This window comes from Juglans microcarpa x Juglans regia, chromosome 2D, assembly GCF_004785595.1.
Source record: "Juglans microcarpa x Juglans regia isolate MS1-56 chromosome 2D, Jm3101_v1.0, whole genome shotgun sequence".
Taxonomy (NCBI): Eukaryota; Viridiplantae; Streptophyta; class Magnoliopsida; order Fagales; family Juglandaceae; genus Juglans; species Juglans microcarpa x Juglans regia.
The window spans coordinates 15,082,252-15,226,430 of NC_054596.1; the positions used below are offsets into that span (position 1 = coordinate 15,082,252).

Sequence of the window (144,179 nt, forward strand, 5' to 3'; positions counted from 1 at the left end):
AAGAAATATTAATAAGAAAAAATAATAATATTTTATTATTATAGAGAATGTGATGACTAATCTAATGTAGACTTCAAGTTTTGAGTGATTAGTTAAAAGTGAAAAAGTTACATATTCTTCAAATTTTAAAGATTGAGATGGCCAATCCAATGCCAATGCTCTTACAATTTTTTCAAATTTCAACATAAAATATAATAAATAATTCAATTTTTTCAAATATCAAAATAATAATATTATTATTAAAAAATAATATTCTAACAATATTTTATTAAACTTTCAACTTTCATCTCAACTCAACTCAGTTCAACATTTAAACGCAACCCAAATCCTAGAACCCTCATTGGAATGGTTTGTTCGTTGAGGACTGCTTGGGTCACCAAGAATTGTAAAATGTACTTTTTTATTTTGTATATTTTTTTAAGTATTTTTTAAATCGTTTTAAATATTTAAAAAAAAAATTTACAAACTCATTTAAAAACACTTTCTTAACAATTAAGTAAAAGAAAAAGAATCGATAACTTTTATCGGGATGCATCCCCGGTGGATGCATTATTTTCCTTTTTCATTTGCTAATTTGAGGGATTTTTTTTTCCTTGATTATGTTAAATACGATTATAAGTTATGTAAGTATCACGCATTCATTTGAAAAATAGTAGAATCTATTATTGAAAAATTAATTTTTTAATATAAATTTAATATTTACTCTTTTAAAAAAAAATACAATATACACTTTATAATTATAAATATCATTTCTTTTTTTTCTTTTTAACCCATTTACCTTTCTCGTGCATGCATTCGTTTACAAATTCATGCACGCATTATTGGTCTAAAACTTGCACTTTTTTAAAAAATTATTATTAAAACAAATCTCTTTTTGGATCAAACCCCGATCAGCAATCATTTATTCATAAAATTTTTCTTTATATTAGTGTGTAGGAAAAGGGGCATGCCTCCTAAGCACAAGGATTCTTTCCCTCAATTTAGAGCCGAGCATCGTCTCATGCAGGTAGGGTTCAGCCCTACTTCGGCCCCACGTCTGCCTTTCAAGGGTGGGATTCAACGTTTTATTCTTTTGGAAAATGATATATACAAGCCACGAACGTACGAGTCTTGTGCAAATATTTTATAAAAAATAATCACATCATAAAAAAATGTAAAAAATTTATTTTTCTTGATGAGGCTCTTATTTTTATAAAAAAACTTATACAAAATTTTAAATTTAAAACTTGAGTAATGTTGCATACAATCGTAGAGTATGTAAATATTGTGCAATCGTTTTGAAAAATAGTGAGATTTACTATTAAAAATTAATTTCTTTTTATGTGGATCTCGTATTTATTTATTTTCTGAAAAAAAATAACACAGTACTTACATACTCTACGACTGTAAATATCATTTCATTGAAAACTTATACATAGTATTATTCTTTGTTTTACAGTTCGAGGGTTAAAGTCTACTGACACGGCGACACTGATCCATTCTGGACGGACAAGAAGATCAAGAGAAGAACCATTAGCCAACCAAAAACAATAAAAATAAGCAAATTAACGTAATTAACTAATAATCCAAAGTAATCCACACAGATGCAACAAAAGATTATCTTTTGCCACATTTTATCATGAAAAAGAAGAAGCGGTTGGAATGAAATGAGAAGAGAAAATCGAACCAGAATTTTTTCTTGTATACAGTATCCTTTCTCTAAAATGGTGGATTAACAATCAGATTGAGAATACCGTACCTCTGCTTAAAAAAAATAAGTTACTTTGATTATAGGCACTTGGTTTAAAGGTTGTTTATTCCAATTGTATAGTGCTGAATGCTGATCCATCCCGGATCCATACGCATTACAAATATAAGCAGGATTCAATTAACCTATATTTCACAAATTGACATATAACCGTAGAATGGTAGAAGTGCTATAATTAAAAAAAAAAAAAAAATTATAACAGTATATTTATAAATTGATATAAATTTATATATTCATTAGATCTAGTTTATTATAAAAATAATTTTACAAATTAGTATTTCACGTCAAGTTACGTTAGATTGTGAATCTATTACACAACCAAATTATTTTTCAATGATTAATTATTTTATTTTTCAATTATAATATTATGTTATAAAAAAGTAAAAAGAAAAAAAAATATAGGGGCAAATTTGGACATATGAGGAGATTTGACCTTTTGCCGTCTTCGTCGTGGTTGGCGGTTTCTGCTCCCGAGTATGCATATAAATAGATTAAACTCAAACTCAAAACATTCCTCGTTTCTTCTCTCTCTCTCTCTCTCCAAATTTTCAGAGAATTTCTGAGATTCAGATCTGACCAATCTTTCCATCGCCTTCACTTTTCTCACAATTAGAGCTGAGAAATGGCGACGGTGTCCCCTCTCGCCAAATACAAGCTCGTTTTTTTGGGCGATCAATCCGTCGGCAAAACCAGCATCATCACCCGCTTCATGTACGACAAATTCGATACGACCTATCAGGTTCCGATCATACCTCTTCCTCTCTATTTTCCTCTCTTTTCCGTTCAAGCCCCTATGTCTTCATTTGATGGTCTATATAGTTGGAAGGATGATTTCATTCGGTTCTTGATCTCTGTTCTCTGTTTTCAACGCTGTTTATCGAATTCTCAGTCATGTTAGAAATTGCGGCTTATTATGATTGATTAGTTTGAGAGTAATGGCATTTTGAGATTGGTCCTGCATGCTAGCAATGATTTGTTCTTGTCGTACTAGTTCTGAATAAAATTTAATGCGATTGAAGGTATGTGTATGGAATGTGTGCATAAAAACTATCTTTGGCTGTTAACCATTGTTTGTCGGGTTTTTTTTTAATGTCTTGACAATTTTTCTGTCCTTTGAGGGATTTATTATAGTTGTTGCCTTCTTCCATTTTTTTTTTTTCCCCTTTAAAAGGTATTTATGCTGAGTTTAGTTGAACTAAAGTTGACCGTTTATCAGATCGTCTGGTGTAATTAGTTGTACCGATTTTGGCTTTCAGGGAAAACAAAGAGATAAGCATGTTCTTTGTTGTCAAATTTTCAATGCTGATTTGTGTTCTCGTTGGATTAATATAAATCGTATTTAGTTGCTACTGCTAAAAAGATAAAAGACAACCGAGCACAAAGTTTTGCATTGGTAATCTAAACGAGGTTTCAGCCAATGTTTCCCCTAATGTAGAGCTGATTACACACAATTAGCTTCTATGGAGCATGTTAAACTTCCATAGTAACAAGCTTTTCCCTAATGTTCGGCTATATATAAATTGCAGGCCACCATTGGAATTGATTTTTTGTCGAAAACAATGTACCTTGAAGATCGGACAGTTCGTTTGCAGCTTTGGTAGGATGTATCCCCAGTTCTTCTAGTTTTTATAAGCAAGTTGATTTTTATGCTGACCCGTGTAGTATAACCACTTGTTATATCTTGACCCTTCAAATCCTTATAAAAACCATCATTTATAAAAATATTCTCTCTCATTTTTACTATCCGATGAGGGTGATACCAAGATTATTTTTACTATCATTTATGAATATTCTCTCTCAATAATATTTCAGTTTTAAAAACATTTTCCAATTTAAAGGTTTTCGTTGGCATAATAAACATGGTGGTCAGAGACTCAGAGTTGCCAAGCAAAGTTCATTATGCATGCTTTATACATTTGTGATTAACATTTGTTTGTAGACTGTCTACTAGCTGATTATGGTGTCGCAGTATTATTGTTTTTCCAATCCTTCTATGTATGCGTTATGTATCTACAAATATTTTAGTTTTATCAGTGTAATATTATATTCAACTGCACAGGGATACTGCTGGGCAAGAAAGATTCAGGAGTCTCATTCCAAGCTACATCAGAGATTCCTCCGTTGCTGTAATTGTCTATGATGTAGCAAGTGAGTAGTTGGTCCAGCTCAAAAGAATTTGCTGGCTTTTTTAGGTTTCCTTCTTAATACTCCTTGCAAGTTTCCTGTGTCAATTTGAATTCATTTCACAAGGATAAGTAGAAACTTTTTTCTCCACGACTTGGACTTTTTGGTGGTAAACAAATATGTTTGTCCACGTTTTGTAAAATGTTGACATTTTATGTTTCAAGATTTTCATGTGCCTATATCTCTCGTCTATGTCTAGCAAGGTAGATCTTGTCTCGTTACGTAACTTACCCTGCATGAAACACCATGGGATCAAGTGATTGTGTTTCTAATCTTCTCCCAAACATGCTATGCATTGAAAAATATAGCTTATGATTTCCTGACTTAGCCATCAACATGCAGATAGGCTATCATTCCTGAATACTAGTAAGTGGATTGAAGAGGTACGTACAGAACGGGGAAGTGATGTCATCATCGTCCTTGTTGGGAACAAGACCGATCTTGTTGATAAAAGGTGAGGAATTAACAAATTTAATATCTTTTTCTGGTCTTCATGTCTCAATTTTTATCATAGTAGGTGACATTGACCTATTTCTCCACTTGGTTCTATAATTCTATTAGACTTCAAAAAACTTTCTTTGCAAGATGGTATCAGGTTATCTTCTGTATGTCGTACTATCACATTTATCATAAAGAGCTTAATGAACCCAATTTTGGTATCATTCGTACATTTCCTGTTCTGTTATGTTGGAACCTTTTAGGAAGATAATCTGGTTATTAACTTATTTGCTAATAAAAATAAGTCACATATTTTCTAATGTTAGAAAGTTACTTTTGCCACGGTAATTCTGTTTCCAAAAAAGTTGGTCTGATTATGTTGTTCTGTGGTGATTCGAACAGGCAAGTTTCAATAGAGGAAGGAGATGCCAAGTCTCGGGAGTTTGGAGTCATTTTTATAGAAACCAGTGCAAAAGTAGGATTCAACATCAAGGTGAAAGATTAAGGGGAAAAGATCCTTAATTACTCCAAATCTTTTTCCTAGTGGGAAATTTTTAAGTCCGTATGGACTAATATATCTACTATATATCCTTTCAACTATGCATTATCTCCTCTGAACTTCAGTAATTTATTATTGCAGCCTCTCTTCCGTAAGATTGCTGCTGCCTTGCCAGGGATGGAAACCCTTTCTTCCACAAAACAGGAAGACATGGTCGACGTAAATCTGAAGCCCACTGTTAATTCATCCCAAACAGAGCAGCAGGGGGAGGTTGCGCATGCTAGGGAAATGTAATTGTTTCAGAAGATAAAGACAGAGAGAGGCAATTAGGACATGGAGATTCAAAGAGAGAGATACATCTACGGCAAGATAAAGTAGCAGCAGATATGATGCTTTGTGTTCTACGTACCATCAGGTTGTTTCTTAGTGTTCAGGGAACAAAGGTAGAAAAGGCTCTGTTCTAAATTACCAGATTTGATCATTTTGAGAATCTTCGTTACCATTACCATTTTTTTTCTGCAGTAATCATGTTGTTAGTGTCTGTAAACTGTATTCAGAGTTTCATTTATTACAGAAGATTTTCTTTTCATCACTTATTCTAGGACTGGCTGGAGAACAATGACTTTTCTTTTTAGAGATCACCTTATAGATATATGAAGGTTTCTGTTGAAACTGGCAACACTAACTAGATATGAAGATTGAGAATGACTATTGGGAGTTACCTGGTTAGCACATGAAATTGGTAAGATTAGGAAGAAGGGAGCTCCAAAGATGCGAAAAATATAAAGATTGCGATAAGCCCGTAAATAGTCAGATATCACAAAAAATCTAGTAGAAATGTGAATGATACTATGTACAGAGAACACTCAAAAACATTTATATGAACAATAGGAGAAAGGGAACTCCAATGATAACTTCTCAAGAGAAGTTTATAAAGAAGAGCAAGATGAAGCATGAATTGGAAGCAGAGGAAGGCAAGACCTTCAGACACGAGCATAAGCATCACCATTCTGCCTAACTTTCAACGTTAGATATATCAGCACCAATGTTCCCAAACTTGATCTAGGACAAAAAACAGAAGCACATGGTTGAGTCAAATGGTCAGTACAAGAAAAAACAGAGAACGGATAAATATAGACGAGGCATTTAGAGTAATTGACAACCTTTACAGTAACTGCTAAATTGTTAGTATTTAGTTCGAAGAATGCATCAAGTTACTTGGAAAGTGCTCCATCAACCCAAAAAACCCTTCTGTACAAAGAACATCTCAACCTTAAACCATAGAAGTTCAAGTTTGTCTTCTCGTTTTGTAAGCAGGTATGACCTTTAGTTACAGAATGTGTGACCGAGTGTAAGGTTTCAAACCATAGGGGCCCACTTGCCAGATTACTGGTGATAACAGAATGTGATCCTATAATTTCTAAGTGATGAGTCATTCGCATGTTCAAAGTCGCAAGTGTTCAATGGAATATGATCCTATAAGTGAGTTACTATAATTTAAACAATATGATGACAACTCAACAAAGCGGAAAATGGAAGGTAATATAGAACAAAAGGGAGAGGGAAAAAAAAAAAAAAGGTTGAGTTTCTCTCAACTTGACTAATAAGCCTAGCCCCAATAACTAAAGGCTGCAGCACAATATTTTTAAAAAATAACTTTAGATTTTCATGTCTTCCTTGCAGCCTATTCTTCTTCACCTTACAGGAATCCACATTCTATTTTACATACAGTGTCCTCTAATATTATGCTCCTTGATGATCAATCCGTAATAAAATATGGTCACCCTTTGCTAACTCGGTAACTCTTGTAAAATTTCAGCAGCAGGCCACCGATCCGTGCACATGTAAAACTACAATTTATGCTTTGGTACTAATTTTAAGACAAGCATCTCTAAGAGTTTAAAGTTCAGAAGGAATCATCATGATTATTCTGGAACATAAAAGGTTGATTATTAACATTAAAATGAAACGCTCTGGGGGCTCAAACCAGATCTTAGTGGAGAACACTACTGTCGCTACTAAATGTCATGTTAATTACAGTTCCACCACTACATTTTATATAACCCACCAATGCATTTTTTTGATCAAGTCAATTATTGATTTAATACTGCCATATATTTATAGTACCAGTAATATTGTGAACAGAATAATGAAAATCCAGATTATTCTATAACTGGTGGGATCTTTTTAAGATGTTAGCAGGATTTTTATATTTATAATTTTTTTTATTTGGAAATGTTGTCAGGAAGCTAATATTACTCATATTAGGGAGATTACTTAATGTATGAGACAAACTTTTAACTACATTCAATTCCTTGTGGATCTGGAGCTTACAAGATTGAAAATAGGAGAACGATCTTTCTTGAATCAAATGAGGTGGCACGTTTATATTTCCTCCATCGATTATTTGAAGTATCATGGGTCCTTTCATTCCCTGATTTATCTGTTAGAGATGACAGTTGAGAGAAAAATTAAGTGCCTAGATGTTAAACCAGTTAAAGAATTCGGTAAGTGTTTGAGAACTCATGTGAGAAGTTAAATATATGTGTATTAAAAACTAAAATAATTAGCACATGCTTCAGAGTAACAATGTAACAGAAATTGTAGAGAAAATCAACAGAATATGAAATATATGTGCCCTACAAGGAAGTTGACTTAATTTTGAGATGAGAAACAATGAAAGATTCAATACATCCAATCTGATTAGTGAGCTATATTAGTATGAAGGGTTCCAATCTGATTAGTGATACAAAGCAAAGGGGTCATGACCAATAATTCTATCTTCAAGTTCGGTCAATATTGGAATTTTTAGTGTGTCTCAGTGCTATTATGTTCATGTTTGTGCACTACCAGCTCACCATTCTGCAGAATATAAACCTAATATGAAGTTATCTTCTTTTGAAAAAGGTGGTCAACCAAATCTCATGGAGGTTTTAGTATGTCTCAGTGGTATGTTCATGTTTGTGCACAACCAGCTCATTATTCTGTGGAAAATGAACCTAATATGAAGTTATCTTCTTTTAAGAAAGGTTTTTATCATTCTTTGATTTAAATATGTACAGATTTAGTAAAGCACCACATAAGAGGTTCAAAGATGAATACAATGAAAAATATCACAAAGAAGAGAGTAAATGAATGGTCATAAATGCTCATATACCTCTTGAATTATTTGTCAAAAGTTGCACAATTTTTCCACCTATCTTAAGGCTTGCCTGTCTCCACAACACCTTCTGCAAATGCTTTAAGCCATTAAGTACAAACATTAGAGATAGGAAAACAGTTGCCCAAAAATGAAAGAGAAACTAATTAATTAAAAATCAAATGCTTTTACGTTCTGAAATTTCTTTACATATCTGCTATTGTTGGTCTGATATTAACATATGCTATTTTACATCATCTAAAGGCTATACGAAAAGCAGATGAGCAGATAAAAACTTACAGTCAGCACACCCTCACTTTTCAAACTTTCAACAGTTTCATCAGTAGATTTGGGTGTTTTTGAACTTTCCTTTTCAATATTTATGTCAACAATGCAGGGGGGAATAGCATCAGCACTGTTCATTTGAAAGTCAATGCAATTCTGGCAATTCAATTGTGCATCCAAGCACATCTGATCATTTGATGGGTTAGCAACTTCCAAGAAGCTTAGAAATGCCAACTCTGAAGCACATTGTGGATCGTTGCCTTCATTGGACAACACTGAAATGCTGTAGAAGTCTTGGCCCTGCAAGAATGAGGGACTCAAATCTAAACAGCATATCTTAAATCATTTCCAAATGCTCATTTTGGTTTTAAATTAAACATACAGTGGTAAGAACAAAAGAAATGGAACCAAGGGGGCTCATGGGCTGTGTCCACAAACTCTTTGACTAGAAAGATAATTTAAGAGTGATAAGAACTGAAAATCTACAATCAAGAAAGATGACTGTAGCAAAAGTAACTATAGCATAATCCATGTAAAATTTCATTGCCCAGGAGGGTCTTCTTATCATCCCTTACTAAAAGCAAAAGAATAAATTTAAACACATTATTCAGGATTCGCTAAAATGTTATAACAGCTTGGTCTAGCATCCTTCAAGAACCTTCTTGCATATGATGTTTGAGTGAAATGCCAAATTAACTTCTTTTTTTATTTGTGAAACGCCAAATCAGACATACTCAGTTTTCAAAAATTTGCTATAAGAAGCAATGAATTCATAAAAATGTGCTTCTGAATGAAAATTCAATCATTTTTAAGCACCAAACTCCCAGAACCACAACATTGATGTGGGAAACTTACATGTGAACTGTGAAATCTTTCTGGAAATGAAGGCCCCTCGAGAAGAATTGGCAGAATGTCTGCAATGAATTGTTAAGATAACCATTAAAGATACATATCAAAACAAAAACAGCAAAGATGCTAGTACTTCACTGGGAAACTGATTACGTGCAATTACCTATAGAACAGTGCTGGCTGATCTCATCAATACTTGGCTCTAGTAGTTTGATACATGGACAGCTGACAGGTGGGCTGCAACTTCCATCCAGGATGCCCTTGACGTTCTGTTGGCACTGCAAATAAGTACGTGTCAGAGTCATGCATGAAAAAGAAACTCTAATTAATATACGTGACTTATATACAACTTATATACGGTACCACAATCATTAAAATCAAAATGCCGTCATCACAGTGGGAAAGTTAGTATTTGGCTAAGAGTTTATATGGTCATTCCATCTTATTACAGATACAAAGGTTGTGGTTCCACTGGAGGTAGGACATTTTGGTATCCAAAGAAAGCACCATAAAATTGGACTTCCTCTATATTTGTGACAGCACAAAGGAACAATTTTCCTACAAAGCTAGATAATAACCAGAGCACTGTCTTGCCAATAGGAAAAGCCTAAGAGACATCTGGAAAATCCTCCCGACTAACAGAATTCTCAATGCAAAATAGAAAACTTCAGGCAATCATTAGCGGTTTCGAGTCAAAATTCTCATTCTTGCACCACATGAAGAGAAGATCAAGTCCATTGAATCAGCAAGCCTTAGTAGATATAAGTTTAGAGCGTTTTAGCAACACAATAGTGATCAAGTTTTAGTGACAATAACCATTCATCTTCAGCATCGGATTGCAAAAGCTTGACATTAGTTCAATTATTTTTTTTATTGGCATAGGGTGTTCTAAACAAAGTCCTGGCTAATTCAGGGGGTCTTAGACCCTTGCCAAGGAGTTTCTCGCAAGTACACAGCGATAATTTAAGAGAATATTCTCTCATTCCAATGACCTCAAGAGTGTGGATGCCGAGTTTCAAACCCATAACGTCTAATTTATACAGCTCGCCCTAGATCACTACGCCACCCCTTGGGGTTGACAGTAGTTCAGTATATACAAACAGAAGCCTTTGGCACACAAAATTCGAAGTTTAACATGCCGATTCAAGTCCAGAAGAAAAATTACTTGTTAATGCACTGGATTAGAGCATAATTGGAGAAGTAGACCATGTCAATTCCACATTTTAATTTGACGAAATTAAAAGAGAAATGCATACATAACATGCAGTCACAAAATTCAGTTCTTAGTACAAAAAATAAATAATAAAATTAATTTTTAGATGTATGCTACTGGTAGCTGTGGAAAATGAGTGACTAATTTTTTTTTTTTTTTCCTCTCTAAGTTTCAGTAATGAAGAAGTCAAATGAGTGAAAACTCAAAATTCTGATTTCGTTTTGGTTTAACTTTTCCTTTTTCAAGGTCTTGGCAAATAAACCTTGCAGTGTAGTTTGGACAGCGAGCAGTTGAACTCGGAATGAATAGTGAAAAACGAGAGAAGTAAACTGGAAATGTAGCTGAAATCAGAGATCCAGAGGTTGAAATGGTTGGAAATTGTGACTCACAAGTAGCTTAAATTTCGAAACTCGAATAAAAAACTTTACCTCATCGAACGGAATCGCAGCCATTGCGTAGAAATCTGCAGGGAGACTGTGTGTAGCCGTGGGTTCGGTCATTGGAGACAGCCTTTTATTTCAGATTAAGACGAGAGAGAGAGAGAGAGAGATGAACGTTACGTGCAAGAAGGGCTTTTTCTTTTTCTTTTTTAATAGGCAAGAAAAGCTGCTGATTAGGAATTGGAATTTAGGACATCGACGACGTGACGAAATACTTCCATCACGCCGTGACCAAACTGGCCTCCCCTTCTCATACAATGACTCCTTTACCTTCTCTTATCTTATCCTCCAGCTTCGTTATCATGAATAAAATATTACTTTTTATTTTTGCTTTCCTCTCGAATCATCAATTATTTGATATCGAATAACAATATAATAGTTAGAAGGTTTAGAATAATATTATTTATTATACTTTTAATTATTATAATTTTATTGTATCTTTATATAATATTTAAATATTATTTATTATTTTCGTCTTATCATTTAATTTAATGACACGTCAAAAGATAATAAAATAAAATAAAAATTAAGTAAATGATGAAAAATATTTTTAAAAAATTTATAATTACGCATTCCTCATAATTAAAGAGATTACACTACCATAGCATGATAATGCCACTCAAATCACACTCACTCAATAATTTTGATTTGACACGATGAGATATCGTCAGATAAATTTCCCTCAGCTTTTTAGAAGTGTTAGGTAGTCATATCAGTGGAGTTTGAGATATCTTTGCAAGAGTTTAATGTTATAGCAACATTTTAAGTATAGGTAGTTGGGTGTCATCAGAATTAGGGGCAGTTCGGCCACCATAGATTGAGAGATGCATTTACTAGTAGAACCGATCATGTAATAACTTCATGACATTGCACTTGGGCCGGGCAAGGCAATGTGGGGGCATCACCCAAAATGAGAAGGGCAAAACCAGTCCAATAGGAAAATGCTAGTCCTCCTGTTGGGGATCCAGATGGATTTTTTTTTTTTAATTATTAAGAAAATATTTTTTTAATAATATTATGAATTTAAAAATAAAAACAAAAACAAAAACAAACATTTAGAGCCACCCCAGTCCAATAATCTTGCGTGAAATATTTATGGTACGTACGAGATTTGTCTGGACGTTGGGACTAGCTGTAACAAAGACAAAACAACGTTAATACGGAGACAAGGAGAGGAAAAAAGTCAATCCAAAGGCAAGAGCATGGAGTCACGGGTTTACTACTATTATGCCTCGTTTATATTCGTACATCTCATGAGATCAATTGAGATGAAATTAAAATTAAAAAATTAAATAAAAAATTATTAAAATATATTTTTTTAATATTAGTTTTATTTTAAGATTTAAAAATTTTAAATTATTTATTTTACTTTATATAAAAATTTAGAAAAATTATAATGATTGATTAGATAAAATGAAATAAAATGAGTTGAGAAATTTCCTGAAAACAAATAGCATTAGAAGGTGGAGGAGGAGGAAGACATCTCTCTCATGTATGTTATAATGTTAGGCTTACTACTTCTTATCATTTATTTACTATTTTTTTTATATTTTTAATTTTATTTTCTATTTTTTTATTTAATGGTTAAGAGAGTAACTATTAGTAAAATTGTATATTTTTTAATTTTTTCTTAATAATTAAGGATGTTAAAAAAATACATAAAATAATAATAATAAAAAGTTTTAAATACACTATAAAGTAGTAAACATGTGGTAGAAAATAACAGGTCTATCATTATCCAAGTTTAAAAACGCAATTATTATAAAATATTCTCAACAATTTCACTATTTTTTTTATATCCAAATTTACCTTTCCTTTGTTTAACTAAGGGGTTGGCCCAAGTGGTGAAAATTTTGGTCTTGGGATATCACTCCCTTCAAAGTCTAAGAGTCAACACCTCATAGATGCAAACAATTTTTTGGAGCCACACTTCCTAGTGAAAAGTCAGTGATTTAGCCAATTTCGTGTATGGAAACTTCTGAGAGTGCAATGCACGGGATCAAAATTTACTCTGCAGGGGTGGGTTTAAAGGCTCCTGCCTTGGAGAGGTTTCCGATACTTAAAAAAAATAAAAAAAGTTCTTTTGTACGTAGGACTGGGTTGCTTGCTATGAGCCACTTTGACGTGTCCCACGTTGTGCTGTGGACTTGGCTTCAATCCGCTCAATGTACTGAGTAAGTCTTATTTGGATATAGAAACACTCTCAATCTATCTCATCTCATCTCATCTCATAATTATAATTTTCTCAAATTTTCATACAAAATATAATAAACAATTCAATTTTTTCAAATCTCAAAATAATAATAATATTAAATAATAATATTCTAACAATATTTTATTCAACTCATCTAAAACGATCTCATCTCACTATCCAAACGAATTGAAAACTTGATGAGCAGTATGTTAGTTGGTTGGGTTTCGATTGTCCTCTGTGAGTGTCAGAAACAACAGTTCCACTTTGCAATGGTCCGTCCATTGCTCCCATAGAAGTTTGCCACGTCAACAATTTCACACAAAAACCAGAAGGGTTTGGATGAAATCAAAATTATCGGACGCATACGATTCAGAGCAAGGTGAACATGTGAAGATGAAGAAAAAGGACACGGTTAAGCTTATCAGTGCTGAGGGTTTCGAATTCATGATCGATAAGGAAGCTGCCATGGTCTCTCAGACCATCTACAATATGCTTACCTCTCCAGTTCTCTCTCTCTCTTTCCTTTCCCTTCTTAAAATTCTTTCTGCAGTGAAAACAATTAGGGCTGCCTTGGGTTAAGGTGGACAATTCATTATCTTGCATTATATGATTAAAGTCGTGCTACACAGAAGTCTCACACTTTGCACACCACTTAAAACATGTGATTTTACTTTTTTATTAATGAAATATGAGGGTAAAAAGATAAAATGACATATTTTTAAGTGGCGTGCAGAGTGTGGGGCTTATGTTTAGATTTTCTCATATGATTAAAGTTAAAATTTTTGGAGAAAACAATTCCTATTGCCTCACATACTTTTTTGTGATTCGTGCCTGACGAAGTGGGTCTATCTATTTTGTAATTTCTGATAGGGAGCTTTGCGGAAATGTAGCATGGGGAAGTGACTTTCCCTAAGATCAGCACAACAATTTTAGAGAAGATCAGCAAGTATTTCTACTGGCATCTTCAATTCGCTAAGTTGTCATCTTCCCCTTCATTTATTTCTTCATTCGTGTCCTTCTTTTGGTTTTCTCGTCTAATAATTGGCTTTGGTTTTCATGCGAGATGATCTGGAGAAGGGGGAGAGAGGAAGGGTTATGCTGGAGAGGTTTCGTTTGAGATGAGGAGCTTTGGAGACAGGGGAGAGGGGAAGGGTTACGCGGGATGATTTTATTTCCGTACGTTATCATATGATGTGCTGAAACATGGAAGCTAAAATGGGAAAGCCTATTTTCATTCATCGCTATTATTTGAAATTTAATGGATGGACCGGCCAGAAGATTTACTATTCATCATTCTATTTCACTTTGACCCTTTAGGAGATAACAAATACCTGAGCATCCGACTTTTTTTTATTAGTAAGATATAAAATAAATAATAAAATTTATATCTTTTCATTAATTTAAGTTTTTTAGATAAGGGATGTGCGAGGGGAGAAATCTCTAGAGGTCGGGCCAAGGATGAGGTTCGGGCCCAGGCCCACGAATGAGGCTTGGACTGAGCCGGATTGGCCCAAGAGGAAAAGGACAGGGCAGGGTACACCGACAAAAGGACAAGAGGTGAGTAGGACAGCCTGACACCATAACCCGTTAGTGACATCCCTTGTCCCTGAATCTGCTGTCCAGACTGCACAGGAGGACGAACGTGCCTGACCAAGACCATGCCGCATTTAATAGAGCGGGACCAGGCACGCCATAGCAGGGGCCACGCCACAGTCAATGTGTCCCGGGAGTTGGCACGCTACAGCATGCCTCTTGGGTGTCAGCAACAACTATGGTCAGACCTAGTAGGATTGCAGGAAAATAGGAAACTGGCAGGGACACCCGATCATACCAGTCACCATCACCTCAAGGTGAGCCCCGACCAAGTATAAATACCCTCTCTCTTAGCCGAGAATAGGGTTACTCACTCTTTGATATACTTCAACTCTCATTCTCTTTCAATATTTACTTTCTTCATCTCTTGTACTGGAACTAACTTGAGCGTCAGAAGTACCATAGCCCCTTCCCCCCCCCCCCCCCCAAAAAAAAAAATAAAAATTAAATTCTCCTTCTTAGCAGGAACCAGGTCCAAGCCCAACAACGTGGAGTTGTCCAAGCCGAGCTCTGTCCCAACAACAGCTAATCAAAACACAAGTCTATTGACTTGTGCTACACTAGTCGCAGAGTAAAGGCTAAGGGCCAGAGCATCCCAAGCTCTACTCCAACAACAGTCAGTCGGAACACAAGTCTCTTGACTTGCCGACCTTCATGATATAAGCTCAGTCCCTGGACTGGCTGCAGAGTAAAGGCTAAGGGCCAGAGCATCCCGAGCTCTACCCTAACAACAGCCAGTCAGAACACAAGTCTCTTGACTTGCCGACCTTTGTGCTAAACGCTCAGTCTTTTGATTGGTTGTGATGCATTGGCTAAAGGTCAAAGAATCCCGAGCTCTGCCCCAACAACAGCCAATCGGAACACAGGTCTCTTGACTTGCCGACCTTTGTGCTACAAGCCCAGTCCCTGGACTAGCCGCAGAGTAAAGGCTAAGGGCCAAAACATCTCGAGCACTACCCTAACAACAGTCTGTCGGAACACAAGTCTCTTGACTTGCCGACCTTCGTGCTACAAACTCAGTCTCTGGACTGGCCCCGATACATTGGCTAAGGGTCAGAGCCTCCCTAGCTCTGCCCTTTCACAGCCAGGCGGACACAAGGTAGGGCTCATCACGCAAAAACAAGGGTTCCGAGCAAAGCAGAAAGGGAGTAAAATGAAACGAAGTTACAAGCACAAGTACGCAGAGACAAAAAAAGAATTTTTGAGACCAGTCCTTGATATGAACTTGGCACAACTCAAGGCTAGCAATATGCCTCCGGGTGAACGCGCCTGGAAGCTGCACAGGCTCCAGTCCAGTCGTAGCGCCTGATACACAGATAGAAACTCTCGAGCAGTTAAGTCAAGATATTCCTCTGAACCAGTGCTGAGCACCTTCCAATAGATAATGCAACTGGCCACCAGGAGGCACCATGCATTTGGATGAAGTTGTGTAGGGGCCAACCCAGGAAGTGGAGGACGTCGCGGATGGAGCAGCAAAAGGAAAGCCGGAGCCTATTCGTGAACATAAGGGGATAGAGAGCCACAAGGCCCGCCATCCCGTTAACGTCGACATCAGACTCACGACGTTCAAGCACCTCCAAAATAACTGTCGAAGGAATGTTGTATTTCGCACTAAACGTTCGAAGTGATGATTTACTTGTACCTATCAATTTAAGACAAGTGATTATTTTACATTAACGTCAATCCTCTATATATATATGCCTTATTTTTTGAATGAAATGAGTCGATACTATTTTTTCCGTATAGAAAAAAAAAATTTGAAGAAATTAAAAGGAGAATTTTTATTTTTTGACGATGGGAATAGTGATGGAGTCCAAGTAAACTGGAGTGCGGGAGGATGCAAAAGGAATATGAGAATATGATATTTTCGGTAGTTGCCCTTTTTTAAAAAAAAAATGAATATATATATGAGTAATTTACATACAACTGTAAAGTGCGTGAACGCTACATAATCGTTATGAAAAAGAGTATGATCTACTATTAAAAAATTAATTTTTTTATGTGTGTCCTATAATTTATGTGTTTTTTTCAAAGTAATTATGCGACGGTTGTATAATTCATGATTGCAAATATATTTTCTCATATATATATGATCTATATTTTATTTTTTGACGATGGGAGTAGTGTTGGAGTCCAAGTAAACTGGAGTGCGGGAGGCTGCGAGAGGAATATGAGAATATGATATTTCCGGTAGTTGCCCATTTTTTTAAAAAGAATGAATATATATATATATGAGTAATTTACATACAACTGTAAAGTGCATGAACGCTACATAATCGTTGTGAAAAAGAGTATGATCTACTATTAAAAAATTAATTTTTTTATGTGTGCCCTATAATTTATTCATTTTTTTCAAAGCAATTATGCGATGGTTGTACAATTCACGATTGCAAATATATTTTCTCATATATATATATGATCTATTTAAAAAAATTAATTTTTTAATAATTATTTTATTTTATTTTAAAAAATGCACAACACTTATATAATTAATTATTATATCTAATATTACTCATGTAATTTTATCTTACGGACCAGGACCAGGGATTGATGGACTTCCAAGTTCCGATGCGGCAATGCCGAATGGGGAAATATAACACTAGCGTAAAACTTGAGCTTTGGGCCTCTGTCATAGGCTCCAAACTCTTTTATTTCTTTTTCGTTGTTTTGTAAGTGGGCTCTTCCAATCTTTATATTTCCACCTCAATCAACAATCTTCATATAAGCTAGAGCCTAGAAGACGAACCCAATAATAAAAAAATAAAAGTTATGGGATCTGTTATTCTGTTTTGTACATCTTTGGGTTGAGTTCTATCAACTTAGGTTTTGGTTTTCGAATTTGCACACTTAAAAAAAACATAGGGAGAGGGGAACCGTGGTGGAGGAAGGGAGTCTCTGATGCTTAAGTTAGTATATCTCTTTAATAATTTGTGCTAGAGTTTAAAGGAGTCAAAGAAAGGTCTATATACCTAGATGTTAAGTTTTATACTAGGTTTTTGAATGGGGACAATCCATACCTTGCCTCAGGAAGTTCATGTCACTTCAACTGTTTGTCTTGTCATAATCATTTAATGTGGTGTGGCTCCTGGGGTGATGCTATTAATATGGCGTAGAGTCTGGAGAGTAGTACCATTAATGTGGTGTGATTTCCTGATTTACTTTATCCTAAGAATATCTATTGTTAAGTTTTTTTATGCTTGTTATCAGGAGATCGAGGATCTCCTGCATCTCTCGCCCACCTGCTTGCAGGAGTTCCCGAGGGCTAGGTGTCATTGGGGAGTGGCAGGACAGTGAATCTCATCTGCCCCTACCATCCATTTTTTCCATGTAAAGGTTGTTTCACGGGTTGGTTTTCTCATAGGCTGAGCACTCTGTAAAGATCCAGTGACTCTTTTTGGGAGAGGGTTGTTGGGCTCTCTCCCTCTTCTCCTGAGGTCCCTTATGGGCTTACTATAAGGTCAAACAGGGAGGGAAAATCTCCTTACAAGATCATTATAATGTGATATTATTTTTAAATTTTTAAATTTATTATTTTTTAAAATATTAGAGTCATAATTGATAGACGAGATGAAAATGAGATAGAGACATAGCATATAACATATCCCTTAAAATATTTCCATAATGTGGATTTTAGAATCTTGGACTGACATAGGCCATGACAAAGATACGATTGTCATGTGTCCATTTGCCAACTGAAGTCTAAGCGAAAGGAATCGAAGGAGGGAACATATTCCAGGAACGAGTGGACTGACTGTATTAACTTGTAAAAATGTTTGTGTATATATATATATATATATATATATATATATATATATATATATATATATACTGTATTAACTTGTAAACATGTTTGTGTATATATATATATATATATATATATATAACACCTTTGCCCTTTCTCTATTTTTTAAAGGAAAAATTATGGTTGCAATCGTGAGTATGTAAGCACCGCGTAATCACTTTGAAAAAAATGAATAAATACGGGATTTACATGAAAAAGAAAATTAATTTTTTAATAATAGATCCTATTTTTTTTCAAAGTGACCAAACGATACTTGCACATTTCAATATATATATATACATATAGAGCAAGAGTTATCATGGCCTAGTTAAACATTAATATGAGATACTCATAGATGACAAAATCCCATTTTTATAGGATCTTTAGAAATCTCAACATTGGTAAAATGTGAAATGAGAATACTCACTATACATATGGTAGGACCCGTTTAAGAAGAATCTCAAGAGATCCGATGTAATTAAAACGTGACATGAATATGCTCATTTTTAAAGATGGCAATATGAATAATGTTACATGTAGTTGTAGAGTGTGTAATTGTCGTGTAATTGTTTTGAAAAAGAGTAAGATGTACTATTAAAAAATTAATTTTTTTTATATAGATATCGTATTTATTCACTTTTTTTAAAATGATTACACGACGTTTGCGCACTCATGATTGTAATTATCATTTCTCTTTTGTAAAATATCTTATAAAACTAACATCATTTTATAAAAATACTCTTATTTTATAACATGTGTTATTAAATATATTATAAAACGTGTTGTGTATTACTCAAACATATAATAGTAAAGTACGTAAATCTCACATAATTACTTTAAAAAAGTTTAGAATTTATTATTAAAAAATTAATTTTTTTATATAAATCTCATATTTTATTATTTTTTTAAAAATAATTACATAATTCACATTGTAAATATATTTTTCTCGTTTAAAAATGGGTAAAATGTCTCGTTTTACTTTTGCCCAATGGCAAAGCGAAAACTCTTTAAAGTGCTCCCATACCCTCAAACCCAGGACAGAAAATTGCGAGTGAAGCAAAGGACGGCACCACCAACTCCCCAACTACGACCCGATGAAAAACTCCAGTCGAGTGTGAGGCCATGGAGTTGGAAACCAATCACTATCGATTCCATTCTAATTCCTGCTGTCCTTCTCTCCTCCCAAATCTGGTTCCATTCTCTCGTGCTCTTGAAGCTTCTCTTCCCATTCCTCCTTTTTCTTCCTCCTCCACTCTCTCCAACTACCCCTTAAATACCTGATGCTGCTGCTGAAATTCAAACACCACTTCCATCTGCTCAACCAAATCCAGAAACCTCTGTCTGTACCGCCGCTTTCACCGCTTTGCAATGCACGGTCCCGACCGCTGGCTCACCCACCCGATCAATTCCGAGCCTTCCGATTCGTTCCTCCTCCACGGACTCGGAGGCTTGTTCCTCGACCACGGCACCATTCCTCCTTCGTTTGTGTCGCTGATTCCGCCTAAGAGTTGCTCGGACTCTGCTTCGGGTTTGATCTCGGTTCCTCGGAGTCCCCGGAAGGTGGTCAGGTTTGAGGCTTCGAGGCGGGGAAAGAGAATCTGCGGCCATTTCTTGTCGGTGAGCTTGTCGATAAATCGAGACGGTAATGGGGACGATGGGTATGTTCGGGAATCAGGGGAAGTCCTGGGGCAAAATGGGAATAAAAGTCTGGAGGAAGAGGAGGAGGCAATGTCGTATAAGGACGAAGAGAAGGTACGAACGGTTAAAACTGGGGGATCAAATGCTATGAACGTGACCAAGCATCTCTGGTCTGGAGCTGTCGCTGCTATGGTTTCAAGGTTTGTGCTCTTTTCGATTAATAAACAGGACTTCCGATTAATGTTGATTGGAATATGAATGTTTCTCTGTGTTTGCTGCATGCCAAACCTTACTCTCAGTTGAATGGCTATAAACTTCGGTTGATCTATAGCTGCAGCAACAATGTATCTTCTTTTTAAAGGAAAACGATTTGGTTTGTAGGAAATTGTTGCGCAAAAAAGTGAAGAAAATGAATAATTAAATTAGTATTTTCAGTCCCAAGTTTGCGTCGGACCAGGACTTGTAATAGTAGGATCCTAATGCACTACTCCATAAGAATTTTAGTATTTTGTAGATCCGCCTTTTTAATTCCATCTGTATAATAATTCTGATGGTTTAAATTTTGTTGGTGCTCGCGTTATGCTGTATCAGGACGTTTGTTGCTCCTCTTGAGAGATTAAAGCTGGAATATATAGTTCGTGGTGAACAGAAGAACCTTTTTGAGCTGATCACTAAAATTGCCGCTACTCAAGGGCTTCAAGGTTTCTGGAAAGGAAATTTTGTCAATATTCTTCGCACGGCACCCTTTAAGGCTATCAATTTCTATGCTTATGATACATATAGAAATCATCTGATGAAGTTGACCGGGAATGAGGAAACCACAAATTTTGAGAGGTTCATTGCTGGTGCTGCATCTGGAATTACTGCTACCTTGCTCTGCATACCAATGGATACTGTATGTGGCCATTGATCACTTATGTTTTTTGTTTTGTTAGCCTTGGCGTGACATGCTATTGTGACCTTACTTTTTGCCTAGAGAAAGTTTCCAACTCTCATACATACATACATACATATATATATATATATATCTATATATATATATATAAAACTCCCATACACATAAACTTCCACGTATCTGTATGTCTCTATTATGTAAATTCATGTGAGTTAAGACAGAATTGACATAACCAAATTTTACTCATTTTGTGTTGTTCTTGTGTTGTGTAAAGAAGGATTAAACTCCACTTTTTTATTGCCCCACCTGGAGAGGCTCCATTGCCTAAATGCCACTGCATCATTGCGATCCTTTAAACCCTCCCTCCCGGGCAATCTTGTCATTTAGGTGGTTACTTGATACTAAACAGGGTTTGTTCTTCTACCAATTTTTTTTGGATCGCATATCTATAAAACCACTTTATACATTTGAGTGTTTTCGTGGCACGTCTAACTTCGATGCCGAGTACTGATATATGATTGCATCCTAAAACCTGCACTTCATTCTGGCTTTTGAAAAATCTGTAATCTCCAGCCATTTTAAACCCTAGTGTAGTTTTATTGCTCTCTTATTTTAAGATGGAGCACTGGACTTGCACCTTTGTTGTTCTTTATCCTCTAGTGCTTTGTCAAAAGGGTCAGGGTACCCAACTTGGGCAAGAGTAAGAACCACCACAAATAGGTTTCTATCTAACACTGTTTCTTTTGTACTATGTTGTAACATAGCGCTGAAAGGCCACTTCAACTTGTACCCATTTCTCATTACTGTTGCTCTTCTAGATGCTCTTTTATCTATAGGACTTTTTAAGTAATTATCTAATGACAAGCCAAGGCATGTGAATGAGGAGGGGCTGGAGAGCAATGTGGACATTGCAACTCCCTTAACTAATCTTAGTGGAATACTCTTGCTTGCAAGGGGTATAACTTTAGCCTATGAATATGGTACGTCAACTTACTTGCCAATAGACCCTAAGCCACTAATACTTTGGTGAATAATAGTTGAATTTGATATAGTATGACCATTTCTAGCAATTCCTTGTGGTTTATTCTGACATCCATTTTTTTCAAGGCCCATTATGAGTCTATCTGTCTATGAGATAATTGTAGCTTTTCAATTGAGATAATTATAGCTTTTCAATTGAGGATCTTATTTTTGTTGCATATTCATTTTAGTGGTTCACTATGCCATACATGACAAAGTTTTGATTTATTATTGGAATCTTAGGTTCTAGATTTATTACAGCTAAATGGATTCAACTCAAATGCACAATTATATTGAAATAAAATCAAGTATGCTATCTGGCATACATTCATATTACGCATGTTCATAAAAGTTGATATAAAATGATATTTGGTTCTTATGGGGGCTTGTCTGTGAGTACCTCCATGAGATTTTGAGATATTGTTATGTAACTGACAGGTAGCTTTACATAGTGATAATACCGTGATAGACATTAGCCTTCACTCTTCACACTGTTTTCAGTTTTAATCAATCTAGAATAGTAATGCATGTGTAGGAATTACTTTCAGAGAGAGAGAATTCATAGATCAAATCCTAAAATTTGAAATATTTCAGATCAGAACAAAGATGATAGCACCAGGTGGAGAAGCCTTGGGAGGTGTTATTGGTACTTTCCGCCACATGATTTATACAGAAGGGTTCTTTTCTCTTTACAAGGGTTTAGTACCCTCCATTATAAGCATGGCCCCTTCAGGTGCAGTGTTCTATGGTGTTTATGACATGTTGAAATCAGCATATCTGCATTCACCAGAAGGGAGAAAAAGAATCCAAAACATGAAACAAGAAGGCGGGGAACTTAACGCTTTGGAACAGCTGGAGTTGGGTCCGACCAGAACATTATTGTATGGGGCAATTGCTGGTGCTTGTGCTGAAGCTGCTACTTATCCTTTCGAAGTTGTGAGGAGACAGCTTCAACTGCAAGTGCGGGAAACAAGGTTAAATGCCCTGGCAACTTGTGTAAAGATTGTTGAGAAAGGGGGTGTTCCTGCTCTTTATGCAGGATTAATTCCCAGCTTATTGCAGGTAATTTTTGAGTATTCGATGCCCTTAAATTGATAACTTGGTGTATGAATGCGTTAGTAGACCATAAAGTTGAAGTAGATGCTCGGGTTTTCATTCGTTGTTCTGCATTTACATATTAGGGTCAGCATATAGCACAGCATTTTTTTTTTTTTTTTAAATTTTATGATGGGGCAACCACCCCCCATGGCAGAGCCCTTAGGACTCACCCATGGAACCTAAACCCCCGGGGAGACTAGCATGACAACCAACCGCCATGGCCTCCCACTTAAATCGTAGTTTGATCCCAGGGGGTATCGAATCTGTGACATGGGTTTCATGCAAACAAGTTTGCCCTTACCACTTGGGCTATCCACGGGTGGGTCATATGGCACAACTTGAAAGATGAAGTTTATGATAGTTTATACTGATAAAAGAGATGGTGACAGTTTATGATCCCCCTTCCCATCTACTATCTAATTTTTCTTTCCCGAGATTAAAGACTAGTTCAAAAATATTTAGGATTTACATGGTCTGCATGTCTCTTGACAAAAAGGTGAGCTTGCTAGTTTGTTCAGCTGGTTTAGCATTTATTTTCAGTATGTTGCAACTAGTTGATCTGCAAACGCTTCTATTTCCTAGGCAAGTTTATATAATATATACAGAAAAGTTTTACTTTAGTTTGAGAGAGGTATGGTGAGAAAAAAATAGAATTGAAGAAACTGAATTCATAATTCAATACCAATTTGAGTTACGGAGGCTATCACCGGTCCTGCCCCTCCAAGTAGAGCCATCATGTGGCTGGTCATCGGTATTACAAAAAGGCCTTTCATCTTGTTCGGGTGGCTGGCCATCGGTCTTACAAAAAGGTCTGTCATCTTGTTCATCTTTATCTTTCGGTTGGGTGACCTTCTCTGCCATTAGGCAAAAATACAGGGACCTCTTTTGTATAATGATCTCTTCTTAACTGATTGTTTGCTGAACAGTCAACCAAGTAGGCTATCTCCGGTCGTGCCCCTCCAAGTAGAGCCATCATGTGGCTGGCCATCGGTCTTACACAAAGGCATTTTCATCTTTATTTTTCGTTAGGGCTAACCTTCTCTGCCATTAGGCAAAAATACAGGGACCTCTCGTATAATGCTCTCTTCTAACCGATTGTTTGCCCTACAGGCTCCTTCACTGTCATCAACTCCTTTGTTTTTTCCTTCCACTCTCCTATATCCTCATTCCTGAAGTCCAAAACTTCACGAAGAGTTCAACATTACCAAGATTATGAAATTCTTCCTAACAAATAATAAAAAACTATACTCCATGCATCTGATATAAATTCACTCTTGGCTCAAACCCCAGAATTTAAAACCCTATGTACAACCTAACTTATTGTAGAAAACCCTGTGTCCTCTTTTTTTAATAGAAAACAATACATCCTACCGAGCCAATATGTGAAACGCTACCTCCAACCCCATAACCATGGTATATGATATAATTAGTCTCTTTATGCTTGTTTGTGGGCCTTTAGTACTCTTCTTTTCTTCACAAACATGTTAAAGTTCGATTTACTACTTTTTTGTGGAGCATATGATGAACTTAGTTTGTGATTTCAAGTTGCTAACACAATCTCATACTTCCGTCTTTGATTTTCAGGTTTTACCATCAGCTGCCATAAGCTATTTTGTCTACGAGTTCATGAAGATAGTTCTAAATGTCGAGTCCACTTAGACTGATAGAATTGCAAGCCTGCTCAAGTCCGTTGCAGAGCGCTTTGATAGATTTTATTTTTGTTTTTTTTTTTTTTTTTTTGTTTGAAAAAGTGGGGAGGGGTCGATGGGATTTATTTGGAGTAAAAGCAGTGATGTTTTCAGTTATGCCAGACGATGAGAATCTTTTAAATTTTCTATAGAAAAAATTTCGAACTGATTGTTTTTTTGGGATAAAAATGCAAATGTCCTCGCTTAAATTTAGCAAAGTATGTTGGACAGACCGAGAACAGTACGTTTTGAAACTTCTCCGATTCTCGTTTGTAATATGTGCGCATGCACTAAAAATGAAATTATGATTCAGTGCAAGATTCCGTTTGAATAGAAGAAGTGTTTTATCTCATCTCATCATTATAATTTTTTTAAATTTTCATATAAAATATAATAAATAATTTAATTTTTTTTTAATTTCAAAACAATAATAATATTAAAAAAATAATATTTTAATAATATTTAGTTCAACTTTCATCTCAACTCGTTTTATCTAAACTCATTATTCAAACTGCACCTAAATTTCCAGTCTTGTTTACTACCACTATGCAGGTAACGTTTAGATAGATAATGTAGTAGTTATGCTTAATTTTTCTGGATGGGTGGCAAATTGTATTTTCGAATTGTGTTCATGTCGTGTCAGTCATAAATATTCAATTATATATGTCAACTTGAATCCGACCCGTTAAGCTAAACATATTAAACTTTCAAATTCTAACTCAACCAATTTAGATAATGAGTCATGTTGTGTCACCCGTTTTGATCCGTTCAATAATTAATTAGAAATAAATTAACACAATAAGATTAATTTAAATCTGTTCATATAAATAGATTGAACTAACAACTTATTTGATTTGATTAACATAATTTCACATAAAAATTAAAATTTATATTTATTAGTAGCCACAATATCCTAAAAAATATATATAAATATTTTAACATATAATAAAATCAATATTACCAACCATATAATAACAAATATAAGAATAGGTCTAAAATTACGATTCTAACAATAAAAACAAAAAAGACAATAAAAAGATAAACATACTAAGAAATACTAATATTACAACTTGATAATAATAAAATTTTAATTTGAAAATAAATGGGTTGATTTTGTGTTAAGCAGATCGACCATTATTCGCTTGTTAATAAATCATAACTTAACGAGTTAACCTGTTTTGACCCGAACATGTTAATATCAAATTCAAACCCGTTAATTTTATCTCGTATTCGTGTCACATATTGTCATCCCTAAAAACGATGTAGGCTGGAGAGTGCATCAAATAACATTTTTCAGCGATAGGGCTGGCCAAGCTTATACATCAACCATGCATCAGCATGTGACATGATTTCATTCAAGTAATATTTCTACTTCAACGTTACTTTAGCCACAAAATGTCTATGTTCATCAGTAAATCAGTCAGTCGCTACTTAATGAGGATATTTCCACTAACAAATCAGTCAGTCGCTACTCTGAGGATTTTTTTTCCTATAATGCGTTAAACGTACAGGATTGTTCGTGTTACGTAAATCCTCTCATCAACACTTGGTTTTTGCCATATCGTGTTCCTTGTCTGCATATAAAGAAATAGTTCTTAAAATACACGATGAAACAGTTTTATTTTACTGTTGGCAGATAAAATCTAACGAAAACTACATAAGCGTGGAGGCATCCTGTTTGAGCTAATCTCAATCGTTTCCAGAATAAAAGTCTTTACTCGAAATTCACCGAAACATTTTCGGCAAGGGCATCATTCATGGTTTTCGTTAACACTTCACCAAAGTAGATTAAATATACCTTGCACTATAGCCGAGGCCAACTTCACACAGATTTCTCTCCTCTTATGGATCATATAAATTGAGTTAAAATATTCCCACAATTCCGAGCACTGGTTCTCTAAAGCTATTGCTGCCAACCATACTGTTGATTTCGGTTACCACCCAATGGGTTTGGACCTCTCCCACCAGCTGAACCTCCAAATTGACTACTTTGGGAGTAATTCGGAGGGGCAACACCATAACCACTCGTGGCCCCCCTTTGACCTGGGGCGGGCATACCACTCCCACCATATGGTGGACCCCGTCCTTGTGGTGGATATGGCCCACCACTGTAGCTTCCAACTTGGGCACTGCGGTTTTGGTTATACCCTCCACTCTGGTTTGCACTTGGAGGGTACCTATTTGGACCTCCAGGAGGACCACGCGGCCTACCATATTGGTGATGACTAGGTCCAGTAGAAACTGGAGGCTGTGCATTGCCGATGGGATGATTAGGTCCATGCCAATGAGAAGGATGAGCTTGCCCAGTATGCTGAATGGGGGGCAGACGGGTATGTGGCTGAGGGTGCTGCAATTTCTGTCTCTTTGCTGTTTCTTCGTTTTGTCGTTGCTGCTGCCTTTTTTTCTTTGTCTGGAACTCATGCGATGATTCATACTTGGGGAGGCTACACGATCCAAAGATAGGCAGGGCTCAACATCTCATAGAATGAAGAGAGCTACACGTATTTGATAAGAAAGATAAAAGACAACTGAAAATTTTGAGGCAGGTGGCACGCAACAAATGCGGATGTGTTTCGGGATAAGACAGTTCTCTGTAACATTTTTTATTTGAGTGAAATATATAAAGAAATCTATTTTTTAATAAGAAAATGCACAAAGTCTTGGAACTCCTATGAAGCATATTATAATTTAAAGATTGAACCGTACCTCTTGGGATCACAAGGTAGGGGATCATTCCAGAAATACTCTGCAACTAGTGCATCCTGGGCAGATATTCTCTACAGACAGGTGATCAGTAACATAAAATGAAATAAAGGTAACGCTGAGGTGATCCAGAAATTGTTTAGGATGGAACAAGGTTGCTTCATTTAGGTGGAAAAAGGATAATCCCCATACTATTGACAGAGATATTACTTGAAGAAAAAAACTATCGGCAGTGATATTGGCATTAGATTCTTCCTCTATAATAATGTTTTTACTTCATTCAGCTTTTTGTGGATGATGGGGCTTATTACCCTGTGTAATTGTCAGCTAAAGAACAAAAGAAGAATAAATAATGATAATAGCACAGGTTGTTTGAGTCCACTTGGGCCTTCTGATTCTGCTTTAGTTTGAGAAAAATTCAAATTCTATACTATCTAGTCATTGGGAGTCAGGCTAGATAGTAGAAAGAATGATGGCAAGCATATACCAACTGATGAATGAAATACAAAGAACCAGCCCAAAGAAGAGATGCAGTGGTTACAAATGTACTGCACTTCCAATGGACTTGTAGATGCATTCTAAATGGATATGCTTAAACAAATTCAAAGCTTTAAAGATCCTATATGAAATTAAAAAATTTTTTTTGGCCAAGTAAAATAAAATAAGTAAAAGTATTCAGAGTACAACAAGGATTCATGTACCAAAATAAAGAATGGTAAAAGAATATTTCAAGCAAAGGAAAACAATTACATTGATAATGGAATACATAATTTAAAACCCAACGAGTAATCATAATGAGGTAAGGATCATGTCATAATCAAGAAAGGCACAACTTCAGACGATCATCAATACCTTATCCGGATTTAGAGTTAACATGAGGTCCAGCAAATCTAGAGCATGACGGTCAAAACTGTAAGCCAAATAAACTTAGAAAATTTAGAATTTCCTGTTTTCAAAATTTAGAAAAAGAAAATAAGTAGATATCTTCTAGCTGTCAAATCTTTTCCATTAATATTAAGGCAGAATATAGGTACTATTAAATTATGGCTGGTTTCCCGATTGGTGGCCCCAATAAGGGTACTGTTAACATTTCTCATTTGTTGCTCACAGATGATACATTAATCTTGTGTGAGGCAAACCGAAACCGGGTTCAGGCACTGAAGGCCCTCCTACTTTGTTTTAAAGCAGCGTCCGGTTTGAAAGTGAATTTTGACAAATCAGAAATGGTGCAAGTTGGAAGTGTTAACAACACAAGGCAATTGGCTATCATGTTGGGGGCTACCTCAAGAGCCATTCCAATATGGGACACTGCGATCGAGAAGATAGAGAAGAGATTGGCAGGCTGGAAGATACTGTATCTATCAAAGGGTGGCGGGATTACCTTAATTAAGAGTATGCTGTCTAATTTACCTACTTCCTGTCTCTATTCTCTATTCCTGCAAGTGTGGCGTCCCAGATTGAGAAACTTCAGCATGATTTCTTGTGGAGTGGAGTGGGAGATGAATTCAAATTCCATCTAGTCAGTTGGGACAAAGTATGCTCCCCAATCTCCTCTGGTGGGTTGGATATTAGAAATATGAGAATTTTTAATCGGGTGCTACTTGAAAAATGGTTGTGGAGATATAATATGGAACCAGAAGCACTATGAAAGTTGGTGATTGAGTGCAAATACAAAGGTTTTTTTTTTTTTTTTTTTTTTTTTTTTGGGGGGGGGGGGTTGGTGTACTAGAGAGGTGTGTGGGGCTCATGGAGTAGGAGTTTGAAAGCACATTAGACGAGGACGAGGGGTCTTTACTCGACATACAAGATTCATTCTAGGCGAGGGCACTAGGATTAAATTCTGGAGCGACATATGGTGTGGAAATAGTGCCCTAAAGGAAATATTCCCTTCTGTGTTCCAGGTGGCATGTGAAAAAGAAGCTTTAGTGGCTGATCTCATGGTGATATCGGGGGAGCAAGTTCAATGAAACATCAACTTTAGTAGGGCGGCCCAAGATTGGGAAGTGGGCAGCTTTGAAGATTTTTCAGCCTACTGTATTCCATAAAACCGAACAACCAGCAAGCTGATGTGTTGTGGTGGATACCTGGAAGTAAGGTAAATTCTAGCTTCACTCTTTCTATAAGTCTCTCAAACCGAATAATCAGTTTTCATGGAGAAGGATTTGGCCACAAGGCATTTGGCAACATAAGGCCTTTTAAAGCGGCATTTTTCACATGGACAACTTCCTTGGGTAAGATCCTGACATGGTAAATATTTCTCAGAACATGGAGTGTGAATCAAACCCATGTTTGAATTGAAATTGAGATACTGCTGCAAGTTCTTCCCCTCTGAATCAGATAGATTCATATCTGAAAGAGGTTTACAATAAGTTCTTTCAAAATTGACTATTTGTCCCTCTGTTATAACTTAGAAAATGCAGGGTAATTATAGTGGATTGGTGCTGCATGTGTAAGAAAGTTGGTGAGACTGTGGAGCATCTATTACTACATTGTGAGACTGCTAGTGTTATGGAATGAAGTGTTTAGCAGATTAGAGGTAGCTTGGGTTATGCCTGCTACAGTGGCTACACTATTGGAAAGCTGGACAAATTTAAGAGGCATTCAACAAATCAAAACTGTGTGGAAGATGGTCCCGATATGTGTTCTGTGGTGTCTATGGCAGGAGCACAATGAGCGGACGTTCGAAGATAATAGAGGAATTAAGAGCTTTGTTTACTAGAACTCTATATCCATGGGCCATAGCTGTAGACTTTAATGGCCCCGACTTTCATGACTTTCTTGTCTCTATTGCTTCAATATAGATAGGGCATATCTTTGTATATCTTCTTGTGTACTCGAGCAATGCCTATCATTATTCAATAAAATTGTTTACTTACAAAAAAATAATATTAAGGCAGAAAATAAATGTATGGTTACTTACTGTCTGAAAACCTCTCTGATACGTCTCTTCATTGGCCTTGACGGCTTGAAATTATTATACCAAGGCATCTTGGAAACACCAGGCCAGTTGATCTCATCAGGTGATCCACAAAGCTCAAATATCTTGTTCAATTGCTCAGGCTACAACCAATGTGAAGAGTTTAATTTCAATTTATTGATGGAAAAAACAGTTTATTTCTAAACTTCTACATATAGATGTGCAACGCCATGTATCATCACATCTAAGGTCAATGATTTTCTCAAAAGGTTTCTCAAAATTTTAAAAATTTCTAATAATCTTCCATCTATGAACCAACAAGTTCATGCTTAGTTGTAATAAAGCCATCATAAACCGCAGGGTGATTACTTAGGCCTCGTTTATATAGTAAGATGAGATGAAATAGTTTGTGAATAGTAGTGGAATTGTTTGAGTTAAAATGTTTTATGGAATTTTGGGAAATAAGAGAGAAAAAGTTTGAATAAAAATATTATAAAGTTAAAATATTGTTAGAATATAATTTTTGTTTTGAGATTTGAGAAAGTTATAAATTGTTTTTTGTGTTTTGTTTGGAAGTTTAGAAAAGTTGTAATGATTAGATAAAAATTTTGAAATTTAAAAGTATTTGTATTTGTGGTGTTTGGATATTGAGATGGGATAAGATGAAATTAGATGCGATGAGCTGGGATGAGATGAGATGAGATGAGAGGATTTACTATCCAAACCAGGCCTTAGCCTTTTGAAACAACCCAAGGCCTAGCAAAGTATGGTGGAAAGTGCAATAAGGTCGCGAATGTAATTGCATGATATTTCAATTTCTTCCAACTCAACCAAGTCCTGATCCCGACTAATTGGGATGTGTAATGTTGATTCTTTACCAAAATGAGGATGTGAGATGTTGGGGCTGTAAAAGTTGGTATCTAATGAAGCTGATATGGAATTACACGAATATTATATGTGCATTTTGGTTCATAAATTTCCCTAAGCAGACATAAAACACCACAAGGTCAGAGCTAATCTAACTAAGATCCAAAGCAGTCGTATACAAAACCATGTTACACCACCAACCATGCTCACCCACATAGACATCAATAATACACCACAATGAGCCTGCTTATGCACATCATTCATTCTGCAAAATATCTATCAGACCAAAAAGACAAATCAGTGAGGATATCTAACCTCATTTTTCCCAGGCAAGATTGGTTTTCCATTCAAAAGCTCAGCAAAGATACAACCAACAGACCACATATCAACAGCAGGGCCATACTTTGTGGCTCCCAGCAGCAACTCTGGTGGCCTGCCCAAATCATACCAATCTGAACCCACTAAATGGAAATTGGGGGATGCTCAGAAAAAAAAATAATAATAATAATCGAAAGCATATGTTGTTGAGAAGATTGAACACTCGAGTAAATCGGGGATATTCTTGAAATTGGGACTCACACTCAATGACTGCAATGTAATTTCTTGTGCTCAAAGTAAATTGGCAGTTTACCTATACCACAAAGTGATGACACGGTTAGTAAGATTCCCAGTATGGTCAGTAGAAAATGATCGTGCAAGCCCAAAGTCCGCTAACTTCAAATTTCCCTCATTATCTATCAAAAGATTAGAACCTGCAAGAGAAGGTATTAGTCAAACATAGCCCCACTCACAAAACAACAACAACATCATCTACAAAAGATACTATATTAAATAATAATACAAGGAAAATCACCTTTAATGTCCCGATGAAGCACTTGATTAACATGACAATAATGGAGCCCAGTCAATAACTGCTTCATATAACACTGGATGAAAATGATATTTATCAGCAAATTTATGGGCATTAAATGTTGATTCCAACACATACAAAGTCCAAATTTCCAACATAAATACTTTGATCTGGGGAACCGTAAATCTCAGCCCAGGACGGTCGGCAAGGCCAGTCAAGTCATGGTCCATGTACTCAAAAACCATGTAGATGCCTCCCTTAAACTTATTACCATCTGTAGTTCCCAAAAGATATAATGTATGTTAAAAACTACCATCTATTGCAGAATTTAGGTACTGGGACACTTTTACACCAAATGCATGACCATAAAGAAACCACAGGATGACAAGCAAGCACAAGTAACTCATAGAACTAACCAATCAGGAAATCATATGACAGCTCTCTCACCTTGATTCCCTTGCTCGTCTGTCTCAGGACCTTAAAGACAATGAAAAAATATAGAAGCTATGAGTGAATCAGTGTGATATTGGTGCAAAGAATCTATAAATGATAGAAGTCAAACCTGCGAAAACTAAAGTACCTGGAGACGTCACAATCTCTTTTAACTTAATAACATTTTCATGATGAAGCTTCTTCAGAATCTTGATTTCCCGAATGGCTGTTATAGGAAACTGCATCAAGTAAGAAGTGCCTGAAAAATTATTCTAAATAAACATGAATTTGTGTGAATCAGTTCACACACACCTGTGTACTTTGGTGGGCTATAATTGCCATAGAGCACGCATAGTAAATGAAAAGAAAAACTTTTTTTTTTTTTTAATGAAAAGAAAAACTACCCCTTCTTTTTCATTGTCCATGCGTATCCTTTTCAAGGCAACAATTTCCCCAGTTCTAATTTCTCTGGCCATATAAACTTGACTGCAAAAACACACATGGAAAAATATAAAAGTGAAATATCATTCTCTAGTGTGTAGAAACAATAGAAAAACTTAAAAAACATTAAAAAAAAAAAAAAAAAAAAAACTATAAAGTGGCATTACATAAACTACAGTCCCTGCCACATTTCACAGTAAAGTCATCAAAACTTCATTCTTTATGAACAAATATCAAACTCAAGGCACCTTGTCACAGCTATAACTTAATATCTCCAAATGAGAAATGAGATCCAAATGTATTGTTTCTAGATTTAATCATGTCTTTTCCGGTTTACCCCACCATAAAGAATCTCTTTGAGTATGAGATGAGTTAAGATCAGTCGTTGCAAAAATTGTCATTGTTGTGCTTCAAATATGTTTTTTTTTTTTAATCGGTAAAGCTGTGCTTCAAATATGTGACACCGTCTAATCACTTTATATATACTATGTTATACCCATAAAACCCTAGTATCCCACGAGAAAGGAAAACAGGTAACTACATGAATTCCTATGCCAAAATAATTCTCGTTACTGTCATACCCTTGAATCATCCTGGAGAAGCAAACGACTTGGCAAAATTTTCTAGTTACATTCAACAAGGATTGTGCAAGAATGACTGCTTCTAGGAGTAACTTCCTTGCTTGGATTCAGAAAGCATCTCAACTCATCTCTTCTCATCTCATCTTTACAATTTTTCCGCATTTCAAACAAAATACAATAAGCAATTCAACTTTCAAATCCCAAAACAAAAATAATATTAAAAAATAATATTCTAACAATATTTTATATAACTTTCAACTTTCATCTCATCTCACTATCCAACCTCCCCTTAGAGGATCACACTAAAGAAAGTAATTAAAAATTTGAATGCATATTTTCACAAGATAAAACAAAAAAATTAAAAACAAATAGCTTGAAATCTAGAGATATTGCACAAAACATAGTCCCATAATCATTTGGTAATCATTGTCAATAGTTAGAACTTATACAGATCTAAAGAAAGTAATTAAAAATTTGAATGCATATTTTCACAAGATGAAACAAAAAAAATTAAAAACAAATGGCTTGAAATCTAGAGATATTGCACAAAAACATAGTCCCATAATCATTTGGTAATCATTGTCAATAGTTAGAACTTATACAGATCAGTACAGACGGAATGCCAAAGTTATAAACACAAAAGTGACACGAATAGAACCTCGAAACATGAAAAGGAAGCTACTTGCGCTCAAAAAAGAGAAATAGAGAATGCTCGAATCAAAGGAGCAGGAAATAAAGGAACCAACGACAGCACTACCACTTCTTCTTCATGCCCCCTAAAAGGGTTGCCTCAAAAAATGAGATAAAGGCCAATAGATCAGTTAACCACACTAGTTTTTGATATATTCAGAATCGCAATTAATAAAGGAGAGACGAAATCGCACACTTAAAAAACTGAAGAAGAAAAAGGAAGAACATAGAAAAAAAAAACAAAAACTTTGTCAACAAAACTCTTGTTCGGCAATACTTATTCCAGCTATGAACTGCGGAAGCTCCAATGAAAAACCCAAAACCCCGACAAAAATCAGCGGATAACAAAATGTACAAGATCAAAGCCCGCAACCCAAAAAAAAAAAAAGGTGATCCACGAATTCCATTAAAAAAACAAAAAAGGCAATATTCTCTCATAGCAGAGAAGGAACAACGAGAAGAACAAAAAATTTAAAAAAAAAATCAAATAAAAAGAGAATTATGTGTGTGGGTTGGGGGGTGGAGGGGGACTGACCCATAAGTGCCTTCGCCGATCTGCTCCAATTTCTCGAAACAGTCGACGCTTCGGGACCCCCAAGAAGGGTACTCCTCCACGTTAAGCTGCCCTGGTCCGGCTACTGCCATCTCCCTCCCCTCACTCGTTCTTCGTTTGCCTTTCTCGTAGAAATATAAAAAATAAAAACAGCGGCTGGGTGAGAGGGTCTGCTTTGAGCTTTCTCTAGTCTTTTTTTTTTTCCTTTTATATTCTGGGTGCGATGGATTGTTCGGTCTTTTCATAGGACAAGGGTGCCTTCAACCATACCAGAGAGCATAGACGGTAGAGGACATATTTATTGTATAGAAAATTTTATACATAATATTATTATTTTATTTTTATTTCGTGACATATTTATTATTATTAAATAATTATTTATTATATATATTTTTTTATTTAATAAGGATGAATATTATATACCATTTAATATGATTAAAATAAAATGTATATGTGATATATCACATATAAGGTTACTCTTATTATATTATTAATAAAATGAAATCTAATTTACTCAATCCCACCGTTAAAAAGAAAAGTATATCATGTATGACTATCAGTCACAGGCGTTTCACACAAGTGCGGACATAGAAATGAAGTGGAAGCAAGATATTTTTCACGCTTCCTCCATATCTGTTGTCGCGAGTTTTACGTCAGATTGACCCCAAACTCCAAAGTCTTCGACTTTCCTTTTCCTTTTAGTATTATTTTTATCATTAGCTTTTATTAATGACAGGGAGCCGCTGTTTGTTAATCGACAGTGTCTGAATTCCACTTCGGCTGCGACCTCTGTTTCCTCCGTAAGTTCCTCTTCGTACACTCCTATGTCTCCCACTTCTCTAATATGATTTCTTAGTTCTCACTAATATGATAATATCTCTCCATCACACACGTCTTTATTATCATAGACGCGTTTCAACTCCACCTTTCGGGTCAAAGAACTATCTGCCAATCAATTGTGTTTGTGATGATTGCGTTAGAGTGCTGAGTTGGAGTAGGTAACCTAGAACGATTTCATGGCGGACAGCAGGCGCTACGCTCTTGGTAACCAACTAGGTGAGATTTTTGTTGAATTATTGGTTTTCCTCGTTTTTCGATCCTAGTATAATTTTGGGTTTTAAGTGTTTTCATTCTCTTTTTCGTTATATCTGATGGATAATTTCATGGTTTTTGCATGTTTTTATGAGATTCGCCAGGAAGTGTTCGTAGTTTGGTTTGTACGTAGTTGTTTGGGGAACGTTGCATTTGGTATTTATATTGCTGAATTGCTAACACTTGTTGAATTTCTACTGTTAACTTCTTATCAAAGATACTTGTGTGCTTGGTTTTAAATGAATTGAGATTTGTTGAGACCATATTTTGGAATGCTTTCACCTTCTACATATGGTAACAAGGGAACATTATACATCAATGCTAGAGCACTGGTTAAATCGTGCTTTGTGAAAGTGGACTTTAGAGAGAATCTTAAACCTGTTAGTCCCGATTGGGTTGTGTATTGTGGAAGACACATTTTTATCGATAAACAATTTTTTTTTTTTTGATAAGTACTAAACAAAATTTTATTGAGCATGAAATAGACAAAGGCCCGAGTATACGGGACATATACAAGAGCATTGACTATGCATGCTAGTTTAGCGATACAGGAGACACTATATTAGAACTGTGTAGACGATGTTGTTGTGATGAGAAACTAGAATAATAAATGACAATATCACTTCTTTGTAGCCCAAAGGTTAAATTTTGATGACAAGATGAAACATTTATCTGCTCAACTTGTCAATGTATGTATGCATGCACTTATTAAACAAGAGACTTGTCTATGTATGTGTGCATAAAGAGAGCCCAGCTTAGATTAAAAACCATTTTCAGTCACTTGCCCTCTGAAAATATGTGCTTTGTATGTTCAAGAATATACTCCACAGATGTGGATGGAGACTTTTATTTGGCACCGGCCCTAGGCCAGGGAATCAGTGTTCCTATATTTTATTAGTCCTTACATGGCCTTAAATTATTTCTTTCGACCCAAATGCATAAACATAAATTTGATGTTTAGGACATAATTTGTTTATTTTCTACTTGTTAGTTCCACATGTAGTGGTTCCCTAGGATCAAATAATTGTATAGATGTTTCATGAATTTTATTTGTTGGTATGCAGATATTGAACAACTACTCCTAGAAGCACAGCATCGATGGCTACGTCCAGCTGAAATTTGTGAAATTCTTCGAAACTATCAAAAGTTCTGTATTGCCCCAGAGCCTGCAAATATGCCATCAAGTATGACTCGTTACTGAATTTCTTTTGTTTGATATCATGTGCAATAATTGTTAGAACTACTTCTTCTCGATAACAGCGGCTATCTAAATGATATCATTAACACATTTTTCTAGATGAATTTTCTATTTTTCGTATGTTTGTGGAGTCTTGGAGAGAGATTTTACATAAGGTTTAACCTCCTTTCTCTATGATCTACTTGCATTATATTGGGAGTATAGGCTTTTGTTTTTAAGCTCCTTCATCTTATAGCTTAGATCAAGTATCACTTACATATATATATATATATATATAAAGCAGAGACCAAGTTTCTCTTTCAACTGGTTTTGTTGATGATATTTCACCAGCATTTGTGATCCTAACCAATACCTTGGTATAGTCTCTAGTCTATGTTTTAGTACCAAATTGTTATCAGTTATGTGGACCAATCTGTTGTAGTCTTGTAGACTTGCTATGCTAGAGCCTACTAGGCATACTACCCACACCTCCCGGATGGGGGGTGGCCCTGTCCCGCCCCCGCCCCCTATGGGAGGGGCGTCCATTCGCCCACCTCACCCATCAGACAAAACCACCAATCAGATCAGATTCATAATCGACCACTAAGAACCACAAACAGACAAAAACCAAGATCATAATCAACCACCAAACAGACAAAAACAGAAGAGACCAAACTAATGAAGCACAGTGAAAAAAAAAACCAACGAGAGAGAGAGAGAGAGAGGCGCGAGGAGGGGATGGGCTGGGGGGATTTTATACGAAAACCCTATATCAAAAGGACATCATTTTTTGTGCCCATTGCTCACCCCTAGAGCCTACTATATCATTCCTGTACTATTTTTTTTGACCATTGATTTTATCAATCAACATTGGAAATCTAATTGCTTTGCAAATTGTTTTCCCAACTTATTATTTATTTGTCTTTTGGATATATGTAACCCATAGTCTTCCAAAAACTCGCTGTGATGAATGCTGGTTTCACACCCAAGCTTGAAGTATGGTGGTTCTCCATGTCAAAATACTCAGCAAACAAGAGTACGGAGAGAACTTTTCGTGAAAAAACAGTCTGCCATTGTGCGTAGCCTCATTCTCATTGAGTAGGCAATATGACAGTCTTTACATGGTAAGAACTATACATGGTAACAACTCCTAACTATTAGCATCTATACATGATAAGAATAACTATTGATTATATACGGTAAGAATAACTATTAGCATCTATATATGGTAAGCATAAGTATATTTGAATATCTAATAGCTACGTTAACATCCCCTCTCAAATTGATGCTGGTAAGTCAACCAACAATAATTTGCCAACAAGAAATTGATGCCGTTGTCGAGTCATGGGCTTGGTGAAGACATCAGCCACTTGGAGATCAGAATAAATGTAAGGAAGAGATATCACCTGACTTTCCAAGGTGTCGCGAATAGAATGACAGTCAATTTCAATGTGTTTGGTGCGTTCATGGAAGACGGGATTGGTTGCAAGCTGAATAACACTAGTGTTATTAGCATGAAAAGGGGTAGAAGTAGTTTGAGGAAACCCAAGCTTCTCAAGAAGACTGCGTAGCTGTACAATTTCAGAACAAGCAGTAGACATGACACGATACTTTGCCTCAGTAGAGGATTTAGAAATATGATCTTGTTTCTTACATCTCCAAGAAATTAACGCATTACCTAAAAACATACACCAACCCGTAGTAGATCGACGCGTATCCGGACACCCAACCCAATCAGCATCACCATAGGCAACAAGTTGAAGAGATGAGCCTGTAGGAAAGAATAACCCACGAGTAGGTGAACCTCGAAAATAGCGGATGATGCGTCGAACTGCAACAAGATGGAGATGCTGAGGAGAAGACATAAATTAATTGACCTGATGAACGACATAGGAGATATCGAGTCAAGTAGTGGTCAAGTAGATAAGACTCCCAACCAGGTGCCGATAGAAAGTAGGATCATCCAGAAGATCCCCTTCATCTTTCCTATATTTGACATTTACTTCCATAGGAGTATCAATAGAAGAAGTGTCCTCCAAACTAGCCAAGGTAATACGATCTTGAATATACTTATGCTGGTTCAAGAAAATACCATTGGTCCGATGATGAACTTTTAGTCCTAAGAAGTATGTGAGCTGACCAAGATCTTTCATATGAAAAGTTGCATGCAACAGCTGCTGAAACTTAGTAATCAAACCACAGTCAGTGCCAGTAATGATAATATCATCCACATAGACCAAGAGAAAGACTATACCCAACGCAAACTTGTGGAAGATGAGAGAAGAATCATGCTGACTTTGTGTAAAACTGAAGGTAAAAAGTGTATTGCGAAACTTCTCAAACCAAGCCCGGGGAGCCTGCTTGAGCCCATACAAAGAATGCCTTAGCTTACAGACATCATGAGGAGAAAAAGTAGTCATACTAGAGGGAAGCTTCATGTAGATCTCTTCTTGGAGATCACCATGAAGAAATGCGTTCTTCACATCTATCTGATGCAGTTGCCACGACTGTGAAGCGACAATAGTTAAGATGGTTCGAACCATGGTTATTTTGGCAACAGCAGCAAATGTCTCCTTATAATCAACCCCATATTCCTGTTACCCAGAGCTACTAGGCGAGCTTTGTACCGGTCCAAAGAGCCATCAGAACAAAGCTTTACAGAGAAAATCCATTTACTACCAATAGGTTTGACTGTAGGAGGACAAGGAACAATATCCCAAGTGTGATTCTCCTCAAGTGCTTGAAGTTCTGTTTACATTGCATTTTGCCAACACTCATGTTCCATGGCCTGTTTTTAGTAAGAGGGAATGGAAATAGAGGATAACGTAGCTACAAGAGAGACAGGAGAGGAGAAACCATACCGATCAGGGGGGTCGAGAAGGACGAGTAGACCGGCGAAGAGTGGTGGAAGCAGGAGCAGGATCAGGCGTTGGGCCAAGATCGTGAGGGGGCACAGAGGAAGTGGAACCAGACTCATGTTGACTACGTCTCTCATATACAAGCCTAGGTTTGAACCTTTCCACAATTGTCGGGGAATCATAAAAGCTAGGCAGAAGAGATAAAGATGCAGATAGCAACTCAACATGAGATGTAAAGAAATATTGATTTTCAAAGAAAATCACATTTCTAGAAACTCGTATACGACAAGCATGAGGATCATAACAAACATAACCCTTTTGAGATATAGCATAATCAAGAAAAACACACTTAACAGATTGAGCAGTAAGTTTATGTCGTTCATGAGCAGGGAGATGCATAAAACAAACACAACCAAATGCTCGAAGATCAGAATATGAAGGAGAATGATCATGTAGGAGAGGGTAAGCGATTGATCAAATGAACCGAAGTAGAAAGCGCTTCGCACCAAAAACAAGGAGGAACATATGATTCAAGTAAAATGGTTCTTACCACATCATGAAAGTGACGATTTTTCCTCTTAGTAACATCATTTTGTTACTGTGTCGAAGGACAAGAATGCTAAGAGAGGATCCCTTTGCTTTGAAGAAAGTCCTGAAACTCATTAGACATGTATTCTCCGCCAGAATCAGAACGCAAGACCTTTATGCTGGCAGAGAATTGAGTCTTAAGAAGTGCAAGAAAACGCTTAAATACTGAAAAAACTTCGGCCTTAGTCCATAGGAAGTAAACCCAAGTAAAGCGACTAAAGTCATCAATGAAAGTAATAAAGTACTTGTAATGTGCATGAGAAATAGCAGGTACAATCCCCTAAACATCACTATGAATAATATCGAAACATTATGAGGCACTAGATGCATGATGAGTAAAAGGTAGAACTTTACTTTTGCCAAGTTTGCATGATGTACAATCAAGAGAAAAATCAAGAGAAGAACATGCTTTATTTCCCAATAAACCAGAATTAAACAAAGTACGAAGTACATCAGAGTTTGGGTGGCCTAGACGTCTATGCTACATCTTATTTCCAGAACTAACAACATTCCATGCAAATGAAAGTAAAGGAAAACTAGGAATAATGGTGGAAGGAGAAACGTAGAGAGGAAAGAGGCATCCCACTTTAGGCCCTTCGCGATCATTTTCCTTAACACTTAATCCTGCACAACACAACTAGAATGAGATAAATGAACATTACAATTATTATCAACCAATTGACCAACAAAAATAAGATTTGTGGAGAGGTCAGGAGACACAAAAATATCAGTTAAGGAATAGGAAAGATCACCAACAACACTGATAGGCAGAGAACTGCCATCAACAATGTTAATTTTCAAATTTCTATCATAATTTCTGACATTGGAAAGAGGAACAACAATATTGGTCATATGGTTAGAGGCTCCGAAGTCAAAATACCATGGCTTAGAAGAAACTTTATGATTACCTGAGAGCCAAAAAGAAGAAAAAGCAGAAATGATCATTTGTTGTACCATTTTAGGAGTGAGTGTGTTCGAGTTTGTTAAGGCTGTAGGAACCGGAATAGGAACAACCGGCGAGGCAGCAAGCAATACAGCAAAACTAGAGACATCAACGGAGGCATGATAAGCAGTACCTTACTTCCTTTCAGGTTGAATGGGACAAGCAGAGATGATATGACCCTGTTTCTTGCAGTAGTTATAGAACTTCTTGGAACAATTTCGAGCAATATGACCAAAAGCTTTACAACTAAAGCACTGGACAACACGCATGTCTCTACCCTTATTCATCCCTTGTGCTGCATAAGCCACAGTAACAGGTACACTAACATTAGCCCGATGTTCCATAGCAGCCTGAGTTACTATACACTGCTCCTCACGAAGAAGTTCACTCAAACAAGCATCCAGAGATGGTACGAGATGACGATTCATCATATTAGAGCGGGCAATTTCAAAATCAGAACGGAGCTTCATCAAGAATTGATCTCTCTTGCTTGTTTCATACACTGCTTGAACAACAGAGAGAGCTGCAGCGGGAACATTAGCATAAACAATGTCTGAATAATCAGCCCAAAGATTTTGAAAACCAGAAAAATATTCCTCAATTGAAAGACTTCCCTATGTGAAATTAGCCAACTCATACTCCAATTGAAAATGCCGAGCCGTGTTGTCTTGATTGTAAACCTTGTTGAGGTAATTCCACATGTCAGCGGCAGTTTTATAAGGTCTCAGATTGAGAACAAGGTGAGGCTCAACAAAGCCAAGGATCCATGTCATGGCCCTAGCATCCTTGATTTCCCACTTTGACAAAGCCTCAACATCTTGAGGTGCGGGATCACTCCCATCAATATGACCCCACAATTCCTTCCCTTTGACAAATAACTGAGCAGAATAATTTTTGCCAGTAAATCTAATATGGAACAATTTTAACTTATCTAATGACATGATGCGACCGAGGGAAAAAAAAAAAATAGCCCACCAGAAAGTTGTTGTGAGAAGCAAAAATATATATGGTGCCGATAGGGCTGTAAATAAACCAGTTTGTTCGATAGCTCGCTCGGTACTTGCTCGGTTAAACTCGAATTGAACTTGAGTCTTGAAAAAAAAAACTTGTTCGTGAAAGTAGACACTCGCTCAATTTGTAAATGACACATACTCGACAATACTCGACTCGACTCGGCTAAGGCTCGTTAAGGCCCGCTCGTTTCTGCTCGAGTCGACTCGTTAGCTTAACTCGATTAAAACTCATTCATATATTGATAAATATATACATACACCTATGTATATATACATATATATATGTATTAGCTAATAATATAATCATACCACTTTTATAATTAAATATAATATGTAATCTAATTACTTATGTATATATAGTGAATATACTTCATAAGTATATTTTATAATTTGTATAATAATTAGTCGATAAAATTTAATAAGTTCATATACTAGTGTGTGAGAACTATATATGAAATAGATATATGCTATCATATTAAGTGTATGTATTAATAATATATGTAGGCATATAATATATTGTTATTTTGGATAAATATCAACTAGTTAGATATTAATTATTTATAAATTTTTTATAATTCAATAGAGGTTCTACTTGTTAGTTGTATAAATTTAATATTTGATTTTTTATTTATTTATTTTTTAATTTATTAATTATTAAATTTTATTCAAAAAATAAATAATTTGAGCTCGAGCTTGGCTTGACTCGAACTCGTTTGTGGGACGAGCTCGAGCTCAAGTTAAGAGTTTAGCTTATCGAGTCGATCTCGAATAAAAAATGAATAAAAAATCTCGAGCTCAGGCTCAAGTATTTTGAGTTGAGCCGAGCTTGGCAAGCCAAAGACCAGTTCGGCTCGGCTCGATTACAGCCTTAGGTGCCGAGAACACCCAGACCAGAGAAGACAAACAGAAGTTGCTGACAGTTATACTCACACCAAAAAGTGTAATCAGGGGGTGCCGAAAAAGGGAGCCACACAAGAACAAGAAAATAAATTGCACCAAAAAAAAACAAGCACAAACCAGAAATGGGAACAGACTGCACCGACGTGCAGAGCAGAACTAGAAACTGCCACAAAGGGTGCTGAGATACATCTGGGAACCAGAAACAGTCAACTGAGGCACCAAAAACCACGAACCAACCAGACTCCAGCAACAGAAGCACCGAAAAACAAGAACCTAGACCTGGAAACTTGATTAGAGTGCACCGACAGCAAGAGAAAAAGCCAAGACCAACACTGTAGGCGCTGAAAACAACACAAAACCAAAAAACACCCAACAAAAGGTGCCGAAATCACCAAAGAAGACCCCCGAGAGAAAAAATTTCAAAACAGGCAAGAATTACGAACCTGCTCTTGATACCATGTCAAAATACTCAGCAAACAAGAGTACGGAGAGAACTTTTTGTGAAAAACCAGTCTGCCATTGTGCGCACCCTCATTCTCATTGAGTAGGCAATATGCCAGTCTTTACATGGTAAGAACTATACATTGTAACAGCTCCTAACTATTAGCATCTATACATGGTAAGAATAACTATTGAGTATATACGGTAAGAATAACTATTAGCATCTATATACGGTAAGAATAAGTATATTTGAATCTCTAATAGCTACGTTAACACTCCAGCCATGGGTTTTAGCTCCTAAGCTAGGTGGTACCTATTACTCAATGAGTTAAAAGCAGAAACCTTTTGATTTAAAATGATTCTGACACATGTTATTAGTTTCTAACTGGGGAAAAGACATTTTGTAGCTCTTAACTGCCATTGTTTTTTCAATTTCACCCTAACATATATATAAAACAAATGCCCCCTAAAGTATCATAAATGGAAATTGATACCCTAAACTACCATTGACAATTTTCGCTGTTAAGATCTGACTGTCAAGATTGATAAAAAAATAAGAAAATGAGATATAATTTTTACAATCATATCTCAATTAATGTTTAAAATTTTCAAAATTTGGTAGGTTAGGATGCCAATTGCGAGTTTTGGTAGTTTTACGGTGCATATTGCAATAAGGTAGTGGTTTGGAGGTACAAAGTGAAATTTTTCCTTTTTGATTTGTCCTTCATTCCTCTAGACTTTGTTTCTCCCTTTGCTTGTACAGCTTCGAAAGAATTCCAATATTATTGTTTCACCTCAAAATTATTTTGGCTAGTTGAGAATGCCTTAGGCTGCGTTTGGATGTTAAACTGAGTTGAGTTGAGTTGAGTTGAAATGAGATGATAAAATATTATTAGAATATTATTTTTTAATATTATTATTATTTTAGAATTTGAAAAAGTTTAATTGTTTATTATATTTTGTGTTGAAATTTGAAAAAGTTGTAATGATGAGTTGAGATGAGTTGATGATCCAAACGTACCCTTAGTGTTGGATTTAGAAATATATGCTGTTACATATCTCTATAACATAGCCTTTATTCTTTGGATAAACTTTCTGTTGTCTGTAAATGATGTTTAGGAAGCCTAAAGATCATGTAGTTTGTGTTAGCTCGTAAATAATGACATTTCTTCATTTCTTGTAGTTGGAGGTAGATTTTAAAGTAGTATCTACTCCAAAAATGGGGCATTCTTTGAATGGTTTTTTCTTACTTTTTGGAACACTTCTTCTAAGCAGATCTTCACCTCGCATGTATTTCCAATTTCAGGTGGTTCACTTTTTCTTTTTGATCGGAAGGTGCTGAGATACTTCAGAAAAGATGGTCATAACTGGAGGAAGAAAAAAGATGGGAAGACAGTGAAGGAAGCTCATGAGAGGCTTAAGGTAGGCATTGCGCTTCATTTTAGACATTCTAATCACGCTGCTCTCTGCTTTTACAGAATCATTGTTTTTAGTGTTTCATTCTATTTTGTGGAGAGATATATGTTCAAAGACTCTTTAAGCCTCTTATAACTGTGTAGAGAAAATTGTCCTTCCTTTCAGGCTGGAAGCATTGATGTTTTGCACTGCTACTATGCCCATGGTGAAGAAAATGAAAATTTTCAAAGGCGCAGTTATTGGATGCTTGAAGAGTGAGTGTGTGAAAGATTGTTTTTGTGTGTTTACCAAACTTATTGTTTGAATTTATCATTTTTCACCCTATGTTTTCTATGCACCCTATGTTTTCTATGCTGTATAATTATAAAAATAAAAATGTTTTCTATGTTGTATATGTTACAACAAATTAGATGTAAATGTTAATGTTCTTTGAAAAAAATTAATCGTCTATGTACTGTTATTTGAAGGATAATTAAAGATAGTGAAACATTCACTTATGTTAGATTATTATTTAATGTTTTAGTTTCACGATCTTTGGGATATCTCTAAAGTCTGTTATTAAGCATGGAGACCAAGCTTTCATTTTTAAAATTTTTAAAAGACTTGTTTTTTATTGAGAATTCTCAATTCTTTTAGTACATTCCAATGAGTTGTATTTTTTTGGCCTTGCAATGAATCACTTTCGAATGAAAAAAAGAGTTAAGATTCACTATACCTGCTTCCACAGTAAACATTCTTCTTTCTGCTTTTTATGTTTGATGTGACTTGGATGGAAAAAAAGGAATTTGCAAGTAGATACATCAAGGACATAAACACTTATAAAATGAGGCCGGAAATGAACAAAATTATATAAATTCCAAAAAGAAGTAAGGCGACCTGTAGATTTCCCAAATCAACCATAAAGTTTCTGATAAAAGTAAGAGTTATCCACAAATACTTTCTCATTCACCAGAGTCACGCTTCGAGCCGCAAGTTGGCTTCTTCCTCACATTTAAAGGGAAATAGAAAACCTGGAAGCTGAGAGAGGACTTCTAGGATGGAGATCTTGCTGTTTTTGTATTTCCCCAGCAGGAAGTTCAATGGAGGCTGCAACAGATGAGGTGAAAGCCAAAAGGAAAGATAAAAATAAAAATAAAATCATCAACCATCTTTTTCTTCTTTTTTCCCTTATATAAGTTAGGAGTGGCAATATGTGACACGACCCGTTAACCCAACACGAACACGACATGATAAAAGAGGGTTAGGGTTTACCCATAACGGGTTCGGGTCAAAACAGGTTGACCTGTTAAGACACGATAGCTTAACGGGTTGATAACGGGTCAACCCGTTATGACCCGTTAAGAAAATTAAAGTTACAATTATACCCTTATACCTAAAAAATAAAATTGTTGGAATTTTAATTTCGATATTTTTATTGTTTGGATTGTAATTTTGGAGTTGTAGTTAGTTTTATATTCTTTATAGATATTGTGATTTTAATATTTATATAAAATTATGCTAAACTTAACTAGATAAAATGGGTTAATTTTGGGTCTGTTTCAATCCATTTACATAAACGGGTCAAAACGGGTTGACACGACACGACACGACCCGTTATGTTAATGGGTCGTGTTAGGGTTTGAGATTTTGACACGATAAGCTTAACGGGTCGGGTTAGGGTTGACCTATATAGTATAATATACTTGTCTTGACACGACACGAACACGATTTGACACCCCTAATATAAGTAAACAATTGTCAGATGTATTAGCTCAATATATATTGTAGTATAACTCTTGAGTGCAGTATCCTACAATTACCAAGCCTCTAGACTTGTTACCATTCCTTTTTGTTTCTGTTTTTGTATCTTTTTAGTTTTCTCTAATTTTTTTCTTTTGCCTCCCCACTCTCCCCAAACAATGATTTATATCAGTGCTCCTTGGTCTTAAGGGTATGCGATGAGTAAGAGATAGCTCTGGTTCTAGTTATCAACCAGTCTTGAGCAGCTGATATTCGTAATTGTTCACTTTTAAGTAATTGCCATTTTACTTCCTTATAGTTTCTATTTCTAGCATGGCTTATGGTTGGGGGTTTCTCTTCTGTTTCTTACCTAATACTGCAGTGACCTCTCACACATAGTTCTTGTCCACTATCGGGAAGTAAAGGTAAGGCTCTATCCTCTCTCTCCTACTTTTGTTGCAACATATTACCTATAAAAAATTAGTCATAGATGGATAAACTGGAAGGCTTAGCTTTTCAATAAATTAGAGCTTTTTCAGTAGTGCATGATAATCTTGATACCTTAGATAAAAACCATGGCCTTGAATTGAAGATTTGCTCTTGTTGAAGCACATCTCATAACATTGGATTTTTGCCCTTTTTATGTTTCACAACTTGATCAGGGCAATAGGACAAATTTTAACCGCATTAAAGAGACTGAGGAAGCTATTCCCTATTCCCAAGAAGCTGAAGACATTTTACCCAACTCTGAGATTGATAGCTCTGGGGCTTCTAATTTTCATCTAAATAATTACCGAGTGCCTTCACAAACTACAGATACAACAAGCCTGAACAGTGTTCAGGCATCAGATTATGAAGACACTGAATCAGGTAGATTTGTCAGACATGCCTCAGTTTATAATAAAAAACTGCTAGTGTTACTTCATAAAGAAGATTTTATACAGGTTTGAGGATGATGTATGCCTTGATTGTTCATTGTCAGCAAGTTCTAAATTTTCATTATTTATATATTTGCAACTTAATGTTATATATGCAGCATACAATCACCAAGCAAGCTCTGGACTCCACTGTTTCCTTGAATCACAACAGTCCATGGTGGAGAAGATTAATGCCGGACTTGCTAATCCTTATTTTGATGCATCAAGTTCAAGTAAGCTTATTTAAATTCATCATTCTATATATTTTCATCATTGATGCATAGAGAATCTTAATATTAGTGTTTGTTAGCTGATACTCATGCCATACCAACTTCATCATAATACTCTAAACTGTTGACAGGAGATTTTCAAGGAAAGTTGTCAGCCATTTCTAGGGTAGATTTTGTCTCTCTCACTCTAGCAGATAAAGTGAAAGACAGCAACAATCCTGAATTAAAACACCTTGATTTTGCGTTGTGGGATGATATCTTGGGAAATGGTACTTCTGGTGGTGAAGCTGTCCCTTTTCAGCCATCATTTCCAGAAACACAACCTGATACCATTGGAGTCCTTTCTAAACAAGAAAACCAGATACTGGGGCAACTTTTCACTAGCAACCTTGAAAGGCAGGAGTTTGGGAGTCACCTGCAGGTCCAAGAAGAGTGGCAGGTACAGAGTTATATACAATTTATAGTATATCTAATCAGCGTGAAGTATTTATAATATTGCTAAAATATTTTCGGGCATTTCATCAGGGTTGCTCTCAAGGATTGCTTTAAATTTGGAAAATCTTTATTGTTTTTATGTTACAAGCTGAGCTGGGATTTCATCTAGAGATATAGTATGGTAGCGTTTTGTGTTATTGCTCAGAATTATATGTTCGCAATAGTTTCTAGGTTTTTTTTTTCCCCTGATACTACGGTTACTTCCATTTGACAACTCCAAAATTTTTTTCTTACTACAACAGAGGTGCTTTGGGTACAAGTAATACTGATTTTATTTATTTCTAAATAATATTTGGAAGCAAGGAGGCCAGCTCAAGAGAAAATTGACCTTCTTCTGGTCTTAAATTGTGGTCCCTATGATTTTCTTATATCTTTTTCTACTTCTACATAGGTGTTTTTCTTGTATGCATCATGTGCACTTAGGTTGCAACTTTTGCACTTTTAATTGAAATTTTTTACTTGCAACAAGAAATTGTGGTTCCCCCCTAACAAAACAATAGTGATATATATATATATATAAAATCACATATTAATGTCAATGAGGCTATATATATATATATATATATAAGTAAGAAGTAATTTTATTAGAAGCGAATGTATAGGCGAAACCCTTGTACATAGGAAGTATACAAAAGAAAACTCCTAAATACATTATAAGAAACAGAAAGTGACAATAGAAAATCATGAGCAGAAGCTCCGTTAATCACTAAAGCAGAAAACCAAAGCAATAAAGAGTGCACAATAAAGTTTCAGAGTTCCTCCAAAGTATGCTCCTTATCATTAAAACACCGCTTATTCATTTCCATCCAAATGCACCATGTAAGACACAAAGGAACCTTCTTCCAAGCCGCATCCACTTGAGAACAACCATGAAGCCTGTTCCAACACGCAAGAAGATCAGCCACTCTAAAAGGCTTCACCCAAGCCAAACCGGTTCTGCAAAAAATACCATCCCACTAAGCCCTTGCCACCTCACAATGCAAAAGTAAATGATCCACGGTTTCCCCATGCTTCTTACACATAAAACACCAATCCATAACTATAATACCATGCTTCCTTAAGTTGTACAACGTTAAGATTTTCCCAAGAGAGGCAGTCCTTATGAAAAAAGCAACTTTGGAAGGCATGTGAGACCTCTTTAATATGTTGGAAGGCACGTGAGGCAGTCCATAACTATAATATGTGAAGTTGCATTACCTCTTTCAACTTGTGATGTTGGTCTATTTAAGATTTGTCAAGGTGTAAAGATGTTGCATATATATAAAGATTTGATACCCACGCATGATCTGTCACAAAACTTGGATAATTTGGTAGTCATACTTCCCATGTTAGTTAAGCAAGCATTATTTGCTAGATCACAAAATGTCTACTCTTTCAATTATTTGAATTGTCTCTCTTTCTCTTCATGTATAAAATTGTGATGGTAATGTAGCTGCTCTTGGTTAATAATGAACTAGTAGTTGCAGATTGAAGATGCCGACAGTAACTTAAAGTCAGAAATTTTGTTGTAAATGCAGTGGTTTGGATTTTGACTGTCTAATAGAGTATGTACTTATATGTTGGGCTAAATGTTAGCTGCTGTTTCTTGTCAACTCCAACTAATTGTGTCCAGGCTTTGCTTTTTCTTAAAAACAGACTTCTGAAAGCAAGTTGCCCTTGGATCGGGTTGTGCAGACAGAATTAGCATCTGAAGTCACTTCCAAATTTCATGAAGATGTCATCCGAGCCAATCTGCTCAATTCTCTTGAGCCTTGCTTTGCAGATAGTGCTAAGCTAGAAAATCATCCTATCCAAAATAACCTCCAAGTACAGCTTTCAAATGCAGAACACGAAGATTATCTGAAATCCGATCGAGAGAACAAGATGGCCTTAGAGGGAAAAACAAACTACTCTTTTGCCATAAAACCACCTCTGTTAGATGGCTCTCTGTCAGAAGAAGGTCTGAAGAAGCTTGACAGTTTCAATCGGTGGATGAGTAAGGAACTCGGAGATGTAACTGAGTCACATATGCAGTCCAGTTCTGGGGCCTATTGGGATAGTGTTGCGAGTGAAAGCAGGGTTGATGGATCCAGTATTTCTTCTCAAGTGCACTTGGATAACTATATTCTTGGTCCCTCTCTATCCCAGGATCAGCTTTTCAGCATAATTGATTTCTCACCAAATTGGGCATATGAAGGCTCTGAAGTTAAGGTACTCCAGGATTTAATCTTCCTTCTGTGCTGTAGTAGTATCTTCTAAGCTTTCAAATGTTCAATCTATTTGCTAAATGTTGGTACAAATGCTATCTTATTTATTTATTATTTTTCTGGTCTATTTTTCTCTTTTTAATTGTTTCTTTTTTATCCCACAATTTATGCAGGTCCTGATTACGGGGAGGTTCTTGAAGAGTCAACAAGAAGCAGAAATTTGTAAGTGGTCATGTATGTTTGGGGAATTGGAAGTTCCAGCTGAGGTTATAGCAGATGGTGTTCTACGTTGTCATACTCCTGTACATAAGGCTGCAAGGCTGCCCTTCTATGTAACGAATTCCAATAGGTTAGCATGTAGCGAAGTGAGAGAATTTGAATACCGAATTAGCCATATAAAAGATGTGAATGTTGTAGATAGTTATAGTAAAACAAGTGAAATTCTTCATATGCAATTTGTAAAACTATTGTGTCTGAGCTCTGTCAGCCCTTCGAACTCTGATTCCATTGGTGTGAGCGAGAAATCCCAATTAAGCGATAAGATCAGTTCATTGTTAAAAGAGGATGATGATGAATGGGATCAAATGTTAAATCTTGTTTCTGAGAAGGACTATTCTCCTGAAAAAGCACAGGAGAAGCTGCTTGAAAAGCTCCTGAAAGAAAAGTTGCATGTATGGCTCTTGCAGAAAGCAGCAGAAGGTGGAAAAGGACCTTCTGTATTAGATAAGTGTGGCCAAGGTGTGCTACATTTTGCAGCCGCTCTTGGCTATGATTGGGCCCTACAACCCACAACAGTTGCGGGTGTAAGTGTGAATTTCCGTGATGCGAATGGATGGACTGCACTTCATTGGGCTGCATTTTGTGGCAGGTGAGGACTCACATTTCTTGCTTGTGAGCTGTTTCTTTGTAGTAAACATTGTTTTGTGCGCTTCTATTCTTTCCTCTTCTTTTTTAGGTAAAACTTATTTGATCAAAATAAATAGGTAAAGCCAATTACATAGGAAGTATACATGGAGAACACCTAGTCACAAGTTAGGATCTAGATCATGGGAACTAGTCCCATTGAGGACGTTGACAGAAGCCCACACAAGAATAAAGTATGGAAGAAGAAACATCTAAGATCATCCAAAGAGCGTTCTCCAAAACTCAGGCCATTCCTTTCCAGCTAAATACATCACATGAGACATAAGAATATTCCACACTGCAGCAATTTAGTGATTACTCTGATTGCCCCTCCAACTCAAGGAGATCCACCACCCCTCTAGGCATTGCCCACACAAGTCCAGTCCTGCTAAAAATTTCATCCCAAGACCCTGACCACCTCACAGTGAAGCAATAAATGATCCACTGTTTCACCACTTTTTTTACACATATAGCACCAATCCATAACAAGCCCTCGCTTCCTCAGATTGTTCTTAGCCAAAAGGATAAAGAGTCATTTTAATCTATTCTTTCCTCATCCACCTTCTGGTGTATGGACATCACATTCTAGGCTCAACCTGATGGCAGAGGAAAGGGGAAAATATATGATTTAATATCAGAAGATATTATTGGAAAAAATAATGCAATGAAAGCCTTCCCCATACAATGGGAGGAAAACTGAATTAGATAGAAATCTTGTTTAGATTAGAGAATAGCTGCCCTGTCAGGAATAAACCTGAGAACCCCTATGGGTTGGCTCAAGTGGTAAAGGCCTTTGGCTTGGGGGTATGCTCCCCCAGGTTTAAATTTCAAATTCCCTTGGGTACGAACAATCTCTAGGGGCCATTGGATTGAGGGATTTTCCCCTTGAATTACCCGACGTGCACTGGCAGGAAACTCATTGTCGAGGGGCTGTGTACCCCCAGGATTAGTCTGGACGTTGTTCCCGGCGGGCACCTGGTGCCAATAATAATAATAAAAAAAAAAGAATAAACCCGAGCACCATATGGTAGTCCTTCGAACTTCTTACAAATACTATTGGTCATCCATGACCTTTTTTTCATCTCCTTTCCTATTAACGTCTTTTCTGAACTTCCTTTATCAGAGAGCGCACAGTTGCTTCCCTTGTCTCTCTTGGTGCTGCTCCTGGGGCATTGACTGATCCGTGCCCCCAATATCCTTCAGGCAGAACACCTGCCGACCTAGCTTCCGCCAATGGACACAAAGGAATTGCTGGTTATCTTGCAGAATCTGCTCTGAGTGCCCATCTTGTATCCCTTAAGTTGGACACCAATGAAGGTGATGCTGCAGAGATCTCTGGATCAAAAGCAGTACAAACAGTTTCAGAACGAAGTGCAACTCCAATCAGCAATGGGGAATTATCAGAGGGATTATCACTGAAGGATTCGTTAGCTGCTGTCTGTAATGCCACCCAAGCTGCTGCTCGGATTCATCAAGTCTTTAGGGTGCATTCATTCCACCAAAAACAGTTAAAAGAGAATGTTGGTGGTACATTTGGAATGTCAGATGAACAAGCTCTTTCCTTGCTTGCTGTTAAGATGCACAAATCAGGACAACATGATCTGCCTGTGCACACTGCTGCAATTAGGATACAGAAGAAGTTCCGTAGTTGGAAGGGTAGAAAAGAATTTTTGATCATCCGGGAGCGAATTGTTAAAATTCAGGTTCATTGCCATTATTGCTTTTCTATGTTTAATTTATGGCTTCTGCTTTACTTTCAGCATTTATTCTTCCTAGTCTTTGCTTCACGAGTAGTGCTATTTGAAGGCCTTGACACTACGCACCATCCACGTGGTATAATTGGATTTGTAAGATTCAAATTTTAAAATTTATCTTTCAAATCAAATTATGACACGTGAATGGTGTGTTGTGGTGTAAAGGCCTTCAAATGGAATTGTTCTTGTTTCAAACTTTTTCCCTCAGTTGAGTAATCACGCCCAGTTCATGAATACTAACTATTCGCTCTCATGACAAAAGGCCCATGTAAGAGGCCATCAGGTCAGGAAGAACTATAAAAAGATAACCTGGTCAGTTGGAATTTTGGAGAAGATTATTTTGCGTTGGAGACGAAAAGGAAGTGGTTTGCGTGGATTTAAATCAGAAGCACTTACTGAGGGTTCCAGAATTCAAGATACATCTTCAAAGGAGGATGACTATGATTTCCTGAAAGAAGGCCGAAAGCAAACAGAAGAGAGGTTACAAAAAGCCCTTGCTAGGGTGAAGTCCATGGTTCGGTATCCAGAGGGAAGAGAGCAATATAGTAGGCTGCTGAATGTTGTGGCTGAGATTCAGGAAACCAAGGTACTTGATTTTTCTTGTAGATCTCTCTCTCTCTCTCTCTCTCTCTCTCTGTGTAGCGATAGAATATGATTTATGTTTCTATCACAGAAAAAGAGTTTTCACCCAACTCTTGTAGCTTACCCATAGGGGCTTACACTTTGCCTATTAGGAGTGTGGGGAGGGGAGGGACAAAAGGAATCTTGCCCTCACACATTGTATTAGATTACTGAAGTCATAAAAAATTAATACTAGTGTTGACCCCCAAGCCCTTAATCTTGTGATTGGGAATGTGATTTTCTCGTTAGCCCCATAATAGAAGGCATGCTATCGACTTGGGAGCTCATCTGCAATGGATCTCTAAATAGGATGTCGTTTGTTGGTTTGTATATTACATGTACTCGGGTTATTCCTTCTGAATTTTCTAATAAAATCTTCAATTACTTCTAAAATAAAAAGGATGATGTTTGTTGGTATGCTGCAATATGCTTCATCTGATTGGGCTCATAACCATAGTCTCTCTGTCTCGCTCCTGTTGATTTGGCAGGTTTATGATGGGGTTCTAAACAGTACCGAGGAAGCGGCTGATCTTGATGATGATGACCTGATCGATCTTGAAGCATTGTTGGATCAGGATGATGACACTTGCATGCCTCCGACAATGTAGAAAGTGAGCCTCTGGTTCAGTCTTTTCTCGTGTAAATTTACCGTTTCATTGTAAATTTACTGTTTCGTTACTGGGAGTAGGACTGGTATTGTCCATGTTAGCTTTTGTCTTTTGCTAAAATTTTCTGTAAATGGAAAACTCATCCGATTCATCTATAACCAAACCTTGATCCTACCAATAGATTTCGCCTTGCACTATACATTCAAATCTGACTAGGACGGGAGGTACCTCTGTCCTACCCCTCGATTTTTTTTTTTGGGGGGGGAGTTTGGGCCCCCAGACACCCCACCGCGCCCACCCAAGGCGAAAAACACCAAAAAATACAAAATAACTGAAAAACATGAAATCCATAGAATCAAATCCATCCACAACAAATTGGAAAACAAAAAAAAAAATACAACAGAAATACAAAACAACCAAAACAAGTTAATAACACCGTATCTGAGAAAAGTGGTTGCTTTTCTTTTATGTTACAGATCTGAGCAAAGATTTAAAGAACCACGAACATGAATGGCCGTGGATTTGCGGGATTTGCGAAGCCATTTGGGGTCGTGGTTCCATGGCCATTTGTGACTTCAAGGAGAAGAAGAAAAAGTAGAGGAAGATGAGGAGAAGTTGAAGAAGAAGAGAATGAGGAGGAGAAGAAGAGGAGAGTACTTCTTGTTTGGATTCGAAAATGAGTTGAGATGAGTTGTGAATAGTAGTGAGATGGGTTGTGAATAGTAGTGAGATTTGTGAGTTAAAGTTGATGAATAGTAGTGAGATGAGTTGAGATGGATTGTGAATCCAAACTGGGAGGAGACGCACTAGCAAGAGAGAGGTTTTAATTTAAAGCCTCATTCTGAAACGATGCCGTTTGCGTCATTTTATTTAAAAATAAATAAATTCTTAGATAAAACAATGTCATTTTATTAAAGAAATTTTTTTTTTTTTTAATATATGTGGGTTGGACCAGGCAGGTTTGGGCCTAGCCTCTAGTTCTCAGTTGCTTGCGGGCATTCGCCCACACGACCCCCATCTGAGGACGGGGACCCCGCTCCAGCAAGGCAAATGCCAGACAAGGTGGGGTAGGTGGTAGTGCTCCACGACCCAATCCTAAGGTTGCGTTTGGATGTTGAACTGAGTTGAGTTGAGTTGAGTTGAGATGATAAAATATTGTTAAAATATTATTTTTTAATATTATTATTATTTTGGAATTTGAAAAAGTTGAATTGTTTATTATATTTTATATTAAAATTTGAAAAAGTTGTAATGATAAATTGAGATGAGTTAAGATGATTTTGTGATCCAAATGTACCCATATGACTGTTAAAATGATGTCACTTGATCATATTTTTTTTGTTCATTTATAATCATATCTTAAGTTTTAATAATTTCAGGTGCAAAAATGCAAAATAGATTGTAGTTTAAGGGTGAAAAATGCAATTACCCGTAGATAGATTTCTAACAAACATTATTGTAAAGCCTTTTAAATTTAAATTGTGAATCTCATGATTTCATGATCTTACTGCAGTAGCGTTGGGCAAAAGCGTCAAAACATGATAACTTGATTAGTGCAATCAGGACTTCTTTGGTTGATGTTTGGCCTTTTGAACTTTGCTTTTGTTTTTATGGGTTGAATAGAAATCTTATCCAAAAACAAGAAAGCGGATCGGTGCAATGCCGAAACCAAATTGAACCAACAGTGACACTTCTCATAGTGGAAAACGGAAGTAACCGCATTTTAGAAGGAGACAACTTGTAACAATTATAAACATTTTAGAAGTAACAACAGACCGATAAACCCTAACAATAACCCAACAATCGAATTACGGTCTTCCGGCTGCTATTCTTGCTGGCTCAACAGCTTTGAGATCTACAGAGGCAGTACCCTTAATTCATTCTGATGCATTCTTATTCTATACCTCTCTTGCCACAAGTTGTAAACTTGGAAATTCCAGGTAATCTCAGAACCTCGATATATCCTGTGCTCGAATCTTTGAAAAACCAGACTGAATGAGACCATTTGACAGTGTTCATCACACTCCAAAGTATTTGCAGCAGTAACTGACGACTTTAAAAGGTAACCCAAACAACAAAATCTTCCTGATGAGCGTTTGGCGATTGTGCACTACAGGGAACAGCCTGAATTTCCACTGACTTTTCCGATCTAGCAAATTACTATTTTGCCAACAAACGGGACAGAAGATAACCAAAATTCAATTGCAGAAAACCATAAAGGATTCTGAGCTTCCTGTAATGACCACTTTTTTTTTTCTTTGTGAAGGTAATATTGTTGGGATGACTAAATATCACTATGATAACATTACTTTTAAGGCAAACAAAGCTAATAATGAAATAGAACCGTCACGAGCAGATCCAATTGCATTTCATTTCTGATGTGGATTAAACATTTTCTCAATCATGAAGAATACAAACTCTCTCTGTGAGGTTCTCTCACACCATATACACTGCTCTTTTCTTCTTATTGTGAAACACCGAAAAGGACAGCGTGCTTCCGCCATCCACTGTACACGACAACCACCTAAGTATACAATTTCTCACAACCCATAAAATCTCGTTGATATTTGACATCTCCTTCCCATAGGTTGAAAAAAAGGGGGGTAAGAACAGAAGAAAAATGAGTCTGAATAATTAAAGTATCTAATCTTAGTAAATTCAAAGCACCTCTTCTTAGCTCCTGTTACCAGCCCCCAGGCTCTCGTAGAATAAAATGTACCCATGATCCGTATTACTTGAATATTCCTGTGCCGACCCAAAGAATGTCTGCACAACGGACTCATCAATCATCTCCACATTTTCATCGTCAAAAAATAACCAATGGTTATGACTTTTCACAAGGCTGACATAGTGTCCATGGTTGGGCCCACTTCCAACATGGACAACTACAGCAAAGAGGGAATACTCGGAATCCACATCTTCCATTGTGTTGCTCAGCTTCAGCTCAAGTGGGAAGACAACCCTGTAAGACAGCTTCTTGTAGCGACCCAGCTGCTCAATGTATTTGAAACGCTTCAGATGGATTACTAATATGTGAGGTGGCTTCTTTATCTTCATCCTCTTCTGCGCCTCTTGCAAACTGCATAATGAAATCCACTTTCCATTACCACAAGGGGAAAAAAAACAGACTAACAATATAAAGAACGAAAGTGCAATGCTTCTTGGTTCTTTTGTTTGGATGCTCTCTCTTTTCCTCCAGAATAATCTCCAGAATCTCTGTATGGTGTAAAATGGTGGAGCACTGCTCAATACAGTACATAATTAACCCAAGAGGAACTAGTGGGTGGCTGCACTCAGACACAGCATTTGGAATGGCACAAGACAATAAATAATAAAGTCCTCAAAGAAAATGCACATGACTATATAATAAGTTCATCAAAGAATAAATTGCCGTATGGTGCCAATAATCTCTAAGACATCATCCACTCAAAGAAGCATGTCGGTGAGGTTTTGCATATAGAAGAGGGAAGGCTTTGTGGTAATAGTAGGGAGAGAATTGTAAAAGAAAGAGAGAGATTCATTATTTTCAACCTACGTTGATGGCTATTCCATTTTAGAGTGAGTGCTTCAGCTTTGGATGCACATATAATCACTCTTACTATCATCAAGCTAAGACCTAAACTCTGTGTCAAGCTGCCTCATCCAAATTAATATGCATAAAATATACCTTCTGCATTTGTAACATACAATAATTTGATTAAATTGCCTCATCCAAATTTCTCAGTGAAACATGTAATCAAAGCCATCTATAACTAATTAGACATTAGTTAACATTTAAAAAACAAGGCACGTAATACCATATTAATGTGCATAAAAGCTACTTACCTACAGCATTTGTCACAGAAAAATTTGTCCTCTGCATTCAATGTCTCTGTTGAGCTGAAGTTTTTCAAGCAGCTCGTAATTGAGCTATTTTGTTCAATATCGAGGCTCAAGTCAAGATATGTTTCATCCCTTGCTGTCACTGTCTCACATCGCAGGCACCTTGTTTCATTGGTGAGTATTCCCTGACCAAATAACCAAACTATATTATGAGAATCTACACACAATGTCATGAGAATCTTATAAGGGGCAGCAAAGAAAAAGGCAACCATACCATCACTGCTCAACGATGTATTAAGGGTAACTATTATGCTGCTACTCTTTTTTTGATCAGTAACTACTATGCTGCTAATCACACATCAGCACGGACACAAGGATGTCCTGTACTTTTTTCCCTTGGAGTGAGAGTAGTGGGGAGCTCATTTGATAATATAATAGGCCAGAGAAAAGGTATAGATATCAAGAATTGGACCAATCAAAACAATAACAAAACTGATTTATTTGTACAGAAATTCGGAACACAAAATTGGTTTCATTGCAGCATCTTTAGCCATTTATCTTCCCTGACGAATTATCAAAAACAAATACTTGAACAAAATATTTTTTTTTTTTACAGGTAAATACTTGAACAAAATATATGAAATGGCAGATCAAAGTCACCTGAAAATTTTTGTGCACCCAGGTAACTAAAGGGTCTTTTTGAGGACCGTTAGCCTGAACATTCTTTGGCCCATTTGCGGCTTTATCAGAAGGTGATGAAGTTTCTGGATCACTTTTTACAGCTTGGGCCTCTTTCTCCAATATGTCGACGAGCTCATTCAGCAAGAAATTCAGAAATTCATGGGCATCCTACAAAAAGGAGAAAATGTCTTTATAATGAAAGGAGACATACAAAATCCGATGCTTTGTATTAGACCAGAGAAAGTTAAGAAATTCAATCAAGATACAATTAGCATCATAATTTTTTGATAGGTAAACAATTAGCATCATAATTGAATAGATGAAGAGAGAGATTTAGCAATGATGCAAAATGAGACATCAGTATGACCTAAGAAAAAGCCCAAGCTACATATGGGCCTATACTCCAAAAGGACTAGTCAAGTTGCAATTGGAATCCTTTAAATCATAATAAATTGCAATAACTTCTCTCTCCCAAGCAATTTGGAATCCAATTCACTACTCAATCATACTAAATCCAGGGTATTACAGCCTTTCCCTTAAATTCTAATTGTCGTCGCTAGGCCATTTTGTTGTAAGCGGCAAGACTCAAATCCCACAATTTTGGTTGGAATTGGCTCTAATACTATTTGTAACAACAACTAAAAAGCCAAAGCCATATGTTATACTCCAAGAAGCCTAGTTAAGATAACAATTGCAGCTCCTTGAAATCATTAGAGATTGCAAGAACTTCTCCCTCCCAATCAACATGGGATCTCATTCACCACCCTCATACTAGATACGAGGTATCCTAGACACTAATATCATAAGGAAAGGAGGAATCTCCACTTCAGAAATATTATGTATTGCCCCATTTAGTAAGTATTATCTTACGATCAAAATGTACTATAACTGAAGATGTCTATGCAACACTACATTCTCAGTCCTTCACATAAGGAAAAAAAAATTCTCAAAGAAAATTTTCTCAAGTTAAATATATGTAATTGTCAGTTCACCCAGTCAAAGATGATTTTGCTCTAAGTTAAAGTACTGTATACATACCTGGTGCATATAGCTACGGAAAAGCTCATTTTGTTTTTTCAATCTTTGTACAAAGCGCTTTGGAGCAATGACACCTGTTTTCTTCTTCTGTGAGCTTATCTACACAAAAGGAGCAATGAACTTTTTTAGACCCACTATCATGGCTGAAAATATTAGCATGTAATAAGCATTGCATGAATAGACATTCCTGTTTTGCCCAAGGGGAGAAAAGTGGGGGGAGAGGGGGGGGGGGGGGGGGGGGAATAGAACTTAAGAAGTCACAAAGAGACCAAAAAATCCTAAACTCCAGCTGATATCTTATAATATGACATAAAAATCTACAGAACTGCATTAGATGTAGATGTTATATTAGCTCTAGAAAGAAATCGAAACAATCTATTAGACTATTCGTATTACTTGAACCTAAGAGTGATGACCAAAATAAGCCATTGGACATGTTATGTTAGTTCTAGAAAGAAAAATATATCTCAAGAAAGGAGATGCCAGATCTATCCAGAAAGGAAAAAAGATTCAAGAGTAAAACCTGCCAATGAAGTATACAGGGCCTGATATAGCAGAAAGTAAAACCTGCCAATGAAGTATACAGGGCCTGATATAGCAGAACTAAGCTATACATATGTGATGGAAGGAAGATTTTTTTTCTCTCTATAAGTAATCGGTCCATTTAACAAATAAAATACAGTTAGGGTAGAAGAGGATCTCCAGAGGTTGAAATCTGAAAACAACAAAAAGAAGAGTTCGCAAGATTTGCAACTAATATAATAAAGATCCCTAGATCATGGTGTCCATCTACTGTAATGATGGTTTTCTATTTAGACTGATAACAGGCACCTAGACAATTTCATTCATATTACATCATGAAGTTTTTTTGATCAGTTACTAGCTAGTAAGTAGTCTGCCATCAAAATTTCAAGCAACCCATATTGGAGAGTTCTACTTGGATCATTCTCAAGAAACAAATGCTCTGGGCTGGTTTACTGCTTAAGATATGTATATCTGCATAACATAAATGCGTACCCACACCCACACACAGCTGTATACATATTAAGCGTGCACACACATCTACACACACCTATAATAAGATCCTAAATGCGTGTGTCTATATATATATATATATATATATATATATATATATATATGGGCTAGATATGTTTTTCGATTAGTACATATATGGGCTAGATATTAACCTGTGAAAATAGGTCTGCTAAGCACGTTAATAGATTTTCTTCTGCATCCCCAATGTTTTTGTTATTTGCATAATACTCTAGCAGTTGCTCACGAAATGGGACACAAAAGTAAAGTGCCTGCGAGCACAAAAAAAATTACATTAGTGGAGTACCATAAAAAAAATGTCTGTCAAACATAATCAAAATTCTTCATTCACCCATCATTAAAGTAACATGTCAATGGATACCATTCAACAAATTTATGACACCATTGAACCCCCAAATGACAATGAATACAGTGGGCATACCCGCTTAAAAGCTTGTGGGTTCTAATCTTACTAGGGCATTAGAGATTTGAGAAAATGCTTACCAAGCATGTGTTGCTCTTGTATACCCCATGTACTTGGCAATGCTTATTTTTTATCATCAATAAAATTATTATTTACCAATAAAAAATGGGAAAAAATATACTGTAATCACCTTCCATTTCTAGATTATATAATGAGACGGTGACTATCTATAATGAAATTTAGCAAACATTGTTTGTATCATATACTAGCAAATTTGAGCCAAAATAAAGGTAATAGATTCACTTTTCCCCATAAAAAATAGATTAAAAATAAAGAAGACAATTATTCAAACATTTTGAGGAGACACCTGCAGATTGAAACAACTTCAAAGTCTCTTTTCTTTCCATCTTTTCTTTTTAACTACAACTTCTCGAAGTAACCGTGTTGTGCATACATTCAGACCCAGACCCTCAATACAGCCATATAACACAGGCGCCTATTATGACCACCGCATCTAAAAAAAACTAAGCCCTCGCTAGACTAGCTAATGATTTCAGCTACACACCCACTACCAAATGTAAAACCAGCTCTTCGCACAAATAAGCAATCACCAGCAATAACACAGCTCAAATTTCCAAAATAGCGTATATTAGTTTAAGAAAAAGGTTATACTCACTATCAAACCCCGCAAAACATAGATAAGCAAGCTCTCTTAATCACGATTAACATCGAACACGCAGAAAATTAAAAAATCTTTAAGTTCATATATTCCATCGGAAATTAAAATACTAATAACTAATACAACACGGAAAAAAGGAAGAAAGTTGGATGGTGAAGAAAGTGGATTTGATGGAAGCAAACCTGCAGGACGCTGTTACAATAGCAAGTATTGCCGAAATTCTCAAGACCGAAGTAGCGCTCGCCTTCGGGGAACTGGTCGCCGAGAGCCTTCTCGAGCTTGGAGCCCGCGGCACCCATTAGCGCGCGTAAAACACCGATGACTTTTGGACTCAGATCTTCAACCGCGCTCAACTCTGCGATTTCCGCGCCATCCACGATTCACCGGGACTTTATCCGTTGGAATCGGTTGGATTCGCTTGGGGATGTCAGTAGGGATGGTTTTCTGGTGTTCTTTAGGTCGGGAGTGGAAAGGGAAACGAGGGTTTCGTTCGAGACTGAGAGAACAGAAGACGAAGAAAATGAAGGTGGAGAAAAAATATTAATTGAGAAATAAGCAAACATATTTGAGAGACAGCTCCGTTTGCAGCTGGCGTTGCACATTCTCACGTGCTGTGCCAAGCTGTAATTGTTGTTAAAAATATCATGGTCCTGGAATTGTTGTTACAAATCTTTCGGGCCTACATTTTCGGGCTTGGGCTTTTATATATTTTTTCTGTCAACCCATGATAATTTAAAATAGTTTTAACTTCTGATGAGTTTCCATTGTTGCATGTACTATTTATTTATTTTTTATGTTTAATATTTTTAATTATTTATGGCATATCGAGGTGATGTTTTGTTAGGATAATTTCAATATTTTGAAATCCAAAGTGAGTGCTAAGATTATTTTTAATTAAGGTTTCATTCGGATATTAAGTTGAAATAAAATGAATTGAGATAAAAATTAAAAGTTAAAAATTGAATAAAATATTATTAAAATATTATTTTTTAATATTATTATTGTTTTAAAAATTAAATTTTTTATTATATTTTATGTGATAATTTGATAAAATTGTAATGATTAGATAAGATGAGATGAAACATTTTCACTATCTAAATGGGACCTAAGTTCTGAATAATTTTGTACAAATTTTAATAGATTGCAATTTCTATTTACAAATAAACCTAAATAACACATCACATAATTGAATTTGATTTATAAAAAATATTATTAATTAGATTCTTCGACAAATAAAATATTGGTGCATCAACATATCTTCCATGTCAATTTGTACATAGCATATATCATTCACTAGTTATAATTTAATTTGTAAAATTTAAAATTTAAATTTTATCTTTCAAATTAAATTATGACACGTAAATAGTATGTAGCATAAAGACTTTCAAATATAATTATTAAAAAAATATATCATTTGCACCAAATTTGAGTAGCAAAAGTGCAAAACTCATGAGAGTAATCGTGGGTCTATATTCCGCCCTCGTTTGCCCTACCCTGCAAGGAAAACAAGGGCGAGGGTGGGCTAGGCCCAGCCCTACCCCCCTCCGCACCTCGGGCTAGGCCTAAACCCAATAAAAAACACACACACACACATATATGTATGTATGTATAAATTTCGTTATCAAAATAACGTCATTTTGATAACGAAATCTTAAAAAAAAAAAAAGAAAGAAAGAATGTCAAACGACGTCATTTTTTGGAGATTTAGAGTTCTCCTTCCTGCATAATCACTTTTTTTTTCTCTCTCTCTCTCTCTCCCTTCTCCCTCTCTCCTTCTTCCTCCCTAAGCTCTCTCTTCTCTCTGTCGTGCGTCGCTGCCCTCTCTCCCTCTCATAATGTTACGGTGACGCGGCCCACATGTCCATCTTCTCCTCTCTCTCTTTCCTCTCTTGTGACGCGGACCTGCAGACGACGTTTATGTTTTTCTTTTTTCTTTTTTCATATCCTCAAATTTCTAGCTATTTTTGGTTTTTTCTTGTTGTTAGTTTTGGTTTTTGATGTGTATTGTTATAGATTTGAGATGATTTTGTAAGTTTGTTCTGGATTTGATATGACTTTGTAAATTTGTTGTGGATTTGAATTTTTTTTGTGTATTTTATTTTCAATTGGAACAACCCACGGTTGTGGATGACGATGGACAGAAAGCGAACAGATGAGGGGCCCACCCCCACCCCAGCACATGGAGGGGGTCCTGTTGTCAAGACCCTATCGAAAGCCGTTCTAGAACATGGTCCTAGGCATGCATGGACAACCAAGATTGGGTCACTTCCAGAGTTAAGACCAACATTAGAGGACTTCCCTAGGGGTGTAGTGTTTGCCCTAGGAAGATTGCAAGAATGGCACGGGTCAATTAGAACATGGCTCATGTTTCCCCTCTTGACCGTGCCATGGTTTAGCCTTGATAACCCCTTGACACTGTCGCTGACATGTCATGGGCCAGTCAAGGCGATCAAAGGCCAATTTCGTGGGCCCCATGAGTTCCACACCACTATCACTTGTTTATTTATTTATTTTATTTATCAAGGGACCTATTAGAGTTTTTATTTTGTATTCTCTATAAATAGGACCCTTAGATATTTAGATTACATCTTTTGAACCTTTGGCAAATTTCCTAAGTAGGTAGATTATTGTTCTTGAGATCACCCTTTTGGTGCTAAGCACTTGGGTTACTTGGTTGAAATTCGTGAATCCCTAGTAGAGGATCATCACCTTGCAATTCGTGAATAGGTGTTGTCCACTTATCTATCTTTGATTCATCATCCTGCAATTCGTGAATAGGTGTTGAATCATTTATTTATCAATCTTATGAGTATTTCTTTGTTCTATTCAATTATCGATCATTGTTCATATATAATTTCCACCTTATTCATCTACACTTTTTTGCATATCTAAATATTTATATAAATAAAAAAGAGTCTTCATTTTTCTTTATTGAGTCCATTCATCTTTGTTCATTCTTGACTTGGTGGTGAAGTTGTTCTTCATTGTGCTCTTGAATGTTCATACGTGTTCATCCATTTTTCTTATGTTCATATCTTTTCTTGTATATCAAATATCCTTATAAACTATAAAGAGAGTCTTCATATTCCTTTTTTGAGTCTATTTATCATTTGTTCATACTTTTCTATCTTGTTCATCCATCTTATTCGTCCATAAATTTCTTTGCATCCATTCAATCCTCTCCATAGACAAATTTCAATTACCACATGTGTTTGCCCTAATTTCAATATTCGGCCATATCCCAAAATACCCCTCATCCAATCCAACTAAGCCCTAGCCGTGAGTCATACGTGCCATACTTGGTTTGCTCACAAATCTTCCTAACCATAAAATCCTAGCCGTCCACCTCAAGTCCCTATAAGGTAATTCTTTCCTTTTAGAAGTCTTGCCTCCATCCACTCCCACAAACCCTAGCCATCTCTCAAGAGTCTCACTTAGCAATTTCTTTAATTTTAGGAAAGTTGACTCATCCCAAGCCAATCCCTTAATTCTAAGAACTTCTCTAGAATCACTCAATCCCTCCAATCACTCATCAAATTCCTAAAATCTCTCAACTCATTCAATACACCTAGTCAACCAAAGACTTAATCTCTTGCCATATTCAAATCATAACTTCTTTATTTTATCATAGCCAATCCCTAAACTCAAGGAACAACCCTTGACTCATTTAAACTCCATCTCACCTATCATATCCAATCCCTCAAATCTCTCATTCCCCAGAATCACTCAAGTCAACCAAAGACTCCAAATCCTATCTTATCATTTCCATCTCCTAATCCCTAAAGTCAATGAGCAACCCTAAACTCATTCAAATACCTTCTAACCTTAGCCACCAAACCCTAGCCTCACTCTTCCACATCATTTCCAAACCTTAGCATCTCATCCAAGACTCCAACCCTAGTCCATCTCTTCCTAATCTCGAAATCATCCTTAGCCACCACACAAAACCCTAGCTATATTTCACCATACTAACCCTAATCTTCTTTCAAGTGTCCCCAACATCAAGGGCAACTTTCAAGCCATTCCACTTAGCATCAAACACCCTTATTCATCCCTTAGATCATCCGGACTCATCATCATTGTCATTTCATCACTAAATACCATTCTTTCAATAACTTAGGAACTCATCATTTCTATAATATATTATCATTATTGTTCAAAATTCAAGCAAGAGGGCTTAGGCAATTGGTTATCACAAAGAGAACCAAGGTGAGGACAATTCAATATTTAGGAACTAGGTCAAGGTCTCTAACACCCGCCCCCCACATCACGAGACAGATTGCGGAGGACAAACCTCACCCCCGCTGCGTAGGGGGGGGGGGGGGGGGGGGGGGGGGGGGGGGGGCGGCGGGATGGGTGCGGGTAGCACCAATATTACGGTATTACCAGGAGCAACGCTTAAAACGCGCAGGACTTGGTGTCGTTTAGTTACCAAACAATTGAACAAGAATCAAACCAAAGTTAACCCGCCTCCCAGTTCCTGCTCAGATTCACGAGCCCCTCCCCCATCTTCTCGCGCACTCTCACAGGCTGAGACAATGGAAAACGAAGAAGCACGCTCAACCTCAACCTCAAGCCAAGCCCTAGGCTCAACGCTCCACAAAAAGCACCTCTCGATGCTCGAGCGCCTCTCCAATCGCGAACAAATTCGCCTCGACAACTCCCTCGCCCGCCGATCCGACTCCGACTCCCACTCTAACTTGCCGTCGTCTTCTACCGCCTTCCTCTCCCGCTTCTCCGACTCCAAGCGCTCCATAGAGTCTCGAATCGCCCAGTCCCGACTCGACCATCCCACCGACCCGAGTCAAGTCAGATCCCTCCTCGACAATATCTCTGCCTCCATCTCCGACCTCGAGAAGCTCGTCGCCGAGAGCTCCTACTTTTTGCCTTCCTACGAGGTCCGTTCCTCACTCAAAACCATTTCCGACCTGAAACAAGCCCTCGAGACGCTGAATTCCGAGCTGATCCCCAGAAAGAAATTCACTTTCAAGAACAAAGCCGCCAAGAAAGATCCGACCGCCGAACCCAACGAAACCACGCCCGAAAACCCTGAATCTGTTTCAACTAAACATGGGAATTTGAGTTTCCCGGTTAGGGTTTCCCCGGGGTTTAGAAACAAAAAGGGTGAGATTTTGGTTATGAATTTCAAGGGTTCGGACATTGGAGAATTCACGGTTTCGGATCTCGATTCTTGCGAAGTGAGATTGACTGGTTCCGTGAGAGCATTATTTATCCATAGGCTGAGCAATTGTAGGGTCTATGCTGGGCCAGTAACGGGTTCGATTCTGATTGATGAAGCCGACGGGTGTGTGTTCGTGATGGCATCGCATCAAATTCGTATTCATAATGCCAAGGGTTGCGATTTTTACTTGAGAGTGAGGAGTAGGCCGATAATTGAGGATACTAGCGGCGTGAGGTTTGCGCCGTATTGTTTGAAATATGAGGGTGTTGAGGAGGATCTGAGGTGTGCAAGTCTCGATGAGGAGACAGGGAACTGGGCCAATGTGGATGATTTCCGGTGGTTGCGTGCAGTGCAGTCGCCCAACTGGTCGGTTTTACCGGCGAACGAGAGGTTTGAGGTGGTTAACATTTCAACTTTGGGAGGTGGAACTGACGGCAATTAACTTTGTTTCGTCCTCTTGATTTTAGCGTCTATTCGAAAGTTTCTATCTATTTTATTTTTGGTTAAGGAGCACGTTGAGCTATTCAAATTTGAGGTAACGTTCTTTGTTGTACTTGGTATTTAAATTAATGGGAAATATATGATTACCGATTTTCAGTGCTTCATTTTTGTGATAATTCTTTGTAGTCGAACATGATGGTGGTCGGCCAGCAAGTTTTTGCTATTTGTTAACTAGCTTCTCCATTATTAGTTTGCCAAATTTGGATTAGTTAGTGGTAGTTTGTATTGTACATATGTTCCATCTCCAAATAAATTGGTTCCATGCAATATAGAGTCAGCCGTGTTCTCTACTGATGGTTTGTACTTGGGTTTGACCCAAAATGTCTCTTTTTATATAGACCCCCACTGGTTTATAGATTCCTCTTGGCCTAGTTTACTATGATAATGTCTTGCCGATGGATGATTGGATGTTGAACTGAGTTGAGTTGAGTTGATATGAAAGTTGAAAATTGAATAAAATATTATTTATTATTATTATTATTATTTTAGAATTTGAAAAAGTTAAATTATTTATTATATTTTGTGTTGAAATTTGAAAAAGTTGTAATGATGAATTGAGATGAGTTTGAGATCTAAACGTAAAAGCAGATTGGGCCTGGCTAGTGTTTTCTCTTGTGTGGAGAATGGTGTCAATCTTCGGTGGTTTTGCTTCTTACTGTTGGCTCAAAACAGTCCCTTATTCATATTTGTGTGGCTCACAGAAAGAGACACTTGAGACTAAAGTTATGTGGAAGAGAGACTGAAGCTTGAACTTTCAACTGTTAGATAGGAAAATTTGAAGTTTCTATTGAATACTTTTTCGTTTAGTAATGGTTCTTGTTTGAAGTTTAAAATGGTTCCACTCAGAACTGAATAATATTCACTGCAATCAGCTTCTTCTCATGTTCAATACTCCACATGCGACATTTTAGCTGTCTACATTAAGAAAGGGGTGATAGCATTGGCGTTTTCTTCCTCCCCTGAGAGAACATAAAATGGTCTCTCAGATTTGACTGTTTCTGGCAGTCCCTTGTGATATTCCACAAGTAAAGCTTGTTGGTTCTGGCTTTAATATCGGTGGTTGCTGGATCAATTGCTAGGGGTTCCAAGGAGTGAGGTGTGAAAACGTCCTCCATCCTCCATCCTTCAACTGATTTTCTCATTTTATGTGCTGAAGCCATAAACAGAAATTTGCTGCACAGAAGTTTGTGTAAAATTGAGGAGGTCGTTTGTTTGATGGAACTTTATTTCAACAGCAGGGGCTGGCTCTTATGCTATTTGGGTATGCCATGGTTAATCATCTGGAGATATTGAGATTATTAGACTTTTCCAAGCTTAGGAGAAGATAGCATGCTGATATGATTTCTTGTGTCCTTGTAGTTGCACCCATTTTTCATTGCACATTGTATTACTCTTACAGCAAACCTCGACTTTAGTGATTCTGATTAAGATAATACAACAATCTTCTTATTTCTTGTAGAAGGAAGTTTTGCTACGGTAAGGCTTAAGTAAAATTTAGTGAATATCCAAATTAGAGAATTATTGGAATACCTAAGTTCAGTTGAAGTATTAATACACTTGTGAAACTGGATACAATTTAGGGGTATAATGTACTATAAATGAATTGTACTTTAGTTTTAGCAACTATTTTCATCGATCCTGACTTTTATATCAGCTAATATAAGATGCATACTCTTGATGGACTTGATTGTTTTGGGAGAATACATTTTTAACCTTCTGCGTTTTGCTTTGCATCCCATTGACACTTTACCCCCACCAGCAAAAAACTGCAATATGCACTTTTTGTTAAGATCCGATGGTCAATGCTCTGCCACTTCATATATTTTCACTTATTTTAATTCATCTTAACAGCCAGGATTGGAGAAGGTTGTTACAGCTTGTCAGTTTCTGGTAGTTATAGGATGCAATGTGTGAGGTTGAAATTGTGAAACGCCCATCAGTTGGAGGGTGGAAAGTGAATTCTTCTCCCCCTTTTTTTTTTTTTTGAGTAGGCCTGCTACTCGCCCCATACTTGCATGGCCCAGGGGGGGTAAAGTTTGGTCCCTAGGCTGTCCGCCCACCGTCACTAACTCACTGGTATTTCATGGCAAGAGAGAGAGAGAGGGAGAGAGAGAGAAGAGCCTTGTTTGGTTATTGAGATGAGATGAGAAATCAGTTAATAGTAATAAGATAATTTGTAAATAATAGTGAAATGGTTTGAGTTAAGATTTTTACGAGGTTTTGGGAAATGAAAGAGAAAAAATTGAATAAAAAGAATTATAAACTTAAAAGAGGGTTAGAATATAATTTTTTAATATAATTTTTGTTTTGAAATTTGAAAAAGTTGATTTTTTTTTTTTTTTGTATTTTGTATGAAAATTTAGGAAAATTGTAATGATTAGATGAAAAAGTTAAAAATTTGAAATTGAAAAATATTTGTGTTTGAATGGTGTTTGGATGTTGAGATGAGATGAGATATGCTGAGAGCTTGAGATGATATGGTTTCAAAGATTTGAAACCAAACTAGGCTTAGGGATGTTTGGGGAATGAGATGAGATGAAATGAGAATTTTGTGAATGTAGTAAAATGGTTTGTGAATAATAGTGAAATAGTTTGAGATGAGATTTTATTAGGTTTTGAGAAATGAGAGAGAAAAAAAAATATTATAAAATTAAAATATTGTTAAAATATAAATTTTTAATATTATTTCTGTTTTGAGATTTAAAAAAGTTGAATTATTTTTTATGTCTTATTTAAAAATTTGAAAAAATTGTTATAATTATATAATGTTAGATAAAAAAATTAAAAATTGAAAATTGAAAATGGATAATGATACCCTTGCGGTTGGGTCACTACTCCTTTACTACTTGACCTACGCGTATTATTTTCTCATTTTGTCTATAAAACTGAATGCTCCCTTTTCTCTTCTATTCTCTGTCTGTGTCAGAAGATGTGAAATGGATTATGTGATTTCTGCAGAACACAGTAGAGAAAAATTTTGCCTCGCGCCCAAAATGAATTGCGTTGCAACTTTCCCCTCCGTTTCTACTCTCTCTCTCTCAAACCACATATGAAAGTTTCTGTTTCTCCTGCCCCACCATTGAACGACGTCGACCACAACCCACTTGCCTAGCCCAGCCCATGAGTCCATACGTCGAGCCCACTAGCCCACGAGCCCAGCCCTTCAGCCCGAAGAGAGACCCATCCAAGCCCAGACGTCGAGCCCACCTCTACTGTGGTGAGGATATTTCTAGCGGTTGTGATTTCTGTCCGTCGTGCCTCTGTGGTGCACTTTATTTGGTATGAAAAAATGAGTAAATTACTTGAAAATTCTGAGATATAGAATTGAATTTGTAGACACGTTCTTGCAAGCATAAACATGAATTGAATTCGTATAGCATGCACTTCTTGTGTTTGAGCGAAGTTCTTTAATTTAATCTGGTATCATCCTTCCGTGAATTAAATTTGGATAAATTATTTTTAGAAACTTATTTGTGGCAAGCAAACCTATTTTCAATAATTAATTTGGATAAATTAGGCTTAATTGTTGCAAGCATAACCTATTTTAATTGTTTTAGTTGGAAAAGTAAAATTTAATAAAAGAAGTTATACTTTACATTTGAAATAGTTTTCAAGATAAAGACAATCTTTTAACAAATAATGATTTTAAAGGTTAAACTATTTGATATTATTCAAATATTGAGATGTTGAGTCTAATTATTAGACTAATCCTTTATCACTCTAATATTATCATTTTAATTCTGAGAATGAATTAAATTTATAACAAAAGAGATGTTTTCTTTTTGACCCATAAAAAAAAAAAAAATACAAATGATAAATGTATAACTGAAAATTTTGTTGCTATGAAGTTCAATGATGATATATTAAAAAATTGCATTGGATCTCTTAATAATTGTGTAGATGGAACCAAATGTTGGTGATAAGGATATTGTTGAAGAGCCAAAGGAGGGAATGTCATTTTCCTCAGTTGAGAAAGTAAGGGCATACTATATGAAGTATACAAAACAAGTTAGTTTCGAAGTGACAAGGTGAAGTTCCAAAGTCGGAGAGAATGGAAAAATAAGATATTTCACCCTTACTTGTGTCCATCAAGGCACATTTACGAGCACATAGTCGAATATTCTTAAATCAAGACCGATGGAACACAATAGATGCAAGACAAAGATCAATGTGATATTGAGTTCTGAAGGGTCATGCTCTCAGTCCTGAAAAAGTAAGATATATTAGATGTCATAAGAGGTTGGACGAGCCGATGAATAGAAGATTAGAATACAATGATATGGCTGGCATTCAACTGAGCAAGAACTACAATTCTTGCGTCGTTGAGGCAGAAGGGTATGAGATTTTGACGTTTGGAGAAAGAGATGCACGTAATTATATACGTGAGGTTAGATTACTTCGGCTTGGGTTAGGAGAAGCCGAAGCATTACAAAACTACTTTGCTTGTATGTAGGCACAAAATGATGGTTTCTATTATGTCATGGACGTTGACAATGAAGCCAGATTGCACAATGTATTTTGGGTGGATGCATGTAGTAGAGTTGCGTACGAGTCGTTTGATGATGTTATAACTTTTTGGTTAATCATCGTGGCTTAAGTGCATGAATGGTTGCATACCAGAAGCCATTATAACAAACCAAGATAAAGCTATGCAAAATACAATTGCTAAGGTGTTTCATAAATATCGACATCGGTTTTGCTTGTGGCATATAATTAAAAAAGTTTTCGAAAAATTTGGGTCACACAGTCAATACGATAGCATTAACAGTCAGCTACATATGTATTTGTTTTCTACGACTATTTCTTCAATGTTGTGTTATCTCTTTCAATTATTATGGGAAATAATATTTTTTCTTTAGATTGTGCATATATGTGTGTTTATGACACATTGAATCATGATGAATTCAAGTGCTGTTGGTTGCAATTCCTTGATAGTTTTGATCTACATGATAATTCATGGCTTGAATGGCTATATTCTGAGTGTCATCTTCAGGTGCCAGTGTATGTAAGAAACGAGTTTTGAGCAGAAATGTCAACTACTTAAAGAAGCGAGTGTATAAATGCGTTCTTTGATGATTATGTAAATTCAAAGACAACACTAAAACAATTTGTAGACTAGTATGATAATGCAGTTAGGCGACATATTGAGAATGAGCTTGCAGTTGACTTTAGTTCATTCCACACACAAATTTCGTGCATAACTTTTTATGGCATTGAACAGTACTTCCAAGCAATGTATACAAATGTAAAATTTAAAGATGTTCAAGAAGAGTTAAGAGGGTTGATTTATTGTTGCGTATCAATGGTTCGAAGTGAAGGAGGGATTTTTATATATCATGTAGCCGACGTGATCCAAGTTATGGATGAGTTTAGAAAAAGTACAAAATATATTGTTGAGTTTAACGAGAAAGAGTTTGAAGCGAGCTGCACATGTCAATTGTTTGCTTTTAAGGGAATTTTGTGTAGACATATCATCCGTGTGTTGACACTTCATAATAAGGAAGAGCTGCCTGCAAAATACTTCTGTGATAGGTGGAGGAAGGACCTGAAATAAGATTACACGTTTGTCTGAAGTAGTCGTGATAATCTGAGTCATAGTCCAAATGCACACTATATTAATAAATTGAACAATGCTTTTATGAGATTTCTTTAATTGCAGGCACCTTAGATGAAGGTTGTGCAAAGTTAATGACTCAATTAAGTAAGTTGAAGTTGGAGTGGGTTGACGTCCAGCCAGTGTGTGATAATCGTTCATATGAGTCGTTAAGGGTGACAAAAAGGTCTGACAAGTTAAAAAGTCTTGTAGCTGTACATAGTAAAGGTAGGCTAGTTCTAAGAGGAAACAGTCCACAACTGATAAGGCAGTGAATAGGCTGAAAGCAAGGAAGACTCAATGGGCTCAAGTAAGTCAGGTAGTTTAGGTATTTGGTATTTTTAAATTTAGTTTTGTAAACTATTGACATTAACTATACGTCTTGAAATTATGAACAGAAGAATAGGCACCTAGATAGAATAGTTATAGCAGATTTTGGCTCACATAGCTTGGCGGAGCGTGACTTTCCTATAGCCTCTACTGCTCAATCAATTGTGGTATTGTTTGCAAATATTGTTTATATAAGGTGATTCTTTGACGATATTAAGTGTGAATTTATTTTCTATTCTTGGTAGGTACAACCGTCTTTTCAACTTTTGGACGATGATATTTATTGTTGTACTCCTACATATCAAGATGTAGATGTTGATATCCGTATGTATTATATCGTAACACTTATTTATACTGAATTTCAATATTACCTAAAATAATACATTCACTGGTTTAACCATATAATTAATGCATGTTTGAGATTGTAGATCAATTCTTTAGCCATATTGCTCAGACCTTAATGTGGTAGACTAAGTATAAGATAGAATGTATATATATAAAGATGTTTGATAGCGTAAATTTGCTGAGTTTGGTGAGAGGATAGTGATGAATTGCACAATGGCAGTTTTGTGCTCATTTGTTGAATTGTGTAATTTTTGCATAAAAGGGTCTTGAAAGAATGATTAAGGGCTTGCTTTGTATTTTTGCTATCACAATTGGTTTTGCATTCTTTTATTGTGACTTGGAAGCATGATTGTGGTTTTGGTATTTTTAAAAAATGGGCATCAAATTCATGAACTTTGAAAGTAAAATTTGAGGAGATCTAAAAAGCTAGGTGATTGTTGTTGACTTTTTTCTTTTTTGTGTTTACTGCAAGATGAGATACTGTAAGATGTTCCTATATATATAAAAAAAGATACCGCAGGATGAGAGTGTTGCAATTTTGCAGTTTTGTGGATATGTCTTATGTTAGCAGTTAATTGGGAGATGAAAGCAGCAAAAGGAATGGAACTTTGACGATGCAAGGTTGGAGTGTTGATTTTGTGAGTCTGGGACTTCAAATTACTTTGAGCATTTGTAACAATTTGGTGAAAATTTGAGTATAACCAGTCACTTGGAAAATTAACCACCCTTCATTATCCTCCTAATGGCTAAATTCATCCCTAGTATATAAATCATGTTAATTAGAGAGATCAAACCAAACTAACTTTCGTCATTATTCTAATTTCCAGCATGCTCAAACATACATATTGAGATCTCAAATAATGCTAAATTTTCTAGGTGATATCACCCAAAGTCATTCATGACATCATTATAACTTGTATCAAATATTTTTAGGTGATACAAAAGCAAATGACAAACCATTATAGACTCCCATCATCTAAAATAAGAACATATAAATTCTGTCATTACTGGTTCCTTTATATTACAAATGATACATAGAAGTTTATAATTTCCTTCAAAATACAAGTCACGAAGTTTACTTTCCTTCAGAATACAAAGGCACATAAAGAAGTTTACTTTCCTCCAGAATATTACTCAGGTTTAGAATTTACTATACATATCCACCAAATCAAACAAAAGAAATTACTTCTCATAGTCAATAAAAAATTCCACATATAAAATGGTGGCTGCCCACCGAAAGATGATGACTTTTTAGTCCTCATTCCAATCTACATTGACATTGCCAACCACAACTCCGTATAGGTCTAGTTGTGTCCCAGTGAAGCTATCCGACTGTGTTCCATTCACCTCAACCATATGTGCATATATATAAATAATTATCAATATTTTAGAACAACAAAAATGATCTTAGGTTGTATTAGTTCAAGCAATTTAACAATAAATGTCAACATAGTCCAGATAAATTTCAGTCAATACATGCATAATGAGATGACATTATTCAAAGGATTGCAATAATATGTCAAATTGTTTGGTGTCGTTTAGTAGTGTTAAGACTGGTACCTTTTTTGCTACTGTCTCTAAATCTAATATAGTTCCCCGACTTGAGCTGGAAAAATCAAGCTTCAAAACGAGTTTTCAAATTATATTGATGTATCTCGGAATAGTAGGTCTAAATGAAGTCATGAATTACATATTTCTAGACTTCTAGACTCATTTCTAAAACCTCAAGAAACATTTATATTTCTTTTTAATGACTGGTTGGCTCAACTCAGTTTATGCATGTGAACAGACCATGCTCTACAAAATGAACCACAGATATATGGCCAGGCAATGTACCAGAGGATGATTACAACATAAAGACTAAATCCACAAATATATGGACAGAGAGTTTATACCATGTACAATTAACATTTTCTATGGTATGTGAAAATTAAGTTTTCAATGTAAAGACTACATCCACAAAGAAAGACAAATAAGATGGAAACAACATATATACAAGTAGCATCCACAACATATACTTTCAATGGTTTTTGATTTGAAATTCACTTGGTCAAACAAATCATATTCCTCAATTGATAACCAATTTGTTAGACAATACTCATCATAGTTACTACAAAATATACAGATTTTCTTTCGAAGGGTAAATGGATGATTCACTACCGATTATGAACAAAATATACTCAATACATTTACCACAAAATATATAAATTTGTGAACAATAATGGATATCCCTAAACTTACAATTTTTCATAAACTTTATAAAACCGAGTATATAACAATCCAAGTAATCATCATAGAAAAAAAATCGTAGAGAGAGGGGAATTTTAGGGCTTATCTGGCGGCTTAGGAGGGTGGTCAACTGTGTGGGGTGGCAGTAGACCTAGTGTGATTTCGTTGAAATCTCCTAATAGACAGATACAAAGACAGAGAGAGAGAGAAGAAGGAGATGGGAGAGTTAAATGATAACATCACCTTCGAAGGCGCTGTTGAACAATTGTCACACCGCAGAAGGCATGATCGGCCTGGGAGTAATGCCAGGGCTATTGTCACAGACACAGAGAGAGAGAGTTAGCATGGGAGACTGGTTTTGGGAGTAGATGTGGGGGACAGGTTCTCACCTTCAACGGTGTCGTTCATCACTATCGGCAGTTCTGAGAGGAACGAATTCGACAGTTTTGAGAGGAACAAGTCTTGCTAGTATGAGATATGAGAGTTTTTGAATTTCAAAATGAAAATGAAGATGAAATATGAAATGATGATTCAAAAATTGAGAGGGGCACAACTTATGGAAAATCACATCATGACTAAAAAATTACATCTTGGCAGGAGTTTCAGACTAAATAAGAGAGAAGCATTCAATTTTAACCAAGAAAATGAGAAAATAATCCATGTAGGACAAGTTGTAAAGGAGTGGTGAACCAACTGCAAGGGTATCATTACCCATTTAAAATTAAAGAAAGTTTTTGTTTGAGTGATGCTTGGAAAGAAAATTATGAGAAATTTTGAGTTGAGATAAGTTATGTTTTCCAAACAACTCAAGTTGCGGCGACGACTAGAGGCTGAGCAACGAGAGATCGAGAGGCGAAAGAGAGAGGAATCAAGACTGAAGTGTTTGCAGCGAGGGGGAGGACGTTTTTATGCAATGCCCAGATTGATACCCGTTTTCCTAGAGGGCTGGTGCCCATCAATCCGCTTACTTAAGGTAGGGCTGGGTGCAGGTACCTAGCCCCCATCCCTAACTTTAAGACGTTGGTTCTTCATTAGGTAGAATATTATTGTTCTTATTTTTGGCTTATGGTTTTTTGATTTTATGATTAACTGATAAAAGATCATATTAGTTGATTATTTGTCTAGTAATGCAAAACTCAATGAAAAAAAAAAATTATTTGACTCTTTTTTGGCCTTCTCAAATTATTATTTTCTGATACACTTGCGTGTTTTCTATATCTTGCTATTTAAACTATGTGAAACAATGAATATATCGTTCGTTTTCATAACTTTTGAAGTGTCTCAAATATATGCAAGGTTCATTTATATTTTAATTTGTACTTCTGATTTTTAATGCCTTAAATACAAAAATCTATACTTTTTTCAATCATATGGGGTTTTAGTTTTTCTTTTTGATAAGTAGTTCTTACCTCTTATCATTTTTCAATAAACTACCACTTGTTTTCCACAGTGTGGTCTAAACTACCAAACTTTCAATCTGTACCCTAAATTACCTGTACTTTTCAATTTCTCTTTCAGTTAAAGTTTGACTTATATATTGTCATAAACAAATTTTCTTCCATCTTAATGGTCAAATCTTAAGTGATTGTGCGAATTAATATATATATATATATATATATATATATATATATAGGTAATTTAGGATGCAAATTGAAACTTTTAAAGTGAAAAACATAGGATAGTTTGTAAGTGAAAGGTGTAATTTCATCTTTATGTAGAAAAAGAAAAAATCATCTTTCAATAGTTGTGTTAGGTTTGGTTGGGATAGATACTCATTAAAGATTGGTAAGTATCTTCTTTCCTCCTAAGTAACTATTTATTTAGAAATGTCTATGATATTTTCTCCATGAAAACAAATTAGTGAAATATATGATTTTCAATTTGATTTTTGATTTTAACAGATTGCTTTTTCTATATAGGACAGATAAGATACCTTGACTACGAAAAAATAATTCACACATTCATCGTTTGATGCCTGCTAGATTTTGGGGTTCCCTTAATAGCTTTGAAGTGCGCACACAACTCTTCACCCTGCATCCTATCCTCTTCCTATGGTTTGAAAATCATACTTTTATATAAAAACCAATTTTAGAGGAGAAAAAATTTGAGTCAAAATTGCTCCAATATGTGATGTATGTCACATGTTTTTTCTTGAAATCAAATGGGAGATAAATCATAATCAAATCCTTTAATTTGATCTTAGCAAGAGCCAGCCTTAGGTACTCAAAGGGTCCGGACGTCTTACTCAAGTCAAGAAATTTACTAGGACAAGTCCACGGTAATTGTTCCTATTGAAGTCGTGTTTCCCAACCCGATCAGTGCCACAGTTGCCAATCCTATGCCACTTGCAACAAGGAGAGAGAATGGGCTCCAGTGACTTCCGGGGTCACTTTGATGCTAAAGTTAGTGAAGAATCTGAGTTTGATAGGAAAAGTTTAAGGGACTAAAAAGAATGGTAAAAAGTTCAAATAGCCTTCCCGTGGGAGGGATGACTGTTTTTTTATACCTGATTCAGACTATTCTGCCGAGGGAGCTTATGGGGTGTCAGGTCGTACCTAACCTGCCACCACTCCCCCTGCTATGACAGTGTGTCAGTCTGTGGCTTAGACAACCGCAGGAGGTCGTGGCATGTTAGGTCGTGCTCGGTCAGACCCGTTACCACCATCCTACCAGACCAGGGTGTCAAATTGTGGCCGAGCCGTCCTGCGTACTCTGATAGTGTGTCGTTGCTTGCCAGGTCTTCTGACACGCGCATTGACTGCGATGTGCCCACGATTGGGCACGTCCTGCTGTCTGCATATAGTAGGGTAGTTTGCATGGTACCTCATGGCAGGGCTCAATAGGTCATCGAGTCCCGAGACGGGACTCTTGGCGTATCCAAGCTTAGTGCCAAAGTTTTCCAGATAGGTTTATGGTTATGGGCTTGATGTGGGGTCTCTCGGTCTAGATTTCGAGCCCACGTCAGGGTCTTGTTCGAGGGCCTGGGATTCCCGTAGCTCTTTGGGCCCGGGCTCTATTAAGATGGGCCCCCCTCTCATAGTTCCAAAGGGCTAGTCGGATGCTATAGGAGAGAGTTGCATTCGGGAGCTTGAGGAAGAGCTCTGGGCACCTCGTTAGTAAGAATCCAATTCTTTGTTGGAAACTGTGTTATCCAAGGTAAGCTAGAAATTCAATGGATTTAGATCCCTGGAATTCAATGGATTATTGGCCTTGTTGATGGGAATCTTGCGGCCTGTTAAAGAAGTAGATACTTGAAATTGAAGTAAGTTTGGACTTAATATATGGTTAGATATATATGAGCATGTGGCAGACACAACCAAAGGTTGAAAGACTAATTAATTTACAGATCCATAAGTGAGATCTGGATTTGATACAATTGTTAGGCACTAATTCCTCCTTCAGCATTTCAGAGTTGGAGTTGGCAGGATGAGCTTGCTATGAGATAGAAATTAGTCAGACCCTGGTTAAAACTTTACACTTTCCAGTCCATCTATTGTTTGCTTTTAGGAAATTATAGAAAAAATGCCCCTCTCATGTTGTTGCTTGCGCATGTTATTAGCTTTTCATTTGACATGTATGCATATGCCAGCATTGTTTTTTCTTTTTAAAACATGGTTCAAATTAGTTTATTAATGCATGGCGCTATATGTGATCTTAATCATAAACAAATTTGAGCATGATATTTTGTCGTGTTTAAATAAATGTATATAATTTCTCGAAAACCCGTTGAGTTTGGAGGGGAAAAAAAGGCCTCACTGTTACTTGGATTTCTATATTCAAATCCTATCTTACCAACTCCAAATCCGTGTTCAATTCCATGTGTGCATACAACAAATTTTCCTCTTTTTTTGTTTTGTTTTTTGAAGCTTTGACTAGATCTATAATACTACCAACTAAGATATCATGCACCAACCAGGATGATCATGGGGATCTCTGTTGCATTCAGAAAACATCTGTTAAATTATCAGGTGCTTATATTCATATCACACAAACTCATCTCTGCCTACACGCTCTTCTACATGATGACATGTTTCTGTGGTCAAAATCCTCGTCTTCTTCTTCTTCTTCCAAGATTAGCGCAAATCTTTAAAGGTATTTTTCGCCTTCCTATCTTTATCCGTTGTTATTGTTATGGGAGTGTCACCGAAACGAAGCCCCGAAAGTTTATGTTTCATGTATTTATTCTAGAGTCCAAAATATTGGAATATTGCACCTGGAATCTCCAGGCTGCATGTTCAATGCAATATTATAAATAGTACTTAGAACATAACCCTGAATGAAGAAGTTATTTCATATGTTGGTACGCAAGTTGCAGATCATGAGAATAATTTGCCTGTCGTCTTCTCGACTGTTTATCTTTGCCTGAAAACTCTTTTCTATTACAAGTGATGCCGAACAGCATATATAGCTTACATTCTAAAAATTCTTTGGGCATTTCAATCTACCATTTCGTTGGATGAAAATCATGTCCCAAGATACGTAGGTTAGACATGAGTGGTTACTGGTTAGTGTAATTAAGCACACAGCAGTGGGCTTCCACCAAAAATAACGTTGGTCGACTTATAATTGGGCTAGTTTTGACTGCAACAAATGTATGAATTTGGCCCATAAGCCTCTCTTCTAAAGGGGAGGCCGGAGTAGTTTAATTTATTTAGGCCAACGTTTAAGATTTTTAGGCCGAGCATGGATCTGATCTGACTTTTGGGTATAAAGACCTTTCAAGTTTAAGTAATATTAATAAGTGAAACTATACCTCCAGTTGTAGAATGTATAAGTGTTGCAAAATTACTTTTAAAAAAATTAATAAATTTGAAATTCATATGATAAAAATCAAATTTTTTAATAATAGATCTTATTCCTTTTCAAAAGAATTACGCGACGTTTGTGTACTCTACGACTGTATTTATCATTACTTTACTCTTAATTTATGAATCTAAATTTATTATGGATATCAAATCAGAAATAGATATATAAGTAGTGGATCACATGGTATTTGTTATTGTTTGAGTATATATTTTTTAGAATAATTAAATACTCAATAAATCTTAATATAGGCTTATTTCATGTTTTTCTCTCATTCTCAAATTTGAACAAGAATATGAGAGAATATTTTTCCAACTTTTGATCTTATCTTAATTGGAAGTAGGCCGGACGAAGGGAATTATATATAAAGCTTGGACCCAACCTCCCCAAGATTTTTTTCTTCTTCTATAACCAATCAATGAATTGGATTATATTATCCCGAATTAGATTAGGGATTAATCAACGAATATTAATCTAAAAAAACAACAGCAAATTCCGAGCGTGTTAGGTTTGATGATAGAAAATAAATCTGGTTATAGTATAGGTCCCTCCACACCCACATGTTTAGGGTTGTAACTTTTTTTTACTTTACTTTTTTTTTTTTGTTGTATTTCGTTTTTTTTAGTTACACGTGGCAGACATGCATGTAGCAATAAAAGGTCACAATTTTCATTAATCCAACTTAACGAAATGAATTTTAAACCAAGTGACCGAAAACTACTTAGGTCTCGATGTTTCAAAATTTGAGAACTCAAGATATTAATTAATTATAAAATTAAGCTGGAAAAATACATGAATCAATATTTATTTTCCTTTTAATTTTAATTTAAAAGAAGGCCGTGCTAATTCCATTCGACAATATTCTTGTCCATAAAACAGCTAGTCCTTATTAACTAAAGCATTTCTCCAAAAAAAGAAAAAAGAAAAAAGAAAATGGACTTATTCATTTTGATCCAAAACTGTTTATAGAATGCTATTGTACGAAGTTTTCTAATCTAATTTACATTCTGATCATGATCATACTGATCATGATGCGCCATGAAGTCCATCATCATGTATTAATATTATTATAGAGGGTTTGGTCTCCAATTAAGTGCATCACGTGGATGATCGTTTTAAGTAACAGTCGTATTATATACCTCAAAATTTACCTCATTCTTCCACGTAATAGTTTCTAAACATAGCAATTTTGGAAATAAAATAGTCAACCATGCATGGGTTCCTTAATTTGATTATATATATGCTGATCATCAGCTAGCTAGCTCAGTGGATTTTATTTATTTATATATATTTAATATATAGTTTGATGATGATTATCTTATATATATATATAGTTAATATATATAGCCGCCCTATAATATTAATATATAATAATAATTGTGAAGCTTCATGCATGAATATATCCAACAATTTTGTATGAAAATATTAAATATATATTATATATTATAATAAGATGATACAAATAAAAGAAATGAAGTGGTAGCTCAACATGATCATCAGATCAGCTAGACCCAAACATTATTTATATATATATATATATATATATATATATATAATAACAAGCAATATTTGTGAATCTAAGATAATAAAAAGAAATGAATGAGCTTGATCATTGTTTTCGTTTCTAACACTTAATTATAATACTATCTAGCTATACGTGGCTAATCTAGCCGGCCTCCTGCGCGCAGTACGGCCGCATGCTAACCCATTAAATTAGAGCAACTGATCTCTATCAACTTTAATTAGTATCTCTCCCTCTCTCTCTCTCTCTCTCTCTCTCTCCAATGGAATAGTAATTAGTACCTCGATTGCTAGTCCATGTACATGTCATGCACGTATCAAGCCGGTAACACGTTTGGTGGTCGATTGACAATGATATAGAAAGAATAATCATGCTATACGTGACAACAAGCTGATCATTAGATAATATATTGTCATGCATGAAATATTATATATTGTATTCATAAAAATTAATATCATGTCTAATAATGTTTGTGCAATATATAATCTAACTGTCAGTGTCACCATACAATATCTAATTTCCATGTCCTTAGCTGTGAAGGTGATGTCACTGAAGCCAATGGAAGTTAAGCAAACATATATATATAAATTAATAGTCCAAAAAATCATAAATTTGACAGTAAACTTCTATATATACAAATTAGTCCCAATGCACGCACGATATTATTACAAACAACTCCTCGATGCATAAACAAAACAGTTGGCGAAAATTGGAATCTTTTTATATATATAATGTATAGATAAAAAATTCTATATACTATACTACCATCTTACTTTTATCCATTAAATAAGATGTGATATATTTATCATCATTAGATGATCATTTATAACATATTTCTTTATCATCTAATAGTGATAAATATGTCAGATACTACTTAGTATGATCAAAATATGATAAAAGTATAGTGTATAACATTATATATTATATTAAGGACGCGCGAGTGCTCAAAGTCATGGTGTCGTTACAGAGAAGAAATTATAATATAATTTGCCAGTCTAGCTTATATAAATATATAACTAATTAGCACCTTAATTATTAGGTGAGAGACTGTACCACGTGGATGCATGCATGCATATATGCTCGAGTTCCATGAAAGACCGACCAATTATAGTTCAAGGCTTATATACCTTTTAAAGTAACCATATATAACTTTTGACATGGTCGAAGTTATTATTCATGAAAAGGCAGACAAGAATCAAGATATGATGAAATTAGCATAGATTTTCTAGACCCACTTCATTTTATATATATGCTTTCTGTAATTAGGGTTGTTAATTTGGCTAATGAATTGTTTATAAAAAGCGTCAAAGTTGGTAAGGTTCGGTGCTTGCATGCTCACAACTACAATTCACTTGCACTGGACGCAATAGAGGATTAATATATCTGTTAATATATATGGCTAGATTAATATCTGTTAATATATATAGCCATATATAGTGGTGGCGGCCTCTTGCATGGTTGCATATGCATTTGTTTAATCTATATAGACGTTCCTGCATGCAGATGCTAGCTAAATGGCCTCGACTGTAGTACCTTTTCCTGATAGAGTAATTCTACATACTGTAATACCTCGTATTTTAATGTATTTTTATTGAATAATTATTTTATTAATTAAAAAATTTATTCTCTTGTTTTAAAATTATCAAATAGTTTAAATAGTTTATTTTATGATCTTTAAATTGTGAAAATTAATTTGTTATGTTTTCTTAATATTTATTATTGTGATGCATTTAAATTGTTCTTTATTTTAAATTAATTGATGGTTGGATTTAATTATTGTATTTTCATTTTATCATTACGTTTAAATTATTTTAATTGACTTGCTGTTTTAAAATCTTTTTCGTTGGATCATTTTTGTGATCCAAGATGTGAGGATTGTACCTCATTTCTTTCCCTCACTTTTTATTTTTCTCCTCTTTTTCTTTCCCTTCTTTCTTTTTCTCCTTGTTTCTCCCCTGCTTCTCTTCCCCTGTGCGACAGTCTTCCTTCCTCTTCCCTTCAGTTTTCTTCGTCCACTGCCAGTGCTGCTGTGCGCCGCTCGTGCCCGACATCGCCCAGCCCACCTGCTCTCCCACCCTCCGGTGACCTTACCCTCCATTCTCAGCCAACCGCGCGCCGTCGTTTGTCCTTACACCTAACGCGAAGCCGCGGCATTCCTTGCACCTTTGCGCCGCCGTCGCGCCACCTCTGGCCACCATCTCTTCACCACTTCATCCTCGACCTCCTAGCAGCCCAAAACAGCCATCCTTAGCTCCGATCCGCCACCGGTGAAGCACATCCATCAACATTTCCTTTTTGGATGTTTTAGCCTAAAACCGCCTCCTACGCCGCCACCCACGGCAAACCACCACCATCACTAGCTTCACCGATATCTCTAAACCCCACCCTATCAATTTCGGGTCTTGGTTTGTCCCCGTTCAAAAGTGAGTTTTTGAGACCCATGGCCACAGTGTATTTTACACTGTTTCGTTACTGAGCTATCACTTCTTGCAGCTTCATGATCCTTCAGAAATTATAATATAGCACTGTAAGTATTTTTTCAAAGAACTTTCGTAATTTAAATGTATTTTTGCACTAACTCATTTTATCTGTAAACTGGTTGGTTATGCCGGACTGAGTCTGAGGAGTTCGAGGGTCGGATGGATTGAGGACGGAGTTATTTGTGTGTTTGGTTTGCGTTGTGAGTTGTTGGTTGTTGGTTATAGCGTCGTTCATGTACATTGCATATTTGCACGCATGTTCATGTTTGTAAATAAAAACTGGATTTTCGCATGATTGCATACATGTTCATGTGTTTGTTTGAAAATTGAATTTTCATGTGAAATGATTTTGAGTGTGTTTGAAACGACTGGATTGACTAGTTTGAGAAAAAGGAAAAGAGACTGTAGGGATGATGGTAAGCAGGGATGGTGGTAGAGTCCTGCCTGCGATTCCCGCCTACGGTGCACGTAATAGGGATGGTAGTTGTGTCCTGCCTGTGATTCCCGCCTACAGTGCTCTGATAAGTATTCATTGTGTGGAAAGGAACTGTAGGGATGGTGGTAAGCAGGGATGGTAGTAAAGTCCCGCCTGCGATTCCCGCCTACGGTGCACGCGGTAGGGATGGTGGTAAGCAGGGATGGTGGTTGTGTCCCACCTGTGATTCCCGTATACGGTGCACGCGGTAGGGATGGTGGTAAGCAGGGATGGTGGTATAGTCCCGCCTGCGATTCCCGCCTACAGTGTCCGATAAATGGTTGATTTTCTGTGAATCATTTTCTGGGAAAATGACGGATTATATTTTTATGCCAAGTTGAGATTTTGGCGTGTGTTAGAAAGTAATCATTTTTGGGGAAAATGAGATTTTGAGATCTGTTTGTTGGTTACATTAATGCGTTTTTATCGTGAGAGTTATTTGGATTATTACTTACCTGTGGTACCTTTTTATGGTATCGCAGCTTTTGATGCAGATGTGGATGACGAGCCTTAGGTTGGCTCCGTTGGATGAGTGATCTGGGATTGCTCCCGTATATCGAGATTTGTTTTATCAATTATTTATGTATTTGCCTTTTTAATATATTTTGGGATGACTGTATAACTTTTTAAAGATGATTTGTTTTGAATATTTGTATTTAAACTTTTAGTACTTAGTTGACTTGTTTATATTATCCGCTGCGATTTTTACTGTGCACCTTTGCATATTGCACACACTTGAGCACATTTTGTTGGGATGCGTGACCGTGTTGTCATCATCCTGATGTCACGATTTTCGTGTTTTTGTACGTGGGAGTCGGAGCGTCATAGGTGGTATCAGAGCAGTTCGAGTCTGGGTAAAATCACATGTCCCATAGGTGTAGTACTAGAAAATTTTAAAGTTGTGATTTGGAATTATTTTCTTAGAAGTATATTATTTTAATTGTTTTATTTATTTTATTGTACGTTACTTGTTTGTTTATTTATTTTATTTTATGTTATTTTATTTTATTTAGTTATTTTACTTGTTTCAATTATTTTCTTGTGTACTACTTCATTTGTTTTATTCATTTTGTCTTGTGATATTTTATTTTGTTGGTTTTATCCTATTTTATTTTATGTTATATTGTTGTATTTTAATTTATTTTACTATAATTATATTTTAATTTGTTTTGAGTTGAAAGTAGGGTTAAGGGTTTCGCTATGACAGGAAGATGGTACGACCAAGAAAGCAAGCTAATGAGCCCGATGATGAATTACTGATGGGTGATGGAAATTATGCTATGGCGAGGACATTGAATAGGATGATGGAGTTCCTTCAGCAGAATTTTCGTCCACAACAAGGAGAGCAGAATAGGGTGGTGCAAGTCGGGTGCACCTATGAGCATTTCTTGGCACATAGGACTCCTGCCTTCACGGGCGAAGAGGATCTACTTCGAGCTGGGAGGTGGATTGAAGACCTCAAAAGGACATTCGAAGTCTGTGGTTGTACAGAGGCCCAAAAGATATTGTATAAGAGTTACTTGCTGCAAGGTGGAGCAGCTGATTGGTGGAAGACTAAGCGGGAACTCCTAGAGATGGAGTTGGGATCTTTGGCGGCTGTGCCGTGGCAGCGTTTCAAGAAAGAGTTTGACGATCGCTTCTTCCTTGTTTTTGTGAGACGGTAGAAGGCGCTGTAATTCAATAACTTGGTTCAAGGGGATATGACTGTCGAGCAATATGCCAGAAAATTTATAGAGCTTGGGTGTTTTGCGTCTCATTTGATAGCCACTGAAGAGTTACAAGGCAAACGTTTTCAGGAAGGGTTGCGCTCTCAGATTTGCAGAAAAGTTGCATGCCTGCAAATCCAAAACTTTCAGAGGTTGGTTGAGGTGGCCTGTATTGCCGAACGAGAGCGAGGTGCTGTGGTAGGCTCCTATCTGGGTAAGAAGCGACTGAACGTTGATGGTGAAGGGAGCAGCTCCGGGTCGCCACAGAAGTTTGTGCAAAGGATTGGGGCTCGATCTCAAGCAGCCTCCGGTGTACGTATTGGGGGTCGAGCTCTAGTTTGTGACAGATGTAATAGAGCCCACGATGGTGAGTGCCGTCAGGGTTGGAACCAGTGCTTTGAGTGCGGTCAGACGGGGCACTTTGCTCTTGAGTGCCCTAATTGGACCCAAGGGAATCAGAGTGGTCATCGTGGTGGTAGAGGTAATCAGAGGCAATTAGGTCAGGCTCGGATGTACTCATTGACTCCTGGTAGTGCTGACGATGAGGTTCGAGAGACTCAGGACGCTGGAGTTATGGCAAGTATGGGTCTAACCTGATCTTTCATAATGGATGTCTTGTGTGGTTTATTCTTGAGTTTTGGAAAAGTTATGCAAGCCGTACCCATACCCATTGGGTGTTGGAGGTCGTGTAATTTTTCTTAAGCGTGTTCTGGTTGTGTCTTGTATCCTGCTTTAGCGTGATGTTTGGCTCTACAAATTTTGAGGACGAAATTTTATTTTAAGGGAGGGAGGATGTAACACTCCGTATTTTAGTGTATTCTTATTGAAGGATTATTTTATTAATTAAAAAATTTATTCTCTTGTTTTAAAATTATCGGATATTTTAAATGGTTTATTTTATGATCTTTAAACTGTGAAAATTAATTTGTTATGTTTCTTAATATTTATTATTGTGATGCATTTAAATTGTTCTTTATTTTAAATTAATTGATGGTTGGATTTAATTATTGTATTTTCATTTTATCATTATGTTTAAATTATTTTAATTGACTTGCTGTTTTAAAATCTTTTTTGTTGGATCATTTTTGTGATCCAAGATATGAGTATTGGACCTCATTTCTTTCCCTCACTTTTTCTTTTTCCCTTTTTCTTTTTCTCATCTTTTTCTTTCCCTTCTTTCTTTTTCTCCTTATTTCTCTCATGCTTCTTTTCCCGCACGTGACAGTCTTCCTTCCTCTTCCCTTCCGTTTTCTTCGTCCACCGCTAGCGCCACTCGTGCCCGACACCGCCCAGCCCACTTGCTCTCCCACCCTCCGGTGACCTTGCCCCTCCATTCTCAGCCAACCGCGCGCCGTCGTTTGTCCTTACGCCTAACGCGAAACCGCGGCATTCCTTGCACCGTTGCGCCGCCGTCGCGCCACCTCTAGCCACCATCTCTTCACCACTTCATCCTCGACCTCCTAGCAACCCAAAGCACCCATCCTTAGCTCCGATTCACCATCGTTGAAGCACATCCATCAACATTTCCGTTTTGGATTTTTTGGCTTAAAACCGCCTCCTACGCCGCCACTCACTGAAAACCACCACCACCACTAGCTTCACCGACATCTCTAAGCCCTATCCTATCAATTTCGGGTTTTGGTTTGTCCCCGTTCAAAAGTGGATTTTTGAGACCCACGGCCACAGTGTATTTTACACTGTTTTGTTGCTGAGCCATCATTTCTTGCAGTTTCGTGATCCTTCGAAAATTATAATATAGCACTGTAAATATTTTTTCAAAGAACTTACGTGATTTAAATGTATTTTTGCACTAACTCATTTTATCTGTGAATTGGTTGGTTATGCCAGACTGAGTCTGAGGAGTTCAGGGGTCGGACGGATTGAGGACGGAGTTGTTTGTGTTTTTGGTTTGCGTTGTGAGTTGTTGGTTGTTGGTTATGGCGTCATGTACATTGCATATTTGCACGCATGTTCATGTTTGTAAATGAAAACTGGGTTTTTGCATGATTGCATACATGTTCATGTGTTTATTTGAAAATTAAATTTTTATGTGAAATGATTTTGAGTGTGTTTGAAACGACTGGATTGACTGGTTTGAGAAAAAGGAAAAGAGACTGTAGGGATGGTGGTAAGCAGGGATGGTGGTAGAGTCCCGCCTGCGATTCCCGCCTACGGTGCACGCAGTAGGGATGGTGGTAAGCAGAGATGGTGGTTGTGTCCCGCCTGTGATTCCTACCTACGGTGCATGTGGCGCCCCCAATCCCCCTTATATAAATACACAGGGATCGAGACGCCAGGATGGTGACAACACGGTCACACATCCCAACGAAGTGCCAGTGTGTGTACATGCAACAGTGTACAAATATAATAACGCAGCGGATAGTCAACTAAGTACCAGAATTTAAATACAAATATTTAAAACAATTTATCTTTAAAAAATTATACAGTCATCCCAAATATAATACAAAAGGTGAATACATAAACTGATAAAAACACATAACTCACTAAACAGGAGCAATCCCAGATCACTCCTCCAACGGAGCCAAGCTAAGGCTCGTCATCATCATCTGCATCAAAATCTGCGATACCATAAAATGGTACCACAGGTAAGTATAAACCAAACAACTCTCGGGATAAAAATACATTAATGCAACCAACAATATAGCAAAATACAGTTAACCATAAAATACCATTTTTTCCCAGAAAAATGATTATTTCCAACACACGCCAAAAATCCCATTTTGGCCCAAAATATCCGTAACACATTTTCCCATAAAATGATTCACACAAACAATCCAATTATCGGACACTGTAGGCGGGAATCGCAGGCGGGACTCTACCACCGTCCCTGCTTACCACCATCCCTACCGCGTGCACCGTAGGCGGGAATCACAGGCGGGACACAACCACCATCCCTGCTTACCACCATCCCTAACGCGTGCACCGTAGGCGGGAATCACAGGCGGGACTCTACCACCATCCCTGCTTACCACCATCCCTACAGTTCTCTTTCCTTTTACTCACATGAAAATCCAAATCCAATAAATACATAAACATGTATGCAATACACGAAAACCCAGTTTTCTTTACAAACATGATCATGCATGCAATATGCGATGTACGTGAACAAGTCATAACCAACAACCACAATTCACAATGCAAACAAACACAACTCCGTCCACAATCCATCCAACCCCCGAAACTCCTCGGACTCAGTCCGGCAAAACAACCCAATTCACAGATAATATGCGTTAGTGCAAAAATATATTTAAATCACGAAAGTTCTTTAAGGAAAATACTTACAGTGCAATATAATAATTTCCGGAGGATCTCGAAGTTGCAAGTGGTGATTTCTGAGCAACACCACAGTGTAAAATACACTGTGGCCGTGGGTCACAATTACCAACTTTTCAACGAGGACAAACGAAGACCCAAGATTGATAGGGTAGGGCCTAGGGAGGTCGGTGAAGCCAATGGTGGCGGTGGTTTGCCGTGGGTGGCGGCGGAATGGGCGGTAGAAGACCAAAATGCCCAAATCGGAAATGTAGTTGGTGGAGCTTCACCGGTGACGGATCGGAGGTGGGGTTGGGTCCAATGGGTTGCCAAGAGGTCGGGGATGAAGTGGTAGGAAGATGGTGGCCAATGGTGGTGCGACGGCGGCGCAACGGCAGAAGGAGTGCCGCGGCTTCGAAGAGCTACTGGTGGTTAACGGCGGCACGGATGGAGGTGAGGTTGGTGGGGTGAGGTCGCCGGCGGCTGGGGAAGCTAATGGGCTGGGCGGTGAGGGCCACCGCCGGCTCACGGCGGCGCTGGCGTGAAGGTGGCCCGCGACTTCGTGGGGGGCGTGTGGGCTACCGGCGGCGAGGTAGGGGCTGAGGTTTGGGAGGTGAGGTCGCCGGAGGGAGGGGGAGCTGGTCGGCTGGGCGGTGTCGCGCACGGCGGCGCGACGGCGGCGCTGGGAGGAGACGATGGAAACGGGCGGAGGAGAGGAGAGAGAGAGATCGCGCGGGAAGGAGAGGAAATGAGGAAAAAAAAAGAAAAGAAAGAAAAGAAAAAGGAAGGAAAGAAAAAATGGAGGAAAAGAAATGAGGTCCAATCCTCATAACTTGGGTCACAAAAAAGATCCAACGGAGACGATTTTAAAACCACAAGTTAAATAAAATAATTTAAACGTAATGGTAAAGTCAAATTGAAATAATTAAATCCCACAGTAATTAATTTAAATATTAAAAGCAATTTAAATGCATAATAATAAATAAATATTTGGAAAGCACAAAAAAATAATTTTCACCAAATAAAATCATAGAAATAAACTTACTAAAAATCCAACCAATTTTAAAATAAGAGGATAAATTTTTGAACAATCAAAAATAATCCTTCAGTAAAAATACACTGATATACGGGGTGTTACATCCTCCCCCCCTTAAAATAAAATTTCGTCCTCGAAATTTGTAGGGCCAATCATCACTCTAAAGCAGGATACCAAATACAACCAGAACACTCTTAAGAAAATCACACAACCTCCAACACCCAACGGGCATGGATACAACTTGCATAACTTTCCAAAACCCAAGAATAAACCACACATGGCATCCATTACGAAAGGTAAGATTAGACCCATACCTGCCGTAACTCCAGCGTCCTGAGTCCCTGGAATCTCGTCGCCAGCACTACCAGGAGTCACTGCATACACCCGAGCCTGAACTAGTTGCCTCTGATTAGTCCTACCACCGCGATGACCACCCTGATTTCCTTGGGTCCAATTAGGGCACTCACGAGCAAAGTGTCCTGTCTGACCACACTCAAAGCACTGGTTCCAACCCTGACGACACTCGCCCTCGTGGGCTCTATTACATCTACCACAAACTGGAGCTCGGCCCCCAATACGTATACCGGAAGCTGCCTGCGCTCTGGCCCCGATCCTTTGCACAAACTTCTGTGGCGACCCGGAGCTGCTCCCTTCACCATCAACGTTCAGTCGCTTCTTACCCGGAGGGGAATCTACCACAGCACCTCGCTCTCGCTCAGCAATTGAGGCCACATTGACCAACCTCTGAAAGTTCTGGATTTCCAAGCATGCGACCTGCCTGCGGATTTGAGGGCGCAACCCTTCTTGGAAACGTTCAGCCCGCATCTCTTCCGTAGCAATGAGGTGAGGAGCAAACCGCCCAAGCTCCATAAATTTCCTTGCATACTGCTCGACAGTCATGTCTCCTTGAACCAAATTATTGAAATCCCGAGCCAATTGCCGTCTCACCGAAACAGGAAAGAATCGATCATCAAATTCTTTCTTAAAACGCTGCCAAGACACAGCAGCCAAGGATCCCAACTCCATCTCTAAAAGTGACCGCTTGGTCTCCCACCAATTCGCCGCTTCACCTTGCAGCATATAGCTCCCATATAATACCCTCTGGGCCTCAGTGCATCCACAGACTTCAAACGTTCTTTCCAGATCTTGAATCCACCTTCTAGCCCGTAATGGATCCTCTTCACCAGAAAAAGCGGGGGTCCTATGCGCTAAGAAGCGCTCATAGGTGCACCCGGCCTGCATCGCCCTGAACTGCTCTCCTTGCTGTGGACGAAAATTCTGCTGAAGAAACTCCGTCATCCTATTCAACGCCCTCGCCATGGCATAATTTCCATCACCCCTCGGTAATTCATCCTCGGGCTCATTAGCTTGCCTTCTTGGTCGTACCATTTTCCTGCCATAGCGTAACCCTTAACCCCACTATCAGCTTAAAACAAACTAAAAAATATAATTATAGTAAAATAAATTAAAATACAACCATATCACATAAAATAAAATAAAATAAAACCAACAAAATAAAATATCATAAGATAAAAGGAATAAAACAAATGAAATAGTATACAAGAAAATAATTGAAACAAGTAAAATTGCCTGCCAAATAATAAAATAACTAAATAAACTAAAATAACAAAAATAAGATAAATAACAAACAATTAACGTACAATTAAAATAAATAAATTAAATTAAAAATAATGTACTCCCAACAAAATAATTTCAAATCAAAATTTTAAAATTTTCTGGTACTACACCTATGGGACATGTGGTTCTACCCAGAGCCGAACTGCTCTGATACCACCTGTGGCGCCCCCAATCCCCCTTATATAAATACACAGGGATCGAGACGCCAGGATGGTGACAACACGGTCACACATCCCAACGAAGTGCCAGTGTGTGTACATGCAACAGTGTACAAATATAATAACGCAGCGGATAGTCAACTAAGTACCAGAATTTAAATACAAATATTTAAAACAATTTATCTTTAAAAAATTATACAGTCATCCCAAATATAATACAAAAGGTGAATACATAAACTGATAAAAACACATAACTCACTAAACAGGAGCAATCCCAGATCACTCCTCCAACGGAGCCAAGCTAAGGCTCGTCATCATCATCTGCATCAAAATCTGCGATACCATAAAATGGTACCACAGGTAAGTATAAACCAAACAACTCTCGGGATAAAAATACATTAATGCAACCAACAATATAGCAAAATACAGTTAACCATAAAATACCATTTTTTCCCAGAAAAATGATTATTTCCAACACACGCCAAAAATCCCATTTTGGCCCAAAATATCCGTAACACATTTTCCCATAAAATGATTCACACAAACAATCCAATTATCGGACACTGTAGGCGGGAATCGCAGGCGGGACTCTACCACCGTCCCTGCTTACCACCATCCCTACCGCGTGCACCGTAGGCGGGAATCACAGGCGGGACACAACCACCATCCCTGCTTACCACCATCCCTAACGCGTGCACCGTAGGCGGGAATCACAGGCGGGACTCTACCACCATCCCTGCTTACCACCATCCCTACAGTTCTCTTTCCTTTTACTCACATGAAAATCCAAATCCAATAAATACATAAACATGTATGCAATACACGAAAACCCAGTTTTCTTTACAAACATGATCATGCATGCAATATGCGATGTACGTGAACAAGTCATAACCAACAACCACAATTCACAATGCAAACAAACACAACTCCGTCCACAATCCATCCAACCCCCGAAACTCCTCGGACTCAGTCCGGCAAAACAACCCAATTCACAGATAATATGCGTTAGTGCAAAAATATATTTAAATCACGAAAGTTCTTTAAGGAAAATACTTACAGTGCAATATAATAATTTCCGGAGGATCTCGAAGTTGCAAGTGGTGATTTCTGAGCAACACCACAGTGTAAAATACACTGTGGCCGTGGGTCACAATTACCAACTTTTCAACGAGGACAAACGAAGACCCAAGATTGATAGGGTAGGGCCTAGGGAGGTCGGTGAAGCCAATGGTGGCGGTGGTTTGCCGTGGGTGGCGGCGGAATGGGCGGTAGAAGACCAAAATGCCCAAATCGGAAATGTAGTTGGTGGAGCTTCACCGGTGACGGATCGGAGGTGGGGTTGGGTCCAATGGGTTGCCAAGAGGTCGGGGATGAAGTGGTAGGAAGATGGTGGCCAATGGTGGTGCGACGGCGGCGCAACGGCAGAAGGAGTGCCGCGGCTTCGAAGAGCTACTGGTGGTTAACGGCGGCACGGATGGAGGTGAGGTTGGTGGGGTGAGGTCGCCGGCGGCTGGGGAAGCTAATGGGCTGGGCGGTGAGGGCCACCGCCGGCTCACGGCGGCGCTGGCGTGAAGGTGGCCCGCGACTTCGTGGGGGCGTGTGGGCTACCGGCGGCGAGGTAGGGGCTGAGGTTTGGGAGGTGAGGTCGCCGGAGGGAGGGGGAGCTGGTCGGCTGGGCGGTGTCGCGCACGGCGGCACGACGGCGGCGCTGGGAGGAGACGATGGAAACGGGCGGAGGAGAGGAGAGAGAGAGATCGCGCGGGAAGGAGAGGAAATGAGGAAAAAAAAAGAAAAGAAAGAAAAGAAAAAGGAAGGAAAGAAAAAATGGAGGAAAAGAAATGAGATCCAATCCTCATAACTTGGGTCACAAAAAAGATCCAACGGAGACGATTTTAAAACCACAAGTTAAATAAAATAATTTAAACGTAATGGTAAAGTCAAATTGAAATAATTAAATCCCACTGTAATTAATTTAAATATTAAAAGCAATTTAAATGCATAATAATAAATAAATATTTGGAAAGCACAAAAAAATAATTTTCACCAAATAAAATCATAGAAATAAACTTACTAAAAATCCAACCAATTTTAAAATAAGAGGATAAATTTTTGAACAATCAAAAATAATCCTTCAGTAAAAATACACTGAAATACGGGGTGTTACAGTGCACGCGGTAGGGATGGTGGTAATCAGAGATGATGGTATAGTCCCGCCTACAGTGCTCTGATAAGTACTCATTGTGTGGAAAGGAACTATAGGGATGGTGATAAGCAGGGATGGTGGTAGAGTCCCGCCTGTGATTCCCGCCTACAGTGCACGCGGTAGGGATGGTGGTAAGTAGGGATGGTGGTTGTGTCCCACCTGTGATTCCCGCCTACAGTGCACGCGATAGAGATGGTGGTAAGAAGGGATGGTGGTATAGTCTCGCCTGCGATTCCCGCTTACAGTGTCCGATAAATGGTTGATTTTTGTGTGAATCATTTTTTAGGAAAATGACGGATTATATTTTTGGGCCAAATGAGATTTTGGCGTGTGTTGGAAAATAATCATTTTCGGGAAAAATGAGGTTTTGAGATCTGTTTGTTGGTTGCATTAATGTATTTTTTTCTCGAGAGTTATTTGGATTATTACTTACCTGTGGTACCTTTTTATGGTATCGCAGCTTTTGATGCAGATGTGGATGACGAGCCTTAGGTTGGCTCCGTTGGAGGAGTGATATGGGATTGCTCCCGTATATCGAGATTTGTTTTATCAATTATTTATGTATTTGCCTTTGTAATATATTTTGGGATGACTGTATAACTTTTTAAAGATGATTTGTTTTGAATATTTGTATTTAAACTTCTGGTACTTAGTTGACTTGTTTATATTATCCGCTGCGATTTTTACTGTGCACCTTTGCATGTTGCACACACTTGAGCACATTTTATTGGGATGCGTGACCGTATTGTCATTATCCTGACGTCACGATTCTCGTGTTTTTGTACGTGGGAGTCGGAACGTCACATATATAACCATGAAGAGCGTAAATATCGCGTAATCGTTTTAAAAAAATAGTAGGGCTCACTATTAAAAAATTATTTTTTTCACGTCGGTTTCATGTTTTCTTTACTTTTTTCAAAACGATTACACGGCAGTTGCACAATTCACGATTGTAAATATCTTTTATCTGATAAAAAGAAATTAAAGAAACCTACGACCAGTATAGCTAGGCAATTATTCTGGCGGATCTGTGGGTTTTATTGTATTTCCGGACAAATACAAAAAAGAATATATAAGTAGTACTGAAAATTATAGGAATAATTCCTTGATGAATTTATTCTCAGCTGATTCAGCTATATAATTATTCTAATTCGATCCTCTATATCTTAACATATAGAAGGTGATTATTCTTTGATCAGTTGTTTGAAGATGAGGGAATTAACTCAAAGGTGCAAAAGAAATTAATTAATAAGTTATATTTTAACACATCGATCCTGCATGGCCAGGTAATCAAAACTACCCAGTGCTGGCCAGTACTGCTAGACATGATCATGAGAAATGCATTGGATTGAAGAGATCTGGATGATCACCTCATTAAGCTGGTAGGGTATCTAATGATCTACTTGGAGGTCAGGTGCGGTTTCTTCCGATCGAGGTATACTTTAATATTTCAAAACATTGATTTTCAGAGAAAATCAGAACAACAAAAGCATACACTTGTAAAGGCAGATCACATGCATGCATGGAACTAAATCATGTTTTAAATGGTTTATATTTTATTTTTTTCAGTGCTTGCAGAAGATCAAGAATACAAACTGATCAAAAACTTAAACTTAATAATCTATGACGGCGATTCATTTACTGATCTTAGGAAGAACGGGTGAAGTACTTTGAAGCTGGAAAATGCTTATAATTAATTATCATGTAAAATTTCAATAAGCTGCGCTTTTTCCCCTTATCTTCGTAAGAAAGTTTAATTGTTGGATGGGTATGTATATATATACGTACGTGCTGAAGTTAATAATAAAATATGGAGTAATGTCGTCTTCTTCTGCATGCAAAGGGAAAGACAAACCATATACGTGGCATGGGGAAGTATAGAAAGTCCGAGTTTTAGATCATGTATTGGGTAGAAACTTAACTGGGCAAGCAATTCAGTTGTTTAGCTGACACTACAACCCTTGATTTTTCTAATGATTAATCACACTATATATTAAGGTGATATCACGTCCAATTCCTTTTTTATTTGAGAAGATAGTCCACTGGACAAGGAACCTTGGTTGAAGAAGCAATCTTAATTGTCTCTATGTGTTTGTGTTTGTAAAATCTGTCAGTACGTAGCTTTTGTCAATAATTAGGAGGTGTTTTGAGGTTTTAAATTAAATTAATTTAATTTTTTCCCATACTATCTCTAACCTTAAGTTGGAAATTAATATTTTAAGATTGATCATTAAGTACTTGTGCCGACAGCAAAATATCATGAAGAGGATGGATAGGTGGTTGGTTTGTTACTTGATTAATTTGACTCTATGCCCATTGATGTGATGCTTCAATATGATCATCAGCCTTACAAGTTTGAAAGAACTATATTATAACTAGCTAGCTTAAAAATAATTAAGGCACATGAGATTATAACCTTCTTTAATTTGGATGAAATGACACTAAAGATCATTTTGAGTTCATATCTGCATATAATCAAGCATTTGTAATGGATTATTTGCGACGATAATAACTATTTACAACAAAACAGGCTTATTTTAATTGACAAAAAATAATCATTTTCGTTGAAAATAACTGATTACAAATAAACAGTTTTCTTGTAGTACGTACATACATATTATATAGGAATATAATATTCTCTCTCTCTCTCTCTCTATATATATATTTGTATGTAATTTACACAATCTTAATTTATAGAATATATATCCATATGTACAATGAATTCTAAGACGAAATTAAGTTGAACATCATGTATGTACGTGCAAACTAACCTGTGAATATATAAAGCTAGGTAGCTTGAATTAGTTCGTGAACAAACTCACTATCAATATCAGTGATGGAAACTTTAAATTATTTATTTCCCACCAAAGAAGAAATTAACAATGCCGCAAACTAATTTACATGCTTTGCTTCTATCATTCGTTTTTTTCATGATCAATAATTAATGAATCTTCCTATCTGAGGAAAAAGTGATCATGAAATGAACTCTCTCTCTCTCTCTCCCTCTCTGATCTCTGTGTGTGTGTACGTGTGTGATGAATATATATATATATATATATATATATATATCTCTAAAACCAGGACAAAGAAGAAAGGACGAAGGCATCAACGAATGCCATTGACACGTTCTCCTCGTTAAAGAAGATTTTATTGGGGTATCTAACGGGCCTAATGGAATCTAGGGCGTTTGCTGCACCAACTTCCTGTCTAACCATCACCCTCAATGGTTAAAGAAAATTCATGTCCCTATCTCAGTAAGTTTTGTGATAAAACCAAAGTTCTCTGATTAAATTGCCATGGCATCACATTTCGCATGATCGATCAATATTAATTGCTTGCGCCCATGCATGTTTGGTTCGTAAACTTTAATTTAGCATGAGTTATCTAGGTAAGGTATAGCTATATATGCATGGAGCCGTAGTAGTATATATTATATACAATAAATTCCTGAATATTATATATAATAAATATTGCTGTTTTGTGATATATGTATAACCTTAACTCGAAGAATAAGGCCTGTTTCGTTTAAGAAGATTTTTTTACAAAAGAAAAATGAAAGCGCGAGATATATAGAACTGGCCATCATGAGCAATTAGGTGATCATAAATAGATAGATACAGCGCCATGCATGCAGAATTTTGATGCATAATCAAATCCAATATTTTAGTAATCCAAATTAAGTGGATCCTCGAAAAGAAATAGCCACCTTTACTAGAGCCTTGTGATCTGTTTCAAGTGCAAAAAATGATCAGCCTTTGCATTAGCCGAACAATATTATTTACATGATTATCATGATTTGGCACGATACGATTGGGGAAGTGCATGGATAGCAATAGATCGGAGATGATACGTACCAGAGAGGAGCAAAACTGTTCCATCCAATCGATCGAGAGTAGGCATGACATGCAGTACTACGTTTGTCGTCTACAGCGTAAGCTGGCCAGAAATTTCAAAAAGCGACTCGGAGGACCCATCTATATAAATACGTAAAAAGATATATTGTGATGATCAGAGCCATGCAATCAGTCATGACGAAATCGGCCCTTTTGTTGCGTGAATGAAATGGGGTTGGTCGCTCTGACCAGCTATCATGACGTGCCACCTATTCCCTGTTGTTGACTACCATGCATATATATTATAAGTTTGATCGAATTATCAAATTATTAATAATTTGATAATTATTCAGTTAATTAAAACCAGTATTTATATATATATATATAATTTTCCTCACCGGTCTGCATGCATGCTTTGTCACGTATGCTAGTCTTTTCTTTTATATATAGAAAAATATAATTGTAAGCGATTATACGCATTAATACGCGCACTCATTCAATATGATTGGTTAAAAAATAAATTTTATTGAAAATAATGCTAATTTAAATTTAGAATATGAAGGCAACAATATTAGTACGCAGATTGGTACGTAAACTTGCTTGTACATAGCAAAAATCTTTATATATAGACTGATAATTAGTAAGATATGATACTGCTATGATCTATTTTGGATTCTCTTGACCTCCTCATCCTCATCGAGTAAGTCTTAAATTCCTTGACGTTCCTCGATGAAGTATATATGAAAGAGATGGAAATATATATGCAAAGCGCATATATATCATTATATATATAATATTAATTCGTGACCATTCCTCACTATTTGATCAAGCTATGAAGTGAGCTAAAAAAAAAAAAAAAAAAAAAACTAAAACTCAATTAACTTGATGTACGTACGTACGTGAAGGCCGGTATGGTGTCTTTTAAGACATGAATATATATAAACCAGATGTTAACAGCTTATAAGTGTTTGCCATGTACATTGGTTATATAATTTATGCTTAAAGTACTGATCAAATGCATGCCTAACTAGCTGAGTGCATGGCAGTGCTATTTTCTACCAGCTTGTTATGGCTTTAGATCCTCGAATATGATCCGAATATTATCATTCCAATATCATATGATCATGAGATCGTAGGCTTAAAAATAGTTCATAAACAGCCGGTTGTCTCTAGCATGAGATCGTAGAGGAAGTATGTACTATGTATAAATAGTTAATTGCAATAGTGCGTCGTTTCGTATGGAGAGAAAAAAAAAAGACCTTCGTTTGTAGGTCTTTCGCCCAAAGGATGGCTTCCGCCGGGCCCCCTGGCTCCGCATGGGAGGCCAAAGTCCTTTGCGGACATGGTTTCTCAACCCTCTCTGCCTCTTCCTGAGGTGGAGGTCCCCCTCCGACCACCGAAAATCATTGATGGGGAAACTTGTGCTGTTTTCTCTGAGGAATTAGAGAAGTCGGCTTTACTTTTTCGGTATTCTTTGGTCCTGAAGTTCCTCTGGCAATGGTCAAGTCTTGATACCATTCGATCTTTTATTCGGAGCTGCTGGGGGCTTGATAAATAGCTAGCTGGTTGTCTTTAGCATGCGTAAACCTTGCCAGTTGTCTCTAGGGAGGCCTGTGATGTTGATGGGTTCTTTACTAGATGTTCCAATGGAGTACTGATTTCAACGAGGAGATGGAACCGTCATTGGTCCTTGTTTGGGTGGTTTTGTCGGGATTACCCCCGAATTTCTCCCATGAATCATTTCTTCGGAATCTGACTTCGCCGATTGGGAGGTTTATTGAGCGTGACAATAGTACGAGATGTGCTACGTGTACTGATGGGGCTTGTGTGTGTATCGAGATGGATGCAACTATGAAGCCTATGGACGGGTTCTAGATTGGAAGGCCATGAATGCCAGCAAGCCGCTATCAAGAGGTAATATTTGAAACGCTTCCTGCGTATTGTACTTCCTGTAATATGCAAGGTCATAATATGATTACGTGTAAAAATGAAGAGGTGATGAAGAATAAAAAAGATGGAGGACAACAGGGAAATGGGAGAGAAGTGAAGCAATGGGTGAAGAGAATAAATAATGGTGGGGGTCCTAGTGGAGAAGAGGAAGGAACCGTGCATCATAGTGAGCATCAGAAGTTGGCAAAGGGATATGAGGTAGTTGAGGAAATGCTTGTTTCTAAGGAGAATGTTATGGCACATGAAGGGTATGACACGAGGGAGAGGGATGTTGGGAATTATGGAGGTTTGGTTCATGATAATGATGGGGTTTTGACTGAGGAACTTGATTAGGAAGGGAAAGAGCGGGATGAGGCTGGAGTGGAGCTTCCATTACCATCACTTGTTTTGCTAGACATGGTGTTTGCTTTAGACCAACCGAAGGAAGTGGAGAGGGGTCCTTGTAATGTTGTTGCAGTAGTGGAGGTTGAGAAGAGTGGAGGGGATTTTGCCGTTTGTGAAATGGAAGATTTGCAGCAATGTGAGAGGCTGTAGGATGCACATGTGCAAATGGGTGCCTTGTAGACTCTATCTAATTCAGAAGTTTTGACTAGCCCAACCCACTTACAAAGGGAGAAAGATATTCTTTCAGATTCTAATGATCGAGGAAATAAAGTGGGAAAGGTGGGAAATAGAGTTTGAAGTTCGGTTAGGGCCAAGAGCAGGCCTTTAAGACTTGGTTTATGAATCCAGTTTTATTTTAGAATCTTAGAGGGCTTGGCACCTCTCAAAGAAGGCTATTGAAATTGGTAAGAAAGCTACAACCTAGTATTGTGGCTATTGCTGAACCATTTGGTAATGATAACCGTATGAAACTTTTACAACAAAGGCTTTTGTTTGAGTGCTGTATTTCAAATGAGGAGGTTGGAGGTAAGTTATAGGTGCTGTGGAAAAAAGGGGTATGTGTTTCAATAGATAGTTTAACTAATCAAATTGTTTTTGTGGTAATTCAAGAGAATAATGTTAAGTTTGTTAGTACCTTTATTTATGCAAAGTGTATGTATTTGGAAAGAATGAAGCTTTGGGAAGATTTATCGTAGATGAGGCAAGGATCCATTCCTTGAATTGTGTTGGGGGATTTCAATGTCATGAGTAGTGATGGGGAGAGGATAGGTAGGAGGGCGAGACCAATTATTGCTTTGAAGGAATTTAATGATTTTATAGATGTGGTGGGGCTGGCTAAGTTGAAGTTTGAAGGAAATTCCATTTCCTAGTATAATGGTCGCCGTGGAAGTGATAGAAGTTGGGCAAGGTTGAATAGGGCTCTGGTAAACTCGTCGTGGTTACTGGAATTTCATGAAACTAGTTTAAAGTATCTTCCAAGACTTGCGTTTGATCATTCTCCTATGGTGGCCTCTTTGAAAACCCAAGATCAAGGTTATGGTTTTCGTCCTTCTAAATTTCATAATATGTGGCTCTTGCATGACAATTTTTGGGATTGCTTGAAGGAGGCTTGGAGGAATCCACAGTACGGCTTGGGTATGGTTCGGTTGGCTAAAAAACTCAAACTCCTTAAAGGGGTGTTGAGGCGGTGGAACAATGAAGTTTTTGGGTGGACGAGTTCACATATTCAGCAGTTGGAAGAAATGGTTCATGTTTTGGAGTTGCAACTTTAGAATGGGCCCTTGGAAGATACAAAACTTGATTTGGTGGCTACTAAGGTGGAGCTACATGGGTTAGTAGGGAGGAAACTAGGTTGGTATAGCAAGCTAAACAAGCATGGATTGAGCAGGGTGAGGCTAATGCTAGTTTCTTCCAGGTCCCATAAGGTGGTTAGAGAGATGAAATGAGTAATGGTGTATGGCTACAATCCCCTGAGGTAGTGCACTTGGGTGCAGTGGAGTTTTTAAAAAAATTCTCATCATCTTCTCACTCAGGGTTGTTACCAGATTTATCCTCTTTGGTGGACAAAGTGGTAAGTGATTTTGATAATAGTCAGCTTTTAGAGTTTCCTTCAATCCAAGAAGTTAAGGATGCTGTTTTTTTCTATTCCTATTGATAGTAGTCCAGGCCCGGATGAGTTTGGGTCTGGTCTCTATAAGTCCTGTTGGGATATTGTTGATGGTGAAGTTGTGGAAGCTGTTCATGATTTGTTCAAAGGTTCACCCTTTCCCTGATTTTCTTCTTCTTCCTTTTTGGTGCTTATTCCTAAAGTGGAAAATCCTCAGGGTTTTGAGAAATTTCGACCTATTAGTCTTTGTTCAATTTATTGCAAAATCCGTTCAAAGATACTAGTGGGTCGGTTGTCACCTTTTCTCCCTAGAATTGTTTCATAGGAGTAGGGAGCGCTTATTCCAAGGAGGATTATTTTTTAGAATATCAGTTTGACAAGGGAATTGATTCAAAGCATCAATAAGTCGAGTAGGGGAGGCAATGTGGTTTTGAAAATTGATATGACAAAGGCGTATGATAGTGTTGACTAAAATTTTCTGATTCATGTTCTTTCATCATTTGGTTTTTCGGAGCCTGTTTGTTGTATGTTTTGCCATTGTATTTCCTTTCCTTGGTTTTCTATTGTTATGAATGGTGTCCCTAAGGATTTTTTTTTTCAAGCAGAGAGGGGACTGAGGCAAGGAGATCCTATTTCTCCTTATCTTTTTTATAGTTTTGGAGGAGATATTATCAAGGCTGTTAAGGCAAAATTTTCTTGATGGATCTATTGGAGCTTATTATCGCCCAAGAGGGACTCCGCTTATTTCCTATCTTTTATATGTAGATGATATAGTGATCTTTGCGAATGGAAGCAAGCCTTCTTTAAAGCTTTATCTATTACTTTGGGAAAGTATGAAGAATGGTCTGGCCAAAGGGTGAGTAAAAAAAAAATCCTCTATTATTTTTTCAAGAGACATCATTGCTTCATGGCCCAGGATTCTTTTGCGGACTATTGGTTTTTCTGAAGGCTCTTTGTCGTTTAAATATTTGAGAGTTCCTATAGTTGCAGGTAGGCTCAAAACTTCCCATTTTGATGAGATTGTTGGCAAGATTCGTGACAAAGTTGGAGAGTGGAAAGCTCGGATGCTATCTAGTGGGGCGAGGCTTTTTCTTCTTAAGCACGTGCTTGGAAGTCTCCCTATTCATATTCTATCTGTTCTGTAGGTCCTTAAAACTGTCTTGACAATACTTAACAGGTGTTTTAGTAATTTTTTTTTGGGCTTTCATGAAGGAAAACCAAAGAAGCCTTGGAAAGCTTGAGAGATGATGTGTAAGCCAATCCATGAAGGTGGGATAGGGGTGAGGGACTTGAATGATATGCAAAAGGCTCGTCACGTGAAATTTGCATGGAGGCTCCTATCTGAAGACTCTCTCTGGTCACGTTTTTTTATGGCAAAGTATGTAAAACAAGAGCATGTTTCTCTCTTGAATCTAAATAAAGGTAGCATATTTTGGAGGATGGTGTTACAAGGTATTACAGACGTTTTTGCTCATTCTAAATGGAAATTAAAGGAAGGGGAGGTTTCCTTTTGTTATGACAAATGGCTTGGTGATGAACCTATAAGTGTAACACGGGATGTTGTGGAGCTTCCAAGGCTTAAAGTAAGGGAATGCAAGTTGGAGGAGGGATGGGATATGGTGCTTCTTTCAAGGCTGGTTGGGTCTTAAAAATCGGAAGAAATTGTGGAGTTTTTGGGTGGGCAAAAACAAGGGGATGATTTGTTAATATGCATAGCGAAGGAGGATGGAAGATTTTCCACTAGAAGTGCATGAGAATGTGTTAGAGTGAGAGCTCCTATGATAAGGTGGGCGGATTGGATTTGGCATCCTTGTATGCCGAAATTTATTTCGACAACTATGTGTAAAAGTATAAATAATGCTCTTAGTGTGGATGATAGATTACGTCGAATTGGTATCTCTATTGTTTCAAGATATGATTGTTATGAGCAAGGGGGATATGAGGATATTAATCATGTGTTGGCGTTGGGGGAGGTGGCAAAGGGGATTTGGGATAAATGTGCAGCTCAAGTGGGGGTTGGCAAGGCATTCTTATCACACCTAGAGAGAAACGGTGCAGTATTGGTTTAATAAAGCCTCTAATACAACGATCAGGGGCCAACTTCTTAGTATCATCCCATCACTTGTTACTTGGCGTTTGTGGACTTGTAGGTGCAATGCTAGAGTGGATAATAAGCATGAATAGTGGAGGAAGTTTGGAGGAGTATTAAATTTTGGATAGTGAAGATTAGTGAGAAATTAAAAGCTGTCAAACCTATGTCTAGACAGCTGGTTTAGACCTCCCTTCTAAAACGATTCGCACAAAGCCTATCCATGTAGTGTAATGGAAAAGGCCTCAACCCAGATGGTTTAAACTTAATGTAGATGGAAGCAATACGGGAAACTCAGGTGCTACAGGTATAGGGGGTGTGATTCGGGATGACAAAGGCAAGATGATTTCCTCTTTTTCCATTTCTCTTGGCAATGGTACTAACAGTTTTGCAGAGTTTTTGGCACTTTTACATGGGGTAAAAATGGTTCGGCGATGTGGGATTTCAAAAGTTGAGTTGGAAATGGATTCAAAGATTGTGGTAGATTGGGTTCTTTCTTCTAAATGTCATGTTTGGTACCTAGAAAATTATTGGGAGGAACTCATGTCTCTTTTAAAGGAGATCACCTTCACTATAAGACATATTTATAGAGAAGGGAATGCACCTGCTGATTTGCTTGCCAGAATGGGATCGGAAGGTATTTCGAGTAGTTGTGACTCTTTGACAAGAATTCCACTGCTGCTTAGGAGCTTATTGCGTACTAACAAGCTTGGGATTCCTTATTTGAGGAATGCGTTGTAAGTTGGTTGGTTCAGTGGATTTTTTTGGGTTTGTTTCCAAGTAGGAAGGGTGATTTTTTTCCACTATGGTTTTTCTTTAAGGTTTGTAGTAAGGTTTTCCTCCGCCATAAGTGAGGGTTGTTTTATTAAAAGTGAGGTGGCTTATTTTTTTTTAAAGAAAAAGGCTTAAAAAGTAAAGCATTTCATTTATGCTATATGTGAAATATGACGCCTCATTTGGATATAGAAATGGTTTCATCTCATATTATTATTACAATTTTCTCAAAATTCTCACACAAAATTAATATATAATAAATAATTCAATTTTTTCAAATCCCAAAATAATAATAATATTGAAAAATAATATTCTAACAATATTTTATTCAACTTTCATAAAAAATCAACTCATCTCATCTCACTATCCAAATGGATCTTAATTATAACCGCAGGTTCCTCTTTTATAATATTTAATTTAAATCACGTGTTGTTAGGTTTGAACTTGATGATGAACTATTGATCAGCATACATTTTGGGCATGCACACAAAAGGAAAAACATTAAAAGTAATCAAAACTTAACCATGATCATCACGAGGGTAGAAACATACCTAGATCTAAGATGCCGCTCCGTCCATCGGACCCATGTTTGGATGCAAGACGTCTGTGGGTCCCCGACAAACACAAAATGACCGGGGTCCATTAGAATTATTTGCGAAAAATAAAGTCAATCCTTGACATCGTGGAGAAGGAAGGATATACGTGTTATTGCAAGAAGAAAAAAGGCTACGTGTTATTGCAAGAAGAAAAAAGGCTATGTCTTTTGTTTTAGCGAGCAGACTAAAGGGTATGGTTGTTTTGATAGCAAATGGGAAGGTAGCACGTCAGACATGAGCTTCCATCTGTTGGGAATTGTAAATCCAGGAGACAGAGCAAAGAGTGTATATATATGGAAAGCTGCAGTTTTAGGTTGGATTCGAGGGAGGCAGCCTAATCGTAAGGAAAGGTTAGATTTGAGTAGGGGCAGCCAATTCCTGAAGGAGATAAAAAGCTAAAAATGGGAAGGCCTCCTTCTTGTGATGAGAGTGGCCAGAAGAAAGGCCCTTGGACACCTGAAGAAGACCAAAAGCTTGTCAAATATATCCAGAAACATGGACATGAAAGTTGGAGAGCTCTTCCAAAACTTGCGGGTATGGATCCATGCATGCACACCACTCCCAACTTTCCCGTCTTCTCTTCTCTTCTCTTCTTCTTCTTCTTCTTCTTCTTCTTCTTCTTCTCCTTCTTCTCTCTCTCTCTCTCTCTCTCTCTCTCTCTCTCTCTCTCTCTGATCTCTCTCACTCTCACAAGTGGGTCTTCTTTGTGCTCCTTACAGGGCTAAATAGATGCGGGAAGAGTTGCAGATTAAGATGGATAAACTACTTAAGGCCTGACATAAAGAGAGGAAAATTTTCCCAAGAAGAAGAACAGACAATTCTGAATCTCCATGCCGTTCTTGGCAACAAGTAATTACACCAACATCCATGTGCTTTATAATTGAATATACCGCATATTTCTTAACTTGTATATATACTTGGTCTTACGGCTCTTACCAGTTTTTTCTTTTTCCCCTCTACAAGATGGTCGGCAATCGCAAGCCACCTACCCGGTCGTACGGACAATGAAATCAAGAATTTCTGGAACACCCATCTGAAGAAAAAGCTCATTCAGAGGGGATTTGATCCCATGACCCACCGTCCTCGAACCGATGTCTTCTCAAGCTTGCCTCTTCTTATAGCTATGGCTAATCTGAAGGAGATTTTGGACCATCGCTCATGGGAAGAACAGGCTGTGAAACTACAAGCAGAGGTGGCTGTTCAAATGGCGGCTAATCTTCAATACCTGCGATATCTCTTCCAACCTCTAGCATCCAACGGAACTACCACAAACAGCATAAACAGTTTCACTACTGAAATGGAGACTTCTACTCATTTCAATTTACTCTCTTCAATCAAAGATATTGATTTAGGTTTGAGTTCATCTCAATTGGACACCCCAACACAATCTCTTGTAACATCCACCCTTAAACGGCCAGAACATGATGCTATCCCCTTCTCTCATCTGCCTGACTTGCAGATCATCCCATGCGCATATGAAACACCTCTAGATAAGGGAACTAATGTTCAAGCTCCTGAGTATACTGCGTTCAGCCTAGGAGAAGACTCTGCTAATACTCCATGGCTTGCTTCATCTTCAAGTAATCCATCTCCTATTTCTGTGGCTCTGCCTATGACAGAGTCTTCTATCAACAAGTTAGGCGATGTTTGTAGTACTTCAAGCTACGAAGGAGCTGCCCCTTCCTTTTGGCCTGATCTCCTCCTCGAGGACCTTTTATTTCATGAGATTCCTTAGGTTTAGGTCATGTGTCTCTGAGGTTTGCAGTTGCACCAACCCTTCACTGTGTGTACTACTAGTTCGAAGCATACATACTCTTCATAATTATATGCATAATTATCTTTTGTCTGAACGGACTGCATGGTTATCTGGTCGTTGAGTAGCATCGAGTTCGATGAATTAATCTCAAGAATTGCCTGAGTTGGATGGCATTTTGAGCATCAGGAAACAATCGAGCGGGTAATTAAAGGGGAAAAAAGGAGAAAAAAAACGAGAGTTATCCGCGTCTATCCTGTACATTAACAGCACCCTACAGTCAGTGTTTAATTAGTTATATTTTATTCGCTTACCATACTGATTTAAGTTTAGGTTCTCAACCTTTTACCTTAAAAGAGATGAAACCTAGTTCGATTCAAATATAACTCAAGCATATATGTCAAACATGTTCTCCTCCCAACCAGCTATTAAGCTCATTCAAATCTACCTTTTCATTGCATAAACTCAAAGATAATTCCTGGAAGTAGGATAAGATCAAAACATGACCTACAAGTAGACGTACTAAAAAAACCTAAATTAATACGTACTTCTTATAGCTATCTAGGTAGGCTAGCTAATGGAGAAGTTTTCTGTAAGTCTTGATGTTCACACGGGAAACTGAACCTGTTTCTTTTTGTTCTGCCCTACTTTTTAGTTTTTATATATTTTCATTATTATAATTGTAGCTTTATTTTATAGTCTAGCCCACTTGTATTAATATTCTGGGTAAAGTTAATTAAGATATTCAAACCTATGCCAGCCAACCACTCCTTATAGGAAAAGGCTTCATCCTAATTATATGCCAACATTGAGACATATATATATATATATAGAGAGAGAGAGAGAGAGAGAGAGAGAGAGAGGGGGGGCATGCATGGCATGATGAAGATAAAGAAAGTGACGTGGGAGGATTCTCAATCATAAGAGGGGCCCTAGCTAAGTGGTTAAGGAAAAAATTTTTCTTTTCAGAGTTTTCTGTCTTGCAAGAAGAGATCGATAATGGGTGCATGGATGGTGCAGTAACAGTAGGCTTCATCTCGATAACCCTATACTGCGTGCATGAATAATATTCCATGAGATTATAATCATTTTCAATCGAGCACTAATTAGCTGGGCCACGTTGATCAGTCCAAATTATCCCGTTCTATTTTCTATTTTGACTTTAAAACAACTGATTTCGTCTGCAATTTGGCTAGCTCTGCGCGCATTGATTATTAATTCATAATACAGCGCTTAAACATTTCAAATAGACAATATAACATAATTTTCTTTTAACGTACGTACGTACGTCTCATGATGTCTTTTGATTTTTGTAATCATGGATGGATTAGTTATAATACACATATATGAGTACATATATAATGGTTTAATTTTTCCTGGCCTGTTTCTATTTGAGCAAAATTAATTATGGGATTTTGCTATATTTTGGAAATCAATGTACTGTTTTGCTATATTTTGGAAATCAATGTACTGATCATGATCAAGAATTAGTATTGGTGCTCTGATCTTAAATGTACTATTTATTACATATCTATATATAGTAGCTCATTATTAATATTAATTTTGTTAATTTAATTCATACAATATTATTTTTTGTCTCAAAACAGATTCATATATATACATTAATGTTTTTTTATTTTATTTTTATTTTTTTAATCGTCGTGCATTCCTCGGATTTGCGACTGGCATGGCTATTTAATTTAAAAAATAAAGAGAATCCTTGGATATTTTTCTTTATATAAGCATTCGGAACCCCAATGATCAAACTTCATTTACATTTCATTATGCAATTGTGAGGAAAATTAATTAGATCCACGTGCTCCACATTGAACTTGGGTCTGTCACCTTTTATGAGCATGTAAGCTAAATTAAGGTGTATGCATGGAATTAAGAGATTAATAATTAGCAGATGTTATCATATTGCTTGAGTTAGATGATCATCGGTTTAAATCTAAGTCGATCGATCGATCGATCGAGGATCTCGTGAAATCAACAGGTAGGTGGATCAGACGTGTCTTGGTGCGGGAACAAAATCATGGAGCAGACCTCACAATCAAAGTTAGGTTTGTGAAAGATTTCTGTTTACGACTTGTACCATTAATATATATGCGTGTATTCTAGTAATATATATATATATATATATATATATATATATATATATATATACTTTATCCATAACGTAAACGGTCTACATGATGAATATACATATATGTATATAGTTGTGTTTCTTTTCCCTTCCTAACACTCAAATGATGAATTTACAGCTTATATATGAGAGGTTTGGTAGGAAATATCTGAGACTCATATACGCATGGAAATTAATTACAATATTTCAAGCGAGTTAACAACGAAGTTGCCATGCATGCATTATCATAATGTCCTTCGATTAAAAGTAGGGAAGTTGTAGACTTTAGAATCACTAAATCATTGTCTTATAATAATTAATCAAATTTGAAAGATTAATAAAAGAGTGGATCAGTTCGTTTAGATATAAATTAATATAATTAATTTAAGCTATATATAAAGTCAATAAATAATAATATTAATGTTGGTGAAACTTGAAAGTCATCTCTACATGATATGTTATATATCAAGTATCCGTATTGGCTGGCTAAAATTAGAACCTGCTGGCCTGATGCCACTCTTTGCAAATATAGTTGTAGAATTATGGAGAACGAAGATGAACGAAAATTGGAAAAGCTGATTCGACAATATGGTGACACTCCTGTGAGGATATTTATCTTACAAGTTGATGATGGGCAAAGGAAAATCAAGTGTCCTCATCATGCACAAATAGTCTCTATTTATAAATCATGAGGCATTGGTTGGCAAGGGACACAACTATTGATGAGACAATGGTTGACAAAGGGCACAACCATTGACAAGTGACACTACCTTTTGATTAAATCAAAAGGTTGTGTCTCTTGACACTTCCTCACCCATCACCCCCATAGGAACCATTATCATGAAGAGGCTGTTATTCCAAGGGGTATACTAGTTGGTGATCACACCCCTTAAAATTATATTTTCCACTTGATCATACAAAATGGTGATGATCCAGTTAAGTATTTTACCCTAGTACCAATATAAGTTTTCCACTACTTAACTCTCATCTGCATACTCTTGTAGATCGGCATCAAAGCAAAACAAACCTCTACGTGCGCACGCTTTTATCGTTATCTTATCTAACCACATGCTCGACCATATGTTCTCCCACTAACCACATATAAAGGGTGACTTAATTTCACTAAAAAAAATTTAGTAAACGATATCAATTCTCCGTGACTGGATTAATAATTAATATCCCTGTCACAATTGACAACTTCAGCCAAATACACGATACATGTATCGATCTGGCTAAATTTTCGTTAAGTACTTCCTCTAGAGGCTATTCTTGAGGCTTTCCCTAATCACCGTATTAGTGAATTTATAAATGATCAACCAATTATTTGGTTAATCAACTTATACTGAAATTTTATCAAGTACTCACCCTAAGGTCATTTCTGAGATTTTTCTTAATCACCTTATCAGCGACTTTACAAATAACCAAGATTTTTATTTGGGTATCACCATAACTCCATTTTTCTAGGCATCTCCAGAATTTCTTGAGTTATGTATGTCGACCATGAGGTTACTTTACCTAGGTATCTCTTAACCCTATTCTAGTCACATGTTCTCTAAATTTCTCCATAGACAACCATTTGGTCATTAGATCTGTTATCATCTCGGTCGAGGAAATAAAATTATCTTTGATCTCACATCTTTCCACTATATCTAAAATATAGTGATAATGCACATCAATGTATTTTCCTTTAAAACTCTGTGTTTCACTTTTTATCAATGATATGATAGATTGATTATCACAAAACACATTGATTGATTTTGTGGATGTACCCAAATTTAAGATTTCAATATAATGTTTCATCCACACCGCATTACTCACTACAGTACTACAAGCAATATATTCTGCTTCCATAATAGACTTAACAACTCAGCCTTGTTTCTTACTTAACCAAGAAACTGTTGTTCCATCAAACAGAAATAGATATCCACTTGTAAACTTTCTATCATATATATCACTTCCAAAATCAACATCACTATAATTAATTAATTCTAGATCACTGATTCCAAAATATAATTTCATATTTTTAGGACCTTGTTAATACCTTAAAATATGCTTCATTGCTTGTTAATATTCCTTACCTAGATTGGATTGATATCTGCTCACCAATCCTACTGCATTACAAATATTTGGTCTCGTACTTATCATTGCATACATGACGCTTCCCACAACTCGAGCATAAGAAAGTTTAAGCATTTCGCTTATTTTCTCCTCATCTTTCAGGCACATATTTTTATTTAAATCATAACATTTGCAAATAGATGTACTTGAGAATTTACAATTTTTTATATCAAATCTTTTAAGTATTTTTTCTAAATATTTTTCTTGATCTGAATATAACATTTTTGAATTTCTAACTCTAGAAATTCTTATACCAAGAAAATAGGCAGGTTCACCCATGTCTTTCATTTCAAATTTAGATTTCAAGAATTCTTTAGTTTCATTCATCACATATAGACAATCATTTGCCAGTAATATATCATCAACACATAATGATAATAATGTTAATTTATTATCATTCTTCCATATGTATACATAGTGATCTAATGGACTCATTTCATATCTCATTTTCAAAATGACTTGGTGAAACTTCAAGTGCCACTGTCTTGAAGATTGTTAGGCCCCGTTTGGATTCAGAAAGTGTTTCATCTCATCTCATCTCATCATTACAATTTTTCTAAATTTTCACACAAAATATAATAAATAATTCAACTTTTTCAAATCCCAATTCAATTTTTTCAAATCCCAAAATAATAATAGTATTAAAAAATAATATTCTAACAATATTTTTTTCAACTTTCATCTTTCATCTAAAACCATCTCATCTCATCTCTGAATCCAAACCAGCTCGAACATACAATGACTTCTTCAATTTGTAGACTTTTTCTTCACATCCTTTAATTTGGAATTCTTATGGTTGAATCATAAATATATCCTCTTTTAATTCACCATTGCGAAAAGATGTCTTTACATCTAACTAATTTAATTCCAAATTCATCCTGGTAAAAATATACATGATAATCCTTATAGATGTGAACTTCGCCATAGGCGAATACGTATCCACAAAGTCTACACTTGGTTTTTGGGTATATCTTTTGGCCACTAATCTTGTTTTATACATTTCCAGACTACCATCAACTTTATATTTTCTTCTGAGAACCCATTTGAAACCAATATTTTTTCTATCTTTTGGAAAATCTGTTAACTCTCAAATATTATTTTTATTTATCGATTTTATTTTGTTTTTCATGGCCTCAAGCCATTTATCTAAATCGATATTATTGATTGCCTCAGAATTATGTTTGAGTAAGTAGATATGCTTATATCTTGAATAGTCATTAGTGAAAATAATAAAATACTCAATTCCTCTATGAGTTTTAGTTTTAAAAGGTTCACAAACATCAGAATATATAATTTCAAGTAAATATGTGGATTTTCAACTTTTAGAAAAATATTTACTACTCAATTTTTCTTTGATACATGGTTCACATATATCAAAATTCTCTAAGTTTATTTGTGGTATTAATATACTTTTATACATTTTGATAATCTTATTTTTATTTATATGGCCTAATCTAAAATGCCATAAATATGTACAATTAGTAGACACATTCAAATAATCAGAAATATATACTTTATTAATATTAATATTCAGTACATACATATCGTGATCTTTCATGCCTTTCGTTGATATATTACCATTACTTATTACAACGGTTTCAGACTTAAATTCAACTGTATAGCCTTTCTAATCTAGTACATGCACTAATACTTCATACGAATACTAGGTACATATAATATATCACTAAGTAAAATAACAGAACCATTTACTTTAAATTTACATGTACCTTGCCTCAAGCTATCGCAGTATGTGTTGTTGCCCATATACACTCTGTGCTTTCCTATTTCTTTTTTTTTTCAAGTTTGACGAACAGATCTTTGTTCCTACATATATGTTTAGTTGTTGCAGAGTCAACCCACCATGAATCTAACGCTGGTTCCACAAATATTAATTCTGAGACTGTCATCACAATTTTCTTACTTTCTTGTACTTTTCTCTTATTAGGAAATTGTGATTTGTAATGTCCATTCTTTCCACATTTTAAACAGTTTCCAGTAAATGGTTAACTTTGTTTCTTGTTCAACAATTTTTTTTCTTAAACTGTTTCATCTTGTTCTATGTAGAGCATTTGTCTTGAGCTAGCAACAAATTGGATGATTCACTATCTCTATTCCTCGCCTTCATCATTTCTTCTTCAAGTACTAAAAATTCTAGAAGTGATGTCATTATTATTTCATTTCTACTGTGTTAAAGAAGTAATAATATTCCCAAGATGAAGGGACACTATTCAGTATGGTTGTAACTTGCATTTTATCAGTGAAAGGATGACTAGCATCATATAATTCTTTTCCAATCAACTCCATTTGAAGTACATGATCACCAAAGTCATCATTCTCTTTCATGCAAGTTCGGTTATACTTATCCAATAATAACTGTATATAAGTATCCGACTTTAAACTATACTTTGTCTCAACGGCATCTACAATTTTTTTAGTAGTTTCATAGTCTTTAAAGAGAGGAATGATATGATCATTCATACAATGTAAAATTAAAATTTTTGCTCATGCATTGTGTTCTTCCCACTTATCTTTACTCCGTATGCTACTTCCATTCAGCTCATTTTCTACACTTTCTAATGGCTTTAGTGTTATCAATGTGTATAAGGTATTTTCATGTGTTAGAAGAAAAATTATATGTTTTTTTCAGGCCCGAAAATTTCTTCCATTTAACTTTTCGATCCACGAGAGATCAATATTTTTCTTTAGCACCATCAATAATAAACCTTAAAAATTAACAACAACAAAAATTGTAGAAATAATAAATGTGTTCTGATGTAAATAAATTAAATACAATAGTTCAATTATGAAAAAATAAAATTATTACAAACTTAATAATAATAATAATAATTCTTGGATTTGATCCAAGGTGACAGCCTATAAATTCTTCTATTATATTTTAAATAAGGAGAATAATGGAAGTGATGCCCCAATCGAGTATTCCCACGAACGTTTCTTGATGTCTCTCTCTTTTCAAAGGATTTTTGGTAATAATCTCGACCAATAAGTGTTCTATTATGATTTGGAATGAAATTTGGAGCACAATGACTTTTGAATAGACCAAATCGGGCTTGAAATGACCCCAAATGACCCAAAATACCAAAACTGGCCCAAACTGGTTTAGAAAATAGAGTTAGCCGGTTCAAACCGGGTCCAGGAGAAGAAATCCGATGGTGACAGGAGCAATGAACAGCTTGTTTCTTCTCTCTGTCCACGGCTTGGCTCAGAACGAGGCTTGCAGCTGCATATAATGGGTCGGCTCATGGGCTGGTCAATTGGGATTGGGCTTGGGTCCATTCTTTATAAGCACATGGGCTTTAGCGAAGTGGGCAAGGGGCAATGCTTTTATACGTGCCGTTTCAAATGAAACAGCATTGTTCGGTTTGACCGAAACGACGTCGTGTTGTTTCTTATGGACGACTTACAGTTCTCAGAATGACATCGTTTGGTCCCTTGCTAGAAACGACATTGTTCATTGTAAGCTTTGGATCCTCAGACGTGGCCAAAACGACAATGTCATTGGTTGTTTTGTTCCTCAGTTGGCTGAACAATTTGAATCCTTTTGATCGTTGGTCAAACGACCAAAAACGTTGTCTTCTTCTTCCTCGTGCAGGTACGTTGCAGACACAGAGAAACTCTCGTCCTCGCTTTCGTCCGGTGAACTGGTTGTCGGGGACTAAGGTTTGGACGTGTCCCTAACATTCTCAAATCCCAGCGGTGGTGATGGACTCTGACGACCGGCCGGAACTGTAATAGTGTGTAAAACTATTGGACAATGTACTATTTTTTTGTGTAAAAATGTGCCAATAATTTTATTCAGAATAATAACAACTTACAAGATTTTGAAGATTCCCAGTATACTCTAGGCCTCCTACCATAATTTGGAAAAGTTTTTTCCTTGGATTCGAAAGTCTCCAAAGATTATTGTAATAAGCAAGTATGGTTGCCAAACCAAGCACTTGCCTATTGATTATCTTCTCTATCATGACCATGCTGATACCACTATAGAATTATGCAGAACGAAGATGAATGAAAATTGGACAGAGATTCGACAATATGGTGACACTCATGTAAGGGTATTTATCTCACAAGTTGATAATGGACAAAAGGGAATCAAGTGTCCTCATTGTGCACAAATGATCCCTATTTATAAACTATGCGGCACTGCATGGTAAAGGGCACAACCATTGTCGAGACAATGGTTGGCAAAGAGCACAACCATTAACAAGTGATACAACCTTTTGACTAAATCAAAATGTTGTATCGTGGAATGACACATGTTCAGTTTGTCTTAAAAGGAGTGTGCGCGGCTTGCACACCCTAAGTCAATATATGATATTGATACTATATATACATATATATCGCACATCCTAAAACTGTATCTAATATTAATACTATATATATAGTGAGTAGGCGTAGTAGAACTACTACTTTCTTACTTTTATAACAAGTGGGGATTTGTCGACTGTATTACTCCGTACGTAATTAATTAACCAATCTATTCATCTCATGAGTAATAGGAGCTATACGTGTATATATATATATATATACTAGCAATGGGGCTACGTGCGAGGCACATTTGCCCTAAAAAAATTGATCTAAAATATAAATATCCAGTGTACAGGAAGAAAACTTAATGATAAGGTAAACAAGGATAATATAGCTCATTTCAATTAGAAATTACTAATTCAAATAGAAATAATTTTAAACAAATCATAGGTCCAAGCAAGTTTGGGAAATAAAGGATCATTTTTTGAATTCATATTAGAGTCTCTTCCTTAAATGACTAAATATCACGAAATTATTTTTTTTCACCATTGAAATGGCAGTTAAAAAGTTTTAGGGGTCATGCATTTAGAGGTGATGTGTTTTTCTCATTCACAACATTTATGGATGTAACACCCTGCATTTTAGTGTATTTTTACTAAAGGATTATTTTTATTTATTTAAATTTTATTCTCGTATTTTAAAATTGGTTGGATTTTTAATGAGTTTATTTCTATGATTTTAATTGGTGAAAATTATTTTTATGTGCTTTCTTAATATTTATTTATTGTTATGCATTTAAATTGCTTTTAATATTTATTTAATTACTGTGGGATTTAATGATTTCAATTTGACTTTACCATTACGTTTAAATTATTTTATTTAACTTGAGGTTTTGAAATCGTTTCCGTTGGATCATTTTTGTGACCCAAGTTATGAGGATTGGACCTCATTTCTTTTCCCTTCATTTTTCTTTCCTCTCCTTTTCTTTTCTTTCTTTTCTTTTTTTCTTTTTTTTTTCCTCCTTATTTCCCCTCCCCGCGCGCGGACCCAACTCCCTCTCCCTCACTCTCTCTCCGTCCGTTCTTCCTCTCCCCCAGCCTGCCGCCGTGCGCCGCCTTGCTCCCTAGCTCCCCCAGCCACCGGCGACGCCACATCTCCGTTTCCAGCTCCATTCGCGCCGCCGTTAGCCACCACGAGCCCATTGAAGCCGCGTCACTCTTTCCGCCGTTGCGCCGCCGTCGCACCACCATTGGCCACTATCTTCTCACCACATCATCCTCGACCTCTTGGCAACCCATTGGACTCAACCCCACCTCCGATTCGCCACCGGTGAAGCTCCACCATCCATATTTCCGATTGGGTGTTTTTGGTCTTCTACCACCCATTTTACCGCCACCCACGGCCAACCTTCGCCACCACTAGCTTCACCGACCTCCCTAGGCCCTACCCTATCAATCTTGGGTCTTCATTTGCCTCCGTTTGAAAGTTGGTATTTGTGACCCACGGCCACAGTGTATTTTACACTGTGGTGTTGCTCAAACGTCACCTTTTTCAACTTCGTGATCCTCGGAAAATTATTATATAGCATTGTAAGTATTTCTCCAAAGAACTTTCGTAATTTAAATGTATTTTTGCACTAACCCATTTCACTGTATTTTTTGGCATGCCGGACTGAGTCCGAGGAGTTCGGGAGTCGGATGGATTTGTGATTGGAGTTGTTTGGTTGGTTTGGTTTATTTGGTTTGGTTGTTGATGAGTTGTTTTGATTGGATTTGTTGGGACTGGTTATTGATGGACGTTGGATTGGTGTTGGTACATGTGCATTTCATTATTTCATGCATGATCATGTTTGTAAAGAAAACTGGGTTTTCGTGTATTGCATTCATGTTCATGTGTTTATGAAAACTGAGTTTTCATATGAGAATGGATTTTTGGTGCGTGTATCACGACCCCAAGCCGAGATGGGGTATTAACTCGGTGGAGCTCCTCTGGTTACTTGGGAGCGGAATATACTGAGTAACGTCCCCTGGATTGTCGCCGGGCGACAATGGGATCGGACGAGATGGCCTCGTGCCGACTCCGTGGTCCTTCTGCTGGCGGGGACTAGAGGATGTCTGGCCACGTACGCGCTGGGCGCGGAACTGGGCATCGCTCGTTGCGTAGTGTGGGTGCTTGGCCATGTACGCGCTGGGCGCGGAACTGAGCACTGCTACGAAGCCAGGACGTGCGGATGGTCCATAGGGGAGGCCATGGTGCATATGGAAATAATGCATGGTGCATTTGGAATTAATGCACTATTTTCTAGGAAAATAGTGCGAGTTAGATTTTAGGTAAATCATTTTCTGGGAAAATGTTTTACGGATATTTTGGGCCAAAATGAGATTTTGGCGTGTGTTGAAAAATTATCATTTTCGGAGAAAATGATGTCTTGTGGAAAAATGCATATTTTTCATGTGCATGCATGTTAGTTGCATTTAATGCATTTTATATTACGTTGTTATTTGGGGTCATACTTACCTGCGATACCATTTTGTGGTAACGTAGATTTTGATGCAGATGAGGAGGAGGAGGGCAAGCCTGAGGAGTGATCTGGGATCACTCGTTTGTTTATTTGAAACTATTGTAATATATTTTATGGATGACTGTATAACTACTATTTAAATCTTTACTGATGTTTGATTGTAAATAAATTCTGGTACTTAGTTGACTATCCGCTGCATTATTTTATTTGTACATTGTTGCATGTACACACACTGGCACTTCGTTGGGATGTGTGACCGTGTTGTCACCATCCTGGCGTCTCGATCTCTGTGTATTTATGTAAGGGGGATTGGGGGCGCCACAATAGAGAGAATACTGAAGTTTTTGTGACATTACTTTTGGAGTTGATCTTTGTCTGCACCCAGTTGTATGATCCATTTTTTTTTTAGCACAATGTTGCAATGTTTTGGATATATGGTAAATGTTCCTATATGAAATGAATTTGGAGTTGAAGCATGATTATCAAAAATTTAAGAGCATATTAATATAGAACATATAAAGTATGTTGAAGAAATATAAATGTAGTGCTTCGGTCTTATGATAGCTATCTGTCAATACATAAAGTGGAGCAATCTATAATTTGAAGGAGCAATAGGGTCATAAGAGGATTATGTAACCTAGATAGGATCCCTCACAGTATTAAGGAATTTGAACAATCTGAAATATTTTTAGAAGTATTACAAGAATGTAAGGCCATATTGTCAATGTGAAATATAAAGTCTAGAAGATTTATTTTTATCCACAAAGAGGAGAGGAGATGGATGAGAAATTTAGACAGTAGAATGGAGATACATTATAAGAATGGTTATAATTTATTTATTTACAACTTTATACATAGCGATGATTACGAGACGAAAAATCAATTAAAATCATTCATGCCATAGATTTTGAAAAAAAAAATGTAAAAGCTAGAAAGTTAAATGTCTGGGGGATAAGAGTATCATCTGGGGGATAAGAGTATCATCTTAGACTTTACTCATGAGAAAAGCTGGTGAAAATTTTTTGTGGGGAATAGAGCTTTTTCTCATTCATTGACTTCTGTTTGGGGGATAAGAGTATCATCTTAGGCTTAACTTGTTTCACTACTATAATATGGAATTGTGTTTTTGTGGGGAATAGAATGAGTACTTAAAACTGAAGAAGTTGTATTTTTTAAGAGAAAGAACCTAGCTAAACAATTGATTTTATTTGAAATTCTATTTAATGTATTTTATTTTATTACAGCTGATTTGTCCGATCTTTAGGAGAAAAAAATAAATAGTTTTAAAAAAATCGCCCCTCTTTTCTAATTGTTCAGTAAACCAAATTATTGTGCAAGGATATTTTGTTTTCACGACGGGGTTCAATTTATGTTCTTTTGCAGCTGCCGTTAGTAAGTAATGTTTAGGTTGAGCTAATTGTCGTGCAAATTCGAACTAATTTAGATGCATCTAGGAGTTCGAGCAGGTATTGCTACCTTGTTTCATGTTTAAGGTTCTGTTTCAAGATTGGAGTGAGTTGTAGTAGATTATAGTGGTCTGATTACTTTTGCTATTAGTGAAAACTATTGGGTTTTGCTTAGATCATAGTAAACTGACATCTGCTAGCTCTGGGAAGGGGAGTGGTTATGGATTTGCTGATAAGGTGTGCCTCCACCTTGGCTCAACTTAAACTTATATATTTGGTACTTAGGGTGTTATAATTTCAGTCTATATACATATCAAACCTAAGACCTATCCTCGTCTCACCGCTACATTTTAATCAATATTTTGAATACCGTACCGGACGTCGTACCGGTCAAGGCACTGGAACGAAATATTTCGATACCGGTACCGTTTCGTGTACCTTTTTGAAATAGTTGATATATGAATAAATTATATTCTAAAATACTAGTTTATATATGAATAAATTATATATAAATTATAAATAATTTAGTTTGAATTGAGGGTAAAAAAATGAGCTTATAGTTTGAAAAAATGAAAAAAAAATTAAAGGCCGAAATATCAGCTTGTACAAGCTGAAATACAGGCCGAAATATAGGCCAGTAAGACTGGTATTTGGGCCGTTACGAAATATATGCAATATCTGTACTGGACCAGTGGCCGGTACGACATATTTTGACCGTACCAGTTGATACGGTACGGTATTTGAAACACTGATTTTAATACTTGGCAGGTTGTTGTTGCCTTTATCTATCTGTTTGTTTAAGATTTGTTTGTCTAGCCATAGAACTTGTTCTTGGATCATTTGCATGTGATCCATGAATTGACTGACATTCTTTTTATTATAAATTATGATTTACTCCCTCAATATTATACGTGATATTATGTTTAGTCAAAGTTTAAAATCAGAACAAACATAGGAATAACTCTACTTCTAAATGAGTAATGATAGCCACACAATACATTTTAAAATATATTTCACAACACATATTTTAAAGTAAGGGTATTTTTGTAAAATGATGTTACTTTTATAATGTATTTTACTAAACTACCCTTTATTTTAAAACATTGTTGTGTAATGTGTTGTGAAAAATTATGTGTATTTATAATTTTTCCTTCTGAATTACTGATTTAATTTAGGCTGATGATACTTTTTTTTAATGATGATACTCACGTGTATGATATAACGGTAACTTATCAATTAAGTTTAGCTCTAATAAAGCTTGAATGTAATTGAAACTTTGACCGGAAAAGAGAAATCTGTGTCCCTTGACTTGGAAAGTTCATTCTTGTTAAATGGTAAATTAGTTTTTTGCAACATTATTATATTATATTTTTTTTGCATAAGTTATGCTCTTGCTCTATTTCTTATTGTGAGGATCTGCCTTTTTTCTCTGCTTTTTATGGAGTTTTTAATGCTAGAATTTTTTTACAGATATTGCAGACTCCTAAAGATAAAATTATTCACCAGCTTTTCTCATTTATGGAATCATTCATGCCCTATTGAATTTTTTCACATTCATTAACTTCTGTTTGGGGGATAAGAGGATTATCCTAGGCTTTATTTATTTCACTACTATAATATAAAATTATATTTATGTGGGGAATAGATTGAGTACTTATAATTGAAGAAGTTGTATTTTTTTAAGAGGAAGATCAACCTAGCCAAACAACAAAATGAAATATTAGAGAATCCCAAGCAATGTGTCATTGAAATTTATTGCATATGAAATTTTAAAAACATAGGAATATTAGATCAATCAAGGAAAAAGATTTGTAGGAATAAAACATAGACAAAGTAAGGGAAATTTGTTTTTAGGTAAAAGAGTTAGGGAACCACAATCACTACAATAGATAGTGGTTTTTCCTGCGGGTGATTTCATTGCAATTAAGACATTTTTGTGCCGGAATAAATTTTTACCTGCCAAATATGGTCGTAGTTGACTCCTAAAAAATGTGTCGCAACCTGAAGTGGTTAAAGCTACGAGCATGTATTTCATCGGAATAACAATTATTTCCGACCGTATTCGGTGGTGACAAATATATAATTTTCGTAAGAAAAAGATTATCCCATTGTACATTTTTTTCAAAGGAAAAGGTTTTTTGTAACTAAAATATATAGCGGGAAATACTTATATCTGACAAAAAAACTTCGCAAGAAATACCATTTTATTTTGTCACAATTTACGTTTTTTGAAAAACGTTTCTCGTTGATAAAGTTATTGTCCTGCAACTAATTCACATGAATTTCAAGTACTTGCTGCATATATATTCCGCTGGAAATATGTTATTGCGAGAAATACACTTGTCGGAATAAGGCATTTGTTATACAGTTTAATAGACATAATTGTTTTCTTGCCATGTACTTACTTGGTTAGTAAAAGATTTTTTCCCTACATGCAAACAAGATAAGGAAAAGGTATTTCTTGGAACATCCAATAATGTCGATAATAGTTATTACCCGTGTATAGTTTTATTACTAAAAAACTTGTGTTTCTTGCAAGCTAAATGATGAATAATATTAATTTTTTTGTCACGAGTATTTTAGGTTAGGAGTGTTTGAGTTACTTTTTGTGTTTGCTTTATTGTAATTAATTGGGTAAAATGCTTCGCTTAACATTAACCAATTCAACCACTAATTATTCTAAATATTCAATTGATCATTTACATTATTTCACTGCAGAGACCTGTACGACAAATTGTGAAAAACTTTTCTACTTTTGATTGAGCAGCTTCCTCATATCCCCCTAAGTCTAGACCAAGAATTAATCAACAAACATACATATATATATATATATATATTGCCGTTATAATGGTGTCATTAAAGTCACCAACATGTATATAATACTTACATAAGTTTCATGTACAATAAGATTCTTGCATTTACATGGACAACAAATGTTCCATTGATTACATAAATATATCAAGAGTTACCAAGTACATCTAATTTAGTCAAATCTGAAACACCTTCCTAGATGGAACATTCTTCTTATAAATTCAAGCATGCATGCATGGAGACTTGGTCCATTGCTAACCATGTAATGATCGAGAACTCTTGATTCACCAATTGTAACTGGTGTGATGATCATTATTATAAAATAACTGAGCTGCAAAATTGGAAACACAAATCACCGAGATTAGTGTATGAATCTGCTTCAACCAATACCAAACTATAATCACCTACTAGTTAAAGCTATCAACCTATACGAGGAAATCCTAAACTTGTTGATAATCATCTACTGCAACACACCACTATTTAACTATAAATGTATAATAGGACGTGTTTCATGTCTAAAATAATCCATACAATTCTACCAAATATGCCTATGTACATTACAACTATATAGGATAATACCTGTAAGTTTGGCTGAGTTTTCCTTGAGAGCATATGAGGAGTTAGATTGGCCCTATGTAGTTTTGCTATCTTCAATAATAGAAAAAACATTGTATCAATTACAAAAACACCTTTTATAAACCTAACCCTTGCATGTAACAAAACTGCCCCTTGACTTGCATTGACAACAAACTAAGTAAAAGAGTTATTTGCAACAGATTAAAACCATCTTCCTAACACTATAACAAAGTTTCACTTTTGCCACGAAGAATAAACCAACAACTCTATTCATGTTGATTAAAGTCTTCAACTTACAACAAGTTGTTAAATGATAGCTTCAAAATATCATTATTAACATCCAAACTATCTGCATAGTTTTTTTGAGTAATCACAACAAAAAATAAAATAACCCTTTTACATATACATTAACTCAATTAATATGTTAAAAGGTTGTATAGGTATCCAAGTTAGTTTGCATTGACAACAACTTATTATTATGTTACTCAAAATCCACCCATAACTTGCATTGACAACAAAGGAAGTAATAAATACTGTGTCCCATGGTTGGGACTTAAGTTAATAATATGCTCGCAAACATATAGTATAGTAATTTATATGTCATAAGGTGTTTCTTAATAGTAACCACAAATTACAATATTCAGCTTTAACAAAAGTATATATATCTAGGCTTTGTAAGTCTTTGCTTTCCAAGAGGATATTTACGTATATAGTATAAGTCACAAATGATGGAAATATACTATAAGTTGAGAGTTAGGAAAAAAAATATGGAATACATGTACACAGGGTTCAGTTTGTCTTCATCCCACCTGCATCTTAAGTTATCAAAATGAATGCCTTAACCTTTACAACTATACTATAGACACCATGATAGCCTTAACTAGTCTCAAACTATATTGGCTATCTTCCAAAACAATCCAAGTCCCCACATCATCATGATTAATCAATTTGCTCAATAAAAGGACACATGCATCCACTTAAAAGAATGATTTTACTTATTAAAAAGTTGTCCCAAAATTTCAAAAAATTGGTACCCCCATATTTTTTTAAGATACCTATGCATCTCCCAGCTCAGTCACATTATGAGACTGACTCAGAGACTCCAATTCTGTCATACGAGAAATTAACTCCTTCTCAACATCTAAAAAGTGGGCCTTGCGCCTTTAAGCATTAAGTTCAGTCTTTAAGCCCTGTGCCTCAGCCTTGTTCTTCTCATTCTCTTCGTTAATACGTTGAAACTCCATATTCTTCAACAATGATGGAGATAGGTCTGGTATTACTAAGTGGTGGCCTAAACCTCTAGCATATCTAGATTGATGTCCTAATACATCCCTGAACACGGCATTCGCTGCATCATCCATGTTTTCATCTGGTTCCATCTCATTCAATCTTTCAACCATCATATTCTACATTAACTCAATTATTTCAGTATCAACCAGTCACAAATCTGTTATAAATAATGTCATAATGCAGTAAATTAAATAATTATTTACTCATATAGTTATGCTCAGCAGTTTCAATAATGAATCTTTTTTTTTTGTAGACCAATGCACCTCTTTATAAAACATAACCAAGTTCGGAGCTGTCTCCTACTTTAAAATGGATTTCTTAGTTCAGTACTTTTCATAGTAATAAAAAATACAGCTTACAGATTAACTATTAAACTTGAGTTTTAATAATCTATTATTAAAATAAATTTTTACCCTTTCCTCCATGAGCCTAACAAAAGACTTTCTTCCAGCTGCGTGAGTCATCCGTTGAGTACCACTATTATTTTGGTTCTTATTTGACAGATTCTACAATTCATACAAATAGTATGTGATCACCCAATTTACTAATAAAAGAACATATAACAAAATCTGCAATTCTTCAGATTTCAATCTAATTAAATTTAGAAATGGACTCCTGAAAATAATTGATCTTATTTGTTACTTTGAATTCCTCACTCACCCATCTCTCACATAAACATTCTCATACGCTTTTCTCTACTAAAGTTGTCCCACCAGAAATAGCCTTCTCATGCGTTGCATACTTTTTGTACGTGCGGTGTAGTAGGTAGTGGAAATCATTATACTTTTGAGCAAGTGTCATTGTCACCATCTCCTGATGGTTGCTTTTAGTCCAATCCAATTCAAAATCAGCCTAATCACAACATTTTACACAACTTTTTAGTATGCAAATGAATGTGCACTTAACTAAAAAAATAATATTACTGCTGTAAAATTTACCCGGACACAATCTATTAGTTCATTATTCTCTTTCTTATCCACACGAGTCCAGCTTGCATGTGCCATATTTGCATATAGTCTGACAATATGTGTGACTCGTGCTGTGAAGAGTGCCACATATTCACAGGATACTCCTCGTTGGCCATCCTTAATATCCAAATGTATTTTTCCTTATTTACGAATTTTGTCAAATTCTGTGCATCTTGCTGGTCCCCGACCACGTTTCTTTGTAAGAGGAGCTATAGAACAAGGCCATAATTTAATCTTAGGCAGTACATAAATGTAATAAATGAGTACTACATTATTATACAACAATATTGGCTACAAAAACTTTAAACATCTGGTAAAGATATGTTACTTGCAGCATCCATATTCATACCAGTCTCATTGACGGGGATTGACGACCCCTTTGGTTCAACACTCGGTGCTTGTGTTTTCACATCTGAAAATGCTGGAATCTCACCCCTGGGTGTACGTACTTCAGACTGTTTTTCTGATTGGCCTCTACCAAAACCTGAAGCTACATGGCTACCATGCCCACCACGAACTTTCTTCCTTCCTCTCATTCTATGAACCATTTCTTAATAGCAGAGGTCTCATTTCTCTCTTCAAACAAAAAAGATGAAAAAGATTATGCTTATAGGTCAAACAAAGACATTAACAATAACTAGACTTATGCCAAAAACAGAAGTGAGCTCTAACGTAGCATATTCAAGTGATACTATTTGTAAGTAAGTGTTAACAAGTCATTGAATACAACTTTACTGGAAGTGTCGCTGACCTCTTAGATATTAGGGATTACATATCAAAAATGTATACAAACACATACAATCAGTGGCACTAAAGTCACTGGTTGTTGAAGAAACAAAAAAATGGCTTTTGATCTAAGAAGTTCTCATGAAATGCAACTTTGGTTTTATGTACAACTGAAAATGGTCTAATATTAAGAAACTTAATCTATGACTTACTCACAATAGAGTCTGAATCTCTGTGTAAAAGAGTTTCAAAAAACTGGGCAGCAGCTTCAACTTCAAGTTTCTCACCAAGCCTCTAGTTCCTCTCAAGTTAGAGCAGTTTTAAACATTCAGAAAAAACTTTGTACGCCCCAGTCTCTACAAAGCAGGAAAAAGGCCAATGTTAGCCTCACTAGCCTCACTAACCATGGTCCAAAGTGTGGTAGACTTTGACAAGATGTGACATTAGGTTTTAGAGCCACTTTTTGAGTTTCCCACTTTTTCTCCTCTTATTTTATCGCCAACCAGCAACTAAACAGTGTAAAGTCATAATTTACTTTACCAAATTAGTCTCTGCTCAATGCATTGAACCAAAATGACTACCAACTTTCAAACACTTCAATTTCAGCTAAAACTAAATCAGTAAATTAATTTGTTGTGCATTGATTCGAATTTTTTTTATTCATCATTTTTATGATACTTAATTTGTGACAATTCAATTAATTATACCAAACCCATGGAAGGATTACAATAATAAAAAAATTCCTATTGGAAATTCTGGTTGGATTGAAAATAAGTTATTTCTATAGATACCAATTACAATTACTATACTATATGATATAGTATATAAGAAGCATATATGCTCATATTGTATATAGAACCTGATGTTAATTGACCATTCCCTTGTATTTTGTCAATTGAGAGATATTACTTCATCTGGATAATGGTAACTATTTAGCTTTAATGGGTAACATCATAATCGCCTCACGAGCATTGGATATTGCCATTTATGAACACCATTCTAAGACCATGTAAATATCTACTATACTCATCTCCAAGCATAAATTTTTTAAGTGCCCCCTTCATCCCACAGGTAGTTTTGCACAAGTTCTCAAATTGAGAACTTATCCACTTTCATACATGTGTCTATCTTGCCATTAGATAAGCAACCTATTAATGTCCCTATCCTTACAAACCCACCTAAACCATCATTACATTTTCCCAATAGCAGTTTCATATACTTAAATGCTTGTTACAATATGGAAAATCAAATCTACACCACAAGTTGTTATTTGGCATTACACTACAATATTGAAAACAAATTGTGATTAACATTGAAAATGCAACCTTGTCGTTGCCTAATCAGCCATGAAAAATCTGCTTGGTGTACTTGCTCTCTACCAAACAACAACCCTTTTGAGATATGGCAACTTCTGCCAAGCTGCTGCATTAATACATCCTGGAACATCAGTAGTGTGTATTAACAGAAAGTCTTTAAACTCTGCTCTTAACATCAGACAATATGGTATAGTCTCAACAACACTTAAACAGTCCATATCCAACCATATTTTTTACATTTAGGAACAACAACATGACCTAAAAAATTTAATTTTTCAGCAATTTTATCGATGGATATAAGCAAACATTACTTTGAGCCCAGAATTTTGGTATTTGCAGAGTTATGAAATTATTTCCCACACACTGTCTACTCCCATGCTATAAGAAGTCACTAATACTCAAATTGGTCTTTAATAGAATAATCACAAGGTAAGTTCAAAGCTATAGATTTTGGATATCACCTTTAGCCTTCTCAAACTCTTTTCTTCCCTTAATATGCAGACCAAGTTTTAAGCCCAAAATTAATCCCTCCATTCTGTGATAAGTGTACAAAAATAGCTCAACAATGGTAAAAAGTATATCAAGGTTCAAAATTAAATAAACATGCTTCTTGTTGACTAAGTAATTATAGAAACATAGAATAGTCAGATGAGTCTGTTTCTGAATTGGATTCCAGGTCTTCCTCATTTCCAAACAAGTTGTCATTAATGGAATCATCATCAGCTTCGTCACTATCACCATCATCGTCAATAAAAGTATGTTCGACATTACCAGAACATGCACGGTGTGGTATTGGCAACTCATTAACTATATAAGGTTCTTCATCCTCTCTATGCAATTGATTCACCAACCCATTATCATTTGATTCACTGGACTAAAATGGTTGACATCATTCTCATCTTGACATACATCACCGTCAGAGGAGTCCTTATCATCATCCCCAACTGTTGGCATCGGTGGAATGTCATATACATTCCTATTTGTTATCTTTTGTACCACTTGCCAATTTCCTGCCACACTCGGATCTTTTAAGTAAAACACTTGTGAGCATTGACTGGCAAGGGCAAAAGGCTCGTCCTTATACTATGTTCTATTACTATTCACACTTGTCAGATGGTCGCCTACATATGCCTCGGTTATGATCACCGACGTCCCACCAATCACATTTAAACAAGTATACAAGATGCCATCCCATGCAGCATAATTCCAAAATATCTCTCAACACATCGAAGAACTCCACATTATGAGACTAATGTACTTTGTTAACAAGAATCCCACTATTTTGAGTTCATCGATGTTGTTTGCGGTCCTTCTTACGGAACCTTATTCCATTCGTAATGCATCCACTATATGACCCAATCCATGGATCTAGTTCACATGCTAGAGCATAAACTTCATCACTAACCTCACTTGGATTCAAGGAACGCAATTCACAGACCTTTTAGCAGCAATCATTAGCTCAATTAATTTAGAAATGGCAATAAATGCCATTTTTGGGCTGCAAATTGAAGTGGTATATATGATATTGAGGTTAACAATGAGCAAACTTACATGGCTTTTGAACTAGCTGGGAAATTGAATTTGGTGCCTACGATCGACATCGCTAGAGCCTTCTTCTTTAATCTTGTTATAGTGTTGACTACATGCATAGACAATGAAAATAACTGAATGGATTTCTATCTCCAGAAAATGAAATTGTTTATGATGATATGATTGAGTTTAGAGTAAACAATACTTACTCTAGATAGTGTTCAATCACAAGGTAAAAAAGTTATAAATGATTTAGCAATTCATTTAGTTGGATATCTTATTACAGGATATAGTGTTTTAAAAAACAACGCTATCTTGGAAAAAGTTTAGACAAAATAGGGAAACACTGTTTTTGGGCAAAAAAATAAAGGGAATATAGAGTTGCGAACTGTATCTTCCATAAATAATTTGCAACATTTGTCTAATCTAGTGTATAACAAATGAAATTCATGCAACTCACTATTTAAACATCTAAGATCAATTTCTTAAAAATAGAAATATGAATATGAATAAGTTGGTTACCTCTCCTATGTGCTTCATTAATTCAATTGTTGTGCAACCTAGAGCTTCTTCCGCAATTTCACCAAACATGACAGCCCCCAGTCATTGCCATCATTGATGTCAATGTAAGCTCACAACTGTAGAAACAAACTATATTCACGAATTTGAATGATCAAATAGTAAATTGAACCTATGATGTTTGGTGCCATGATGTAAAATATGAATATAACATATATACTCTGGTTGTGCATTACTCATATGCTTGCAATGATAACACAGGAATTTCTCATTTTTTCATGTCCTGTCTCTTTCTTACATTCAATGTAGGACATGTAGAAGAACACTTGATGGAGATCAACCACAAAGATAGTTACCTTAATCCAAAATCTTAGCTTCTGCGTTAAATTTAGAACAGACACATTCTTAAATGGCTGTAAATATTCAGAAGCCTTAGGAGGAGAATGTATTTACTCTAAGAATGCACGTGCAATATTTTTAACAGACAATATGTATACAGAGTAAAAATTTAAAGAAGTCCATAGCAATGTACCGTCATTGGCTATAATGACTTAAGGAAGGCAGCAACATCATCAATCTTAATTATGTCTTGGACATTAACAATTGATGCTGATGCTGATGCTGATGCTAATGTGCCATGCAGATTTTTTTCGATGATTTCTTCAAGCATTGCATTATTAAGTGTCGCCCTTAATATTTTTTATTTTTAGAAGAAGCTAGGAGGAATGATAGAAATCATGGAGGGAAAGGTATAAAAGTACAAACATTATCAAAGTTAGTCGATAAATGTACATTTTGTGTATATATTTTGAGACTTTTTAATATAGTATAGAGTGTTTAGGTTTTTTCTATAACAGCTATTGATTGTATAAGTAATAAGGTAAGAAATGATTACCACTTACACAATGGGGCTGCACCAGGAATGAGAGGATTTAAGGTAAATACACTCATCGGTTGAGATGAAAGAGAGAGACCTATATAGTAAAGAGATAAAAATAGTTATAAGATAATGATATTCTATATTAAACAGATGCTCACATTGTAAATTGTCAAATCTACCATTGTATGAATCGACTTTTAAATGTGTTGCAAGTAGTGTTGGTTTAGCTCCAATAAGATAAAAGATTGCTTGACATTAACCATCCACAAACCGACCCCACATAGTCAAGCATATCGGCTTTAGGCTGTAAAATTTAAGGGAAAATATTTTAAGATAGTACTCAAGCATATGCCAAATAAAACACTCATCTCATGGTTTTCAAAACGATAAAGTTTTACCTAAATTTGAGCCTCACTATAAAAGGAAAATAAAATGAAAAAAAAAAACAAAGAGAATTGAATATTAAACTTGAACAAATTTAAGCAGTACAAAACCTAAGCTCTTTCTTATTCGAACTACATAGAAGAGCTTTTTGATTATTCTTCACGAGCAACTAATCTCCATAATCTCTGTCAAAAGAAATCCAGGCCTTTGGCAATCAAAATCTCAAAACAATTTGCAATCGACAAAAATAACCCACAACCAGAAAAATTCCACAATTGACGGCCAAAATTAAAGAGACTCGCTCAAATAGCCAAAATCAGCAGCGACCAAAAGAAGATGAAGAAATATTTAGAAAAAAAAAAAAGAAGAAGATGCAGAAACAAACCAAGAGGTAGAAATATTTTTAAAAATATGTAGAAACAAAACCACAATAAGATCTAGAAAGAACATAAGTGCATACTAGCGACCAAAACAAAGAAGAACAACCCACGAACACCACACATGGCAGGAATTCTTTCTTCCTCTTTGGCACCTCAGTCTCAAAGCTTTGCAATCAACGCTCAGAAACCACAACAGAGGACTCTGCCTTCCATCCCTCCTATCAACTGGCTAAAAAATCCCTTCAGTTGACAACGTCACACCACGGGACAGTAGGACCAATTGGATGCGCAACACCCAATGAACAAGAACCAAAATCGTCATTGAAAGAATGAAGTAAATCATGGAAACGAACGAGGGACGCCAAAAATACAGACTAATTTTCGGTCATACAAGGATGATACGGCACTGTGCGAACAAGAAATGAATAGAAATAGGGACATAAATGTAAACATATGGGAGAAGTCGATCAAGCATTACACACCAATCAAGGGCAAAAACGTAATAATACTTAGTCAAACGGGGGCATCAACGAAACAAAAAAATCAAATAACACATGAACCGGGGGCAAAACTGTGATAACAGTGGCTCACAGAAGTGCACATGAGGAAAGTAAAATACAAAAGTCAAGGACAAAACCGTAATAAAACCCAACCAAATAGGGGCATAAATAGGAAAAAAAAGTGTCAAACATAAATTATTATTCATTCATGTCCATCTCAAATAGCTATTTTTAATTATATAATAAGAAATGATATTTGCATTCTCGTATGTGCAAATCTCACGTGCAGTTCTCTTTTTTAAAAAAGTAAAAAAATCTAAAAAATCTCCAAATTTATATTCTCTAAAAAAATCTCCAACAACATATTTATATATTCCAAATTTTTCATAAAATACAAATTTATTTATTCAAACCAAACATATATGTTCCTCTAATAGGATACCAAATAAATACCTCAATGAAATAAATTAAAAACTCCACAAAGACTCAAGAAATATCCATGACTCAAAATACCAAAATAACATAAAATCATAAATATGCAAAATAAGACTCTAATAAATACTTATAACCATTTGACATTTATTCATCTACGATCATCAAACGTTGCTAATACTTCATATTCTTGACTTCCAGCTGAGGCATCAAAATTATCTAAAAAATATTGTGAAGATAAGGGGTGAATTATCAATAACTCAGTAAGTAGAGAACATATACTTGTATGTAAACAAGAGCATTTACAGAATTCAGAATGCAGAGCAAAACATTTACTTTTAGAATGCAGAATCAAAACAAGTTATCAAAAAATATCAGAGCGAAAACTTTCAGAAACCTTCTTATTCAAAAATCCTTTGGCATATCAAAATTTGAAACATCATTTTCATATCATATTAGAGTATCATATCGGGAAAGATACCATATTTAACCCCCGTGGTAGGGTTATAAACCATCATTATACCGGTGATAATGGGAGCCAAGGTAGGCCTACTCTTAAAGACGAGACTGTATACCATGTTTAACCCCGTGGCAGGGTTAGAAACCACCATTATACCCATGGCGGGGCTGTATGCCACTATTATACGTATAGTGGGGTTGTATATCACTATTATCACCCGTGGCTGGGTCGTATACCACTAGTATACCCGTGGTTGGGCTGCATGCCACTATTATCACCCGTGGTTGGGCCTTAACTGAATGAAACAGAAACATAATCGAAACCAGAACAAAATCAGAAAGTCATACCAATGGTTTTCAGATGCCTTCACATATCAAAACAGAGTACTGAACTTATTTAGATCATTTAACATATTCAAAAAAGATTCAGAACATCTTCCCATCACATGCACATATTTTCATAAATTTCATATTCGTTTTTTTTCTCAGTTCATAAATAAAATGCCAAAAACTTGTTAATACCTGCACCAGTCAAGAAAAAAATATTTTTCTCTTTCATACAAATTTCATGAGTAATGCAACACAAAACGTGCATATTTTTTTTAAAAAAATCAACCTTAATCCATTTCTTTTATGAAAAGTCTAGTATAAAAACCTTACTTACCTGGACTTCTTAATTTATTTGAATTTCCTCACAACAGTGTCAAGGAAATATTAATCGTCACCTAAAGAATAGTCATGTAACTTGAGTAAATTTTCAATTGATCACGTACTTCGTATTTGAACTTGGAATAATTAGATAACCTATTTTAATGACTCGAAACCTAAAATCCTCATAACCCTAAAATATCACCACTTCCAAAATTCATCGATATTCACTTAAATTCTCCGACTAAGACAATAAACTCTAAATTATCTAATACTGAAATCTAATTATAAAAATTTAATACCAACCAATATAATTTAAACCCTTAAATATTTTCTGTTAAACAACCTTTTGGGCTAATTTAAAGTGAGACGAAGCCCACTAAAAATAACACAATAGTTTTCTACAGTCGAGCTTAGGACATTTTAAAATCAAACCCAACAGAAATACAAGTTCAAAACACCTTATGATATGGCTTATAACTCAAAGGGAAAAATTGTGATATCACAAAACAAATTTTCTCTACAGCAAAATGTGGTTGTAAGCAGATTTGTGCACCAATATGCACACCAATGCTATGTGGAAAGGTAAATTTTAATGAAACGATGTGGATTTGAAAATGAACATTTGACAAAATAGTCCACCTCAACATTGGTGCACAGATCGGTTCGCGAATCTGCTTGTACGTAGAAGAGCTCTTTCTCTACCATCTGCATAAGAAGCTTTATAAGGAATTCATTTTATTTGAAAACTAGGCAGCCGTTCACTATGAGTAGAGAGGTGGCAGAGGCTTATCGAGAGAGGAAGGGAGGCGCGACAAGGCAGTGAGCTAGGCTGAGGTCGACGGTGGTGAGCACGGCGGCACGACACTGAAAGACTGAGAGAAAGTGCTGAGAGAGAGAGAGAGAGAGAGAGAGAGAGCACAACGTGAGGAAGAAAGCTTTACTACACGAAGGGGAGAGAGAGTCCAAGTTGTGTGTGGCGAACTATGGTGCAACTTCGTGTGACATAGTTTTACTCTCGGTGACTTAGCTTGGATGTCCAATGGGGGTGGGGTCGTTTCCTCTTAATGTTGAGGCTGACTAGTTGTTCAAAGTGACTGTTGGCATGGTCTGGTTATGTCCTAAAGAGACATATTGTGAAGTTGAGGTGGTGTCGTCAGCATGGGTTTTCTGCATGACTAGTTTACAGTGGCTGAAATCCAGCTTGGGCAGGAGTTTTTCTTGTTATGTTATGCGTATCAAAAATTGAGGTTTTTGGATTTGTTTTATGGTGGAGAAAGAGAAGTTGTCTGGGCAACCGTGGCTGGTGGTAGCAATTAAAGGATGAGGGTGAGAGTTGGCTTCACCATGGTTGAGCGTTGTCGGTTGGGTGGTTTGTGCGTCTGCCATCAGCTGTGACCATGGGGGAAGACGTGGGTTGTTGGGTTCGACGATGGTGGTGATGGGTGCGACGATGGTTGGCTTGGCTAAAAGTATAGGGTTGCGGCTAGAGGTGTTGTAGGACAGAGCTCAGAGGCCTCAACAACATGAGGTGGTGTCTAGCATGACCACAACAGAGTCCTCCATGGCCTGACCGTGCTTGGGCTATGAGGTGCGAGGCTGTGAGAAAACTTTCAGTTTGGGGGACTTGGTGGCTATGAAAGAAGAAAATATCAGAGGGTATGAAAACTGGGATGTGTGCGTGAGTTAGGTGTTGCCTAGACGTGGAGATATGGGGGAGTGAACGTGCGGCAGCCCTAGCTTGGTGAAGTTTCTACGTACGTGAGGGTATGCATGTATTTATATTGGTAATTGAAACCCTAGAGAAGTAGAAAAAACAAAATGAAGAAACGTGCATGAGATATTGTGGGATTTTAGAATAAAGTAAATTAAGGCTTGCTAGGTACAAGAGAATTGGCGTACCAAACCGCGTACCACACTAATGTGGTTTTTTTTATTAAAAATAAAAATAAAAGAAAAACAAATTGAGAGAAGAAGAAGGTCCTCTGTCTCACGAAAATCATTTCTGTCTTCAATTTGCATCGTTTTATTAAACGGATGCCTTACATGTCAACATCAGTGTGTGGTTTGGTGCGTGAACTCGTTTGCAAGAAGACTTTTTCAAATTTTTATTAAATGGGCTTTAACCTAATTGCAAACTCAATAAAAATTTATATTCTACCAAAATAAAAATAAAAGAAATTTTGGGCCCATAGCTTATTCCAAATTATAACTCGTTAAACCTCAAGTGAGCTTTTCATCCATATTGATCTAAAAAATAAAAAATTGGACATGAGTTTCGTGCTAAACTCGGGTGTTACATCCTCCCGCCTTAAAAAAAAAAGAAATTCATCCTCGAAATTTGCTGCTCCTAAAGCAAAGTCTACAATACCTATTCCTCATAATCCATGCCTATTTTAATCCAGCTTGATAATTGTGTCAAACCTAATATTAATTCTAAAATTCTAACTTTCCAATATTTTTACCTGGTGATTTAAATACCTCATAATCCTCTTGGCATACACATCACGCACTTAGTGTTGATCTTCATACACCTTGGGATCCAGTTCAAGCCTAAAATATACACCTCAACAATAGAATTACAAGCACAATAATTACAATAGAATTACACCATAAGACAATATCTGATATTGATACCATATATATATATATATATATAGACTGTATCTAATATTAATACTCTATATATATATATATCATGCTGAGTCAGATTGATGAGAATCTGACGGTGCTGAGCGATTTATGATCTAAGGCCTCTGAGTAAGCTATATTTCGAATTGTGGAAATCAAAATCTAATTATTAGAGTAGTGATGCTGGAACTTGATTTAAGTCAAGGCCGGTGCGCGCCGATGCATGCGGCCTGCTTGTCAAAGCAGCATTAAAAATCCCAGTAAGTACGAAAAACATGTATTTTCAACACATAATTAAAAAAGGTAATCCAAAAGTTGATCACCACCTAATTATTAATCTGGTCCTTCCCTTTTTGATGATGAATGATGGCCCAAGTTTTCTTATGATCGATCATCATATATTTGTTTTTGTTTTCAATATCAAATTAGTCCTTCAAAGTCGAAAGGTGCAATAAACACTATAAGAAAAACGAAAATTTGTGATGGATTGTTTGGGACGAGAATAATTATTTGATATAAAAACAGACTCATTTTATTAAGAAATAATTATTTTCACAAAAAATAACTGACCACAAATAAACAATTTTTTTATAATAAAATGTTGACATATAATGGCTAGCTAGTGATAGATTTGTGTGCTAGTTAAGATAGAGTAGTTGCAATATTGTCATTAGCCTTAATTATAACATGAAACTATGAAAGCCGAAGCATATGCATGGTAGGCATGCATGAGGAGAGCACGTACAGACTAAATATGCGAGTACGTGGTTGGTTGAATAAGGTGTAATTGTAATGGGAAATGATATTTGTAGTCCTATATTAATATGTAAGTTTTGTACACTCTCTTTAAAAAAATGGATAAATATAAATTTCACATAGAATTTTTTTTTTACTAGCAGATTACACTTTTTTTCAAAATGAATACACAGAACTTGCATGCTAGTCCAAGGCTATATCTAACATTACTCAATTGTAACATTACTCAAAGAGAGATCTACGCAAGGGAGAAGCACTTGGGGCCGGTCAGGCATCAAGTGGTTTTTTATACCAGTGAATAACAACATGCCACACATGAATTTCAGTAATATTGTGAATAGAGCCGCATGCAGCAGATCACTACTTTTCAAGACTACGTCTGACACTGAGACCACAACTCCTCTCTTCGACAGTTTTATCTTCTCTCTCCTCCTTCCCCCACCCCCGTCGGCCTCTTCCCCTGCCTCTCTCTAAAAAAAATTGTCTCGTCTGCCTCCTCCCCTATAGCTTCCGAAGAATCTAAGGTAAAAACGTTTTTCAAACAAGCGGAGGAAACATCGAAGAATCAATTTTTGCCTTCATGTCTAATCTATTTTTTGAACCACCAATTCTACCCCAAACAGACGAACCAGTACCCTAAAAGCCAACAGCAGTTTCGGTGCTTCTAACAAGGCACTCATTATCAGCACTGTCACATAACCTGCCATTGTGCCTATTAGAGAGATCATCATCCAACATGATTTCAGTTTCATCATTTTTGGGTGATTGTAGAGTGAGCAAGCCATTTGATGTTTCATGGCAGTTGTTATTCCACAAGGATTGATCAGGATCATACAAATTAGCTCATTTGAACATCTTATCAAACATCTTGCATCCATTCCCATTTCTAAATACAGCAAACCAACACAGCAATCTAACCTTTCCTCATTACATCACAACAAGCATTTGCGCAGGTTCATAAATTACCATGGAATACATAGCAAGAATCGGTATAAACAAAATAGAAGAAAATTCTTCCAAGCATTTATGTAGGTTCATATCTAGTTTGGAAAATTCTTCCAAGCATTTACGCAGCCTAATGTTCAAAAACATTACTCAATTATCTAATTATAGAAAATGACAATTATAAGACATTTTGACAATTATAAAACTTTTGAGCAAATTATGCATTGTACGTATGTGTTTCAATGGAGGAGTGACTTGGAAGGGTCCAAAAAATGGATAAGATTTTGATGGTCCAGAAAAAGGATAAGATATTCAAACATGTGGAATCAGAAGAACCGACTGTAGAAAAAGGAACACAACGGTAAAGAAATAATCATCGATACCAGAAAGGTTCAAAGCTATTCGTTATAATTCATGAGAGTTTTAGCATCTTGGACGTTTCGGCGTTGTTACTAAAAGAAATCTGAAGCCCAAAATTCTTGGCAATGCGGATAGTAAGAAAGCCCAATATTCAGCAAGGAAAAAAAAAAAAAAAACATGCAAGCCCAACTCTCTTCTTTCCATTACTGGAACTTTATTAATTATTTTACATATCATTATCCGTAAAGCCCCTCTGTATTTGCATAAGACAAAAGATATTTATAATTATACGAATGTTGTACATTTCTTTTAAAAAAATAAGTAAATATATAAAAAATTAATTTTTTTAATAATACATCCCACTTTTTTTAAAAAAGACTGCAAAGCTTGCACAACCTATCTAGTATTACTTTTTGCACAAACTAGGTCACAACCTATATATATATATATATATATTTATACTAGTAAGGGCAGACACTTGCATTGTGTGCCCAATTGAAAAAATATGAAAAATATGCTACTGTTTATTCACAATGAACAACAAAATAATAATTTAAATTCATACAATTTCTTAATTTTAAATTCATACAAAAAAATGGATAAATTTTAAAAATGTAAAAAGACAACAAACTTTAGCGGTTTGGATATAAAGATAATTTTAATTCATCTCAACTAAACTTATTAAATTATTATAAATATTTTAAATTCTCATACAAAATTTAATAAATATTTCAAATTTTTAAATAATATTAATACTAAAAAATAATATTTTAATAATTTTTAACTTCCATCCCAACTAATCTCATTCCAATTTAGTATCCAACCTATCTAAAAAAAAAAAAATCACGGTATCCAAACTCACCTTAATCGGCAAAAGAGCAAAAACATGAGAGAACCGGATTTGACAAAAAAAAAAAAAAAGAGTAATTTATGAGAACACTGTTCATCTCCTTACTTGTTTTTAAATAAAGGTCTATTTGAAAATAAATTTTATTTTAAAAATTTCATATCATCTTATCGTATCTGATCTCATTTCATTTTTAAACATAACTGAAATATAATATTTTTAAAATAATCATTATTATTTTCTCAAAATTTTAAATAAAAAATAATTTACTGTTTTAAATGTCAAAATAAAAATAATATTATAAAAAAATATTATAAAAATATTTTAATTTCATATTTTTTTTAAACTATTTTCTCTTCCAATTATTTTTTATAAAATTTTATCTAATCTACCTCTCTCTCCTTACATATTTATATTCAACAAAGCAAATCCATTAAAAATTAATTATTATTTACATGCATCTTACATGCGAGTTAAAAAAATTTAAAATCTTTGATTTGACTTGCTATCCAATTCAAGTTCAAGTCATCATTAAAGTAAACCGTCAAAAAACAAATACTTTCACGCAGGATCAATACACTCTATCCCAGTAGAACATGACCTCCTTTAGCCACGCAGCAAACTGGCCTACAAGCGTACATTTGCACGTCTCAAGATCCTTGAATTTTTAAACAGAATCACTTTTTTCTCGTTTTTAGAAGAAACTTCTCTCGTTGCAGTCGAGTGACAGCATGATAATGTGACGTATGACCCAAATCCAACTTTTCAAAATGCCCCTCGTCTTTGTCCGCTATTACTGACTTTACACACAACACGTGGCCTCAATACATAACCATAGAGAACAAAAACATACCCTCATCAGAACCGTCCGAACTCAGAACCTCTTTTAAAAGCAGATCGGAAGACCCATTTAGTAAGAAACCTAAACCAACCCCCACCTTCGCAGCGTCAGAGAGAGAAGGTAAAAATTGTGTGAAAAGGTCCAGTACGTTTCCATCGTTTCCATTGCGAGAGTGGAGGATCCAGAATCCAGATCGTTTCCCTGCTCCCCTTCTGCTCTCCCCAACCTCCAACTTCCACAAACCGCATTGTTGGCCATCACATGGGTTCAAGCTCTCTAGCCGAGTTAGGAGGCTCATCGTCTGCCTCTCCACCCATCTCGTCCTCCATTTACGAAGTGAAGTATTTGATTCCATTTTTATTCGTTATTCTCTATGGTTAATCCCCCTCTCTATTCGATTCTTTGAGCGTGACGACATCTTCGGGGGCCACATGGCCACTATCAAGGTCTCCGGCCTAGCAACAGAATAACAACAGTTTCACAGAGCAGAGGGAGAAGATTATTCGGACTAAAAATATTTAACTGGCAAGAAGAAGTAGAAGAAAGCATACCATGCTATTAGAGATTGACAAGCAGAGAACCAAATTTGGGAGAATTGAAGGATGACAATCACTTTTATACTAAGTCGCAAGCGGTGACAGAGGTGAAAAACAGATTAAAAATAGAATCTGATAAGAGCTTCGAAAGCAGTGGAAAGCTTCGGAAGCGGTGGAAAACAAAAGGAAATCAGAATTTGAAGATCAAGGATTTTATAGGAAGCGGCAAAAAAAAACTTAATTTTATTCTTAAATCCACTCGGTGCAGGCGGTGATAAAAAAAATTACAGATAACAACTGCAATAGAAATCCACAGAAGCTATGGAAACCAGAAAGTGAAGGAAAAAAATTAAAAAGAGAATCTAATAAGAGCTGTGGAAGCTGTGGGAAACAAAATGGAAATCACAATTTGATAAAATCGTTATTTTTACGCGAAGCGAAAAAAAAAAAAAAAGATTTTATACTCTAAACATTCGGTGCAAGCGGTGGTGCAAATGTCTTAGAACAATCATTTCCTAGATTCATTCGATCGCATCAAACCAATCATTTTTGAACCCTCTTGAGTTAAAAGAATTAGAACAACGCTTGAATATTTCCAAATCATTTCGATGTGTTCACAACCTTAATCGCTACTAATGTGTAGCACCATAGTTCGATGTCGATAAACACCATCAAAGATACGATATTGACTAGTCTTTTCTTCTCGCTCATGTCATTTAACTTTAGTCAAACCTTTTTTCCAGAAATGTCTCTTTAGACTGTACTAATCATGGCCATAGACAGCACGCCAAAGTAGCAGACGTTATAGTCTCCATCTTATGACATAGTCAAAAGTAAATATAAGACACTTAATAAAATATGAAACTTACATAGTGAGAAAGAATGAAACCATTTACTCACTTACTCATTTGGTCGAATAAGCACATGTAGTATAAAATATACGCTACGGTAGATTTCTCTTCCTCAAAGAGCATATGTCTATATCAACACTGTATAGATCTTAGTCTAGCCGCTCCTTAAACGTCTATCTCGAGTTCTTTCATTTGCTCGCCTTCAAGGCGCAAAAAAGGATATCGCATCTGACTAACCACAGGGTACATAGATTGTAGGGTACCCATGCATGGTCATCTCAATACAATAGACCTTATCTTAGCTCCTACTAAGGCCACATATATTTGTGTCAACCAACTTATTCCCTTGGACAAGTATTTAGGGACACAATATCTCATCTCTACTCGCTACTCAAGCGCCAAAGGTAATTGCTTGTGTGAATGAGCCGATCTAAATTTGTTGACATACCTTGTGTGTATGTATCCGAAAACCATATGATAAAAACAAGAACTGAATAAAATCATATTGCATAATATCTCAAAGGAAAGTTTACGTCTTAATGTCAACTGAAACATAAATTATATTCACAATCTACGCAGTCCTAAATTTCAAACATGAGCCACAAAAGCATCTATTGCTATAGGCTTTGTCAGGGGATCTGCAACTTGTAAAAATATGTTTCAGAACCACTTCCTTTTGTACCACCATGTCTCTGAGGTAGTGGTATCTGATATCTATGTATTTGGTTCTTCCATGATACTTTGAGTCTTTAGCATATGCGAGAGTTGTCATACTATCACATAATATCTTCACCGGATCTGTAGTATCCGTGCCAATATCTAAAAGCTCGAGAAACCTCTGTAACCAAACAACTTATTGAACTGATACTGAGCAAGCTATGTATTCTACCTCCAAGGTGGATAAGGCTATACAAGATTGTTTCTTACTGCTTCATGTAATGGCGCTATTGTTGAGCAAAAAGACATACCCAGTGGTTGATTCGTGCTCATCTAGTTCACTCCCCAATCAGCATCGCTGTAAGCTCTTTGTTGCAAATTTGAACCCTGATAACACAACGCATAGTCTGCAGTTTCCTTGAGATATCTCAAAATCTTCTTAACTACTTTCCAGTGCGCCAGTTCGGGGTTAGATTGGAATCTACTCACTAAGACAACTACACACCATGTCTAACAGTGTATACATCATTGCGTACATCAGGCTGCCCACAATATTAGCATAAGAGACACAAGCCATCTTTTCCATTTTGCTTTTAGCTTTAGAAGACATCTCTTTGGAAAAGCTCTTGCCTTTAGTAATAGGGATGTCAATGAGTTTACATTCACTCATTTGGAAGTGCTCGAGAACTTTTTTTATGTAAGTCTGTTGGGAAAAATATAGAAGTTTCTTTGATCGATCTCTGTAGATCTTAACTCCCAAAATGTATTCTGCCTCACCCATATCCTTCATCTCAAAATTGAAAAATAACCACTCTTTTGTGGCGATTATCAACCCTTTGTCATTTCCAGCTAGTAGTATATCGTCAACATATAATGACAACATAATGAAACTCTTCTTGGACCCTTTGACATAAACACAATGGTCTTCTATGATTATTGTAAACCCATTCAATAGAATGACTCGATGGAATCTAAGATACCATTGTCTAGATGATTGCTTTAGGCCATATATAGATCGTTTGAGCTTGCACACCTTGCTCTTTTGACCTTTGACCACAAAACCTGTGAGTTGATCCATATAGATCTTCTCATCTAGTTCTCCATTAAAAAATATTGTCTTGACGTTCATATAATAAAATTCAAAATCCATGTATGTTTCTATAGCTAGA

General features: G+C 36.3%; 8 protein-coding genes across 13 annotated transcripts; 5 read left to right on the top strand and 3 right to left on the bottom strand.

The window, feature by feature from the left end:
- The first annotated feature begins 2,256 nt into the window (after positions 1 to 2,256).
- LOC121250726 (ras-related protein RABH1e) lies at positions 2,257 to 5,460 on the top strand. Its single transcript, XM_041149924.1, has 6 exons — positions 2,257 to 2,486; positions 3,274 to 3,344; positions 3,807 to 3,895; positions 4,274 to 4,385; positions 4,772 to 4,862; positions 5,010 to 5,460. Exons 1-6 carry the CDS (start codon positions 2,370 to 2,372, stop codon positions 5,160 to 5,162), a joined length of 633 nt encoding a protein of 210 aa, XP_041005858.1. The 5' UTR covers positions 2,257 to 2,369; the 3' UTR covers positions 5,163 to 5,460.
- A 184-nt stretch (positions 5,461 to 5,644) lies between these two features.
- LOC121250724 lies at positions 5,645 to 10,971 on the bottom strand. Of its 4 annotated transcripts, none has more exons than XM_041149921.1 (7): positions 10,783 to 10,971; positions 9,305 to 9,419; positions 9,148 to 9,206; positions 8,308 to 8,592; positions 8,026 to 8,107; positions 7,203 to 7,311; positions 5,645 to 5,930 (listed from the first exon to the last, which is right to left on the bottom strand). In XM_041149921.1, the coding sequence occupies exons 1-7, from the start codon at positions 10,852 to 10,854 to the stop codon at positions 5,852 to 5,854; spliced, it is 801 nt and encodes a 266-aa protein (XP_041005855.1). In that variant the 5' UTR covers positions 10,855 to 10,971; the 3' UTR covers positions 5,645 to 5,851. The 4 variants fall into 4 exon arrangements, with proteins under 4 accessions (XP_041005855.1, XP_041005854.1, XP_041005857.1 ...); XM_041149920.1 differs by having other exon boundaries at positions 8,026 to 8,098; positions 10,783 to 10,957; XM_041149923.1 differs by lacking the exon at positions 7,203 to 7,311 and having other exon boundaries at positions 8,026 to 8,098; positions 10,783 to 10,958.
- Positions 10,972 to 19,390: 8,419 nt separating this feature from the next.
- On the top strand, positions 19,391 to 24,747 carry LOC121250398 (probable mitochondrial adenine nucleotide transporter BTL3). Its single transcript, XM_041149526.1, has 4 exons — positions 19,391 to 20,200; positions 20,592 to 20,895; positions 22,510 to 22,977; positions 24,598 to 24,747. Exons 1-4 carry the CDS (start codon positions 19,731 to 19,733, stop codon positions 24,670 to 24,672), a joined length of 1,317 nt encoding a protein of 438 aa, XP_041005460.1. The 5' UTR covers positions 19,391 to 19,730; the 3' UTR covers positions 24,673 to 24,747.
- Positions 24,748 to 26,397: 1,650 nt separating this feature from the next.
- Positions 26,398 to 34,934, bottom strand: LOC121250046 (cyclin-dependent kinase C-1-like). The gene is made up of 12 exons (XM_041148959.1): positions 34,718 to 34,934; positions 32,875 to 32,956; positions 32,619 to 32,709; positions 32,486 to 32,515; positions 32,203 to 32,312; positions 32,042 to 32,114; positions 31,820 to 31,940; positions 31,504 to 31,621; positions 30,325 to 30,464; positions 28,257 to 28,314; positions 27,408 to 27,478; positions 26,398 to 27,145 (listed from the first exon to the last, which is right to left on the bottom strand). The coding sequence occupies exons 1-12, from the start codon at positions 34,825 to 34,827 to the stop codon at positions 26,605 to 26,607; spliced, it is 1,545 nt and encodes a 514-aa protein (XP_041004893.1). The 5' UTR covers positions 34,828 to 34,934; the 3' UTR covers positions 26,398 to 26,604.
- Positions 34,935 to 35,303: 369 nt separating this feature from the next.
- Positions 35,304 to 54,751, top strand: LOC121250532 (calmodulin-binding transcription activator 3). 2 transcript variants are annotated; one of them, XM_041149659.1, is made up of 14 exons: positions 35,304 to 35,535; positions 35,644 to 35,791; positions 36,892 to 37,011; positions 45,054 to 45,169; positions 45,329 to 45,417; positions 47,265 to 47,307; positions 47,545 to 47,752; positions 47,919 to 48,032; positions 48,161 to 48,468; positions 50,160 to 50,714; positions 50,884 to 51,578; positions 52,737 to 53,316; positions 53,630 to 53,953; positions 54,477 to 54,751. In XM_041149659.1, exons 2-14 carry the CDS (start codon positions 35,752 to 35,754, stop codon positions 54,594 to 54,596), a joined length of 3,312 nt encoding a protein of 1,103 aa, XP_041005593.1. In that variant the 5' UTR covers positions 35,304 to 35,535; positions 35,644 to 35,751; the 3' UTR covers positions 54,597 to 54,751. The 2 variants fall into 2 exon arrangements, with proteins under 2 accessions (XP_041005593.1, XP_041005595.1); XM_041149661.1 differs by having other exon boundaries at positions 35,716 to 35,791.
- Positions 54,752 to 56,947: 2,196 nt separating this feature from the next.
- Positions 56,948 to 62,860, bottom strand: LOC121250533 (ubiquitin carboxyl-terminal hydrolase 4). Its single transcript, XM_041149662.1, has 6 exons — positions 62,455 to 62,860; positions 61,325 to 61,441; positions 60,138 to 60,236; positions 59,079 to 59,267; positions 58,422 to 58,603; positions 56,948 to 57,675 (listed from the first exon to the last, which is right to left on the bottom strand). The coding sequence occupies exons 1-6, from the start codon at positions 62,569 to 62,571 to the stop codon at positions 57,270 to 57,272; spliced, it is 1,110 nt and encodes a 369-aa protein (XP_041005596.1). The 5' UTR covers positions 62,572 to 62,860; the 3' UTR covers positions 56,948 to 57,269.
- Positions 62,861 to 66,674: 3,814 nt separating this feature from the next.
- Positions 66,675 to 69,132, top strand: LOC121250534 (tubulin-folding cofactor C). Of its 2 annotated transcripts, none has more exons than XM_041149663.1 (2): positions 66,675 to 67,989; positions 68,961 to 69,132. In XM_041149663.1, exon 1 carries the CDS (start codon positions 66,811 to 66,813, stop codon positions 67,894 to 67,896), a length of 1,086 nt encoding a protein of 361 aa, XP_041005597.1. In that variant the 5' UTR covers positions 66,675 to 66,810; the 3' UTR covers positions 67,897 to 67,989; positions 68,961 to 69,132. The 2 variants fall into 2 exon arrangements, with proteins under 2 accessions (XP_041005597.1, XP_041005598.1); XM_041149664.1 differs by lacking the exon at positions 68,961 to 69,132 and adding an exon at positions 68,657 to 68,936.
- Positions 69,133 to 107,156: 38,024 nt separating this feature from the next.
- LOC121248740 (transcription factor MYB93-like) lies at positions 107,157 to 108,844 on the top strand. The gene is made up of 3 exons (XM_041147296.1): positions 107,157 to 107,512; positions 107,698 to 107,827; positions 107,942 to 108,844. Exons 1-3 carry the CDS (start codon positions 107,380 to 107,382, stop codon positions 108,711 to 108,713), a joined length of 1,035 nt encoding a protein of 344 aa, XP_041003230.1. The 5' UTR covers positions 107,157 to 107,379; the 3' UTR covers positions 108,714 to 108,844.
- The last annotated feature ends 35,335 nt before the right edge of the window (positions 108,845 to 144,179 follow it).

Excerpts from the sequence above, each read along its gene's own strand:
- LOC121250726 (XM_041149924.1), top strand. The coding sequence starts at position 2,370 with ATGGCGACGGTGTCCCCTCTCGCCAAATACAAGCTCGTTTTTTTGGGC. Across the intron at positions 2,487-3,273 it reads AATTCGATACGACCTATCAG|GCCACCATTGGAATTGATTT; the intron begins GTTCCGATCATA and ends TATAAATTGCAG. Across the intron at positions 3,345-3,806 it reads ACAGTTCGTTTGCAGCTTTG|GGATACTGCTGGGCAAGAAA; the intron begins GTAGGATGTATC and ends TCAACTGCACAG.
- LOC121250724 (XM_041149921.1), bottom strand. The coding sequence starts at position 10,854 with ATGACCGAACCCACGGCTACACACAGTCTCCCTGCAGATTTCTACGCA. Across the intron at positions 9,207-9,304 it reads CAGCCAGCACTGTTCTATAG|ACATTCTGCCAATTCTTCTC; the intron begins GTAATTGCACGT and ends AATTCATTGCAG. Across the intron at positions 5,931-7,202 it reads GTTCTCCTATTTTCAATCTT|ATCAAGTTTGGGAACATTGG; the intron begins GTAAGCTCCAGA and ends TTTTTGTCCTAG.
- LOC121250398 (XM_041149526.1), top strand. The coding sequence starts at position 19,731 with ATGCACGGTCCCGACCGCTGGCTCACCCACCCGATCAATTCCGAGCCT. Across the intron at positions 20,201-20,591 it reads GTCGCTGCTATGGTTTCAAG|GACGTTTGTTGCTCCTCTTG; the intron begins GTTTGTGCTCTT and ends ATGCTGTATCAG. Across the intron at positions 22,978-24,597 it reads TAATTCCCAGCTTATTGCAG|GTTTTACCATCAGCTGCCAT; the intron begins GTAATTTTTGAG and ends TTTGATTTTCAG.
- LOC121250046 (XM_041148959.1), bottom strand. The coding sequence starts at position 34,827 with ATGGCAGTAGCCGGACCAGGGCAGCTTAACGTGGAGGAGTACCCTTCT. Across the intron at positions 32,313-32,485 it reads AGACGAGCAAGGGAATCAAG|ATGGTAATAAGTTTAAGGGA; the intron begins GTGAGAGAGCTG and ends TGGGAACTACAG. Across the intron at positions 27,479-28,256 it reads TAACTCTAAATCCGGATAAG|AGAATATCTGCCCAGGATGC; the intron begins GTATTGATGATC and ends ACCTGTCTGTAG.
- LOC121250532 (XM_041149659.1), top strand. The coding sequence starts at position 35,752 with ATGGCGGACAGCAGGCGCTACGCTCTTGGTAACCAACTAG. Across the intron at positions 45,170-45,328 it reads AAGCTCATGAGAGGCTTAAG|GCTGGAAGCATTGATGTTTT; the intron begins GTAGGCATTGCG and ends CCTTCCTTTCAG. Across the intron at positions 51,579-52,736 it reads TGGGCTGCATTTTGTGGCAG|AGAGCGCACAGTTGCTTCCC; the intron begins GTGAGGACTCAC and ends TTCCTTTATCAG.
- LOC121250533 (XM_041149662.1), bottom strand. The coding sequence starts at position 62,571 with ATGGGTGCCGCGGGCTCCAAGCTCGAGAAGGCTCTCGGCGACCAGTTC. Across the intron at positions 60,237-61,324 it reads TAGCAGACCTATTTTCACAG|ATAAGCTCACAGAAGAAGAA; the intron begins GTTAATATCTAG and ends CCTTTTGTGTAG. Across the intron at positions 59,268-60,137 it reads TCCGTAGCTATATGCACCAG|GATGCCCATGAATTTCTGAA; the intron begins GTATGTATACAG and ends TCCTTTTTGTAG.
- LOC121250534 (XM_041149663.1), top strand. The coding sequence starts at position 66,811 with ATGGAAAACGAAGAAGCACGCTCAACCTCAACCTCAAGCCAAGCCCTA.
- LOC121248740 (XM_041147296.1), top strand. The coding sequence starts at position 107,380 with ATGGGAAGGCCTCCTTCTTGTGATGAGAGTGGCCAGAAGAAAGGCCCT. Across the intron at positions 107,513-107,697 it reads AGCTCTTCCAAAACTTGCGG|GGCTAAATAGATGCGGGAAG; the intron begins GTATGGATCCAT and ends TGCTCCTTACAG. Across the intron at positions 107,828-107,941 it reads CATGCCGTTCTTGGCAACAA|ATGGTCGGCAATCGCAAGCC; the intron begins GTAATTACACCA and ends CCCCTCTACAAG.